Source organism: Oryza sativa, chromosome 2 (genome assembly GCF_034140825.1).
Source record: "Oryza sativa Japonica Group chromosome 2, ASM3414082v1".
Lineage (NCBI taxonomy): Eukaryota > Viridiplantae > Streptophyta > Magnoliopsida > Poales > Poaceae > Oryza > Oryza sativa.
Genome location: NC_089036.1, coordinates 19,439,961 through 19,554,434, shown reverse-complemented (window position 1 = coordinate 19,554,434; position 114,474 = coordinate 19,439,961). Strand labels below are relative to the sequence as shown.

At 41.6% G+C, this 114,474-nt stretch overlaps 11 protein-coding genes, 1 long non-coding RNA gene and 1 pseudogene across 20 annotated transcripts; 6 read left to right on the top strand and 7 right to left on the bottom strand.

Moving 5' to 3' along the window:
- Positions 1-3,841: 3,841 nt before the first annotated feature.
- LOC136355172 (uncharacterized) lies at positions 3,842-4,414 on the bottom strand. Its single transcript, XR_010739331.1, has 2 exons — positions 4,364-4,414; positions 3,842-4,258 (listed from the first exon to the last, which is right to left on the bottom strand). It is a non-coding gene; the product is annotated as an uncharacterized lncRNA (long non-coding RNA).
- A 62-nt stretch (positions 4,415-4,476) lies between these two features.
- Positions 4,477-9,489, bottom strand: LOC4329506 (uncharacterized). Of its 8 annotated transcripts, none has more exons than XM_066307442.1 (11): positions 9,191-9,489; positions 8,964-9,056; positions 7,336-7,425; positions 6,694-6,864; positions 6,492-6,611; positions 6,134-6,343; positions 5,964-6,029; positions 5,818-5,888; positions 5,662-5,720; positions 5,489-5,583; positions 4,477-5,094 (listed from the first exon to the last, which is right to left on the bottom strand). In XM_066307442.1, exons 1-6 carry the CDS (start codon positions 9,215-9,217, stop codon positions 6,317-6,319), a joined length of 528 nt encoding a protein of 175 aa, XP_066163539.1. In that variant the 5' UTR covers positions 9,218-9,489; the 3' UTR covers positions 4,477-5,094; positions 5,489-5,583; positions 5,662-5,720; positions 5,818-5,888; positions 5,964-6,029; positions 6,134-6,316. The 8 variants fall into 8 exon arrangements, with proteins under 8 accessions (XP_066163539.1, XP_066163540.1, XP_066163537.1 ...); XM_066307443.1 differs by having other exon boundaries at positions 5,976-6,029; XM_066307440.1 differs by having other exon boundaries at positions 5,964-6,343.
- A 4,333-nt stretch (positions 9,490-13,822) lies between these two features.
- On the bottom strand, positions 13,823-18,097 carry LOC4329505 (OVARIAN TUMOR DOMAIN-containing deubiquitinating enzyme 1). The gene is made up of 11 exons (XM_066307648.1): positions 17,869-18,097; positions 17,674-17,760; positions 16,485-16,556; positions 15,822-16,010; positions 15,630-15,749; positions 15,449-15,497; positions 15,106-15,167; positions 14,918-15,000; positions 14,772-14,830; positions 14,575-14,684; positions 13,823-14,470 (listed from the first exon to the last, which is right to left on the bottom strand). The coding sequence occupies exons 1-11, from the start codon at positions 18,079-18,081 to the stop codon at positions 14,141-14,143; spliced, it is 1,374 nt and encodes a 457-aa protein (XP_066163745.1). The 5' UTR covers positions 18,082-18,097; the 3' UTR covers positions 13,823-14,140.
- An 8,046-nt stretch (positions 18,098-26,143) lies between these two features.
- LOC4329504 (uncharacterized) lies at positions 26,144-32,013 on the top strand. The gene has a single exon (XM_066307438.1). The coding sequence runs from the start codon at positions 28,406-28,408 to the stop codon at positions 28,880-28,882; it is 477 nt and encodes a 158-aa protein (XP_066163535.1). The 5' UTR covers positions 26,144-28,405; the 3' UTR covers positions 28,883-32,013.
- Positions 32,014-34,940: 2,927 nt separating this feature from the next.
- LOC107280004 (uncharacterized) lies at positions 34,941-45,241 on the top strand (annotated as a pseudogene).
- LOC107280173 (uncharacterized) lies at positions 35,939-40,981 on the bottom strand. The gene has a single exon (XM_015771306.3). The coding sequence runs from the start codon at positions 40,786-40,788 to the stop codon at positions 37,519-37,521; it is 3,270 nt and encodes a 1,089-aa protein (XP_015626792.1). The 5' UTR covers positions 40,789-40,981; the 3' UTR covers positions 35,939-37,518.
- Positions 45,242-54,381: 9,140 nt separating the features above from the next.
- LOC4329500 (uncharacterized) lies at positions 54,382-55,304 on the bottom strand. Its single transcript, XM_015768344.3, has 2 exons — positions 55,014-55,304; positions 54,382-54,935 (listed from the first exon to the last, which is right to left on the bottom strand). Exons 1-2 carry the CDS (start codon positions 55,239-55,241, stop codon positions 54,615-54,617), a joined length of 549 nt encoding a protein of 182 aa, XP_015623830.1. The 5' UTR covers positions 55,242-55,304; the 3' UTR covers positions 54,382-54,614.
- Positions 55,305-64,354: 9,050 nt separating this feature from the next.
- LOC107276635 (uncharacterized) lies at positions 64,355-68,798 on the bottom strand. Its single transcript, XM_066307647.1, has 9 exons — positions 68,385-68,798; positions 68,070-68,261; positions 67,803-67,979; positions 66,492-66,572; positions 65,940-66,098; positions 65,340-65,861; positions 65,205-65,257; positions 65,027-65,130; positions 64,355-64,915 (listed from the first exon to the last, which is right to left on the bottom strand). The coding sequence occupies exons 1-6, from the start codon at positions 68,796-68,798 to the stop codon at positions 65,670-65,672; spliced, it is 1,215 nt and encodes a 404-aa protein (XP_066163744.1). The 3' UTR covers positions 64,355-64,915; positions 65,027-65,130; positions 65,205-65,257; positions 65,340-65,669.
- A 3,506-nt stretch (positions 68,799-72,304) lies between these two features.
- LOC107276870 (zinc finger BED domain-containing protein RICESLEEPER 2-like) lies at positions 72,305-74,940 on the bottom strand. The gene is made up of 4 exons (XM_026023066.2): positions 74,259-74,940; positions 72,867-74,161; positions 72,712-72,770; positions 72,305-72,631 (listed from the first exon to the last, which is right to left on the bottom strand). The coding sequence occupies exons 1-4, from the start codon at positions 74,630-74,632 to the stop codon at positions 72,605-72,607; spliced, it is 1,755 nt and encodes a 584-aa protein (XP_025878851.1). The 5' UTR covers positions 74,633-74,940; the 3' UTR covers positions 72,305-72,604.
- A 985-nt stretch (positions 74,941-75,925) lies between these two features.
- LOC4329499 (protein BONZAI 1) lies at positions 75,926-82,890 on the top strand. 2 transcript variants are annotated; one of them, XR_001543761.3, is made up of 17 exons: positions 75,926-76,286; positions 77,097-77,144; positions 78,216-78,364; positions 78,451-78,499; positions 78,932-78,988; positions 79,537-79,719; positions 79,875-80,009; positions 80,104-80,165; positions 80,486-80,591; positions 80,661-80,775; positions 80,869-80,945; positions 81,041-81,178; positions 81,424-81,588; positions 81,674-81,787; positions 82,032-82,128; positions 82,220-82,473; positions 82,577-82,890. XR_001543761.3 is itself a non-coding variant. In XM_015771299.3 (16 exons), exons 1-16 carry the CDS (start codon positions 76,122-76,124, stop codon positions 82,312-82,314), a joined length of 1,755 nt encoding a protein of 584 aa, XP_015626785.1. In that variant the 5' UTR covers positions 75,926-76,121; the 3' UTR covers positions 82,315-82,890. The 2 variants fall into 2 exon arrangements, 1 of the variants encoding a protein (XP_015626785.1); XM_015771299.3 differs by having other exon boundaries at positions 82,220-82,890.
- Positions 82,891-88,112: 5,222 nt separating this feature from the next.
- Positions 88,113-90,269, top strand: LOC107278754 (ethylene-responsive transcription factor ERF110). The gene is made up of 2 exons (XM_015768437.3): positions 88,113-88,682; positions 89,307-90,269. Exons 1-2 carry the CDS (start codon positions 88,448-88,450, stop codon positions 89,852-89,854), a joined length of 783 nt encoding a protein of 260 aa, XP_015623923.1. The 5' UTR covers positions 88,113-88,447; the 3' UTR covers positions 89,855-90,269.
- Positions 90,270-92,744: 2,475 nt separating this feature from the next.
- On the top strand, positions 92,745-96,101 carry LOC4329497 (cytochrome b-c1 complex subunit Rieske, mitochondrial). The gene is made up of 2 exons (XM_015771576.3): positions 92,745-93,025; positions 95,113-96,101. Exons 1-2 carry the CDS (start codon positions 92,851-92,853, stop codon positions 95,754-95,756), a joined length of 819 nt encoding a protein of 272 aa, XP_015627062.1. The 5' UTR covers positions 92,745-92,850; the 3' UTR covers positions 95,757-96,101.
- Positions 96,102-100,593: 4,492 nt separating this feature from the next.
- LOC9269523 (probable glucuronosyltransferase Os02g0520750) lies at positions 100,594-104,060 on the top strand. The gene is made up of 4 exons (NM_001424298.1): positions 100,594-100,900; positions 102,424-102,812; positions 102,987-103,228; positions 103,314-104,060. The coding sequence occupies exons 1-4, from the start codon at positions 100,744-100,746 to the stop codon at positions 103,828-103,830; spliced, it is 1,305 nt and encodes a 434-aa protein (NP_001411227.1). The 5' UTR covers positions 100,594-100,743; the 3' UTR covers positions 103,831-104,060.
- Positions 104,061-114,474: the final 10,414 nt, after the last annotated feature.

The following is a 114,474-nucleotide window of genomic DNA, read 5'->3' as shown; positions in this document are numbered from 1 at the left end:
AGCACATTGGTCATGCTATAGTTCATACCCCAACTCGTCCTTTACATCTTAATAATGTTCTTCATGTGCCACAGGCCGCTAAAAATCTTATATCAGCAACTAAACTTGCCTCTGATAACTCTGTTTTTGTGGAAATTCACTCTAAGTATTTTTTATTAAGGATCGAACCACAAGGAGCACGGTTCTTAAGGGGCCACGCCGCCATGGTCTCTATCCGCTTCCGTCCACATCATCCACCAAGCAGGCCTTTGCAGTTGCTCCATCGCTTGAGCGGTGGCACAGTCGGCTCGGGCATCCTTCCATTCCCATTGTTATGAAGGTCATTAGTTCAAATAAGTTACCGTGTCTTAGAGAATCTAATAAAGAGTCAGTGTGTGATGCTTGTCAAAAGGCCAAGAGCCATCAATTACCGTATTCCAATTCTTTGAGTGTGTCCAATAAACCTCTAGAACTTATTTATTCAGATGTATGGGGGACGGCCTCCACCTCTTTTGGAGGAAAAAAATTTTATTTTAGCTTCATTGATAGCTATAGCAAGTTTTCTTGGATATATCTCCTTAAGCATAAATCTGATGTCTTTGAAAAGTTTCATGACTTTCAGCAGCTTGTTGAGCGGCTTTTTGATCGCAAAATTATAGCTATGCAAACCGATTGGGGAGGAGAATATCAAAAATTAAACTCCTTTGAAAAAATCGGAATCTCTCATCATGTGTCATGTCCTCACACTCACCAACAAAATGGTTCAGCTGAAAGGAAGCATCGACACATAGTTGAAGTTGGTCTAGCTCTTCTTGCATATGCATCTATGCCACTTAAATATTGGGATGAAACCTTTCTTGCTGCCACTCATATTATTAATCGCATTCCCTCCAGAATTCTTCAATATGACACACCTCTAAAACGCCTATTTAACCATAAACCTAACTATTCTTCTTTCCGTATTTTTGGTTGTGCTTGTTGGCCAAATCTTCGCCCTTATAATGCTCATAAATTGCAATTCCGCTCCATGCAATGTGTTTTTCTTGGCCCAAGCCACACCCACAAAGGATATAAGTGCCTTGACATAGCCACGGGAAGAATCTATATTTCTAGAGATGTCGTCTTTGATGAAAATGTTTTTCCTTTCTCTAAACTTCACTCCAATGCGGGTTCAAGACTACGCAGTGAAATTGCCCTTCTACCATCACATGTTTTATCTCATACTTCTCATCAAGGGGGAGAACATAGCAACCATATGCTTGATTTTTATAATGTTTCATCTGATCAGACCGATGAGAATGCAGATATAGATGGAGGAAATACGACAGATACAGCTGATGATGATCTGGGCACGTCAGGGAATGTGGACGTAGCAGCAGACTTGGGTTCGGCTTCGGAAATTGGGCAGTAGACTGACCCAACAGACCAACCTGCGCATGACACGTCCGCCACCGGCGCCAGCACTCGCCGCTCATCATCGCCGCGCCAACCAGGAGGCGAAACGCGGCTACACAACAGTGGGTCTCCGGTGCATAGCACTAGTAGTCAATCCACACATGGAGACAGAGATCTGACATTGGCAGGTAATCAATTGCATGAATTGAGATCCTCTGTGATGCAGGACATGCACTTTGGAGGAGAAGCAGCCACTCATGCCACAAAAGATCAATCAATGGTCGCAGCAAAGCCCAGAACAAGGTTACAAAGTGGTATCCGCAAGGAAAAGGTATATACTGATGGAACAGTTAAATACTCATGTTTTACTTCATCTGGTGAACCACAAAACCTTCATGAGGCTTTAAATGATAAGAACTGGAAACATGCTATGGACTCTGAATACATAGCCTTAATGAAGAATAAAACTTGACACCTTGTTCCAGCAAAATCAGGTAGAAATGTTATAGATTGTAAATGGGTATACAAGATTAAAAGAAAAGCTGATGGAAGTCTAGACAGGTATAAAGCTAGACTAGTTGCTAAGGGCTTTAAACAAAGATATGGCATAGACTATGAAGATACATTCAGTCCTGTTGTTAAAGCTGCTACAATTAGAGTTATTCTGTCTATTGCTGTATCTAGAGGATGGAGCCTTCGTCAGCTTGATGTAAGCAATGCTTTTCTGCATGGCATCCTAGAGGAGGAGGTTTATATGAGACAACCTCCAGGATATGAGGTGTCTTCTCTTCCTAATCATGTTTGCAAATTAGATAAGGCTTTGTATGGTCTTGAACAAGCCCCTAGAGCATGGTACTCTAGGTTGAGCACAAAATTGCAAGAACTAGGATTTCAAGCATCCAAGGCTGATACATCTCTATTTTTCTATAATAAGGGTGCAGTGACTATGTTTGTCTTGGTTTATGTTGATGACATAATTGTTGCTAGTTCTATGCAAAGTGCTACTGCAGCTCTGTTACAATACCTGAACAAAGAGTTTGCTCTGAAGGATCTTGGAGACCTTCATTATTTCCTTGGAATAGAAGCCACCAAGGTATGTAATGGTTTAATACTGTCTCAAGAGAAGTATGTGACAGATTTACTGAAACGAGTTAATATGGATAAGTGTAAGCCTGTAAGCACACCTATGTCAGTATCAGAAAAATTATCCTTGCATCAAGGAGAAGTTCTTGCATCTGGAGATGCTACAAGGTACAGAAGTATAGTAGGAGCACTACAGTATCTGACATTAACCAGACCTGACATCTCATTCTTAGTAAATAAGGTGTGCCAGTATCTACATGCTCCTACCACAGTTCATTGGGCAGCTGTAAAGAGAATCCTGAGATATTTCCAGCAAACAACAAAGTTAGGTCTTAAGATTACTAAATCTCCTTCATTTCTTGTTAATGGTTTCACTGATGCAGATTGGGCAGGTTATCTAGATGACAGAAGATCCACTGGAGGGTTTGCTGTTTATCTTGGTTCTAACCTAGTTTCATGGAGTGCCCGTAAACAAGCAACAGTGTCAAGATCAAGTACAGAAGCAGAATATAAGGCCTTAGCTAATGTCATTGCCGAATTAATGTGGATTCAGACCTTGCTGCGAGAACTGAGAGTTCAAGCGCCTCAAGCTGCAAAGGTATGGTGTGATAATTTAGGAGCAAAATATCTTTCTGCTAATCCAGTGTTTCATGCCAGAACCAAACATATTGGGGTGGATTATCATTTTGTGCGTGAGTGGGTTTCAAGGAAACTCCTAGAAATTGAATTTATCTCTTCAGAAGATCAAGTTGCGGATGGATTTACAAAGTCCTTAACAGAGAGACAATTAAAGCTGTTTCGGCACAATCTCAACCTTAGAAGTTTAGATTGAGGGGGAGTGTTAAACAACATGCATGTATTAATGTATATCTTGCCTAACTGATCTAGCTGAGATTTAGATTGTTAGTTTAGATAAGATGTATATCCTTTAGATCAAATCTCGGCTAGATTAGAGGCTATATAATCCTATAATCTCAGCGCCGATTGGTGCGCCAATATAACACGCAGCCGTCGCACCGAAACAAAGGGCGACGTTCAACCCATCTCACTTTCGCTGTTTTACACGGCGGCGTGTCGACTGTCGCACATGGTGATGTCCATGAACTGCGCGATGAGGTCGTCCATGTCGATGTCGTCGCTTCCCACCATCAGTTGGTTGGCTTGGCGATTCACAGCTACCGCGCGCGAAAGACGAGAGACGAATCGTTGGGAGTGGCGCGCAGGTGGTGTAAGCCCATTTTATAACGAGCTAGGAATCTGATCCCGACTCGGATTCGAGCGCCACCGCCACGCTCTTCTCCCCGATTCTGAGTCGGATTCGAGCCGCCTCTCATGCTCATGCTCCAAATTGACAGACGAAATCACAACATGATCGAGATGGATATACAGATTTACGGAGTATATTATATTCCAACCAGCCAAACATGCTTGGGTCTTAATCCTATTATCTCGTTTTGGCTGCTTCAAGCCTGCAAATTTACAGACATTCCTATATAATCTCGTCTTGGAAAATATTTGTCAGATCGACTCCAGATCCAGCTGCCGGTACCTAATCTTGAAGAACACTATATACTTTGATGTTTGGAGGCTTAAAGTGCAACCCAACTCTTTGTCCTTTTGCAGCCCATCCAATATGTTGTTGAAATATGGTCAACAAGAGCTTCCCATTGTAAATTTGTTATCAGTGAGGACTGACTGCATTTGCTGTCTGAATCAGGTGACAACATGATACACTACAGTGAAGCAATGCTTTTAATAGGAACAAAAGCCCTGCAAGTTTCATCTCCTATTTAATACTAATCTGCAATGCGAAATTAAGTAAACAATTAAGCCAGCTGATGTCCAACTGACAACACAAACACTAATGGTAAGCAACGTTCTTATTACAAAAACAGTAAAAGCTTACCAGATAGTAGAGTGCAATTAAGTAAACAACTCACAAGGCACAATTAAGCCTGCAGGTGAATATCACACTTGATGAAGGAAAGGATGCACAGAAATCAACTCCACACATGGAAATCGACCAGAAACGAAAACCGCAATACCTTGGATTCATCTGATCACATTTATCTACATATCAAAATCCTGTGGGGGGCAACAAAGCCATGTCAAAGATCGATCGAGTTACTTAAGAGCACAAATTCAGGAATGATCAATGTTTACGTTCCTACTCCTCACAGGACAACAGATTATGATGGCCTGTATACATTCATCATCAACCCAGGTGCTAACTAGAGCTTCATCAGTTGAAGACTGCCCCTTGCCTTGAACTCTCGAAGAGTCAGTGCAGGATTTGCTTGGCCTGCTCTGTAGCTGGTGACCGGCTAGGCCGTGCTGCCTTGCAAGAGGCTCTCCTTGGGAACAACAAAGCAGCAATCGAACCACCAGAATCCCGGTCTCGCCACAGGATCAGGCCTTGGCTGATTTGGACGGCTAGTAGGAGTAGCAGCACTAGGAGGGAGTGCGTAGATGATGCCATATCTAGACTCTATGAGCAGCAAGCTCACTCGGGGTGTGCCACGGGCAACATTGTAGTGCGTATCTAGACTAGTTCCATCATTGTAGTGCTTCCGCTAAGGCTATTGGTATGATCCGGTCTTCCGGCGCATGGGGAGGAATAACCAGCATCGAGCACCACTGCATGCATCCAGAGCAACAGGTCAGTTAGGTGAAGAATGTCTCAAAGAATATATATATATATATATATATATATATATATATATATATATATATATATACTCCCTCCGTCCCCTAATATAAGGCCTTTTGATATTTTGCTTGCACTGTTTGACCATTCGTTTTATTCAAAAAAATTTTGGAATTATTATTTTTTTTAACTTACTTTATTATCCAAAGTACTTTAAGCATAACTTTTCGTTTTTTCTATTTGCACAAATTTTTTAAATAAGACAAGTGGTCAAACAATTCAAGTAAAATGTCAAAATCTCTTATATTGGGAGATGGAGGGAGTATATAGTTGCATTGCCAGTTCATAACGGGCCTCTCTATGGGAAGTGATGATGGTACTAACATCTTCCGGACTTTGACCTTCTCTTACATGCTGTCCATATCTCCCTTTGTGCGTGCAAATCCAGGTAGCTGCTACTAATCTGAGGAAAGCAAAAACTGATAAAGAAGAATGCATGTCAGAACCATGAATTAGGATGAGATTGAAGGAAACGAAGGCTCAAGGTGTTTTCTCACTGTCATTCGTTGAATCATAACTGCTGAAGAACTCGAGGAGAAATTCCACGCTGCTGTAGCTGAAAAAGGGTGCAGGTTCAGCTAGTGAGATAGGATGGGATGCATTTAGAACCTACACTTATGAAGGAATTGCATAAAACCAAACATTTCAGAAACCTGACTCTTGACGGTGGGTAATCCCGCATGCGCTTCCATCCCTTTATTTTCGCAATCAGCTTCACAAATACCTGCAAGAATCAATGATACAATAAATCATTGCATACAGCTGGCATCTATCAACCAAAGAGTTACCAGCATCTTACAATGGCGCTTACAGAATGCTGATCATCAATAATTGGATATGAACAAACATGACTAGCATAACTCGCCTGAGAAGCTTCCATAGTTAAAGTACAAGTATGAAGATAATCATTCGAAATAATATTTGATGAGATAGTAGTAAGAAGGAAGACTTAGGATCAGATGGCCACACCATGAAGGAGCATGTGTACAGCATTTCAGTCATCAACGTAAGACACATATAACTTTGTTTGTCTCCATTGTATTCTTTACTAGTACTGTGCAACTGCAAAATTTTTTTGCAAGGTTGAATATTTGTTCAATCAGGTAATTAACTACACAAATTTGTTAGAATTAACACTGCGATGTCATGCCACTATTGTGTAACAACGGTGTGCATCTCCTGCAAATGATAAAACAAAGGAAGTAAGATCATAGATACAATTTGGATTGTATACTACAAATTTACAAGAATCATCAAATACAAGCATGTTTACACCAGAAAAAACAAATATATGGAAAGAAAACAAAGAGGGAAGGCAAGAGATTACTTTGCGTCTCCGGGAAAATTCAGAGGCCCGCTGAAAACGTTCAGCTCGTCTATCCAATTCTCTAAGAGCAGCAAGAAGGCGGTCTTCCCAAAGTGTGTCTATCCTATCAACAACTTGCTCCTGTTATACATTGTCATAAACAAAGAGAATTATAGCACTAAACATACATCCTATGCTAGGGAACAGGGAGGTGGACATTTACCAGATAGGAAAATATGAAACTCCTATAGAAGCACTCCTCATCTGGAACAACCGGCCTAAATTCTGAATAATCATGATCAAGAAATATCAAACGTACACCAACTTGTGCTATCCGAAGAGCATCATAGATGTCCTTGAAATAATAATACACGGCGTCTCCCATAGGAAGTTTCTGCACCTCACCACACAATTACACATAAGGGAATTCAAATATCAATGATCTGAACCAGAAAACAGCATAACTAAACTAGAATGTAGTTATGTTTTATGCTCCAGTTTTCTGGTTTTTACATTCTCTGAAAAATGCTTGAAACAAATAATTAAAATTATCGTTTTATTTTTAGTGATTGTTTGTTCTTCAGTCGTAAAAGACAGAACAGATGCACAATATTTCCTAAATTCAGCAAGAATAGTAGGCCTATTCAAAAGACATCACAATCCACTCCTCCAATTGCTTGCAAAACAACACTTCAATCCAGATTTAACTTATGATTTAGTATTCATACGAAAAAGATATTGTGCTGAACAGCTAGTTCTTCATGAACTTGTGAATATACACAGTTCATGTGATCTATCATATCCTGACATTTGATAATTGATACACTTCCATTTTCAACATTATCTAGGTTAAAAAGAATCAAACCTTGTGAAACACCTGAGGAAAAGATTTTGACATGCTAGATCTGGAATTTTGACTGGGAGAGTTCGGTTGTTCTCCTTCTCTGTCTGAATGCTATTTACAAGAGGGCAACGCAGAGAATTAATATAAGGGCTAAAAATTTCAGACGAGGAAACAAGGTTGAATAGGGATACATGGTATTCTAAAAACAAGGTTAAATAACAGGCTAGCAGAACTGGTGCTTTGACAATTTGTCAACTCTTTACTAATTGAACTATGGGTCTTCTGATACAATTCTAGGCAGCAACCCAGCAGAAGCCTGAATATTTTAGACCGAACACTAGGGTGAGTTTGGAAGCCTATGATTTAGAGAAATCATGTCCAGTGATGCAAAATCCCAAATACACATACCGACAAAATTTTCCTTATAACACTGTCTGATAACACAGAAATCTCATACGTCTGGCTTTAGGATTTCTTACTATGATATCACATTAGTCATAATTTATATGCCCATTTTCAACATTATCAAAGGTTAAAAGGAGTCAAATCTGGTGATCCTCGTGAAGTGACAATTGTGAGTATATTCTTTTTGTGGAATTTCAATTGGATAGCGTGTCACCACGTCCACCTTCCTTTTTTATCCAAAGGCTATTCCACAACAATACAAGTTACAATCCGTACATATTACCAGACTTAAACCCAATTACAGGGAAGTAATATCAATATCAAACATTTCACAGTAGGAAACAAAGAAATAGGGGATGAATGAAGATTTTTAAGAACTGATTAGCAAAATCACAAAACTGGTGTCTGCAGTTTGTCTACTCTTGCCAATTATGCGTCGAGCTATCAAGCCAATTTTGGCTAGTAACCAACCAAATGTTGAATATTTTAGACCGAACAGTAGAGTGTGCCAAGTGATTTTCCAAGTAAGGGGTCAATAATTTAGAAAAACGATCCTAGTGATGCAATCCCAATTCCCAAATGCACATATGGATGAACCATTCAATGACAATGAAAGCTCATAAATTTGGCTTGAGGATTTCTTACCAAAATATCACGGCAGGCATGACATCACCTACTAACACCACATTGTTACACACACACACACACCCATTGTTACAGTGCGATAAAAATGCATCGCATTAAAAAGCAAATCCATTAACGCAAGCAGGAGCAACTAAGTCTCAACAATTTCGACAGGAAAGGAGGCCGTTCTTTTATCCAAGTGCCATAAGAAGATATCAAGAAAGAACCAGTTTACTCGCTATACATACAGAAAGCTGAATTGGCACCCTAACATGTGCCTAGTTTTTTTTTTTTTTATCTGTCATAAGGCCTAGTTGATTTCAACTCTGTTCTAGGATACCATAAAATTCCAACCAAGATTTCTTCGCTGAAGCACAGTAAAATCAACCATGGTTAAATAGAAATCAAGAATGCCAAGCTCCTAGCTCCACCATTCCAACATACAAACTGACACAAGAACCGTGCCTAAGCAACAAGATTGCGCCTATGCATCGATGCAAGATAATCCCAAGATTTCACACGAACTACAGGATCCAAGTCCAAAGATCCCAACACGGAAGATGGCACAAGAACGCTCAGCCCCAGGCCAGTCAAGAATGAAAAGTAAAACTTCTCCTTACCTCCTCCTTGGCGGGGCCTTGATACGAACGCATGCTACTCTCGAGCAACTTCTCTTTCGGGTAACCAGATTTCCTCTTCTCCTTCCTTCGCGCCTTCAGGGAAACCAAGAAACGCTCAAGAACAAGAGAAACCCCCCCCCCCCCCCCAAAAAAAAAAAAAACTCACAAGAAACGCTCGAGCGAACAAAATGCCATGACGGCGCAAGCGCAGAGGCAGAAACCATCACCTGTTTCCGATCATCAGACGCCGACATCGGCTTCTTTCCCTTCCGATCGGCCGCCGCAGCGGCGGAGCTCGATCCGTCGGTGCGGCCTCCGTCTCCGGGCTGCGGGGTGCGCCTATCGGCGGACGAGGGAGGCGGCGGGGGCGCAACGGCGCCGCCCTGGGCTGCGGCGGCGGCCGAAGAAGCATCGGTGGATGAGGCGGCGGCGCGGGAGCCCTGGTGCTCGCGTGGGCGTTGGCCATGGACTGCGTCTTTTGCCGAGAAATTGGAAATTCTGCTACTGCCGAGAGTGGGTTCGCCACAACGCCATTCCGCTAAATGGCATCCTTAAAATGCCATTTCCAACCGATACCAAACCGTTGCTTTGACATATTGGCCATTTCACAAGATTTTCACCATTTTTCCCACTTCAATGGACTAAAATAACCCCCTCTCTCATTCAATGGACTAAAACACCTCCTCCACCGTGCCGACTCCTCTCCCACCAGCTGTGCTGCCGCCTCTCCCTACCGACGCCTCCCCTTGGCCCCGCGACGCTGCCGTCACCTTGCCATCAGACATGGAAGCGGCGAAGGAAGCAGGACAAGAGGAGGCGTGGGTGAGTGGGGTGGCGGGGGAGATGGCCAGGAGGAGTAGGAAGGCCGCCTGGCCTGCGCGGTGGAGCGGAAGCAGAAGTGGCGCATGAAGCTCGTGCCACGGTGAGCTCCTCTTTCTCCTTGGCCTCCGCCACCATGAGCTCGGTCGCCATTGGTGGCAGACCGAAGGGCATTTTTGGTAGCCCGGGTAGGAAATCAGGTGGAAATGGAATGAAATGATCCAAATGGCAAAACAAATGTATGCCCAGTCTTGACAGTGGCATTTTAACGACGTCATTCCGCGGAATGGCATTGTGGCAAAATCTTAGCAGCGGTAGAATGTCCAATTTCTATTTTTTTCATGGCCCGCGCCCATGGTGGCTTTCAGGGAAGAGTGGCGGGGGCTATTCGTGAATTCCTCTGATGAGAGGGGGCTAAGGAGAAATGTACCAAGGGTGTGGTTGTTAATTCCAGAAAGGCAGGAGGGCTATTATAAAGATAGCAGGCTGTGGTATGCACGTAGGAGTACTTGCTAGTTTGGCCTTTTCTTTTTACAAGGAGTATATGTTTTCTGAAATGGATCCAACAATATGTTTTTGCAGAGATGGATCCAACAATTTTAGAGGAAAAACAAAGTATTTGGATTTCTAAAGATTAATTTATATGAGTTTCATTCGGTTTGTAGAAGTGTAAGTACAGAATAAGAAAATCAAAGTAATGTCACTTTCCTACAACTTGCAGAGAGACACATAGGAAATTTTCCATTCACTTAAACTTCTTGGAAAAAGTTATGGATCGGTGTGTTACATGCATTCCTATTCCTTAACTTTTCCTATTTCTACTAATTGAAATTCCTCCAAACCAACAAACCGAATAAGCTCTTACCATGTGAAATTAATTAACATTTCTTCATATTTTAATAAGATTATTTCAATAAATTATTATGGACTTACATATAAGGCTTACATGCTTTTATTGGCTGCGGCTATAGATTGTACTGCAGCAGCTAGCTCTTCCGAGCACTACCAATAAAACTATAAAAGCTTAGAGGGTTATATGTAAAAATAATAATTTATCTGCATGCACTAACCAGTTTAACCTAAAAGCTTAAAAATATTCCGATATTTTGGAAAACGTTTTATGTCTGTTAAACTTCCATTTCTATTGATGGAAGTGGCAGAGTGTGCCTCTCTTTCTCCGAAAGGAAAAAGAAAAAAAAAGAAAAATCAGTTTTGCTAAAAATATGACCATATTTTTACTTGATTCCCTATGTGTTTTTATCTCTCTTATATGTTTATATCTCTTCTTTCTCTTTTCCTAAATAGGCAATCAATTATTTTTTATTTATCTTAATTCTCTTGTATACTGTGTACTAAAAAAATAATTATAGCTTAAGTGTTAAAAGTTACGGTGTGTGTTATATATATATATATATATATATATATATATATATATATATATATATATATATATATATATATATATAGGACACTCATATGGGGCACCATGGTGCCCGGGCACCATGGTATCTAATGCACAAAATCACTCAAATTTTTCAAAATTTTCAAATTGTGAGTATATACCTAGTTATAATAATTCGATTCATACCTATACTTATCAACAAAACAACTCAAATTTAACTTTATTTCACAATCCATGATTACATATCTAACTAATTATATATATGGATGCTATATACCTATAATCAAAATCTAACAAAAACAAGTTCAAATTCAGTTCAAACTTGCTTTGAACTAGTTAGTAAAGTAGTTAATGTTAATACCTAAGTAATTGAAAAAGTTTCATACTCATTTGAATTGGGTATATACTCAATTTCAACAATGGTGCCCGGGCACCATGGAGCACCAAACAAATTTACTATATATATATATATATATATATATATATATATATATATATATATATATATATATATATATATATATATATATATATATATATATATATATATATATATATATATATATATATATATATATATATATATATATATATATATATATATATATATATATATATATATATATATATATATATATATATATATATATATATATATACCCCTCCCCTACTTCCTAGAATAACTATTCTACACCCCCCTCTCTCATGGGCGATATTGCTCTCTAAAGATTGGGATTTACTTTTTTTAAGTTCTCGTGTCGCTGGAACGGCGTAGTAACGCGACGATCAATGTGCAGTAACACCACTAATTTCCGCAGTAACAACGTTATAAAAGCATTTTTGTGTCGATCATCGTGTAGTAACTTTTAGAACCGTTCTCACAACGCTGTAAAACGACGTTACAACGAGACAATAAAACGGTTCTAAAAAATAATATGCGATGTGAAAGATATTATTGTTTAAATATTAGAATTCTAAAAGTTTACTTGTACTAAACTTGCTACTACGTATCTTTGTATGGACAAAGAAAAGTACTTTTAGCACTTGTGTTAACTTGTGACCATGCACATGAACTTTTTTAGCACTTGTATTTTGCACAAGATGGATATTTTAAATTTAGCTATGCACAAGCAGTGGTACTGCAGTAGTACCGTTACTACCATATGTTCTCTGTTACTATAATTTCGTCATGATGTTACTGCAATAAGTGCAGTAACGACCTATACATTGCGCAGTAACGGCCTATAAATTTCACAGTAACATATCGTGTTACTGCAGTTCTACGATAATGTTACTACCGAATCATAGTAACAAGATATGACTTCCTATAGTAACATGACGGGTTTGTGTTCTTAAAATTTGAACAGATATATACAGAAAGAAAACAATGATCTTAAATCAAAACGTGTCATAAGGTGGATTGGTTAGGGGAGTTTGTTATGAACCATGAGATCATGGGTTCTAGTTTGAATTCACCAATTTATTTTTAATTTTTCTAGAAAATAGAAATGAAAATGAGAGATTGGAGAGAAAAAAACAAAGAAAAGAGAAAAAACGAAGAAAAGAAAAAAAAGAAGGGGGAGAGAGAGAGATCGGGATGGGGAGGAGGAGGAGAAAAGGCGAAGGAAAAAAAGGAGAGAGAGAGATCGGGATGGAGAGGAAGGAAAAAAGGAGAGAGAGAGAGATCGGGATGGGGAGGAGGAGAAAGGAGAGAGATCACGCTGGGGAGGAGGTGCTGGGAGGAGGAGGGGGGGGCGGGCGCTGGGAAGGCGGGGCCGGCGCGGATCAGGAGGGAGGTGGAGCCGCGCGTGATCGGGGGAGGGAGGGATGTGCTTGGTAGTTGGGCTAATGGGGGAGGGGTGTAGAATAGTTATTGTATATAGAGTAGCTCTATTATTTTTTATTTATCTTAATTCTCTTGTATACTGTGTACTAAAAAAATAATTATAGCTTAAGTGTTAAAAGTTACGGGGTAAGTTTTATATATATATATATATATATATATATATATATATATATATATATATATATATATATATATATATATATATATATATATATATATTAAATACAGTGTAAATGCAAATAAAATTTATCGTGTGAAAAAACTGACGGATAATTTTTTTTTCTCTAAAAATGCATCCTAATGAAGAAAAAAAATCAATGGTCGAGCGAAAACATTGGGCGACAAGTTTAAGCAAGATTCTTAACAACACGCCAACACCGCCTCGTGCCTCGCTCCTCTCCGACTCCAGATCAAACGCCTCCTGATAAAAGCTTCATCTACAAATTTACAGGACGAATTCTAACACGACACGAGTATTCGAAGGCCAAGTTACAACATAAACTCCTCTACGGTTAAGCAAGATTCTTGATTAGAAAAAACAGCACCTATTTAATTCACAATGCAAGTTCACAACTCAGAATGCATGATTAAGCCAGATAGGCCAGCTGACAACACAAACACTGCGGATAAGTAAGATTCTTTAGTAGGAAAACAGTACGAGGTTATCTTTGCATTTGCAACGCTTCAAAACTCCCAGAAGGTACAATAACAAGCCCAGGAGGTAAAACTGGACAATTCATGAGGGATGGACAGAAAACAACTCCACACACATGTATAAGAATAGACAAGAAATGAGAACTGCAATAATGTGGATTCATTTGATCACAGCTACCAGCATATCAAAATCGCGAGCCAAAGCCATGTCAAAGATCGATTGAGTTGTTCTCCAGGAAGGATCAATAGAGCACAATTCAGGAAGGATCTTCCTCAAAAAATCAGGAAGGATCAATGTTAATGTTCCTTCTCCTCACAGGGAAACAGAAGATCTCCTATTCTTCATCGATCCTAGTTACTATGAGCTTCATCAGCTCAAGACTGTTTCTTCTTGGAACCACCTGAGCAGGAGTGGAACCAGCTCGCTCTCGCTGCCCCTTGACTAGATACACTATGCTACTGACCTCCTCCTCCTCGTTCTTCTTGTTGTTGCGACAGCCGTTGCAGATTTGAATCTCCACCTATGCAGCAGTAGAACCTGCTCGCTCCTCCACGCTTAGCCCTTTGGTGAATCAACTCAGGAGAGAGTGGGTAGACAATGTCATACTGAGAGTCCATGCGCAACAAGGTCACACGGGGTCTGTCACGGGCGATGTAGTAGCTATCTTGGCGACCTCCATATTCTGGCGCCTCCACTCGGATGAACACCTGAAGTGCAGCCGCCAAGGCTCTTACTGCAACCTCGTCTGCATACACACGGGGAGGAATAACCTGTGTCGAGCACCACTGCATGCAACCAGAGCAACAGGTCAGTCAGTGTCAAGAACAAATATAGTTGCATTGACAGTTCATGACGGGTTTCTCTATGGGAAGTGATGCTGGCAACTAACATCTTCCAGACTGCGACCTTCTCCAGGCCCAATCACACCCGGTGCATACATCGTTATGTGGTCGGGCGAGCACATCCAGATTGCTGCTGCTAATCTGAGGAAAGCAAAAACTGACAGGACAGAATGCAGAATGCATATGTCAGAACCATGAATTAGGATGACATTGAAACAACACGAGCTTAAGGTGTTTTTCTCACTATCATCCGTTGTATCATAACTGCTGAAGAACTCGAGGAGAAATTCACCCCTGTTGTAGCTGAAAAAAAAGGTGAAGCTTCAATCAGTGGGATGAGATGGGATATATTTAGAAACAACACTTATGCAGGAATTGAAGAAAACTAACCGTTTCAAAAACCTGACTCTTAATGTTGGGTACTGCAACATGCGCTTCCATCCCTTTATTTTCTCTATCAGCTTCTCAAATGCCTGCAAGAATCAATGATACGATAAGTCCCATTAGGCAATCATTACATATAGCTGGCATCTTGTACCCACTGAAGAGTTTAACTTGTATGTTACATAGACGCTTACAGAACGCTGACCATCAATAATCTGACATGAACAAGCATGACTAACATAACTTGTCTGAGAAGCTTCCATAATTGAACATCAAGTACTAAGATAATCAATAAAAAGAATATTTTATGAGAGAGTGGTAAGAAGGCGCGGCATTTGTGGTTTAGGATCAGCCGACCAGATGGATACACCATGAAGGACCATGTTCGCAGCACTTCAGACTTCAACGTAAGAGGACATGTTGTGATTTCACTTTATTATTAATACTGCCCAACTGCAAAATTTCTCGAAAGGTTGTACATTTGTTGTAATTAGGTCAAATTAACTTTACATATTTATAATTGGAATTAATGTCAACAGGGTGTAAGAGTGTGGTGTAATGCCAATATTGTGAAACACTGCATCTCCTGCAAATGATAAAACAAAGAAAGTAAGACAAAAGATCCAGCCTGCCTTGCAATACTACAAATTTTAAAGAACAGTCCATTACAAGCAAGTTTATACAAGAAAAACAAAATATAGGGAAGGCGAGAGATTACTTCGCGCCTCCGGGGAAATTCAGAGGCCCACTGAAAATGTTCAGCCCGTCTAGCCAATTCTCTAACAGCAGCAAGAAGGCGATCTTCCTCACCCATGTCTACTCTATCAACAATTTGCTCCTGTAAAAAAAGAGGGTTATGACACTAAACATACATTATCCTATGCTAGGGAACAGAGAGGTGGACACTTACCAGGTAGGAAAATATGAAGCTCCTGTAGAAACTCTCCCCATCTCTATACACTGGCCTCAATGCTGAATAATGACTATGAAGAGGCACCAAGCGCATAATGATAACTGACTCCCTTTCCCTTTTCGATAGCCTCAGAACATTATGGATGTCCCCAAAATAATGATACACAGCTTCTTCCATGGGAATTTTCTGCACCTCACAAACAAATAAGGGAATTTAAAAAATATCAATGATCTGAACCAGCGAGCAACATGACAAAAAAATGAAATGTAATTTATGTTCTAAGCACCAGTTTCTGGATTTTACATTCTCTGATAAATGTTTGAAAAAATTAATTAAAATAATCCCTTCATTTTTATTGTTTGACTGTTGTTCAGTCATAGAAGATGGGCTAGATACACAAGATTTCCTAAATTCAGCAACAGTAGTAGAACGTTCAAGTAGCCATCACAATCAAATCGGCAAATCCTTTCAATTACATGCAAAACATAACTGCAATCAAGAGTTAACTTATGATTTAGAGTGCATACAAGAAAATATACTCTGTCGAATGGCTATCTGTACAAGTGTGAATGTACACAGTATCATGTGATCTATCATCCTGACATTACATAATTCATACACTTGCGTTTCAGCATTATCAAATGTTGAAAGGAATCAAACCTTGTGATCCACATGAGGTGGCGAGTTTGACGTGCTTGCCTCATCCAGTTGCTTTCCTTGTCTATCTGAAAGCTATTTACAAGATAACAGGTTAAGATCATATGTTCTACCGGACATGGGCAGCATCTCAGAAAATTGATATCAAGATCAAACATTTCAGACTAGGTTGAATAGGGAATACATGTTATTCTGAAAAAAAATAGGAATATATGGAACTTTTAAACAACAGATGAACAACGATGCTACGACCTATGAGTCTTCTGGGACAATTCCAAGCAGCAACTGAGCCAAAGGCTGGATCTTTAGACCAAACACTAGAGTATGCTCAGTTAGTTTGCATATAAAAGGCTTCTATAATTTAGAGAAACCATGACCAGTGATCCAATTCTCAAATACACATCCAGACAAAACCTTCCTTACAACACTGTCCAATAAAACTGAAAGCTCATACTTCTGGTTTCACGATTTCTCACCAAAATATAACAGCAGTCATAACGTGCCTCAATATTTCATATTTTCACACTAAGGAACTTGTGAATAAACAAAATATCATGTGAACTAGGATTCTCATTATGACCTTTCATGATTTATACGGCATGTTCAACACTATCAAGGGTTAAATGGAGTCAAATCTTGGTGATCAGCAAGAAGTGATAATTGTGGGTACATTTGCTTTTCGGAATTTCATTTCAACAATGTATTCGCCTTCCTTTTATAATCCAAAAGCAATTCACAAGAAAACATGTTAAAGTTCATGCGTATTGTCAGATTTAGCACCAATTTCAGGTAAGTAATATCAGAATCGAACATTTCACACTAGGAAACCAGGGAACATGGGATGTAAGGAATATTTTAAACAACATAAAAGCATGATCACAAAACTAGTGTTCCGCAATTTGTTGCCAATTATCCTTAGAGCCTTCATAGCCAATTTCAGTTACCAAGCAGCCGAAGGATGAATAATTTAGACCAAACAGTAGAGAAACTTTCCCAAGAACCGTTCCACATCTCAACACACAAGCTGAGACAAGAACCGTATTCTAAGCAACAGGATTGCTCCTACGCAAGATGATCCCCAAGATTTCACAGGAACGACATGATCCAAATCCAACCTTCCCAACACAAAAGATGGCACAACTGCACAGGAATGCCCAGGCCAGCCAAGAATGACAAGCAAGCCTCTCCTCACCTTTTTCTTGAAGCCTTCAGAAACCGCAAGAAAGCTCCTCCTGATGAACTTCTTTAGCTGGGAATCGACCTTGTCCTTCTTGGCGGCCTAATCCAGCGAAACCAAGAAATGCTCAAGAACAAACCCCCACACCCCAAAAATACTCCCAAGAAACCAGGCACAAACGCCATCAAACGCAAGATAGGGAACCATCACCTCTTGCGAACCTTCGACGACCTTTCCCTTTCCCTTCTGGTCGCCCTCCGTGGCGGCGGAGCCCGATCCGCCGGTGCCGCGGCCTCCGCCTCCGCCTCCGCCCTGCTCCGGGCTGGCCTCGGCTGCGGCGGTGATCTCGTCGTCATCGGCGGAGCTGGAGGTGGACTCGTGGCGCTCGTCGTGGTGTCCTGGTGGGGCGGGCGAGGAGGCCATCGTGGCGTGGCTTTGCGGGGAAAAGCGGTGGTAGGGGGGCTGATTCGCTAATCTCGCAGAGGCGAGGGGGCGGAGGAGAAATGTGTGAAGGGTGTGGTTGTGAATTCCAGAAAAGTCAGGAGGCTATTTATAAAGGTGGCAGTAGTAGGTGATAATATAGCTGGCACTGAGAGGTGACGTGGCCTTTTTTTTCCCCCATTTTGCCTAAGATGAATATGAAAGTTACTACTTTTTTTAAAAAAAAATCGTTCACCTCTTTTCAAAGTATAATTTCTTTTGAATTAAATGAAAAAAAAATCAAATCTTCAAGATTGACTCAATAGCTTACATATGGCTCCACCAACAACCTTTAGTTTTGCACATCCCCTTTTCCCTAATCAAGAAATCCATCTAACATCCTGATCTTTAGAACCGAACTTCAAACCCCGAAACTTTGTAATAATGTTCAGATTACGTCCTACAAGGTTTGGGGTATTTGAAAGGTTTTGAATAACTGATATAGCATGTTAGCATATCGTCAATTATTGATAATCAATTATTCTATAGTGATGACAAACTAGTATTATATTAACATCCGTTTGTAAGTAAGAGAAAAACCAGGTGTCGAAACGAAAATCTTAGGTGAAGATTTTAACATATATGTCAAATTCATTTATCACGTGATCAAGCTCATCTAACATATATGTAAATCAAATAAAAATCACCTTAAGGTGTTATATAAACGATATTGTATAGTTTAGGCGGTTAAATATCCAGTTTCAAAGTTTAGGATGTTATAGACGCATTTTTGATAAAAAAGGAGAATATTTGTACCTTTTCATTTCTAGGTAAATGAATTTTCTTTTCATTTACAATGCAAGATACGGAGCTTAGGACATGTGTTAATAAACTTCTTCAGCTTATGGGGATCTTTCAATAGTATGATTCTTCGGAAATATTTATACTCGGTATTTCTTAGATGATTTTTTTCTAAGCTATTTTTAAGCACTATCTCTGTCCTAAAATATACCTACTTCATTCTAAAATATATAGCAATTTCTAACTATATATCATCCTTTCGACTTGCTGAGTTTTTTTAACAACTACAAAACCCCGTAAAGTTCGTTCATAGTGTCTCGGTACCAGACTTACCATCATTTTGTACCAATTTAATATGGTTTTACCCGCATAGTCAATATAGACATATGGTGGTAGTTGATAAGTTTCTCATCCACAAACACCTCCCATCGTACCATTCAGCTGTTTATAAACAGCTGCCAAACTTTATAAATTATTTTTAATTAGTCGTTCTATGACTGATAACAATGAAAAAAAATAAACAAAACCATCAAAAGTATTTTATGGTTAAAACTTATATATTTGTGTTCTTAATTATTTAAAAGTTAATTTTGGAAATAAAAGTTTGATGAAAAAACTTAAAATTATCAACTCCAAATCTAAGTTCTAAAATTTAAATTTCAGCTACAGCTAATAAGTCAATTAAAGCACGCACATTCTCCATTATGGCTGAGTATAACACTCCCCTCTTCTAACTTATACTCTCCATTTTTCGCGCAAACACTTCCAAATAGTTAAATAATGTATTTTTCAAAAACATAGGGAAAGTTTTTTTAAAAATCATATTAATATATTTTTATATTTTTAGCTAACATTTAATTAATATCGCGCTATTAAGCTATCTCATTTTCTGTAAGAAGGGAATAAGTTACAAACCTGTACTATCCAACTCGGCCTATATTGTGTTTGTTATGTGGGCCTAATCATTCGTTCTCTACTTCTTTCTCTCTAAGATTGTTTTGTCAAAGCTCAAAGGATTAGGTAGTGCATGGTAGTGGGTTAGTCTTAACCAGAGATCACTCCATCTCAATATAAATCACCTTAGTCTATGATGCATGTTTTTTTAACCTCTTTAATGACTTACATATTTTAAATCACAGATTACTTTTAAGATCTATTTGTATCATTGTACTCTACTCAAAATATATAAAAAAACGAGATCCATGCTGGATATATTCAAACATTTTATTAATTTAAAAGTAATTTATTTAAATTGTAGAAGTAACTTAGATATACAATAGAAGTAACTCTCTAAAACATTAGAGGTATTACTACTAAGTTGAAGAAAAAAAGTACTATGTGGAGTAAATTCATAAGCAAAGTATAGAGAATATTTTCAAGTAAATACATTAATGAAAGTAAATTCAATAAAGTTTGAAATTAGTTTACATAAATCATAAAAGTAACTTAGCACAAAATGAAAGTAAGTTGTTACAATATTAGGCGTAAATCTGTTGTAGGGATAAAAACATGAGTCTATCTAGAAATTCAATTTAACCAGCACAAATTATAAATTTAACTAAAAACAATAATTAAAAGTAGTTAACTCAGAGCATTATGAATGCATAAGGAGTAATTTAATCAAATCTAAAAGTAATTTATATATCTGATAAAAGTAACTTACATATATAATAAAAGTAATTTACAAACATAAATATTTGTTCACCATAATATAATCATGTAAGATCTTGTTATAAAGAATTAATTGCAATAAACATAATGGGGTAATCGTATTTTAGATTAGATAATTAATTTAAGATAAATTTTATTAGAAGGAAAAAATTATATGTATTACATAAAGTAAAAAATACATGCATGTTTTTACATTTCATGTATCAGTACTTCTGCGTCTCCCATTAAGTGTATGTGGAGAGGCCTCTTGATTTAAATTTTACCAAGCTCAAAGTTTGTAGGCAAAATACTAGCACGCCAATTAAATAAAAGAGTAAATTTCACAAAACTACAGATACTATAATCAAATTATCATAAAACTATAGATTTAACTCGGTGTATCATAAAACTATACATTTAACATAAAATTTATCACAAAACTACACATTTAAGATGTAGTGACACAAAATTACATGTTTAGTAACTAAATTATCACGAAAATGCATGTTTAGAACCAATTTAATCACAAAGTAATAATGTTTATAACTCCATCATAACAATGGTGCTAGGGATTTAAACTCCAAAAGTTGTAGTTTTGTGATAAGTTCAATATTAAATATGCATTTTTGTGATACTTAACCTAAAATCTGCAGTTTTGTGATAAATTTAGTGCTAAATATGTAGTTTTGTGATACAACTTCTTAAATCTGTAGTTTTGTGATAATTTGGTCAAAATACCTGTAGTTTTGTAAAATTTACTCTAAATAAAACTATATACATTGCTAAGACTGAAATTAAAGTGCTATGCAATGTGTAATTTTAATTCATTTTAGCTGCAATATTGTACATAATTTTAAAAATTTTATGACTTATAAGTTTATTTCATGTAATTTTTTTTAGAATTACACAGTACAACACAGACACTCAAAACGCACGCACACTCTTGTATGTCGGAATATTTTGGTAGTAAGCAATAGCAAAGTGAATGAGTGATATGACCATTGGATTAATATATTATCATCCAATGTATGGGAAATTTAAATATACTGCATTATATTTAAATGCAATATATGTAATTAATTTGTTTGGAAGAAAACAATACTGGTTGAACAGATATGAACAGTTAATAGAATAATCGACCGATTGTCTCATAGAAAAATGAATGGTACATGAGTTAAACCAAAGAATTCAGGCCTACAATGAATAAATTCGTCTAAGGAACCCTACGCTACATTAGATGAATTCATCTCAACAAACAGCTATGGTTGTCTACGTTAGAGCAAGGGCAGGGTCCTCTTCTTCCACTGGAAGAGTGTATTCATCCCTCGAGAAAATACCCTTGTTTCTTTTATGCCATCTAAATAGTTATTAAAAATTAAAAATTAACAAGATAGATTAATATAAAATATATCAATCCACAGACATGCAGATTTAAATTCAACTTCTACAAGTTATAAGAAATAATTATGAAATTTTAATTTGTTTTTTATAACTTGTAGAGGTTAAATTTGATCTTACATATTTGTAGCATGATATATCCCATACTCCCTCCGTTTCAAGTTTTAAGACTTTGACTAAACCGTTTCAAGTTTCACTAAATCTATAGACAAATATAGTTATAGCTATAATACTAAATTAGTTTCATCAAATCAATAATTGAATATATTTTCATAAAAAATTTGTCTTGGGTTAAAAATTTTACTACTTTTTTTCTACAAACTTGATCAAACATAAAGCAGCTTGATTTTGACCAAAGTCAAAACATCCTATAACCTGAAACGGAAGGAGTATTAATCTATCTCATCAATTTTTAATTTTTTATTACTATTCATATGACATGTAAGAAACGAAGGATGTCACCTAGACGAAGAAAATCCATCTCTGCTTCCACTGCCGCCCATCAACATCTGTGTGGCGAGCCGACACCGCCATGTCGCCATGATCCTCTGTGGCGAGCCGCGCGCATCGACGAGCGAGGCTATGGCGAGAAGACCACGTATACGATGCAGCGGTCGAGCCGCAGGTCCTGCAGCGACGCGTCTCCGCGCGGCGGGATCTCCTCCGACGCGCCGCCGGCGAGCCGCACCAGCCGGAACGGCCGCCCCGCCATGCCGCACGCGGCGACCGCCGCGCCGCAGTAGCGGAACAGCGCCGCCACGGGCCGCGCCGCGTCGAACACCCTGTCGAACACGCGCCCGTCCGGGAGGCGGACCCGCACGGCGCACGCCGCCTCGCCCCGCGCCGCCGGCCCGTCGTCGCACACGGTGACGTCGACGAGCCGGGCGACGAGCTCCTCCATATCGTCATCGGCGCCCCGCCCCGGCGCCGCCGCCATCTCCATGCCCGTCGCCAGCTGGTTGCTGCCGCGCACGGCGACGGCGTCGTTGAAGCGGGCTGTGAGCTGCTCCATCTCCATGCTCGCCGCCGCCGCCGCCGCCGCCGTCGATTGATCAGAAAGCTCGACCACCGGCGCCGCCGAGAATCGGCAATCTTGGACTCTGGTTGGCGGCATGCTCGATGATCGGATGAAGAAGGGTGGTTTGGCTTCGTGAATCGTGCGTGATGTCCGAGGAGACGACGTCTCGCTCGCTCGCTCGCCTGCTCCTTTTATGGCAAGCGCGCGCGCGTTCGTGCGTGCGTCGCTGTCTCCGCGTCGGTGTCAGTGTCACAGGGGCGGATCCGAGTCCAACTTGGGACAGTGGGGGGGGGGGGGGGGGGGGTTCAAACATTTGCGGGAACAAACGAAACTGTTACTACTACTTGTATTAAGGTTAGGGCCCGCTTCGAAGAGAAGGGGTTAACGAACGCAAAGCAAATTTCAGACCAAATTAAACTATTCCCGGTGGGAGTGAGAGATGAATCAGAAATATCCCATCCCCTGCTCTGCTCGCCAGATGGATATCGGCAGCCGCGACTCGTCTTGGCGCAAGGAGCGGACGAGACGACTGAGACGGGAGATTTCTCTTTCTTTTACGCAAGTGATAACATTACAAGACTGCTAAGGTTAAGCAATGTTCTTAGTAAAACCAGACGAATTCATCTCCCATCTGAGGTCAAATGTTCAACATTTTCCTGTGTGTGAGCAGTAACATTTTAATGTACTCCTCCGTCCCTAAATATAAGATTTTTATGGGAATAGCAAAATGCCCGTGCGTTGCACCGGGCAATGTTATGTTTGATAAAGTTTAACTGAACATTTTTTTAATCACAAAGGTTTTCTTTTTGTTTAGACAATTATTCCACGTGTATGTGTATGATATGAACTATGTTCCTAACGCGGTAGCGTAATGATTATATCATAAGAGGAACAAACGGTGAATGCCTTAGGTCACTTTCACGTAAGAGTACATAGACAAAAATTTGTGTGATTAAAAAACTTGTATTTAAAATAGGTAAGTTTATTATAAAACTAATAAAACCAGCTTTTACATACTTACTCATAGTCTCGTAGTGGTGACACATGGATGATATATAGCGCATAGAATTCAGTATGTTGTGTTTCGTGGAAATTTTTATCTCAAACAAATATTAGAGTAAAAGTTTCGATGATTATGATGTCAAAAATAAAAAAAATAACTAAAATAATATCACTCGTCTATTAAGTATGTACGTGTACCTTAACAATTATTTTTTAACGGAAATTAATTTGGTAGATTAGCAAACTATAGAAAATTGACCGCAATTAACAAGTATACTATAATTGTAGTTTTTTTTAAAAAAATATCGGTTGCCTGGTCAGATAGGCTTATCTCTCTCGCTATACATTACGATTGAAAAAGTTAATGAGAATTCTAATATTGGAATTGCTATACACTATAAATTAAAAGTTAATGAAAAAGTTTTCTTGGTTTTGGACTGAAAGCCCATTCCTTCCTTCTTATTTAGCTATAGGCTAGTCTGTTCTTTCTGTTTTCCCAATATCAGAGCGTAAAATTTAGGATTAAAAGACCAGAAAGATCACCGATCTGTCATCAACGGTGACGGGAGATTCAATCCGGCAAATTAAAGCTGAATTGAAAGGGAAAACTTGAGAAAATGATGAGGGAGGAGTGGAGAATCGATTTTTATAATCAATTGGAGGAGGAAACGCAAGATCGACATGGCGGCGGCGCTGTGCTAGGATTCGGCCCGGGCGGCGGCAGGAGTTCGGATTCGGGAAAAAAAAAGCGACAAAAGACCAGACGAAAACAAAAAAACAACGGACCAAAATATACCGGAAGCTTTGTGTTTTTGTTTTTTTATTAGATATAGATATAGATATATATTTTCTGAGTAATCGATCATAATTTTTCAACCATTTTAAATGGCTCAAAATAATGCCAAAGAAAATTATGTACATAACCAAATGAATTAAATCGGCGAAATTAAATAAAATCTTATTTTGGCCCATTACTTCCGTAACCGGCCCAAAAAATTGGCGTGGCCCGTTTAGCGCGTGCACACGAGATGATCGCGCGGCGAGCGGCCTATCTAACGGTGATGGCCCAACGCGGGGCGAACTGAGCATAGCCCAGTTGTCTTTTGTGGCCCAACAGTGGTGGCGGCCCGACCTAGGGCCGATCTGAGCCGTCCGATCTGATGGATGGTTTGGATCGGTCCCGTACCGATGAAATAACCGGCCGAAGGGGGCATACGAAAACCTTGATCTCTGACGAAATCGCCGGCTGATGAAATCCCCTTTCTCCCCTACTCTCTCCCCGATCCAATCTCCGGCGACGCAAGAGAGTGGACGGCGATGATCCAGTCTTTCTTCGTCTGTCTCCCTCCTCCACCCAAGTTGTCACCGACCAAATCGACCACCAGCTCTAAGTCGCCTTTGCTGCTTGCGTGGATCCTGTCGTCTCTCCGCCTCCCTCTCGCGTGGATGCGTCGTCGATGGCGATGGGAGGGGAGGATCTGGCGACCTCTCGGCAATGGCCCACCGGTAGCTACGATGGCCGAGACGCGCGGGCGGTGGATCTGGTGTTAGTGGAGGCTCGAGGGCAGTGGCGAGGCTAGCGGGCGACGGATCCACTGGCAGGGGAGGCTCGAGGACGCGGAGGCAGTTGAGTTCTGGTGGCCTCATCCTGAAGTTACTGCAGCCGCCTGCTTCCTCGACATCGCCACCCATGGGAGTCGCCGCCGTAGTGAATCGCCTCCCGGTTTCTTCATTGATGCTCCCTCAATACCTCAACACCCAAGAACCTTGCCGATAAGGGCCGCCGCCATGTTAGATCCGTGGAATCTTGTTGTAATTATGGGGTTGATTCCATCCCTTTTGTGTTGAACTTGTATCCCTCTTCCCTCGTTTTATTTGATTTTGTTTAAGTGGGGAAGGACGACGTACGGACTCTCGGACTTACGGCCGAAAATACGGAAAAAAAGAGAGGTGATGATCAGAAAGTTTTGAATTTTTTAAATAGTTAAGGTTAAGATTTTTTTTTTTGAAAAACCGACATCTGTTGTATATTTATAGGTCCCGTTTTTAATCTATACAAATCTTGTAGCGTATGTTCCTTAAAAAAAAACCGACTCCTATTAAAAAACCGGAGCCAACCTTATCCCCACATGCCATAGCTCACAGACGCCATCCATCCATCCTTATCCACAGACCACAGCCGCCACACTCCCACCCACCGTCAGCGCCACCGCACACCATCTCCTTGCCACCACCATCCCTACCTCTGTCGCATCCACCTACTGCCACTGGCCCCCGTCACGTGGCCACGCCTCCTCAGCCTCATCGCCGCCTTCCTCCTCCCTCTCCCTCTTGGTCCAGAGGCAGCAGCGGCGCAGGGGCGGGTTAGCGGCTCCCGGCCCAGCGGCTGCATTGCGGCTCCTCGACGCAGCGGCTGCCCAGCGGCGCGGCGGCTCAGGACCTCCACGACGGCGAGGAGCGGCAGCGGCCTCCCTCTCACCCCTCCCTCTCCCTCTTGGTCCAGAGGCAGCAGTGGCGCAGGGGCTGGTCAGCGTCTCCCGGCCCAGCGGCTGAGCTGCGGCTTCTCGACGCAGAGGCGCGGCACGGCTCAGGATCTCCATGGCGGCGAGGAGCGGCGGCGGCCTCCCTCTCACCCTTCTCTCTCCTCTCATATCCTATGTGATGTGATTTATTTTGTGATTTCCACCTCTTCTCTCATCTTATGTGTGATTTATTTTGTGATGTGATTATTGGATTGTCTCCTGTGCTTGATTTATTTTGGGATGATTTTGTAATGATTCCGATTGGATTGGGATTTAGTTTTTGGGTTAGATTTGTGATGATTTGGGATTGGTTGTGGGATGTTCAGAGCGGACGCTCGTTGACAGATGAAGCGGAAGAAGGTGCTTCTGCTTTAGTTTTTAGGGATTTGGGATTTGTTTGTGTATTTCTTTGTAGTGTCGATCTTGTAACAGCGAATGGGAAACTGATTTTCTGGGATTATCGGTCGGTTTTGATGTTGTGATTTGTCCTCCAATTATAATTTTGTATCCTCTCAGAATTTTTTTTCTTTGGCCGCTGTACACGATTGCGTTCACACGGAGAGAGAGGGCACCGCTCAGTCAGACATTTACGGATGAAAAATTTGTGACGAAAGGAAAAATACTAATCTTTTAGTTAGTTAAGATGTGACACATGCTATAGGCTATATTCGTTGAACTAGGATGTATCATATCTCACTAAAATCTCTTATATTTAGGGACGGAGGGAGTATAACTTGATGAAGGAATTATCAACATTATTGCTTTGAAACTGTTGAATACAAAATGAAATCCTAGAATTTGCGTATGTCTGATTAGAAAATGTGACAATGCCAATGTAGCAGGTAATTTCTTTTAGAAGGTAATTTCTTTTAGAGTAAATTTCACAAAACCACATCTCTACCCATACTAATACTACATTCAGTGGTTCAACAACAGTGGCCGCATTAAGGTAACACAATTGGTGAGATTAAATTTTGCAATTGGTTATTACTGTGATTTTGTTGATTGCGATGTCGTACCTATGCATGCTTGCTCCTTGCTCCTTGCTGTTGGGTAGACTTTCACAATATGATAAAAACACGTTGCATCATGGTAGAACAAAATCAATACTCCTTTGTGCATAATAGAAAAAAAATTGTGTTGCATCCTATGACTCTTGAAGCTGTTTTTGAGAATGATGTTGCTAGAGCTAAGAAAGAGAAAAATGTTGAGCATGCTAAAAGTGAAAATCAGATTGTAGCAAAAGAACTTGTACAACATAACAAGAAAGATTCTAAATCTGAACATGGTAAGGACAATGTGATTAAATCGAAAGGTCCTTGTTTGCTTGCCACTAAATCTGATATTGTCAATTTGGATACGAGTGACACTATTTGCTATGCTCTCATTTGTAAAGAGGCCTTGTTTCCTTTTGAGAATATGCCTATCTCTTTTCTTCTTGTGGTCACTAATTTTTTGCAGAAGTATTAGGATGTGTTTCCCAAGGACGTACCACCAGGGCTGCCACCGGTGCGTGAAATTGAGCATCAGATCAACTTGTTGGTAACAAAGATAGAAAGGAATTGAATTTTGAACCTGGAGATTTGGTTTGGTTGCGTTTGCGAAAAGAATGGTTTCCTAATTTGAGAAAATCTAAATGGATGCCTAGAGCTGATGGACCTTTTAAAGTATTAGCAAAGATTAATGAGAATGCATATAAGCTTGATTTGCCTGTAGATTTTGGGGTTAGTCCCACATTTCACATTGCAAATTTGAAACCGTATTTGGGAGAAGAAGATGAGCTTAAGTCGAGGACGACTCCAATGCAAGAAGGGGAGGATGATGAGGACATCAACACCATCGATACATCCACGTCCCCACAAGTACAACTTCATGATCCTATTACCCGCGCTCGTGCACGTCAACTCAACTATCAGGTGAGTTCATTCTTGAATTCATGTTCTTCTTGTTTATACCCCGGAGATGCGTGCACTCTTGTTTTACTCAGGAACGATGGGGAGGATCCAAACGGGGAGAGGATTCGCGCGGGGTGGATTCGGACTGCAGGATAGCGCCAACATCTGACGGCCGGCACGACTTCATGCGAACTCCGATTTGGGCGTGCAAGTACTTCATGGAAAGCTTATCAAGTCTACTTTCAAATGGATCCATTCCCATGTCCATATCTGATCTGGAGCAGCTGCAATCATCATTTTACTGTCGAGTACTTTTCTGTCCACGATGTTGCGTCACCTCATTTGGGCCCAATGTGCTGTATATCAAGTTGGGCCCATTAGGGGTGCGTCCTAGGGTTAGAGCACGACACCAACACCCCTGTGGTCGTTCTCCCCCTCTTCTTATACCTTTAGCCGCCGCCAAGAACACTTGGGCTTTGTTTAGATCAAAGTATAGCGTCGCTACTTGGCCGAGTTAATCCCATGACCAGTTAGATCCCCGGATTTCTTGTTGCTGAACTCCACTTGTGCTACTTCTGTTGATCTGATCCATCATCTTTGATTCGCAAATTGAGTTGCTTGTTCATCTTGTTCTTGCTAGTTCTCGATTGCTTGCAGGAACAATTACCCTTGTGGTTGGGCTGATCGTGCATTCCATAGAGATTTGGTGTAATGATTGCTAAGATGCAACATCCCTTGATAGATGTAGTCGGACCGCCAACGCCACTCCATCCTATCGACTTATCCTCTCATCGAAAGATCAGGCCAACAACAGCCTTGAGTGTCGAGTGAAACTCAAGGTTTATCATTTTGGGAAGGGACTCGTTGATTTCTGCTGCTATTTTCTAGTGCTTTTGTAGATCTTGTTGGCAAGAACTTCAGCGTTGGCTAGAAGGTCTCTTGCAAGAACAGTGCGATGGTAAGTATGACCAGTTTTCCGCATGCTTTTCAGTATCTAGAAAAAATCTTGTCTCGCTTGCTTCTATTGTTCATTTGATGGTCTGGAATAGTTTGAGTAGGACATGTTCTTGTCTTGCCTGATCGATTTGTTACTGTGGTGTGGTTTGAGTAGAATCTGGGTTTGGTTGTGCGTAGTGTAGGTTGGAGTTATCTCCGTGTGGCGAATTGGGGGCGGATTCAGGCCAGTGTGTTAGTAGAATTGATCTGTGGGTTTACTAAGTTTTGATTTGATTTGATTTTGCGTTGGGTTGGAGGCAGCGGAAGATGTTGCTGAGTGGAGAGTGCGTTTAACCTTGTTCAGTTTTCTAGCGTGTGTTGGATGGCGGTGAATCAGTGATCAAAGAGTATTTTGGGTATTTTTTTTGTTTCTATCCATGAGTGGAAATCTGTCAGGATTAGGATTGTGATCGAAGAGTCAATTAGGTTATCTGTTCCATCAATGGGTTGTATTTGTGTCGGTTTGTGTTTCTTGGCGTGGCAGAATTGTGCTGGTGTGTTTGTGGAATTGTTTTGCAGGTTTACTATTGTTTTGGTGGTTTGATTTCAGGTTGGATTGGAGAGCTGGAATAAGATTTACTCTTCCTCGAAGAGTTGGTGAATGGAGAGTGCATTTTATTTACCTTTTGTTTTTTTCATGCATGTGTTGGATGACGGGGAATTGCTGATGTAAGACCTGGTTGGGTTACTCTGTTCGATCAATCGGTGATCAATTTTTCAGGTTTCGGTTTGTGATCGAAGAGTCAATTGGGTTTTTTTTTGTTCGATCAATGGGTTGTCAATCTATTAGGTCTTGGTTTGTGATCGAAGGGCATTTTTTCTTTTGTTATGGGTGTTCAATCTGATAGTTTTCGGTTTGTGATTAGAAGTAGATTGGGTTTTTCTGCTTGCTCCATGGGTGGTCAATCTATGATGTTTCAATTGTTACAGACGATATTCTATTGTTAGTTTAGTGGTTGTTTTTTTTGTTAGAATGTACCAATTTCGTACTACGAGGTTCCTAGTGATAATTTTGTACGGTTTAATTTGGTCTGCAGTACTTGATCTTTCATCTTGTAGTTTCTATGTGTCAACTTGTGTGTGTTTTTTCTTTGTTTAATGGCTGTGAATTCCAGATTGTGTTGGTTGTTGTTTAGTAGGGTTCTAGTGATACGTGACAGATTAAAATGTATATCTACTATTCGATCACAGAACCGAGAATTGATAAGTCTGGGATGAGATCTGTGAAATTGATATTGGCAGGTTGGTTGAAGATGGGGATTAATCTGCAACCATTTGTGCACAAACTCATTTGGAATGTCTTAGTTTTTTGGTGTGTTTTTGCTTCAAAAATAGGATTATGTTGATGCTGGCTTGATCAAATTGAACTGGGTTGGTTGCAGGGTTGGGGTTAATATGCAACCACTTGTGCCTGTACTGATTTGGAATATCTTATATTTGTTCTATTTTTGCTTCAATAATAGTTTCAATAACCAGATTATTCTTGCTGTGTATTTCGCCATTTGTGACTCCATTCTGACTCATTACCATGAACTTGCATGGTTGGTGCGATCTAGTACAAGAACTTGTAAAGCACTTGTTTCTTGTAGAAATGTTTTTGTACAAGTGAATTTAGGCCATAAGGGCACACCATAGATATGTTTATTGAATTGACGCTGATTTTGAAACCACGTAGTCATGCACATCTGAGTTGAATAATGATTTACATTTACCTATGAAAAAATATAAGTGTACAAGTTGGCACTTAGACCTTTGATGTATCATGATATCGGGAGTATGATTTCTGTGAAAAATTTGAAGGCTATGTAGATGTGCCACACGTTTTCAAGTCACAAAATTAGAAATCATTAATATTCATTGTGTCTGGGTCTATTAGAAAGTCCGAAGCTTCATTTGCCTGTTTATTTTTGGTATGTTAAAATATGTGTTGCCTAGTGTCCCAATCGTCTAATCAACATCCAACATAGCAATGTTATATATTTGGTGTCATTTTAGCATCAGTTAACATGCGCTACACAGTTTGCAAGTGTATTGCACCTGCTTCACAATTATGAGTTATTGTAGTACCAGCATAATTTGTTCTCACTATAAGCGTATTTGTTCTGGCAAGGTGCCAATTGTACAATGAATACCACTTGCATAAATTGAATTTGTTCTCAATGTTGTACAACGAATGAATTCTATACTAATTGTATTGATTAATTGAGTTTTCATTAGACCCTCGTGATGAATATCAATGATTTCTATACACTGGTATTGACTTGTAGTATACAATGATTGAATCGTTCTCAACATTGTACAATTTTTTTAAAACAAATGCATTGTACAATTAATTCTATACTGAAATGACAGTGTCGACCTGCATTATTTTGACTAGTTTTAATCGATGTTCTTGTTATTCCTTTAGCTCTGTCTAACGGTCAAAATGTTCATTTTTCAGCTCTTCTTGTATGGGAGCTTTTTGACTGGAGATGAGACCGTTGATCTTAAGAATGGCCTCACATGTTGCATCTACAATGTGATTTCAATGCTCACCATGGAGATGGCCAGAGTCTCGGCCGTGAACACAAAGACAACAAGATATTTGTTGGTATTTCTTATGATCACAGATAAATCTGCAAGCGTACAGAATATACCGATGTAGCATTTCACCCGGGAGTATTCTCAGGTATCGATTTTCACAGGGAATGTGTGTGCTAACTCCGGTTTAGGTTCATCCAAGGGCACGAAGCTATGGATAAGGAAAGGATAGAGAGGTTTCACCGATAAGAAATAGTGTCTATAGAAATCTCAACTTTAATCCTAATGCGGTACTTCGAGCACTGGCCAGCTCGCTGCTCCCAGATATCATTTTACCACGCACCCGGACAGGGAGGATTTCACTCATATTGAGGGCTGTCACCACCTCTACACTCACCTCACACCTACCGTGGGATGCGGAGCAAACACCGAAAATCAACTACCTAGACACCGCGTCTAAGCAATTAATAGCTACTCTAGTGTTTGTAACTCACTAAAGCAATCACTATATTATAATGGACTATAGTGAACGATGATCCCACACGCTAATTAGGAACTAACCAAGAGATAATTCTCACCAAGCAAAACTAAATTACTTAAAAGATATTTCTATTATAATCAGAGTAATTAACAAAGCACAAAGAAATAGGAAGGGGATTACCGACAACTCCAGAACTCCTCCGACTTCTTCTCCTCTACTCTCTCCCTAATCTAGTATATAATAAAGTACAATAGAGCATCTTATAATTCAGCTCATGCTTCAAGTGTCTGTGAATGAGGGTGAGGAGAGGGGTATTTATAGTGTGGAGGTGACTTGAGAGAGTGGAGATGCTAAGGAATATTCTCCATAGAATCCAAATAGCATCTTCCTTCTCCCTTTGCCATGTGTCTTCCTGATGACGGTTTCCACTGGTATTAACGCTCATAACCGTCATAAGATGAGGAGTACAACCATCATGCCGAAGCTGGATTGGATTGGGCCAGTTGCTCGAACCCTGGCTAGCCCATCCAGCTAGCCCTTTCTCTGGTGTTCTGACATGTGGGTCCCACTATATGTTCCAATGAAAATTGGCCAAGATAAATGGGCTCAACACTCCATAGGCTTGGCTATGGAAGTTATATTCTCATCCTTCATGTATATTTCATCTCAACTTTGGTGGGTTGCATTCTGCATACAAATATACATCAGCACTCGTAGAAATGGTTAGAAATAAATCCTACCACTATGTTGGATGTTTTACTTTTATGGTTTTATATAGGTACTGACGGCGAGAATTTTGTACTTAACAGCCGTCAACAGTATTGCAGCGCCTCATGTCATGCCTGAGGTCTGCAGCTTTGAAGCTGCACAGGGAGGTCCTGCTGCTTGGACAACACCCAGTAAAGGAACCGGCCGATGTGTGGAAAGGCCTTCTGAGGGGCTAGGTCCTCGATCTTATTCTTACCTTTCGCTAGTCGTAAATTCTGCTGCTCCTTCTCCCGGCCCTGCTACTCATATGTGACGTATATTCTGCTACTACTCCTGGTACTATGGATGTCCTATGAGAGACACAGAGAGTGACCTTTAAAATCCCGATGTTTCACAGTTCTACAATAGCTACTTCATCCTACGGAAGAATCTAGTATGAGAAACACCTGTTAGTGTTGTATATTCTGCTGCTACTATAATCTTGGTAGAAAAGACCTGTTAGTTACTGTGCTGCTACTAAGTATATTATATACAGATAATCCAGATCAGTTGTCTATGGTGTGAGCGTGCCCAAATTTTTAGTGTGAATTATTATCCGTTCTTCTCAGCACTTAGTTTAGTATTCATGAGTTAACTGATTATTTTCGTATAATCATCCGTTTACAAATAACGACCTTTTGACGCAAGTCTTCTGGATTGTTCTACTTGTTTACAAACACTCTGCTATGACAAATTTATCTTTTAGCGTACAAACAATGCAAACTGACCGGCAGGGGCGGATTCAAAAATAAAAAATTGGGGGGCTCAATTACACAGTTTCTTCAACCTCCAGCCATATAGGGACCTTTAGTTTATCATTCATGGTGAGAAAATTGAAGGGGGTGCTCCGGGGGTATCCATGGGTTTTGTGGGTGTAGGGGGGACTCGAGTCCCCCCTGCACCCACGTTGGATCCGCCCCTGCTGACCAGTAAATGCTAAATGCATGTTGACTCTACATAGCGTAATTGAGGTGAAGAAGGCCTTTTTTTTTTACCAGGAAATTTCCTACCTTGTAATAAAGATCATAGCGTCAATTGAGCGTCCATCTTCTTGTGTCGGGTCACGTGACACATAGGTTCAGATAGCACTGTTTTTTACATCTAAAAAAACAGGAAACAAAGAAAAATATATATGAAGTGTATTTCAGTATTTGCAACAGTTCTCATATCTGTTCAATTCACAGATTTCGCCCTCTTTCACTTTTCACTATGCTAGTTTATGCTAAACATGACAGACCATCATATATATATATGAAATTGTTTAAGAAAAGCATACATAAAGAACTTTATGTAGGCATTATTCGGTGCATAAAAGAGTAAGATGGAAAATATTTGCATAGCTACAACCAATGCATAATATGGACAAGAAGATCCGCTGGACGCCTTCATGTAGCTATGTGAATATCATTGAATCAGTCATCTTGCAGATAGAAAATGGTAGGCACAAGCTATAGGTGCGGACTGCAGAAGGTTTGCAATATGAGCAGTGAACACAAAATAAGGCATCCCTGTAAAAGCACAAAATTAAGAACTGGACACCAGAGGAAGAGGAGATTGACACTCCGTGGTGCTAAGATAAGATTTACCAGTAGAAGTTGGCAATCACTATCGACTTGTTCATGTGTGGGTGAAAGAACAACATTACGATAAATAGGTCATGTTGCTACCGATGTGAAAGAAAATTCATTAGTTCACCACTTAATTGGAAGTGGTGGTTGTTAGATATGTGTATATCAATGTAGCCTTAGACTTATTTACTATTGGCTCATGAGGCCCATACACCGCTGTATATACTATTGCTATCCTGGAATACACCGTACTGATTCAGCACAAGTCACATGGTATCAGAGCAAGGTTGCTCTTGCGATTCCCATCGATGTCCGCCGCCAGCGAGCTCTTCATCGGCCTTGGTCTCCGGCGAGTGTCCTCCCTCCTCTCTTCTCCCAATGGAAGTTTTCTGCTGTGTGTTCTGTTTTTTCGTGGTCACTTGATTTTTGGGATTGATCCTCTCTTCTTCTGGCCGGAGCATCTTTTTCTCCTGCTGGATCTGCTTGACTGCCTTTTCTCCTGCTTGAGGTTTGCATTATCCAACTGCACTAGCTGCAGTGGTGTTGGCTAGTTGCAGCCTGCAGGACCCGCATCCTCCATCCTTTGCTACTGCACTTGCCACCAGGGCTCTTTCCAACAAATCTGCCATGTGCTGGATCTCCTGTTGCTGATTACAGTACCTAATTACAGCAGCAGCAGCTCGGTGCAGCAGTGCAGTAGAAGTGTTTCAAGTGCAGCAGCAGCTCAGTCTTTCAGATTGCAACCATGGCATCAGATCCACTTGGTAATGTCAGTCTTTTGCCGTTGGATATAAAACTCAATGGCCAAAATTACCGTGAGTGGACTTCCTCTGCTCGTATGCAACTCAGGTCGTATGGTGTGGCCTCTGACTTGAATGATGATCCACCTCATGACAAGGAAGATGAGAAGAAAATTGCAGCTTGGCGGCGTAATGATGAGTGTGTGATGGCCTTCTTGTGCATGAGCGCTGAAGTCCCCGTTAGAACGAATTTCATTGATCTTTCTTCTGCTAAGAAGATGTGGGAGTATCTTCAACAACGCTATCAATAGAGCAGTGCGGCTCTCCGCTTTTCTCTTCGCAAGAACTTGCAGAGCCTTGAGCTGGGTGGCATGTCCATTGAGGAGTTTCATAGTGCCTTCACCTCCTTGTCTAGACAATTGGATTCCATGGTTGTCACGAACTGAGATTTCTGTGGCGTCTCGCCAGGATTCGATCTAGAGTTTCGAGAAGAATTTGAGATCGAGAGATAGAACAAAGCTATTTGGGAAAGAAATTGATAGAGATTTTTCTTTTCTTTTTTCATATCTCTCTCAGACAAGAGAGTTCCTTTTTAAAGGTACAAGGCAACTCAATCAGCGACGCGTCCGCCGGCCCAGCACGGCACGTCGCAAAACACACACACACAACAGCTCAAGGCCCAAATACCCATCAAGCCTACACAAGCACATAACCCAGTAAAGCCTACACAGAGTAGTGACAAAACCTGATGGCTACAGTAAGCTAATTACATAACAATCCCCCCTACTTAAGAAACGGCTTGTCCCCAAGCCGGAGCTCCTGGAAAACGAAGCTGAAGTTGACGCAGATTCTCCCATGTAGCCAGCGATGCAGGTAAACCAGTCCAGCGAATTAACCCGTAAGGAACTGCAGAATTACCTCTCTTAATGAGTTGACGACTAAGTATTTCTTCTGGAACCACCTCAGCTTCTTCAGAAACACAGTTTTCAGGAAGATCCGCCTGGACTTGTATGCCAGAATGAATCACCTTCTTGAGCAAAAACACATGCACTAATGGATGAATTTGGCTACTCTGGAGAAGATCCAGCCGATAAGCTACTTCACCGATACGTTCCAGAATCTTGTAGGGGCCAAAGTACATGAAACACAGTTTTTGACAACTCCTTCGTGCTACTATCATTTGCACATATGGTTGAAGTTTCAAATAAACCATGTCACCAACTGCAAAAACCCTCTCAGAACGATGCTTGTCAGCCTGATGTTTCATCCTCTGTTGTGCTCTAGTCAGTTGTTGATGTAGAACCTCATTCATATGAGCTCTGTTTTGCAACCAAATTTGCACATCAGGGACTGTACTTTTTCCAACATCAATAAGACCAAAAGGAGTTGGCTTCCTTGCAAAGAGCACTTCATAGGGAGATTTCTTCAGAGCACTGTGAAAGGATGTATTATACCAGTGTTGGGCCTGGGATAACCATTTAGACCACTGCGCTTAGGACATGAATGGACATTACAACGGAGATAAGCTTCCAAACATTGATTCAGCCGTTCAGTTTGTCCATCAGTTTGAGGGTGGTAAGAAGAGCTCATGTTGAGTTTGACATCAGCTAGTTTGAACAATTCTTGCCACAAGGCACTTGTGAAAATTCTGTCCCGATCAGAGATTATCACCTGTGGCATCCCAAATGTATCATAAACATTCTTGATAAAAGCTGTGGCAACTTGTAGTGCTGTGAAAGGATGAGAGGTATAAACTTAGCAAATTTTGAGAACTTGTCAACCACTACAAGAATTGTATCAAAGCCTTCTGACTTGGGTAAACCTTCAATAAAATCCATGCTAATGGTTGACCAAGCTTGCTCTGGAATTGGTAAAGGCTGTAGTTTACCAGGACTCTTACAATGTTCAGGTTTGGCTTGCTGACAGATGTCACAGGATGACACATACTGGTAAACATCTTTTTTCATTCCCGGCCAATAGAATAGATTTTTAATTCTATTATAGGTGGCTGTTATTCTAGAATGTCCTCCTAGCCCACTGGCATGCATAGCAAGAAGTACTGCATGTTGTGCTTCAACAAACTTACCCAGCCAGATTTTTCCCTAGAACCTGATTACTCCATTAGTCAAGGTGAAATGTTCTACCCCTACTAGATTGATTATCAGTTGAGCCAGCAACTGTTTTGCCTCCTCATCTTGATCATACCAATCAACCACAGATTCCAACCATTTAGGTCTTCCAACAGAGATTGCCGACAACTCCTCATCTGCATCCCTCCTAGATAAGGCATCAGCCACCCTGTTTTCTGCCCCTTGTTTATATCTGATCTTATATTGCAAACCCATCAACTTGATGAATGCTTTGTGTTGCATGCTAGTAGTCAATTTCTGTTCCCCCAAATGTGTAAGACTCTTGTGGTTAGTCTGTATAACAAATTCATTGTTCTGTAAATAAGCTCTCCATTTGTTAACTGCCATCAATATTGCAAGACACTCTTTCTCATAAGTGAACAATGCTTGAGCTTTAACCCCTAAAGCTTTACTCAAATAAGCAATTGGGTGCCCATTCTGAAGTAGCACAGCCCCAATTCCTTTATCACAAGCATCAGTTTCCACAATAAATTCCTGGGAAAAATCTGGTAAAGCCAACACAGGTGCTTGAACCATAGCCCACTTAACTTGACTAAATGCCTGTTGTTGCAATTCAGCCCACTTGAAAGGCACCCCTTTCTTGAGCAATGCAGTTAAGGGTCTGGTCATAATTCCATAATTTTTTATGAACTTCCTGTAATAGCTTGTCAGTCCCAAAAAACCCCTTAGCTGTTTGAGATTCCTTGGAACTAGCCAATCTTGAACAGCATGTACCTCGGAAGGATCTGTGGCCACACCTTGAGCTCCAATTATGTGTCCCAAGTATTCCAACTGTTGTTTAGCAAATGAACATTTGCTTGCCTTGACAAACAATTTGTGTTGCTGCAGAACTGCAAAGACTTCCCTCAAATGTTGCACATGTTCCTCGAGAGTTTTACTGTAAACTAGTATGTCATCCACAAATACCAGCACATTCCTTCTGATCATTTTGTCAAAGATTGTGTTCATGAGTCCTTGGAAAGAAGCTGGTGCATTAGTCAATCCGAAAGGCATTACTCTGAATTCATACAATTCTTGATGAGTCTTAAAGGTGGTTTTATGTTCATCCTGCTGGACCAACCGAATTTGGTGGTAACCCGATCTGAGGTCTAACTTTGTGAACCATTGAGCCCCTGATAATTCATCAAGCAACTCATCTACCACTAGCATTGGATATTTATTCTTCACTGTAATATCGTTCAAACCTCTGTAATCCACACAAAATCTCCAAGTCCCATCCTTCTTTTTCACCAGCAACACAGGAGAAGCAAATGGGCTTGAGCTGGGTTTAATGATGCCCTGGAGCAACATTTCCTTAACCTGCCTCTCTATCTCATCCTTTTGCTTGGGAGCATATCTGTAGGGTTTAACATTGACTGGTTTAGATCCTGACAGTAAAGGTATGCTATGGTCAAAACTCCTGTGAGGTGGTAGTCCTGAAGGTGCCTTGAACTGTTCTTGAAATTCCTTCAAGACTGCACTAATAGTTGGGGGTAGTTCAGTCTCCAAACTTTCTTCAGCAATTGAGCATAACTGAACCACTTGGGAAACTGCTCCAGTCTTAAGCATTCCTTTCAACTGCTTGGAAGTGACAGATTTACAATCAGACAAATTTTCCTTCACCCCAACTAGATTAATTCTCTTTCCCTGGTATGTAAACCTAAGCTTTTTCCTCTGCCAATGTATCCACATTGGACTATGATGCTCCAACCAGTCCATTCCCAAAATGATATCATAACCACCCAGTTTCAGAACCTTAAGGTCATTTGTGAAACTGTGTCCTTGACACCACCACTCCACCCCTATAGCCAACTTATCACACTGCATAACCCCACCATCCGCAATTATCACCTGAGATAAAGGAATATCTGTAACAGCCAACCCCAACTTTTCCACCAACTGTTGAGAAATGAAACTGTTGGAGCTTCCTGAATCAATGAGAATCAGAACTTCATGATTCTGTATCAATCCTTGCAACCTGATGGTCTTCTTTCCCATAGTTCCAGACACAACACATTCTGAGACAACAAGTTCCTCTTCACTACTCTCAGCCTCTTCATTCTGACACACCTCGTCATCCTCACGAAGTTGAAACACTTCCAATAATTCCTCAAGGACATGAAGTTGGACATATTTTGGACATTTGTGACCTGGTCCCCATTTCTCACCACACTTAAAACATTCTCCCTTTGCTTTTCTGGCAGCCTTGAGAGACTCAAAGCAATCCTCCCACTTTGGCTTTTCTTCTGTCTTGGTGGTGTCATCAGGAGCTTGTCCCAGTATACCTTTGCCTTGGTAGTTTACCCTGAAAGCTGTTGATTTAAATCCTTCCTTATAAGTGGACTTCTGACCTCCTTTCTTTATCTCCAACGCCAAATCTTCCTGCGTTTTAGCAAGAGACAAAGCCGCATCAACAGTTCTAGGTTTATGCAGCTTGATTGCTGCTTTGATTTCAGTTTTAAGGCCACCCACAAATTTGGTAACAAAATATGTCTCATCAAAAGCCTGATTATACACTAAGACTCTGTGCATCAACTCCTCAAATTTGCTATAATATGCATCAACCCCACTGGTTTGCCTAAGACTCTCTAACTCCTCTAAGTGCTCCTGATATTTATCTTTCCCAAACTTATTATGCACTACTACACAAAGTTCAGGCCAAGTCTCAACACTATGCAAAGCCTCATAAGTTTGCAACCACAGTGCAGCATTACCCACAAAGTGCAGAGTAGCAAAATTTGCCCAACTATCATAGGGAACTTGGTACATATCAAAGTATTTTTCAGAGTTCTTCTTCCACAGTTTTGGGTTATCTCCATCAAACCTTGGGAAATTAGTTTTTGGCAATCTAGGGCTACTGGATCGACTGCTAAACTGACTCTGCACAGACGCTTCACCCAAATCGAAATTGACGGGGGAAATCGGCAACCGAGACTTACCCTTGACCAGGGTTCGCTCATGAGCCACAAGGGCTTTGGATGCGTTGCCCTGGTGATTCTCAACATTGTCGGGTCCTACGGGCGTTTGAGCCGCCGCGAACGTCGCCGTCGCTAGCATGCTCTCCAGCTTCGTCACCCTTGCTGAGATCTCCTCCACCACATTGTTCAAACCTTGAATTCCCACATCAACCGCCGGAATCCATGTCTCCAGCTTGGTGAGTGATCCCAGGATGTTGTTGAGGTTGCTTGTGAGATTCACCACCTTCTGACTCAGATCTCCCAACTCAGTTTCCGCCGCCGCCATCCTCTCCGTAAGATTTGGACCCTTCTTCCTCGCCAGCGAGATCGAGGCTCTAATACCAAAATGTCACGAACTGAGATTTCTGTGGCGTCTCGCCAGGATTCGATCTAGAGTTTCGAGAAGAATTTGAGATCGAGAGATAGAACAGAGCTATTTGGGAAAGAAGTTGATAGAGATTTCTCTTTTCTTTTTTCATATCTCTCTCAGACAAGAGAGTTCCCTTTTATAGGTACAAGGCAACTCAATCAGCGACGCGTCCACCGGCCCAGCACGGCACGTCGCAAAACACACACACAACAGCCCAAGGCCCAAATACCCATCAAGCCTACACAAGCACATAACCCAGTAAAGCCTACAGAGAGTAGTGACAAAACCTGATGGCTACAGTAAGCTAATTACATAACAATGGTGCCAAAGGCTGGAGGTGGGTGCAGACAGTGTATATGCAAGGAGAAATATGAGGATCAGAGCCTTATGTTTGATTTTGTGATGCGTCTTCGGTCAGACTTTGAAACTATTAGGGTGTAGCTTCTTGGTCGATCTACTCTTCCTACCATGGCTAAGGCTCTCGCAGACTTAATTGCCGAGGAAACTTGTCTACAGTCACTTCCCAACTCCACAACACCGCATCACACTGTCCTTAATTCTTCATTGATGGGAACCTTCTTGTCTGGTGATCGTGCTTTCTAGCATGGGCCTTAGCAACTTCTTCCACTCAGATTGCAAGAGGTCTGGTCACCGTGTTCAGAAATGCTTCAAGCTACATCCTGAACTGTTGGCTTAGTTTAGGGCCAAGCGTGGTGCATCTCGCCATGCCCCTAGTACTTCAGTTACACTTGCTGCTCCAACTGTGACTGCAGCTTCAATTAGTGCAACTTCAACCAGTCAGCCCTACATGAGTGCTTATCAACCTGGTGTGTCAGCTTCTTTGTCCCCTGCACCAGGTACTTCTCAGTCATGGGTGTTAGACTCAGGATCCTCTTTTATATGACATCAGATGTGTCTCAGCTTGCATCCTGTCAACCAGTTATCAATGGTACATGTGTTCAGATAGCTAATGGCGCATCCTGTTTGGCACTCTTTCCACTTCTCAACTCACTGTACCAAATGTTTCTCTTGTGCCACAACTTTCCATGAATCTCATTTCTGTTGGACTGGACAACTCACAGACATGAACTATTTTGTGGATTTTGATAATACCTCTTGCTTCGTGCAGGATCCTCAGACAAGAGCACTTGTTGGTACTGGCCATCGCCACAGCAGCTCTAATGGGAAGCTCTATGTTCTCGATCACTTGAGTCTTCCACCTTCATCTTTTGGCTCCTCCACCACTAGTTCTGCAGCCATGGGTTATGCATCTTCTGCAACTTTTCCACAATGGCATCATAGATTGGGGCATCTTTGTGGGTTCCGCCTTTCAACTTTAATTCATCAGGATGTTCTAGGTCATGTCTCTATTGATACTACTTTTGATTGTACGGGTTGTAAACTTGGAAAACAGATACAACTACCGTACCCTATTAGTAATTCTAGGACTAGTTGTCCGTTTGACCTTGTTCATTCTGATGTATGGGACCCTGCCCCATTTGCTTCTAAGGGTGGACACAAATACTATGTCATATTTATAGATGATTATTCGAGATACACTTGGATTTACTATGTCGTATTTTTCATTCTGATTCAGGAGGGGAGTACCTCTCAGCTGCTTTTCGACAACTTCTTTCTTCCGAGTGTACTCTTCCTCAGTTCTCTTGCCCTGGTGCCCATCCTCAAAATGGTGTTGCTGAGCGCAAGCACCGGCATATCATTGAGACTGCCCACACTCTATTGATTGCATCATTTGTACCTTCTCATTTTTGGGCTGAGGCTGTTCCCATTGCTGTTTATCTCATCAATATTCAGCCATCATCTCGCCTTCAAGGAAAGTGTCCAGGAGAGGTTCTATTTGGATCTTCCCCATGTTATGATCATCATCGTGTTTGTTGGTATTTCTTAACGACATTACTAGAAATATAATTTCCAGCAATGGCGCAGAAATACTTCTGGTATATTATGGTTTCAGAGTTCATCCACAAGCGCACAGATATACCATTGTAGCATTTCACCCGAGAGTATTCCAATGGTATCGTATTTGTTTAATCTCGTGGGAAGATTACAATAGAGAGAACCGTACTAATAATTTATATATTACTTGTAATAACCAAAGTCTATGCAGGGGTTAATATAATTCAAAGGGGTAGAGTGACATTAAGTAGAAGCATTTGTACTCTCATTCATAATTATCTAAGCTAAGTGGAAATAATATAGAAAGATTCTATTCCTATATTTCTAGTATACATACATCCTAGCTATATGATTACTTAGCTAATACCCTCTTTCCGATGCCCTCCTGGTGTTTCGAGAAGCCACCCCTGATTGTCGAGTTGCTTACGACAATTCGTCGTGACCATCCAACCGGGGCTAAATACGAAGGAGTACCCTCCCTAGGAAATTAACTTAGGACTATATAAACGCGCGGAGGAATACCCGTACTGAGCTGTCACCATCAGCGGCCCACCTTGCTTCCGCAACATATAACCTCAAATAATGATATCTAGTAATCTAAACACCACGCTTAAATTACCAAATACTACTCTAATATCATCGTCATGACATAGTCATCGTAAATACGATCATTATACCCACACCATTGCACCTCCCAGATAAGCTAGCATCATAATGAATATAACTTGGATATATAATAAAGTTGGTATTCATATACTTAGAAAGTAGTACAATACCAAAGTAGTATAAAGAAGAGTATTCTAAATAAAGTACAAGTCTTACAAAAGAAGGAAAAGGTACTAGAGTGCCATACCCGAATTCTTCCGAAGACTCCGAGGACTGAAGATTCTATTATATTTCTATTCCACTATACTCTAGAGACTATACTAAACTTGAGAGATGTATGAAGCTTCTTGCTTGAGGTGTGTGGAGAAAGTGAGAAGAGGAGCTTCTTAAATAGGCTGCCAATGACGGTTGTGGCAGTTGGAATGGTCGGAATTGCCCTCCAGCCGTCATTGGGGAGTGATCCACGCCATCCAGAAGAAACCCTGCATCCAACGTTACCAGGGAGGGTTCGGCCGAACCAGGGGCCGGCCCAATCCAGCCCATCTTCGGCTAGCGGCCTCCTCTCTTGATATTTTATAGACTTCTGAATTTTGGCCCAATTGGTCGTGTAATTTCTGAGTTCTTGGCCCATCTTTCCATAAGTCTGATCCTCGACATCGTCTGATTGATTGATTGCATGTTTTTTATGTCGATTCTCCTCCATTTTATGTTCATTCTCTGCAAGAGGTTAGTAATCCTAGTGCTAGTAGAATATTTATTAATTAAACACAAATATGCATTGCAAGCATGACTAGTTTTCTTTTATTTTGGTAGTATTGACAGGCGAAACTGATCGCTAACGACCGTCAACAGTGTTTTTGGTTGTACTTGCTATGCTCTTTTGGCACCTTGAGAGCACACCAAGTTGTCAGCTCAATCAGTTGAGTGTGTTTTTCTTGGCTATAGTATTGAACATAAAGAGTATCGTTGTTATGACCCCTCTTCTTGTCGTACTCGCATATCTCGAGATATCATTTTCATTGAGGATCGTCCATATTTCTACTCTAAAATATCTTCCTCCTCATCTCCTCAGGAGTCCATCTCTTTTCTCCATCTTCCACCTATTCCTTCTCAAGACCTAACCACCATCAGTGAGACACATTTTCCATCTTCCATTCCTTCTCCCTCTTTGGATATACCATCATCCACCCAAACACCAAGGTCAGAGATGTCACCTTTTACTTTGCACTATAGTCGTCGACCTCGAACTCCACATGAGTCTCAGCCTCCCACTTGTCTTCCTTCAGATGTTCCAACTAGTACCATTAATGTTTAATCTGATGATCGACCTGTTGCTCCGCTCATTGATTATCCACTTGTGTTATCACCACAGTCTGGTACACCACGATATGGTCTTCGAGATCGCAGCAAGATAATGCCTCATCCTCGCTATATGTGTGCAACAATTGATGGTGTTCAGGAGCCTAGTACATATCAAGAGGCTGCTGCCATTCCTAAGTGGCAATTGGCTATGACAGAGGAGCTTGCTGCCTTAAAGCGAACAAGAACCTGCGATATTGTTCCTCTTCCTTGTCATGCCATTCCAATTACTTGCAAGTGGGTGTTTAAGGTGAAGACTCGCTCCAATGGCTCTATTGAGCGCTACAAAGCTCGCTTAGTTGCTCGCGGTTTTTAGCAAGAACATGGTCGTGATTATGATGAAACTTCCGCTCTGGTTGCTCACATGGCCACTGTTCGTACTCTTGTAGCTGTGGCAGCTGCTCGTTCCTGGACCATATCTCAAATGGATGTAAAGAATGGTTTTCTTCATGGTGACCTAAAGGAGGAGGTTTACACCTGGTGTTGATGCCCCTGCCAATTATATTTTCCATCTCAATCGTGCTCTTTATGGTATAAAGCAAGCACCTCGTGCTTGATTTGAGTGTTTTAGCTCTGTTGTTTGTGCTGTTGGATTCTTTCCAAGTGATCATGATCCAGCTTTATTCATTCATGTTTACAATGGCAGCGTGTAGGGCAATCTTCCTTTATGAATAGTTTCGATGTAAATTTAGGGGTGTCTTATACTTATGTGTTAATTGGCATGTTCTGTATTGAAGGTGAGTGGTGGTTCAATCTTAATCTATCATATAAGACTGAATTTATCCTATATTGTATCACTCACTTGATGGATCACAGCATTGTAATTCAATAAGCACACAAACCTTGATATAAAAAAGACCAAAAGATCAAGGTGGACTAGGTGTCCATAACCTTGATATAAAAAATAGTTGCTTATTAAGCAAATGGCTTTTCCATTTATTTAATGGTGAAGGCCTATGGCAATACCTTTTGCGAAATAAATACTTAAAGGGTAAACCTCTTTCTGGTATGTCCAGCAAGATAGGTATTTCTCAGTTTTGGGCCGGTTTAATGAAAGTCAAAGACCAATTTCTTAGATTTGGTTCTTTTAGATGTGGCAATGGGACAACATAAGATTTTGGGAAGACACGTGGTTGGGATCGCGTGCTTTCAAAGATCAATACCCTACATTATATAATGTGGCTCGAAAGAAGCAGTCTACTGTGGCAGAGGTCATGAGCACAACGCCGCTAAATATCTCTTTTAGAAGAGCTATTGTTGGCCAAAAGCTAATCGAGTGGAACGATTTGATCCTCAGGCTAGCTAATATAACTCTGTCAAATGAAAAGGACTGCTTTGTATGGTCGCTCCATAAGAATGGTCAATTTTCCGTCAAATCTATGTATACCGCGATCATGAACTATAATGTTCGGATCAAAAAGAGAATTCTGTGGGACTTGAAAATTCCACTAAAGATCAAGGTCTTTATGTGGTTTCTTCACAAGAAAGTAATTCTAACGAAAGATAACCTGGCTAAAAGAAAATGGGGGGGGGAGACAAACATTGTTCTTTCTGCTATGCACAAGAGACAATCCAACATCTTTTCTTTGAGTGTCCTGTCGCTCAGTTTGTTTGGAGATGTGTGTTTTTTGCTTTTAATATCCCCCCACCCCGTAATGCCAAAAACATTTTTGGTAATTGGCTTAGAGGGGTATCTAGGTCCATCAAGAAGATGATTCAAATTGGAGCTAGTGCTGTATGTTGGTCAATTTGGCGTTGTCGCAATAATAAAGTTTTTAATGGTAAACAATTATCTAACCCTATGCAGGTTATCTTCATGTCTTCCTACTGGCTCCACTTTTAGTCTACAATGCTACCACAGGAGGAGAAGGATACTATGCGCAATGGAGCTACACTCTTGGAATCGGTAGCCAAGGGTCTCTTATTCCACTATGGGTGGCGTAGTTTTATAAGAATTGCTAGCTAAAAAATTTTATGTGGTTTAACGCTAGTCAATAATAAAGTGGAGTTGGGGATTTGTCCCATCACCTTATTTCTCATTTTGATTTATTTTTATCTTACCTTTTTATTACTATTAAACTTATGGTTGTGTGTCTTATGACAGAAACCGGAGATGTAATCCATTTCCATTATCTAAAAAAATAAGCACACAAACATATTATTAGCATCAAAAGTAATTTCAGACAAACTATGACCATGGAGCGGTACTATCCTCCACAGACCACAACCTCATGTTGTCATGCCCCCCCCCCCCCCCCTCATCCTCACCCTAAGGCAACTTATCCCAACAGCATCAGCCACCTCGGCTTGGTGATCGAGCACGATTGTCTCATCTTCACTGGCTAGTGTGAAATCTGTTCAGGATTGGGGCAAATGAAATGACTAAAGAAAAGTGAATTTGCAATTGAAATCTTTCAGAAGACCAGCACAATGCTTTGGAGATGTTTGTTTTAGCTAGTCTGTCTCCCCTATTTTCCAAGTGTAGTTCTAGGTCAGAACTGGTTTTTTTTTTTTGCATGTCTGTTGCATGCAGTGTAGGTGAAACCCCATGCTGAGGAAGTCTAGGATAATAACAATAAGTAGAAATAACGTGTAAGATATCTAGACGACATAAGTTTATGTGATTTACGATAATTTGAAAAGTATAAAGAATGATGGTTCAAATGTAAAAACAAGGTGATGTGGCTTTATGAGAGAAGAAAAGGAGGGAGATAATTTGAGCTATAGATTAATCATCTAAGGACTAGAAATAATTGAGGTGATTTGCTTTAATGAGAGAAGAAAAGGAGAGAGATAATTTGGAACATCAATTAATCATTTAAAGGCTAAAAATAACTGTTGTGATATGGCTTAATGAGAAAAGAGAGAAATAGTGTTAACTAAGTGATGATGGACTATATATGTATATAGGATATTATAAACAAAATGATAGGAAAGATATATTGAAATATTATGTGAATATTGCGGGATGATGATTTAATATGCTTGCATTTTAAAGCTCTAAAATTCAATAAATTATAAATAATATAACATGCTTGTATGATGTTTAAAATGTAATAATTGTTAGTGAATGATGATGTAGAATTTTTTAATGTTGAGCTTAGGACTTAGGCTCCGTTTGGTAGGGCTCCAAACTTCAACTCCCAACTCTAAACTCCAACTCCAGTGAGAGCTGGCTCCTATAGGAGCTGAGGTGGGTATAGAAAGTGTTTGGCTAGATTACTCAGCTTCACACCACCACATCCCTCATCGCCATTTCGTGGAACGCCTCGTAGGCGTCACCCTGCTATTGCTACCGCCGGTCAGCCCGCACATCGTGTCGTTGGGCAGCCCAGAGCCACCTCAGCCGGTCAGCCCGCGCACCGTGCTATCGGGCAGTCGCGAGCCACCCTAGCTGGTCAGCCCACGTGTCTCCGATGCACGCTGCCGCCAACACCGCCTACCGTCACTAACCCCACGTGCCGACGCCGCGTGTGCGCCGCCTACCGACACCTGCTGACCCCGCATGCCACCGCTGACGCCATCACTCTATTGCCCTCGCGATCGCATCTCACCCGCCGCCACCGCCGGCCACCATCGACACGCTGCTGCTTGCCACTGCCGATACAGACACTGCCGCCGCAGCTGGCTGTCGGGAGGAGGATGGGGAGGAAGATGGAGAGGAGAGAGAACGTGAGAAGAGGGGTAGGAAGGGGTAGTTCAGTGGCATTTTGTGTAAATACACTAAAAAATTAAAGTGCAGTGGGTCTTTTGAGGTGGAGTGGAGCAACAAAGCTCCACCCTCGTAGTACAAATTTGTGGAGCATCCCTGCTAAGTCCGCTCCAAAAAATAAAAAATCTGTACTGTTTGGCACAGCTCTAGCTTTAGGTAAGTTGAAGATGGGAACTAAAGCTACGCCAAACAGGACCTTAAAGATGTAATTTTATAGTAAGATAGGTTTCCTTTTAAAATTAGATGACACCAACGCGTTGTGATGGGATATCCATGATATAAAAAATGACGTGACTTCTTGTGGTGGTCTTTTATAACATGGTCAATATAAATGTTATGTTACCTAATAATTAATGAAGAATAATATATGCCGATATTTAATATTGGGTGAATAACTAATTTAGTCCCTCAAGTTTCACCAAAAGCTCAATTTGGTTCTTCATGTTTCATTTTGTCTACATATATAGGTCATCTAAGTATTTGTTTTGGTTTAAAATCATCCTTTGGCCCACTTAATATGCCATATGACTATTTCTAGTCAACAATTCTGTTAGAAAATGTACCTTTTGCCCTTAATTTATATACAATTACACATTAGAAAAGAGAAAACAAGATGAATAAATAACATTAGATATGTACTTCCCATATTTCAACATGTGCACATAAAACTTGAGCCTAATAGCTACTGTATACACTTGCAAGTACATATTTTATTTTCGTTTTACATAAATTACTATGTATTACCTAAAAAAACAATTCATTGGAAGCAATTTTTTCTCTTATATATGTGAATGAGGGGCTATAAGTGTCATTTATCAAGAGAGTTGCTGGTTATATTTAGCCATGCGAAACATTAAGGATAAGTTTGAATTAAAATAAAAACTTGAAGGACTAATATGTACAGAATGAAACATTAAGGACTAAACTGAGCCTTGATGAAACTTGGAGGACCACTTTAGCTATTCACCCTTTAATATTTATTGGATGATTGATTTATTGTTGATGAAATACGGGAATTATCCTTACGTAATGCATGTTTAGTTTTTGTTTCCAAGGATATGTAGGTTTATTTAAGGGTAAAGAGTGAATCGTACCGTTGCACGTTGTTGCAGGATTCCTTGCCTAAGTTTGGCAATGGAGCAGGTTTCAGCAAACAATTTCGCTTTGGGCTAGATGAGTCATTGCTACCTTTCTTTTTTCTTTCAATCCTGATGTTCAAGACTAGTACAAGTATAATACGCTAGATAAATGCCTCGATTGCTGAAGCAGTTACAATTAAATTAGATTAAGATGCGTTGTTCGGTTGTTATTCCTCTCTTTATCGATCGTCGGCTCGCTACTCGTTCCAACACATCCCAAACATCACTATCATGGCGAGTTCGCCAGACAAAGAGAAAGAGGGGCGGCCGTAGCTGAACCGTTGTCATACTCGCAAGCCGCCCCCACCCAAAGGTAAGGAGAATAGGGATGGCAACGGGGCGGGGCAGGGCCGGGTTGGGCTGGAACGCTCCCAACCCCAATCCCCGACTTCACCCCCCGCCCTCGGCGCCGACCATGGATGAGCGGGGCCCCGCATTGGATTCTGCTACTATGTGCTATGTACTACTAAATCTACCAAATATACACAAAAATATCATGGGCACAGTTTCATTCACAAAATCACAAGGCACAATTGGAGTCTTGGAGATGGAGCAATACCTCTCACTCTCTGTGAATCTCCGCCTGTGCGTAGGTGAAGCTCGCCGTGAATCGCCGGCCGCCGCCGTGCCTGTCCCCTCGCCGCGACCGCGCATGTGCGCTGCAACCTCGCCGGCCACACCTGTCCCCTCGCCGTGCCCTTGCCTGTCTCGCCGGCCGCCACAACCTCGCCGTCCGCGCCTGTCCCATCGTCGCGCCCTTGCCTGTCTCGCCTCCCCGCCGCCGCCGCCCCTTGCTGACTCCGGAGGGTGAGCTGGAGTCGTGGAGGGGACATGATTCGTGAGGCTGGACGCCGGACGGGAGACTGGAGAGGAGGGGAGGGGAGATGGTGGCCGGCGACGGCGAGATCCAGTGCGCCCTGCTGCGCCGCCGCCTGTGTGTCTCACGGGAGGGGAGAGGATATGGGGAGAGACTGAGAAAGAGATAAGGCAGAGGCTAGGGTTTAGTAGCTTTTTTTGGTGGGTTGGGCTTTTTTGGCCTTCTATGGACTATATTTGCAGGGTTTATATATGGGGGCTACTAGCACGCGCGTGCGCGCCAGGAGAGGAGCTAGCACGCGCGCTAGTTGCTGGCATCCCTACGTTTCAATCTCCTATTTTTACGTCAGTTTCCTTTTCTTTCTGTTTTTTCGAATATTTTTTTGGATTTGCTTCTTTTTTTTTCTCCACACACGCGCATGAGTTTTTTGCGATATTTTATAAATTCAATCTTTCACCTTCAATATCAATTGAGAGTTTTGAATTTGAGTTGAAAGTTTCTTAAATTTAAGTTGAATGTTTTGAATTTTAAGATGGAAGTTTTCAAATCTAAGTCGAATATTTTGAATTTTGAGGTGAAAGTTTTCAAATTTGAGTTAAAAGAAGTTTTTAAATTTGAATTAAAAGTTTTCAAACCTGAGTTAAGTTTTTAAATATTGACATGAATTTTTTAAAAAAATTTGAATTGAAAGTTTCAAATCTTCGTTTGAAAGTTTTTGAATCCGAGTTGAAAGTTTTCATGTCTGAATTGGAAGTTTTCAAATCCAAGTTGAAAGTTTTCAAATCCGAGCTGAACGTTTTCAAGTTTGAATTGAAAGTTTTCAAATCCGAGTTGAAAGTTTTTAAATCCAAGTTGAAAGTTTTCAAGTTTGAATTGAAAGCTTTCAAATCCGAGTTGAAAGTTTTTAAATCTTGACTTGAAAGTTTTCAAATCTAAGTTGAAAATTTCAAATCTCAACTCCTACTCCTACACGAGTGCGGTAGTAAACTGCGAAAAGAAAAAAAAAGGAAAAAAGGAAATGACGGCAGCTGCGCCAAAAGAAAAAGAAAAAAAAGCGAAAAAAAAAGAGAAACGCGCGGGGGCGTACGAGGGCCCGCCACGTGGCACGCACGCTACTTACAGAAGTCGCGCGTACGCGCTATAGCAAAACCGTTTATATACACCCCCGGGACCCCACGGGTGAAATGTCTCCCTCGTCCCCTCCCCGCCCAAATGCGGGGCCCCATCCCCGACACCCCCACGGGTCAAAAATCACACCCGCCCCCGCCCCCGCCCTCGTAGGGCTGGATCCCCCCACTGGGGAAATTGCCATCCCTAAAGGAGAACAAGAAGTAGGCGGTAACCATTTGCCCATATTTCTTAATAAATCAAACGGCTTATTAGGAAATAAAAAAATAATTTATAAGTAAAAGTTTTATATATGTGTTCGTAACAACTTAAAACCTAGTAATACTTGAAAAGAAACTATGTTAAAAATATCTTAAAATTAATATCAAAATAAAGTTTGAAAATTTAAATTTTAGCTTTGACTTCAATTTATTAGGGTTATTAATGGGACTCGAAGAGGACGTTGACAACGAGGATGTTGAGCCGTTCCTGTCGTTTCAAGGTGGAGTAGCCGGAGGAAAAGCCCCAATGCGATCCCTTGCAGTCCGAGTAGATGGACGAGATTGACGCGGGGTCGCCGTGATAGCTGTAAAATTAGGCACGTTGGCGGTAGGCCGGAGCAGCCAAATCGCTCTGATGCCAATGCTGGTTTTTGCAATACAACTGCTAGTTTTGTTTCATGTGTTTCTTTCTCCTTTTTTCTTTCGATTTTCTCCTATTTTCGCGCACCCTCTCCTCGTCACGTTTTAACTTTTTTACTTGTTCTTTCCATTTGTTTTCAATCCGCAACATACATGCTTTCAAATTTTTTTAGTTGAAAGTTTTCAAATCTTGACTTGAAAGTTTTCCAATCCAAATTGAAAATTTTCAAATTTGAGTTGAAAGTTTTTAAATTTAAATTGAAAGTTTTCAAATATTAACTTGAAAGTTTTCCAAGTTAAATTGAAAGTTTTCAAATTTTGAGTTGAAAGTTTTAAAATCTTGACTTGAAAGTTTTCCAATTTAAATTGAAAGTTTTTCAAATTTTGAGTTGAAAGTTTCAAATTACAAGTTGTAATTTGGGATAATAGCCTATTTGGCCCTTCAACTTTCGCTCTGAGGTCAATATGGTCCTTGATATTTTAATTGGTTCAAATTGGTCCTCAAAGTCTATTTTTCAGTATACTATGGTCCTTGGACCCAAAAACACCACATAGGCATGCCATCTCATCATCTTATACAAATCTGTCATGAAATGCCTAATATACCCTTACATACAACATAAGAGTGAAAAAAGAAAAAGAAAAAATGTCATACACACTTGCATTCGCAAATAATCAAATATATCGATTCGTATATAGATGTAACATAATCCATTTTGTGTTTATATCAATTCCTGGGATTAGATTAAATTAACTAATCATATAAGATTAATTAGTTCTAGTATTTTGTATCACATGCAAATAGACAAATTAGATATTTCACTATCCATTTTTAATAAGATGATGACATGGCATGTCTACATGGTGTTTCTGGTGGGCCTAAAATTCATATTGGACCATATGATAAAGTTTAAGCATCTGATTGGACAAAATAAAATATTAAGTACCATATTGACCTTAAGACGAAACTTTAGGGACCAAATAGGCTATTCTCCCTTGTAATTTTTTAAATTTTGTGTTTAGAGTTTCAAATTTTAAGTTGAATTTTTAAAACTTTAGGTATGTTTTTAATTTTTTAATAGAAAGTTTTCAATTTTATTTGAAAGTTTTTTTCATGGGTAGATTTCTTTCAATCTGTTAATAAAAACACTTAAAAAGAGAGAAAAAAAACTTACCTTAATTACGTATCTCTTAATTACGTATCTAAAACTAAACAGAGTTATTACGGTAGATGCGCGCGTCTCCCAAAAATAGAAAAAAATCAAATCAGCATTCACGATTAAAGATCAGTCAGATCAGCGTTCATCACCGCGTGATCTCCCGTACACGCATGGGCCGCTTCTCGGACTGGGCTGAAATATGAACCTGGTGGGCCAAACGCGCGCTACTTCGTTAGCTAGCGCGTGCACGCCAATTAGCAATCCCGCCCTCTTTCCACGCACTCACAAAACGACGACGACAACAACAACAGACAAATCAATGGCCAGGTGGCAAAATTAAACGATGGTTAAGTGTAAGCAAGATTTTTAGAGTCCCATTGGTTGCTCTAGTAAGCTAAAGACAGCCAAAAATCGAATTTTCAAACTTAATTTTGAATAAGATTTTAAGATATTTTCAATGTGGTTTATTTTTCAACATTGGCTTTTAAATTGCATATAACGCATATATAAAAGTTTTACCTATAAATTAATTGCAACGCACAACCATGCCTAATGGACTACAAGTTCAACATTCTCCTATGAGGAGCAGTAAGTAGTGCTAAATCAGACATTCCTTTAAGGTAGAATTTCCAGGATTCATCAACACTCCTTACATCCTACCAAATGTGAATGTCAAAATGAAAAACTACACCAATTAGATGACACCATGAAACCATCCAACTCTCAATTCATGATAGCACATTGGAGGAATCATCCTTTATCTCCTAACAAATAGCAGTTTTTTCGCTAACACACCTAGCAAACAGAATTCGACCTCACGAAATTCGCGTGGGAATTGAGCTTAGTGTTGAACTGCGCAACATGCTCATACTCATACTCCCTTTCTACCAAACTACCAGTTAACGCTTTCAACAGCATTTCGAGCTGCAATCCATAAATCTCAAAGACAAAAATAGTTACAATTCTTTTCATTTATTTTTCATATACTCTATCAACTGCTCTGAAACTAATGAACATAAAATGAATGAACGCCCAAACTTGGCGACCCAGATAATGAAAGTTGACAATGTTATTAACACTGTACTGGGGCAGGTAATTCGATAACTGAATTTACAGCTAGTAAAGCAAAAAAGAAAAATGGTATAATCAGGTTCAGGTGTGTCGTATGCTCAATCAGATACTGAAGACATTTGTGATCAAAATCAAAACCTCCTTATTACGCTACTTAGAAGGGCCATAATACTCACACTTTAATTAACCATGGCAGCAGGGTGGAATCCATGGTCACAGCTTGCTGGTGGCGGTGGCGGTGGAGGTGGAGACGACCTTCATCCTGCCGAAGAGGGAGTGCCTGCCCTCGGCGACGACCTCGCCGGTGGCGGCGTTGGAGATGAGGACGTGGGTGGCGGAGTACGCCCCCTTGTGGCCGAGCGCCCTGGCCGTGATCCGCAGGCGGTCGCCGGGGCGGGCCTGCGCGAGGGAGACGAAGGAGACGGACATGTCGGTGGAGACCTTGACGGGGCGCCCGTCGGCGATGGAGGCCGCCGACCCCACCTCGTCCACCAGCGACACCACCGCGCCCGCGGCCAGGCACCCGCTCCGATCCTGCGCCCAAATTCGGATTTGACTGATCTCGAATCCAAAATCGGTAGATCAGGGGAGAATAGGGCGGCGGCGACTCACGGTGAGCCTGGAGGGGACGGTGAAGGAGCAGTCGACGAGGCCCGGGCGGACGCTGTCCACGCGGATCCCGCCCAGCACGAAGCCCTCGAAGAAGCCCGCCGCGTGCCCCTCCCCGTCGTCCGCGGTCGGCGGCGTGGCCGCGGAGGAGACCGCGTCCACCAGCGAGCACTCGTGGGCGCTCACCGCCAGGGCTTGCCTCGCCTTGGAGTAGTCATCCCCCATGGCCATGTGTGCTCGCCTCGCCTTCAGCAGCACTGGATACAGTAGAGGAGGTAGAAGAAGGGAGCAGTCAAAGAAAGAAGATAATGTTCCTCTCAAACTAAATAAATGTTTAGTGACATTTGCATCATTTTATTAAGAATACTACTCCCTCTGTATTTTAATTTTAATGTTTTAATAATTTTTTAATAAACATTTGACCTTTTATTTTATTCAAAAAATTTATGTAATTATAATTTATTTTATTGTGACTTGATTTATCATCAAATGTTCTTTAAGCATGACATAAGTATTTTTATATTTGCATAAGAATTTTAAATAAGACGAGTGGTCAAACGTCAGTTAAAAAATCAACGGCGTCATACATTAAAATACGGAGGGAGTACTTGGTTAATACTTCCCTCATTTCACAATGTAAGTCATTCTAGTATTTTACATATTCATATTGATGTCTAAGATTCATTAACATTAATATGAATGTGGGAAATGCTAGAATGATTTATATTGTGTAATGGAGGGAGTAATGTATATGTAATAGTTTGCACAAGATTTTACCAATTAAATGACCACGCGTCCACAAGGTCTTGCTTTCAAATGAGGATTGTTTACAAATTTAATTTTAATCCATAGATTTTTTTTTTCCTTTTACACTCACTCTGTTCTTTTATACATGATGCCGACTATTGATCATCATCCTATTCAAAAAAATTGCATATATTATTTATTTTGTTGTGATATATTGTACAATCAAAGAAATTTTAAATATGACTTACATTCTAGCATATTTATATTAATTTTTAAAAATAAGACGAATTATAGAACATTACCAAAAAGTTAACAATGTTATTTATTAAAAGAGGTATTTACTTAGGACTGGTACATTGTAAACACGAGTCAGGCGTATGCATACACCACCTATATATAGATTTACTTCTATCAAAGGACAATTTGTTGTACCATCCTATATCATCCCATACAACTAATGCAATTAGACCATTTTTTTTGTTTGTTTTATAACTGCAACCAAGCAGTCAATGATTAGCATTCCATCCTAAACCATTTCACCCACCTTGTACCACACCATCTCATTCATCCTCATTCTCCCCACCAAACTAGTCCAGGGAAACCATCAGTTCCAGAAAGCTTGTCCAGGCAAATATTCAATATATGGACAACAAGGGTGTGCATAAGTTGGTCAGCACAACCAAACCAATCAGGATTCCAATATAATTTTCTTTTATCTACATGAAAAAATATTCTGCTGCAAAGACACTTAAGAGAACTTAATCACAGTTAAGTTGCAAAAGAATCAAGATCATCACATTTCTCTTCTCCTTGTCACCAAAAAGTCAAAATTTGTCTGCCACCTATTTCGGCAATGTTCATACTCATCTGCAGCAATCAAACTCAGCTCTCTCCCTACCAGAAGGGACGAAAGCAACCAGCCCGTTGTGTCGAGCTCTTACTCCCACTCCCACCAGAAGGATGGCGTGGGTAAAGGATATCATAGTGGACGCCTGTGTACAGCAAGGTGACGCGAGGAATGTTAACGCCATCGGCAGTGTAGATATCTTGAGCTGGTCCATTATGCAGGTTCTCCACTCGGAGAGGCACCCCAAGCGCGGCTGCCACGGCCGTCATCTGAATATGGTCAGTTTGCTCACGAGGCTGAAGAAGATAGATTTCGCACCACTGCTTGCAAGCAAACAGGTACAGTGAAATGAGTATCAAGTGTTAAGGAATTGTTGCAAGTTCAGAAACGAGCAAGGGAAGTGATATTGGCACTAACAGCTTCCAGGGTGTAGCCACCTCCAAGCCCAGCTATGTTCGGTTCATACTCCTCTCTGTGCGAGCATATCCAGTTAGCTGCTGCATATTTGAGGAAAGCCAAAACTGACAAAAAAGAAGTTTCAGAACCAAGAATTAGGATGAATCAAAGGAACGTAGACTCAAGGATGTTGTTCTTACTGCCATCCGACTTGCTGTAACTGCTGAAGAACTCGAGAAGTTTCTGCCTACGGCTGAAAAAAGCGCCCATATGTGGTCAGTGGGATGGGATGCATTTACAAACAACACTCTGTTGGAACTGTAGGAACCAAGCATATAAACACCTGTCAGCTGATGCTACACCCTTCTGTCTCCTCTTCCATCTCATCACGTTCTGTATCAGCTTCTCAAATACCTGAGAGTCAGTAATGCAATAACCGTGCATGTTAAACCTTACAAACAGCTGGCATTTTTCGCACACAGACTGGAGATTAACAGGTTACAATGAGGCTTGCAAAATGCTTATCATCGATATTTAGAAAAGAATGAAGATAGTAGGATAACTTGTCTGAGAAGCTGTGATAGTTAAACATTAAGTAAAGGGCCTAACTAAAAGAAAAAACGTTACAAGCATTCGCGGAGAGAGTCGTCTCTGAAACGCATTTTTCAATCAGAATGAACAAAAAAACAATACAGAGAAGGCGAGTGATTACTTTGTGGCTCTGAGAAAATCCAGAGGCCCATTGACGATGATCAATTGCTCCAACAGCAGCAAGGAGGCGATTTTCCTCATCTGTGCCCACCATGTCAAGAACTTGCTCCTGCCAAATAAAGGAATAAATCACCAAACATGAAGCATACGATGCTATGCTAAGGAACAGGGAGGAGGATAACTGGTCCGCTACCAGATAGGAAAATATGAAACTCCTGTAGAAACATTCCCCATCTCCATGCACCGGCCTAAAATCTGAATACTCGTTGAGAAGTATCAGCAAATTCGCAGACATAATTCGCCGCAAACCTGATCGCAGCCCATAATGTTCAGGGGCAGAAGCCAGGGGAATTTTCTGCACAACAGACACAAATGAGGGGATTCAACTTATGGACATTTGATCATGTAGAACTAAAATGCAATGTAATCTTGCATTCCAGTTTTCTGGTTTCTGCACTATCTGACAAATGCTTGAAATCACTCACGAATATAGTTGACACAGAACGGTCATTGGTTAGTACAATAAATCATGTCCCTCACAAAATTAAAGAGCACTAGGCCAATTTAATGTCCCACGGCAATCCAGTGCAATCAATTGCATGTGAAACACAACTAGTATGATAGTATCTAGACAAGAAAAGGTAGCCTGATCAAACAGTTAGTGGCAAACAAAAATTCGTGAGTATCCACAATATCATGTTTAAGGGTTCTAATCCTGACATTTATAATTTATACACATCCACTTTCAACATTATCAAAGGATAATTTCAACATTATCAAAGGATAAAAAGAGTCAAACCTGATGTTGCACAAGAGGTTGCTGCTTGTATTTTAGATTGGAGAACCCAGCTGGACTTCCTTTTCTACGTAAAAACTAACCCACAAGAAAAAAAAAGGGTCAAAATTATATAGAATGGCAGAATTAGCACTGACTACAAAGAATTTACATCAAAGATAAAACATTTTGTGCATGGAACTTGTAAAAAACTATATAGCAAGAGAGCAAAACTGATATTTCTAGAATTGGTCTGCGCTTGCCATTTATGTCCTAAGTTTTCCCACCAATTTCAAGTAGCAACCAATCAGAGGTTGAATCTATTCAACTGAACACTAAAGTATGATCGCTGGTTTTACATACAGGCGATCAATAATATAGAATTTGCGTTCAGTAATGCAATCCCAAATATACATCTAGATTGACTTCCTACAACACAATTCAATAACAGTGAACATGCCATGATATCGCAGTAATAATGACATGATACAGTAGTTTCCTACATTGCTCGTTTTTTACAGTGAAATGAAAAGTACGTCACATTAACAGCAAGCCGAACCAATGCAAGCAAGAAGATCACTGCCTGTATTTCCCAAGCAGGTCATTGCCTGTATTTCAACAGAAAGCCAAATTTTCCCTGAAATCACTAATGATCTCTACCCAAATTTAGAGTGCATCATAATTTCAGCTAAGACATCTTCGCTCAATTGCACTAAATCATCCAAGATTTCACACGAATAAACAGAAACACGAGGGCCAAGATCCCAGTTCAACATTTCCAACAAGCAAATTGGCACCTAAGCAAGGATGCAAGATTTTCCATGGTTCCTCACAAGAACGGCAGGAACCAATCCCACAAACAGGGCACAAAATTTTGGCGCAAGAATGCTCAGCCCAGCCAAGAACAGAAACAGAAACTTCTCCTTACCTTGTTGCTGATATAGACAAGGATGCTAATCCCGAGTGACTTCTTTACCGTGGAAACGGGCGTCACATGCGGTTTCCAAACTCTGGGATCATCCCAAGGTAGCTTCCCGGGCCTCCTGGCCTACACCATAGAAACCAAGAAACGCTCAAGAACAAAAGCCCCCCAAAACTCCAAGATGCCAAAATACGCAGCATCATTACCAGGTTGACATCATCAGATGGTTTCTTGGCGTCGCCTTGATACGCAGCAAGATTTAATCTCCTCCTCCTCCTCCTCCCGGCTAGCTTCTTCTTCTGGGAATCAGATTTCCTCTCCTCCTCATCCCCTTCCGCCTTCAGGGCAAAACCAAGAAATGCTCAAGAACAAAAAAAAGAAAAAACCCCACCAAAACCCCAAGATGCCAGGCACAAACGCAATGACAGCAAGAACGCAAAAGATTTAGGAATCCTCACCTGCTCCCGATCATCCGAGGCCGATATCTTCTTCTTCCCCTTCTGCTCGACCGCCGCCGCGGCGGAGGTGCTCGACGCGGCGTCGGCCCCGCGGCCTCCGCCTCCGGGCTGCTTGGTGCGGCCCTCGACGGACGAGGGAGGCGGCGGCGGCGGAGACGACGACGACGACGGAGGCGGAGGGACATCGGCGGCGGCGGCGGCGGCGGAGGTCGGCGCGGGGATCGAAGCATCGGTGGAGGAGCTCGAGGCGTGGGGCTCGCGCTGCCCATGGAGCTCTACTTCTGCTGGGTCGGACGCGGACGCCATCGTGGCGGGCGGGGGGAAAAACTTAGGCGGGATGAGTGGCAGGGGCTGAATTGCTAATTCCGCTGACGCGAGGGGGCGGAGGAGAAATATTTCAAGGGTGTGGTTGTCAATTCTGGAAAGGCAGGAGGGTATTTATAAATGTAGCATTCGTAGGCAGTTGCTACCTATGGAGTCCAGCAGACGGGGTTTTTATTTTTCTTTCTTTCTTTTCAGTTTAGTTTTTCCTCATTTCTTCAATAAAAGTAATTTAAATCCGATGTGGCAAAATCCTAGTTGATTTAGCATTTATATTACTATATCAGCCTAATCTTTTCAAATGAAACCCTCCTTTATGAAAACATTCTCTTTTCACTTGCATGGAATAACATTCTTTCATGTTATTTAACCATACTTATTAAGTGTAAAAGAAAATCAATTATTCGAGAGAAATTCATTCATATTGTGACTTGTATTGATGTAATATTTGTGTTGGCCCTAAACCTCTTGAATTTTCCTTTTAGTAAAATACATGGAGAGCCATTCAACTTGTTTGGATGTGTCATATATATTGCTCTACTTTTAAAATGTACATCTTAATCACTAACATGAGTTAAGTGTGTCATTTAATCATCTAACTATCCATATGAGCACACCTGGTACGCATAGCATGCCACCTTGAATTGTAAAAATTTGCACCTGGACATCTTTAGTCGGTGCCTCCTAAGATTTTGTTTCCATCGCTGTTTATATTCAGCCTATCGGCCGCTACCGTTGGCGGGATTGATGGTAAGTGAGAGAGAGGACTAAGAACTAAGAGAACTCATTAAAACATGCCCAAGTGATATGATTTAGTTCTTCTAATTTTGTATATTGCCAAGTCCAAAAGCATTTTTCCAATCATAGATGACATATGAATAGTTAGCTTAACTTAAAATAGTGATCTAAATGTGTATTCTAAAAGTAGAATGACCTGCATGATAAATCTAAACAAGTTAAATGGTCATTCATGCATTTTACTCTTTCTTTTTTAAGGCATTATGCATGGCCATAGCATTTTATTGCTCATACTTGTGTTCTTATCCCTTTACTTTAGTCGGTCCAAAATGAATTATCTTCTCTCAAACAGCTATCTAATAGTATTATTTTTATAACCAGCCTAAGTAGCAAACACGAAGGGTACCCATAGCATATGAGTCAATCATAAATTCTCTTTCATTGGAACCTTTCTTTCAGATAATTTATAACCATGGGTCATGCCCGAGACATCTTTGGTATCGTATACTATAGTATTGTGCCGCCTACCCATAAAGTAACTTACATGGACTAGGGCTATCAGAAAAGCTAGAGACTCACAGGCTGCTTGAGCTCGATTCGTCCTAGGCTAGTTTCAACCTCGACTGGAGTTCCAGACGAGTCGAGCCCGAGCGTATACCAAAGCTTGCGAGCTTTGTCCAGTCAAGCTCGAGCTCCTAACAAACATAACAATATATGATTTTTATTTTTTTAATAAACCAGTATAGATAAATATGCCATTTGTATATATTCACATAATAAAATATAGCTTATGTTGCAATCATATATTTATCTTATTCTTTTTCTTCTCTTCTTTAATGTGGTTAACTAGAATTTTTTTCAAGAGATTATTCTTGAAATATACATTGTACTAATAAATCAAGCTCGGTAGTTAAGCTCAAAGGTTACACAGGCTTGGCTCGAGCTCGGTTTGAGCTTGTATCAAGCTCGAGCCTAGGTAAGTAAGCTCAGCTCATTGACAAACCTAACATAGGCATAGCAATATTGTTTTTCGTGGACAACCCAACAGCTCGGATAGAGAAATATGGTGTTTTTCATACCAAATTCTATAAAATTTGAAGTATTTTTATTTTAAAATGAGTAATCTTTAGAAAATACCATGTGTTAGTTATATGTGTAACAATGGTGTTTTTCATACCAAAATCTATAAAAATCTGAAGTATTTTTTATTTTAAAATTAGTAAGCTTTAGAAAATACCATGTGTTAGTTATATGTGTAACAGTCGTCCCTCTAGAACTGCGCAGCCCAGCCTAACCGACAAACGGGCCCACTTACATATACCACTTCACTTATACTTACATCATCGCTTCATGTAAAAGGGTTAACCCGAGAGTGATACCGTTGGAGGCAAGAGGCCTTATAAGCTGGTTCCACCCTTGCTAAACTAGTAAGGTGGTACTAAGCATGCACAAACAACTCTCGTGGATTACACATGTCTCATTTTAATTGGGCCAGGATATCATAGTGCGCTAGGTCAAGAAGGATTGCTTAATATGAAGTTTGTTTTCAATACAAAATTAATTTAATCGATTGATCTTTTTATAGTATTGAGTAGGACTGATAAAAATTAATGGACCAGACATATGTCTCACCTTTTTTACGATCTAATTCATGAACGCACTATTTCTCGTACCCAGGGGTGAAAACGGATCGGATAATATCCGATCCGATCCGCTCCAAATCCATCCGAAACGAGGATATGGTATAGGCTTTTAGAAATCCGGCGGATATGGATGCGGATGCGGATATGGTATCTCTGAAAGCATGCGGATGCGGATTATCTGATAGACCGTTAGCTAGATAATCCAAAATTATCAACACATGTAACCACTGTATCTATTACATATAACATAAGTTGGTTCATCCAACGGTCTAATTCATCAATTAACCTAAATTTCTTAGTCTGAGATTTTCACCGTCTCATGTTATACTTGCGTAGCTGTATTTTTATATTATGGACATCATGTATTTATGTTGTTTAGTACTTAAGCATATAATTATTACGATGGGTCATTTATTGGTTATTGTATTATTGTCCATTGCATTGCTAACTCGATGTTGTATTGATTGCATATACACGTAACATTCGATAAATTTAATCCGTGTCCGAACCGATTCTGCACCATTTCCGACATCCGAAAACAATCCGCTCCACATCCACACACTATCCGCAACTGCTCCGAATCCGATTAAAAAAATATGGTTTAGGATATGGTATAACTACTATCCATCCAAATCCGCTCCGTTTTCACCTCTACTCGTACCATCCCATATCATCCCCGGCGGTGTCGGAGTGGATCTGGCACCCCCATCGGCAAACAAACCAAATCCCCCTACCCGCAATGTCGTCAGGAAATTAGTTTGCTAACTGAGTTATTAGCTAACTTGGATATCCATATATATATTTTAGAGATGGGTATTTTTTACCCATATATTGAATGACTCAGTTTTAAATTCGTGCTATTTATTCACCCATTTTCCAAATCGTGCCTTTTATATTACATTAGTGTACATACAAACGTATATAAACAATAGATTACTCTAAAATACTTCAAAATCGTATTAAAATCAAATTTATATACATTAATGTGAATGGCGAATTATTATACAATTTTGATAAATAATACGATGGGCAACTAGACGAGACCGAGGCTAGTTGTGATCTACGAGTTCCAGTTCTTTGCTCTTTGCAGCCGATTTTTGTGACAAAACATCATCCACGTCATCATTCACTGGTGTGTTCGCTAATGGGGGTTAGGAACCCATCTCCTCCGCACGGAAAACGAAGCAGTCCATTAACACGTGATTAATTAAGTTTTAGCTAATTTTTTCTTAAAATAGATTAATTTGATTTTTTAAAGCAACTTTCGTCTAGAAACTTTTTTTAAAAAACCACACCGTTTAGCGCGGAAAACGAGAGAGAGGGGGGTTGGGAACCCAGGGCAAAGAACATAGCCAATGCGATCATATATGACTTAATCATATACGATCTATACAATCATTGCAACTTTTTTAAAAATGGGATGTTTTATAAATGCAATCAAACAGTGAATGATAATTATTCTATCCTATCCTCTCCCAACCAGACAAGTCCAGGTAAATATTCAATATATGGACAAGAATGATGTGGATAAGTTTATTAGAACAACGAAACTAATCAGGATTCCAATATAGTGTTCTTTATCTACAAGGGAAAAAAATTTCTGCAGCAAAGGCTCTTAAGAGAACTTAATCACAAGTTTCAGAAGAATAATTCATGATCATATGATCACAGGACACATCACGGACTCAAACGCCGGTACAACACATGTTTCTCTTCTCCTTGTCACAGTTTCAGAAAACTGCACAACTATTACAATTGATCCACCCATGGGCACAAACACAAGAAAGAAAGAATGTACAGCATATGTATGATGCAAAAGAATCACAAGTTGCTGCAAAAGAATCAAGGCCATCACATTACACCAATGGTCCCAGATGACATTACAGCACAGGTTTTTCTATCCTAGTCACAATTTTCAGAACAGTGAGCGGCAACTATGATATATTGATCAGCCTAATGGGGTGGGCATGCACCACCGCACCAGTAGAAGAAAGAAGGCCTACTTTCATCTAGAAGTCAAAATTTTTCTACCACCTAGCTCGGCAATGCTCATACTCATCTGCAGCAATCCAACTCAGCTCTCTCCCTACCAGAAGCGACAAAGCCAACCTGCAGCCCGTCGTCTCGATCTCTCACCAGGAGGGCGTGGGTAAAGGATATCATAGTGGGCACCTGTGTACAGCAAGGTGACACGAGGAACGTCGACGCCATCCGCGGTGTAGATATCTTGAGCTGGTCCATTATGCAGATTTTCCACTTGGAGGGGCACCCTAAACGCGGCTGCCAAGGCCCTCATTGGAACATGGTCTGTGTACAGACGAGGTGGAAGGAGATTGGTAGCACACCACTGCTTGCAGAGAAAACAGGTAAGGTGAAATGAGTGCCAAAAGAATTCAAGAATCGTTGCACTGTCAGTTCAGAAACGAGTTGATGTAAGGGAAATGATGTTGGCACTAACAAATTCCAGGGGGTAATCATCTCCAAGATCATCTACATACTGTTCATACTCGTCCTTGTGCGAGCAAATCCAGGTAGCTGCTAATGATCTGAGGAAAACAAAAACTGACGAAACAGAATTTCAGAAACAAGAATTAGGATGAATAGAAGGAAGATAAACTGAAGGATGTTGTTCTTACTGCCATTCGACATCCTTTTACTGCTGAAGAACCCCAGAAGTTCCTGCTTACGGCTGAAAAAAAGCGCCCATATGTGGTCAGTGGGATGGATAAACAACAATTTGTTGAAACTATAGGAACCAAACATATAAATACCTGTATGTTGATGCTGGATTCTTCCATCCAATTATGTTCTCTATCAGCTTCTTAAATACCTGAGAATCGATGATGCAGTAAATCACGCATGGTATACCTTACAAACGGATGGCATTTTGCACTCTAAGAGGAATTCAAGAGTTTAGCAGGTATATTACAATGAAGCTTGCAAAATGCATATCGTTGATATTAAGACATGAATAAATATAATAGGATAACTCATATGAGAATCTCTGATAGGTAAACATTAGATATAACAAAAACCTTAGGAAGCAAATAATTGATAAGAGAGTAGTAAGAAGGAAGGCATTTATTGTAGAGAATCATCTCTTACAAGCTTGTTTCTATAAGAAAGATAAACAAATAAATACATAGAAGGTGACTGATTACTTCGTGGCCCCAGGAAAATGCAGTTGCCCATTCAGGATAATCAATTTGCATAGCCATTGGTTTAACTTCAATTTCAAGGGCAGCAAGGAGGCGTTGTTCCTCATCTGTGTCCTCCCTGTCAAGGACTTGCTCCTGCCAAACAAAGCGGAATAAATCACCAAGCATACATTCTATGCTTAGAAACAGGGAGGAGGCCAACATGTCAGCTACCAGATAGGAAATTATGAAGCTCCTGTAGAAACATTCCCCATCTCCATGCACTGCCCTAAATTCTGAATACTTGCTAACAAGGATCAGAAAATTTGAAGAAATAATTCCCCGCAAACCCGGTAGACAATAATGGTCAGGAGCAAATTCCATGGAAAATTTCTGCACCACAGACACAGATAAGGGAATTCAGCTCATGGCCATCTGATGTAGGAAATAGTACAACTAGAAAGAAATATAACTTCGTTTTGCATGGCAATTTTCTAGTTTCTGCAATATCCGACAGGTTCTTAAAATCAGTATCCAGTATAATTGACATAGATCAGTTGTTGTTTAGTAAAAAGATGCTATCCTGTCAAAAAATTGAACAGCACTAGGCTGATTCAGGTTCTGCCACAATCCAGTAATGTCAATTGCATGTGAAACACTAGTATGATAGTATATAGAGAAGAAAAGATAGCTCGATAGAACAGTATGATATTTAAGGGCTTTGATCACATTTATAATTCATATACATTCATTTTCAACATTATCAAAGATTAAAAGGAGTCAAACCTGGTGATTCACAAGAGTTGGCAGGTCTGTTCTGTTATTCACATCGGAGAAACACGTTAGACTTCCTTTTCTACATAAAAGCTATCCCACAAGGGAAAAAAAGGGGTCAAAATTCATATAGAATGCCAGACGCAGCACAAATTAGGGGATTACAGAGTATTTATATCAAGAACAATCATTTTAGGCTAAGTACCAAGGAAACAGGGAATGCGTGGAACTTGTAAACACCAATATAGCAGGGGAACAGAACTGGTATTTCCAGAATTGCTCTACGCTTGCCATTCATGTCCTAACAGCAAATGCTAACAATATGCTAACAGTGAACAAAACTGGTATAAAACAATTCACTAACAGTGAATGCTCACGTCACGTGAATTTAGGATTTCTTACCAAGATATTGCAGTAATAATGACACGATACAATATTTTCCTACAATGTTAGTTGTTTACAGTGATATGAAAAGTAGATCACATTAAACAGAAAGTGGGTCCAATGCAAAACTGGTATAACACAATTCACTAACAGTGAATTCTCAAGCCATGTGAATTTAGGATTTCTCACCAAAGATATCGCAGTAATAATGACATGATACAATATTTTCCGACATTGTTAGTTGTTTATAGTGAGATGAAAAGCAGATCACAGTAAACAGCAAGCAAAACTAATGCAAGCAAGAGTGCCTTTCTTCAACAATTTCGACAAAGCATAAGAAGGTTGCTGCATGTATTTCCAAAGAAGGTCGCAGGACAACCTACGGATAATACGGAAGTCAAATTTTTCCTAACACGCCTAATGATTTGGACTCCTGTTCTAGAATGCAACTTCTTTTTTGAGAAACACAGGACCTGCCTCCCCCATTTCTACACCAGAAATTAATAGTCTACATTAAGAGTAGCACAACCAAAAAACCTCTTAATACCATTCAGCTTAATGCTGTCAATTTAGATGCAGCGATCCCACTATTGGTTGGCAACATATCAATTCGGCTCTAGAATGCAACATATGCATTTCAACCAAGATTTATTCATTCACCAAATCATCCAAGACTTTAGATGAATAGACAGAAACCACGTAGGCTAAGATCCTCCAAGTTCACCATTTTCAACATGAAAAATTGGGCACAAGACGATTTCAAAAAAAAATTGGGCACAAGAACCACATGCAAACAACAGAATACTAGCACCTAAGCATGGATGTAAGATTCACCATGGTTTCACAAGAATGGTAGGAAGCAATCCCACATCCTGAACACAAAAATTTGGCACAAGAATGTCCAGCCCAGACAAGAAAGTAAAATAAACTTCCCCTTACCATGCTGATGTAGCCATCAATTCTACTCCGGAGTGGGTTCTTTCTCCTGGAAACGTGCGACAGCAGCTCCCCCTCCTCATCGTCGTCATCATCCTCCTCCTCCTCCTTCTCCTTCTCTTTCTCCTTCTCTTCCTCCTCCTTCTGAACAGTGGTATCAACAACAGGTAGCTGCCTGGCCTACTCCAGAGAAACCAACCAAGAAATGCTCAAGAACAATTAGAACAACAAAGCTCCCAAGATGCCCAGAATAATCGATGGCATACGCACCATCGCCAGGTCGATATCGTTCAAGGCATCATCTGCCTCACGGTCGGAGAGCCCCAGACGGCCGGTGTTGCGGGCGGGGGGTGTTGCTGCCGGCGGCGCGCCGGATGGTTTCTCGGCGGCGGGGGGCCCTTGATACGCACGAATGCTGCTCTGGAGTAACTTCCCTTCAAGGGGACCAGACTTCCTTAGCGCCTTCAAGGGAAAACCAAACCAAGAAACGCTCAAGAACAGGATCGAAATCCACCCCCAAAACGCGATGATGGCACAGGAATGCGAGGTGGTAGGAGCCATTCACCTGTTCCGGATCCCGATCACCTTCGTCGACCTTCTTCTTCCCCTTCCGGTCGACCGCTGCAGCGGCGGAGCTCGATCCGGTGCCGGTGGCGCCCCGGCCGTCGCCGCGGCCTCCTCCCTCTCCGGGCTCTCGAAGAGGCGGCAGGGGCGGGCGCGGTGGCCGCGGCGGCAGAGGCGGGCGCGGCGGTCGCGGCGGGCGAGAGGCAGCGGAGCCGCCGCCCTGGGCTGCAGCGGCGGTCGAAGCACCACCGGGTGCCGCGGCGGTGGCGGCGCTGGAGCTGGAGCCCCATGGCCAACGCGGCGGACGCCATAATGGCGGGCGGGTGGTGCCGGGCCGGGGCTGAGGCGGGCGCGGCGGCTGCGAGGCGACGGCGCCGCCCTCGGCTGCAGCGGTGGAGGTGGAGGTGGACTCGCGACGTTGGGTGGCGCGGCCATGGACCGGCTGGTCTTTTGCTGTGCCTGACGTGGAAGCCATCGTGGCGGCGTCAAAAGCTTAGGCGGGAAGAGAGGCGGGGGCTGATTTGCTATTCCTGATGATGCGAGGGGGTGAAGGAAAAATGTGCCAAGGGCGTGGTTGTTAATTCCAGGAAGGCAGGAGGCTATTTATAAAGGTAACATGTGCATATGCTTAGCCTCCTTTTTCTGTTTAGCCTTTCTTTTCTTCAACAAAATTAATTCAAATTTGATGTAGCAAATCGTAAATTTAGCATCTACGTCGGTCTAATATCTGCTTGAATTAAAGATTGGTCATTTTCATTCCCCAAAATTATTTCATTGCATTACTTAACCCCTTAAATCATTTTTAGCTTATTTTACACCAGACCATTAAAAATGCTTAACCCCTTAAACCATTTTTGGCTTATTTTACCCTCAACTATTGAAAATGGTCCACTCGACTTCCTAATAATATTTATCTTTCTTTTTCTCTCCTCATATAAGATAGTATACTTTAAGTTGTAACATTTTACAACTATAGATGTCACATTTATCTAAGTTTGAAAACATTTTTTATTTTTTTATGATTGTTTGCTTAAATACTAGACTTAGTTACGCCCAACCTAGGTAAATAGTGATAAAGAAGTTCTTTTTAAAGAAGTGAAAAGAACCATTTTTAATTGTTTGTAGTGTAAAATTATGAGCCAAAGGAATAGTTTAGGGTAGATAAGTTATCCAGTGAAATAGTTTAAAGCGAGTAAAATGGACTTTTTTTTTTCAAAAATCGAAGCGAATTAAGACGATACTCCCAAGGTTTATTTTCACCTGAATGTGTAAAATTGTTTTTATTTTTGCTCAACCATCCTTGTTAAACATGAAAAGAGAATACTTATAGTTCAAAGATAAATTCATCCACGCCTTGATGTGGCAAATCCAATTGATCTAGTATCCATCTCGTCCTAAATCTTTTCAGATTGAAACCTTCCTTGTAGGGTGGGGTAAAAGCAACCATTGAAATTCCTGAACAACCGGTGTTCATTTTCGTTTTTTTGCCGAGCAATTAAAAATGGTTATAAATGAAAACAAATATGGAGGCAGAGATAAAAAAACAATTTTATTGTACATCCACCATTTTTTATTCTTAACTGTATTCTTACGGAAATTACCTTTTTATATTTGTAGTATTACCGTATTTCTAAATACACCAGTATTATGATCCATTTCTTTATTTGATCAATAATTTACAGGACATTAACTCATCAATCAAATTCCTGACTTGAGTACAAGGTTAAAGAGGAGATAATTTGTAAAGTATGACCTTGAATTTATTTCATAGTATTATATAGTTGTGTAAAGTTAAAGAGTAAATTCCTTGTATACCCTTGAAAACTCACTCAATCTCATTCATACCCCTAAAATTTACCCGATCCCTTCTATACCTCTGAAATTTCAACTTGATCCCTTCCATGTCCCTGCCGTTATATTTTTTGTCATTTCACTCTTAAGTTTGGTTCAAATGTCTTTTATTATGCTCTTGATGATTTAGGTTTGAAAACGATTGAAAATTTTGTTTGAGTGCACAATATGTGCATTTTATGAAACTAATGAGACCAAATATTTAGGGCGAAAAATTTTGACATAAATTTTGAAAATAAAACAAACGTAATAAATTAAAATTCTTATTTGAGATTTTAATAGGACGATGGTTTTTTAGTAGCATTCATAAAAAATATCATGGGTATTGGTAGTCCTATCTTTTATGAATGCTCATCATTTTTATGACATTTTAAAAAATAAAATAAATACATATTTTTTATTTCATTATCTAAAAATAAATTTTACCATAAATAATGTATCTCACGGCAAATTCATAAATAGAATAGTCTCATGTGACTAACTTATACATTTTCAGTTTATAAATTATATGTTCATCCAAAGGGTAAAAAAAAATGATCATTTTTATTGGAATTAGATGGTTAAGTGACGGGAGGGGCATTTAAAGGATCAAAATCAAATTTTGGGGTATATAAGGAAATAAGCAAAAATCAGGGGCATATAAGGGATTAGCTAAAATTTCAGGCATATACGAGGGGTTTTCTCAAAGTTAAATGTGTGATTCTATTGTTCAATATTTTCCAACAGTTACTCCCTTCGTCCCAATATGTAGCAATCTAGTATGGAATTAGATTCGTAGTACTAGGATGGGTCTAATCCAAATTCGTAGTCTAAGGATGGATCTAATCTTATCCTATATTGCTACATATTGGGACGGAAGGAGTATTACCCTTTTCTTCAAACATGATATTTCAATATTTTTATACCCTTTTTGTGTTCGATTTTTTTTCCAGAGAATCTACTTCACAGTTTCCCGTGGAGACGGGATACTTAACCCTAATCCCCACTCCCACCTCATTCCCTTCTGTTTCCTTTTTTTTCTCCTCCACACAATCGGTGATGCAGACGCATCAACGGCGGAAGCCACCGCCTGCCGCGGTGCAGGTCGCCTCCAAGCAGGCTGCCCCACGGAGGACGCTTGGCCCGCTCTCCTTCACCAGTGCCTTGCTCTCCCTCCTCCGCCAGCACCGGGGAAGGCAACACCACGCGGAGCTGCTCCCGCTGGCTTAGGAATGCGTGTGCATGTGGCGGCGAAGCGGCGTGCGAGCTCTCGTGCTGCCACCCCCGTCGACGAGGAGCACGAGCTCCTCCGTCCTTCCGCCCCTACGCCGCAGTGTTACCCCTCGCATTCCATTCCACTCCGGCTGATTCCTCCACCTCCCACGCCAGCAGCGCTTCACCGCCGCTTGCATCCCTTCGTCATGTGTGTTTTTCTCTTTTTTTTTGCTTGATGATTTCCTTTCTGATTTTTTTCTCCGGCTTATATGGATAGTGTCGATTTCCCTGTCCCATCCTCTTGAATCCCCCAATTCCACATGTACCAGCTATCAGGTACCATACACCATGTAGCTTGTACCATACTAGTACCAGGTATCAGCATGTGTTGTGTTGTGTTGCTCCGGCTGCAAAGGAGCGACACCGGCGACGAGATATCGTGCGTACGATGCCGAGGAGGAATTGAATAGGTATCACGCGCTATGGTATGTGGTCTCAGGTATCAGACTATCAGGAGGGAGCACACGTGAAATCTCACGAGGAAAGGAAGGAGTCACTATCCCGTAACAACTGGTTGTGTAACTGCGTTTTTTTTTCTTTTTACCGTTTTCAGCCGTAAAAGGGCAGGCATTGCCACTAGGGATGGCAACGGGGCGGGGCGAGGCCGGGTTGGGCTGGAACGCCCCCGACCCCGACCCCCGACTTCACCCCCCGCCCCCGGCCCCGACCAGTGATGCGGGTTGAAAACATCCCCCGCCCCCGACCCCTGCGGGGCCCCGCAACCCGACCGGGGCCCCGCATTGGGTAGCATCTCCATCCAATCAGCTCAAAAAATACAACACAATCATCATTTCATCAAAAAGAAATATTGTACATAATTAACACACCATCAAAAATAGCATGAATACTTCAATTTCATCATAAAAATTCAGCAAGAACACATTGATGATATCCATCATTTCACACAGTTACACACTAACACACATGAGTTCAACTGTTCAAGCGAATCAAGCCTTCAAAGTTCAACAGTTGAATTGTTCAACACATCACACACAGCAACTCAGCAAGCAAATTCAGTCTCACAGAAATATAGAAGTCTTAATATACTATTACATTGCCAACATAATAAAATATATAGGTAGATAGTTTGCAATTGCAGGCTTTCTAGCCCATCCTTCACTTATGAAATCTCCACCTCAAGCTTCAGTGACAGTAGATGCTTCCTGAAATCAAAATTAGAGGAAGCAACTAAGCATTGTATGTTATAGTAATAAAAACAATAAAGTGGGAGTGTAGGACATACCGATTCTGATTCATCGTCAAGTACCGTGTTCAATGCATTGGTCTTGTTAGCAATTTCAGCTATCAACATATAATGTGATTTGCAATTAGATGAAATGGAAGAAACATGAAAGGACAAATTAAACTTGAACGATACAAAAGCAAAAATGAAATTACCTAACATATCAGCACGACCCCATGCTTGCACACACATAAGTGCCTCCACAAGATCAGGTTTAAGCTGATTACGATTTGGAGTTATCACCCTCCCACCAGTACTAAATGCTGATTCAGATGCTACTGTTGTAATAGGGATTGCCAAAATGTCCCGGGCAATCTGTCTCAAAGTTGGGTACCTAATGCCCCCAAACTTCCACCAATTGATAATATCAAAATCTTGTGTCCTAGGCAACGGTTTCTCTTCCAAATACAAATCTAACTCAGTGCGAATCTGTGAGGAAGAGGCAACAGTTTGTCCAGACATATACTGATCAAATATATCATCCACCAAATCAAATCCCCCTGGAGGGGCAACACTTGAAGAAGCATTAACTCCATCTGAAGTTCCAACACCCTCCTCAACATGATTTTGGTATTGTAGCACTAACTTATACAAGTCTTCTTTCACAGCATTAACTTTTCTTAGTGCCACCTCTTCTCCATAGATTTGTATAAACATAGCATTCAACATATGAAGTTTATATCTAGGATCCAAAACACTAGCAATAGCCAAAATACCATGCACATCCTTCCAATACTTCTCATATTTGGCTGACATCAATTTAGTCATTGTTATAATGTTTGGATCAGCACTAGTTGACCATTTTCTCATAGCCAAATAAATACCACAAGCCTTAGGAAAGAAAAGATTTGCAGTACAATACTTACTACCAGAAAAAGCCTCTGTTGCATCATAAAAAATCTTCAATCTATCACAAAGCTCCCTAGCAAACTTCCAATCATCATTTGATGGACAATAAGGAGTATACATTTTTTCACGAGTTCCAAGTTTTGTAAAGACATCTTGATACAAAACTGCAGTGCTAAGCATGAGATAAGTAGAATTCCATCTAGTTTTGCAATCAAGGGCAATTACTTTCTCATACTTAACATTTATTTGTTGGGCCTGTTTTTCAAATTTCTCATGTCTCTTTGGTGTTGCTGTCCAAAATGAAACACTCTCACGAACCTTCTCAATGATTTTATCTAGGATAGTCATTCCATCTTTCACAATCAAATTCAAAATATGTGCACAACAACGCATATGCAGCAATGAACCATTTAACATAAGAGTATCAGCAGGCAACTTATCTAGCATTGTCCCCAATAGGTTCTCCATTAACTTGTCATTGGTGCTGCAGTTGTCAAGTGTGATAGTAGACAGCCTACTCTCCAAGTTCCAATCAGCAAGAACCTCATAAATAATTTCACTTATAAGATCAGCGGTATGAGGTGCTGGTACATAAATAAACCTACAAAACATAAAACACCACAAGAGAACATTAGTATAGAGTTAAACAAATGTAAGAAGCATGATATAGCATAATGTGCAGCACATATTCAATATACCTCAAAAGAAAACTCTTCAATTTCCATTCATCATCGATGAAGTGAGCGGTGATTGCCATGTATCCTTTCTTTTGATGAGTTGCTGTCCATAAATCAGTAGTAATGGCCACACGGCTCTGAAGCTTGTGAAAATAATTACTGATAGAAATCTTGTTAACCCCAAACAAGTCAATAATATCCTTCCTAATTGTGTTTCTGGTCATAACCTTGAACAAAGGTTGCAATGCACCACAAAACCTACGAAAACCAACATGGTCTACAATAGAAAGTGGGTACTCATGGAGGCATATCATCAGTGCAAGTTCTTTCCTAGCAACCTCTTGATCAAAGACATATTTCCCTACGGTAACCCTCCCTTCTGCATCTATTCCCATCTTCAAATTGGATTGTGTTAGACCTTTTCTAGCATGCCTAGACTTGCAAGTTTTAATATGGTCTAACAAATGTTTAGTCCCATTTCTACTTTCAGCTCCAAGCTTGTTGTGACACCATTTGCATTCAGCTTTCCACGCACCATTTATTTTCTTCTTAACAAAATCTTGCCATGCTGCAGATTTCAGTCTCTTATTATCATGTTCTACTTCTGTACCTTGTGAATCATTTATTTCGACGCTTGGAGCATTGGTTGGAGTGGGAGTGGAAGTGGAAGATGGTGTCAATGCAACTTGTGACTCAACGGTGGCAGCAGGGTTCGACATTCTGTCCACAAATAACATAATTCAATAATAGATCACAATCTGCTGCTATGTGCTATGTACTACCAAATCTACCAAATATACACTGAAATATACACTGAAATAGATCACAATCTTCTGTTTCATAATTTCATTCACAAATCACAAGGCACATTTGGAGTATTGGAGATGGAGCAATACCTCTCACTCTTTGTGATGTGCTGCAACCTCGCCGCCAGCCGCGCCCTGTGCGCCGCCGGCCGCGCCCTTGCTGCCGGTGTCGCTTCCCCGCCGCGCCTGTGCGCCGCCGCCGGCCCGCCGCGGCGCCGCCCTGTGTGCCGCCGCCGCTGACTCCGGAGGGAGAGGACGAGCTCGAGCCGCCGGACGCCGGATGGGAGACTGGAGAGGAGGGGAGAGGAGATGGTGGCCTGGCGGCTGGCAGGCGCCGGCGACGCCGAGAGGGCGAGATCCAGAGGCGACGCCACAGCCGCACCGCACGGGATGAGTGGATGACGGGAGGGGAGGGGAATGGATGTGGGGAGGAGAGAGACTGAGGGATGTGCTGCACTGCTGCTGTGCTGCAGTGCTGCTAGGGTTAAGGATTTTTTTAGTGGGCTGGGCTTTTTGGGCTTTCTTTGATCTATATTTTGAGATTTATATGTACTCCCCGGGGGCCCGCGGGTGAAATCAGTCCCCCGTCCCCTCCCCGCCCAAATGCGGGGCCCCGTCCCCGACGCACCCGCGGGTCGAAAATTGGCCCCGCCCCCGCCCCCGTAGGGGTGGGTCCCCGCAGGGGACCCGGCCCCGCGGGGGAAATTGCCATCCCTAATTGCCACGAGGAACCAGTCCTCCCAAGTCCGAAGTCCCAACTCCCCGGGCCAGTCAAAACCAAAGTCAAACTTCTCTCCTTGAACGTGGACGCCGGGCCCCACTCCCCCCCCGGCGGAACAGGGACAAAGCCGTAAATTCCGCCCCGTTTCGCTGTGCCGTGCCGTCCCTTCCCCTCCCGTGCGTCTCGGCCTCGCCTAGTGTTTGAGGGGTCCAAAGTCTCCGTGTCGTCTCCACGACTCCACTTGCTCTCCTCTCGCTCTCGCTCTCCCTCTTCCTCCCACCTCCAGATCGATGCGTCGGCGGTAGATCTCGCTCGCCTCCTCCCCCTCCTGCTCGACGGCGAGGAGAGCCACTAGCCATGGGGAACTGCTGCTCCGACGAGATGGGCGGCGGCGGCGGCCACGCGGGCCGCCACTCCGTCGGCCCCGCGGCGGCCGCGGCTGCGGCGGCGGCGGAGGCCGCGTCCGCCGCGGCCGACCGCTTCCTCCGCTCCCGCGGCGCCGGCGCGTCCACGCAGGTCGAGGTGCGGAAAACCCACACACAACGCACACACCGCCTCACGCCCCATCCATGCGGTTTAATTCTGCTTCACACCATAGCAGTAGTAGTAGTAGTAGCGCGCCGCCAGGTGCTCGCGAGCGAGCGCGCGTGGGTGGCCGTGCCATTGCGCCGGGTGCGCTTCGGTTGCGTGCGTCGCTGGCGGTTCTCCAGTTTCGCGCCGTTCTGCGTGAGTCTCGTGGTTTGCGCCTTGCAGCGACGGGACTAGCGGATGCGTGTGGTCTGTGCCTCAGCTAATTTACTCCGCTACCTGTTCTCAGCCTTGCAAACAAACAAACAAAAAAAAAGGAGAAAAAACCCGAGGGATTTCGTGTTGATCGGGATAAAAAACCATTACACGACGATGATTGGGAGCGGGCGTGAAATCTGAGCATGCCGTGTGCTCTTGGTTTGACACGGCACTGAACATTCTGATGTTCTGACGGCTGCAGCAGTTGGCTGCTGATGTTCTTCTAATTGATAACGTTGCGTAAAAGATGATTTACTGTATTTGTGGTTTATTAGTAAGATTTTGTGCCTGAACGCTTGGGAGTCTGCAAGTTGTGTGGCTAAGTATTTCTGTCATTTCATACTACCTGACCTGGTAGTTAATCCAAAAACTTCAAATATTTAATACTGTGATGTTGCTTCATGTGATGACTATTATGATGCATGTGCATTGTATAAATTTATGTCTTGTTTGGATTTACTGATAGAAATGCAATTACCGAACTGATGAGGGTGTGTTTAATTGTGTTTTATTTTGACAAGAACTCTGTATAACCTGTTGAAACAGTTATCTCTCTCTGCATCAAATTTGGGCGACCAAGAATTCTTTACCAAGGTATGCTCCAGGTTTTCACTTGTTGCATTTTGTTAGTTTTGCTATTTTCTTATTTCAGTTTATAACTGATCGGTATTCTGGTCTGTTAGGTATCTACGATGAGCATTACTATTGCATGACATCTCTGTTTTTGATTAGTTAAGAATCATTAGATTTTTAGAGAAATTATTGTGAATAGATTTTGCAAACCCATAACTTTATTTTCACTTCTATCAAGGAACCACAAACTCAAATTCGAATTCCAAATAGCTGAGAGCTACCATGTTAAAGAGCAATACTTGTAAAAAAAAACTGCAATTCTGTCAGAAAGCCACATCAGTTGTCAACATGCTACCATGTCTGTCCATACTGGACTACTCACTTCTCATCCCATTTTCCACCTTCATTGGTGTGTTGACAACTTGACATATTTTTATAGGCATGCTATCCCTGAATACCTTACCCCTTAGCTTTCCATGGTGCTGGGGAGATGAGGGTGTCACCCTTGTCCTCCTTTGAACCTGCTACTCCACTACTGCCTCCGTTCAGTTCCTGTCTCCCAAACACACAAACCTGTGGCAATTGACATTGTCATACCATGGTGGTATTTTGGCAAACTAAGACTTACCCAGTGAATTGTTGGCAATGATCATACTTGAGCTTGAACAGTTGCATATACTAGTTTGTTGGCTGCCTGAGCTGCCTTCTAAGTTACCTGTTATAAGTTTCATGCTGGTGGCTCCTACCGTCCGGAGACTATTTTGTAAAACCTACAGATGAATATTTTGGAAGTCCATGCTACGTGCCTATATCCAATCATAATTCACACCCAACCAAATTTAACGTGAATACGTGATATCAGTAAATATCCATCCATATCCAAAAGACATAGTCCATATAACTGCAAATTACAAATTGATCTGTTTACAAACCAGAGCGCCCATGCCATTATCATGGAAGCCTCGGTGAATATTTGTGCAGAAATAGTTGCAGTCACCTTTCTTTTGACATGCATGCCATCCTGAATATTTAATGAATTCTGCTTGTGCTATCTAGTTATACTTCCCTTAATATTTTATCATCTTTTCTCAGAGCAATCCCATGGTCATTGTATATTCTAAAAGCAAAGAAGGAGCACTTGAAGAACTTGGGCGTACTGAAGTAATATTGAATTCTTTGAACCCATCTTGGAATGCAAGAATCAACGTGCACTACCAGTTTGAGGTTCTTCAACCAATTGTGTAAGCGTCTGTTACAATTTACTGTAAAATTGTCACATGGTACCCATTAATTATGCTATTCTTTTAACAGCTAACTTTCTTTACAGGTTTCAGGTATATGACATTGATCCACAGTTTCATGATGTCAATGAAAAGGTAATTTGGTTAGTTGTTTTCGTTCTTGCTTTCAAATATCTTTTTGTCCATTCAGCCAGTTATAAAGTCCAAAGATGACAAGATCTGGCATGTTAGAGGGACCCTTTGGTCAGCAGGGATAAATGTAGCGTAAATTCAGTTATTTGTGAGTTAGGTTGAATGAAGTCTTAATTTTATGCCTAACATAAAATAAACTCCATACTAAGAATTAACGCTTGTGCTTATGATAACTATAGATTTGAATTACCTTAGTTTGCTCTTTCTAGTCCCTAGCATTTCCTTGTGCTGATGTTATTAAGCTACATTTAAATGCAGAAGTTTGATTCTTCTAGGATGTTAGAGCATCTGATGTATGGACTATTGAGCACATTCTTCTTTCGTTCTTCTTTCAGTTACTTTACAATACTTACTCTAATATGATATTCAACACAGATGCTTAAACTGGAAGAGCAACAATTTCTTGGGGAGGCTGTCTGTCTTTTGTCTGAGGTATGCCTGACTTTGGCTAAAAAAATTTTGTGGTCATTTATTCCTCTCGGTTATTTAATATACATAATACCTTATGTTGACACATGATTTCTTATTGTGTACTGTTTGTCATGGAATGGAGAACTTTAAAACTCATTGAAAAGGCCTTAAACGTAAGGTGGATTCCATGTATTCTTCCTACTCTTCAATTTGTCATATATGAAATTTATACACTATTGGAGTTGTTTTGATAATTTAAAGGTAAAAGGAAACTTAACCTGTGAAGGAAAACTTAACTGTTCTGTACTGTTTCTGTTATAGACCAGGTTCATCCTGTCACATGCATGTATATATAGCTTCTGCCATTTTGGTGCCCTACAAAACAACACCCATAAATTCCTGTAGTTTTACTATGAGCACATCTCTTTTCATGATTGCAAAGTTACACTTGTATCAGATTAAGAGTAACGCCAATTCAAAAGCCTGTATTATTAGTCTGTTTGAAGATTACTCCTTATGTTAGATGCTTGGCGTTTTTAATTTTTTACAAGATCATGATGTTTTTGCAGGTTATCACTAAACAAAACAGACTGTTGACTCTAAAGCTTGGCGTTTCCGAACATAACCTACCAAATCCTAGTAAATTTGGTGAACTAAATGTTCAGGCAGAAGAAAGTGCTGGTTCAAAAGCAATAATGGAGATGGTATTCCGCTGTTCAGATCTTGAAATCAAGGACCTTCTCTCAAAAAGTGTAAGCTTATGTTTCTATTACCTTGTTCATTTTTATTTTGTATGTATTTACCATTGTTGTACCTGCAGTTCGTCCATGCCTCTCTGTACCTAAACACGACTTGTTTATTCTGTGTATTGTAAGTGTTTTTACCATTCTAAGTTTGCTTGTTACAGGATCCCTTTTTACTAATATCTAGAATATCAGAGAGTGGAGTGCCTGTTCCAATTTGTAAGACGGAAGTAAGGAAGAACGACCTCAATCCCAAGTGGAAGCCAGTGATCTTGAATCTCCAACAGATTGGAAGTAAGGCATGAGAACTTTCTTCATCCTTTTGCATTTTCTATTTATGTTGGCCAATGACCAATGATTTGTATGAAACTAACCAGGTATATTCTGTTGCAGGAGAACCCTTTAATCATAGAGTGCTTCAACTTCAGTAGCAACGGCAAACATGACCTAATAGGGTAATTATTCTCTTTTTGTATGGTTTTTGCACACTATAAATGCATGTCCTTTTATTTTTTGCTGTTACTTTAATCCCTTTACTAGTATGTTCTATGGTACCTTAGATCCCAGGCTATTAATTGTTGAATTCCAATTTGTTTTCTGATTAATCGTATCTCACCATGCTTTTTGCTCTGATTGTAAATGCATGTCCCTTTATTAATTTTGTTTTTGCTGTTTATTCTGTTTACTAGTATGTTCTATGGTACCTTAGATCCTGGGCCATTAATTGTTGAATTCCAATTTCTTTTCTGATTAGATACCCTTTGTAATTCGACAGCAAGATAGTAAAATCGGTCGCAGAATTGGAAAAGATGTATCATAGTCAGGATGGTGAAAATTTCTTTGTTCCTGCCAGCACTGCTCATGATAGTCACAGTAAGGAGGTAATATTTGTTACTGTAGAACTCTGCGGTTGCTATATTGTAGTAACTGAGTGTTACTATTGCATGTAGGTACTAAAGAGTCAAGTGTATGTGGAGAAATATCTTGAGAACAACAGACAGACTTTTCTAGATTATATTTCTGCTGGGTGCCAATTGAATTTTATGGTAGCCGTAGACTTCACAGGTGTGCTAGTTCTTGCTGATCTTACCCTATTTCAGCTCTCTAGTTCATAAACTCATACTTAATTCGTTGCCCTCGATGTTTTGTGCTCTGTAGCTTCAAATGGAAATCCACGGCTTCCAGATTCCTTGCATTATATTGATCCCACTGGTCGGCCAAATGCATATCAGAGAGTAAGCAATTGATTCATTATCTCTTAGTTCTTGTGTTCCGATGGCCCTCTGAGAACATTGATTTAAGTACTTCCACTGTTTTTTATTGGTGGCAGGCAATACTGGAAGTAGGAGATGTACTACAGTACTATGACCCAGCTAAGCGGTTTCCCTCATGGGGCTTTGGTGCTAGACCTATTGATGGTCCTGTTTCCCACTGTTTCAACCTGAATGGTAGCACCTATCAACCTGAGGTATTCTACTTTTTGCTACCTTAATTACTACCGACTTCTGCAGAAGAATTACCAAGTGCCACATCTGGGAAACAAACATGGAAATCTTCCTTTTCTTGCCCATCTTATTTTAGTTTACAACACATTTCTTTCTCTTTTGTAAGAAATTTTGTACTTGGTGTTTTATGGTTTTGAGATGTTTCTTGAAGTTATCTGTTAGCTGTTTGCCTATTGCCTGAGTGCCTGACTATATCAAACTTCCTTAGGTTGAGGGAATACAAGGGATTATGTCAGCTTATATCAGTGCGCTTCGTAATGTCTCATTGGCTGGGCCCACCCTATTTGGTCCAGTAGTTAGCACTGCTACGGCAATAGCAAACCAATCACTTGCCAACAACCAGCAGAAATACTTTGTTCTGTTAATAGTCACGGTATGCATAAAGAGGAATCCATGTTTTCCTAAAATAATATTTTTTTTTCTTCTGTGCTGTCAATGTTATTCTTTTTGTTGTCCAGGATGGTGTGGTGACTGATTTCCAAGAGACTATCGATGCAATCATAAAGGCATCTGATTTTCCTTTGTCCATTCTTGTTGTTGGAGTTGGTGGAGCGGACTTCAAGGAAATGGAGGTAATGGGACTGGAAAATTTCTTGCACTTTTATGATTCGTCTGCATATTTCTTATCAGAGCAAAAATTCAAGCGTTAACCATATCATCTGTCAGTTCTATTTTTTCTGAAGTTTTTTGTTTACATAAGTATGACAGATTGTACCGTAATGCCATGATGTGATTGGCTGATTGCTAATGCTTTAGCGTCATACAAAAAATGTGGAACCTCAAGTTGATGTTAAAATTTCACCTTGCACCTTGCAGTTTCTAGATCCAAATAAAGGAGAGAGACTAGAAAGCTCAACAGGAAGAGTGGCATCAAGGGATATGATACAGTTCGCCCCAATGAAGGATGCCCATGGTATGCATTTCCTTCTGCATGTGATGATTCTTGGTATCTTGCGTTACATGGAAAACTAAGCAAATGTGATAATTCAATTCTGTGCTTGCAGGCAGTGGGATTTCGACAGTTCAGTCACTTCTTGCTGAAATACCAGGGCAGTTCATGACCTACATGAGAACAAGAGAAATTCAAGCAATCAGTTAATATATGGTGCCGTCTATTTGTGATTCTTAGTTGATAGAAGATGCACATTCTAATGGTCTTGTTGGTATGGTTTTGGCTGTTGGGCCACATCATCATGCAAATTTTAAAGCCATTGATGTGTGAAAAGGTGGAAAGATGGATAGTCTGGACATGTTACAAGTAAGAAATATGGATCTGCTGGAAATTTGTAGCCAAGGTCTAATATCAGTGGCGCATTGTCCGTACTTGTCTTGTTGCTACTCATGTTGACAATGTGGTGCAGGGCAATTGAATTGAGGCATGAATTGCTTGGCACTGCAGATTGGAAACTGTTGTCTCTGAAGAAACATTTGAATTGTGTATGATTCGTGTAAAGGTCAAAGGTTCGTAGTTTCGAACTTGCTGCTCAAATCAAGCGAGTGGTAGTTTTTTTTTCTTCTATATTCTGGTTATGGTGCTGAGTTTCCTCAGATTAGCGGTTTCTATCTGGGATTCGTCTTCTTCATACCTGCGTGTAAGATCATGTCTTGAAATTAAGGGTTTGAACCCCATGTTGACTCTTTGTGCGTACCTGGTAAAAAACATTTTTGTCAGTAACTCTACCATGTTCTGGTGTTATATTGATGTTACATATAGTTCTGTTAGAAGTTAATTATGCTTATTGAGGGTTGTACCAATTGCGTTGTCGTGATATTTATTGTTGTTATACCTGCATTGTCGTTACAACTATCATTATCTTGTCTCAGGGTACCTGCACTGACGCTTTGATGTGTTTAAATATTTGTTAGTATTAGTACAATCTCAGAAACTTGTACCAAGAATACTCCACTTAGGGCTGTGCGTCAGTGCAGTGCAGTTCTCAATCTTCACATAATTCTGAAGCCAGAGTAGCTTGCAATACTTCCCCTGCTATTGCGATGTCAATGCCACCGCATGATGCATCGGAAAGCTCTTCTATATGGAATTCTGGATGATTAAGGGGGTGTTTGGGAGAGAGAATAAACTTTAGTCCCTCTCTCTAGGGATTTATTTTTTTGGAGAGAGGGACTAAAGTCTCTCCCAAACACCCCCTAATTCCGTCAGCTGCTGCGCGTTGCATCTACCTGATTGTTGAATTCATTTACCAACTTTGTCGTGTTCTTGAGCTATCGTCTATGTCCAGAACTCCGCCGGTGCACGACATGACGAGGATAATATAATATAAACAACGTGATACTTAGGTTCTGTTTGGATACCCCGACTAAATTTTAGGTCCTGTTTGGATACCCCGACTAAATTTTAGTCCATGTTTTGGGTTCTTATATTTTGATTATTCATAAATTTTTCTCCAATCACTCTTCATTTAAACCCCCAAATCTTATTTCTAGTCCTATTTCTAACATATTAGTCATCAGTCTACTATTGAATAATCAGATAAATCAAGTATTTTAAGTAGGAACAAAAATATTTATAAAAATTCATGTATAAGTATTACCATTTTGACCGTTCCTGATTTTGGCCATACATAAAATTCGATTTTCTTTCTATTTCTTTAGCGCATCATACAGTCTATTGGTAAATAGTTAAATTGGTAAATATATAAAAAGATCATTTTACTCACTTGAACTATTTTGGCGAAGCAGCTTAAACCCCTAAATAATTTTTCGTTTTATACCCCCGAACTATTAAAAGTGGTTCCCCTTATTGTGTAATAATATTTCTTATTTTTTTTATCTCTCTACATATAAGTCATACGTTTGTTCGACTACTAATATTCGTTGTTAACTTTCTCGATGTTCGTGTCGTGCGCTGAAGAGCCAATGCCATGAAGCAGCAACTAGCGTTTGTGTGTGTTGTGTCATCACCTGATTAGAGCTAGCTCTACCGCCCTATTTATATTTTAAACCTGCGTTCGCCACTGTCAGAAGTTATGCCAGCTAAAACTAGAATACAGTCCGTAAGCGGGTACAAATTGCAGTTCTACAGGATTCAGGTTCTAGAATCGCAATATAATAATATCACAAGGAGAGGAGATGTCTAAAAAGAGGACAAATCTCATTCAGTGGAGATCTCGTCGGAACAGGAGCTACGCATTTTCTGCACGCGGTGGACACTAGTTGTGGACATGTGGTCCCATTATAATTAAGAATTCCTAGACAGGTCTTAAGATGTTGCGTGATGGTAAAATCATGGGTAAATACTTAAATCCTAATCCTGATGCAAATGAATACTTACGTACGTGCATTCAATTATGCTTTTAATTAATATAGGACTTTTGTATCTTGAAGGGTGTGTTCGGGGCACACTTGTTGTGTCTTGTGTAATAAAAGAACTATGAGATGAAGGGATTAATGAGCATAGAATTATGCTAGATTAAAGATTGCCAAAACACAAAAAATAGGGGGAAAATGTAATTATCGATTCAATGACAGAGGAGAAACGCATAGCTCAAGATACAAGAAGAAAACATTAGTTGAGATCTTATGCTTATTTTACTCTAAAATTACTTTAGAATAGCCCATTCCATAGTAACTTCAAAGGAATTTGTAGTACTTTGTTCTAAAAAACTATAAAGATTTTTTTCCCAGAATACAAATCTATAATTTTGATATTTTTACTTTGTTCCGAAAGGAGCTGAAAGGCTTATTCAAATAAAGAGTTGTTTTTGGAGTTCCAAAGGACACTTTATTCCTGATTTTTCCTATTCCCATGCTTTCAAAACCGTGAGCTTCAAAGGAGCCTTAGGTTGTTTTCTTCCCCTTTTTTCCCAACTGACCTCCCTTGTTTTCCCTGCACACACTTTTCTAACTACTAAATGATGTTTTTTTTTCAGTTTTCTATAGGAAAGCTGCCTTAAAAAATTATATTAATCAAATTTTCAAGGTTTTTTAGACGAATACTTAGTTAATCACATGTTGATGGGGAACACCATTTTTCGTGCGGGGAGGTGGAGTTACCTGAACTCAGCCTTAGGGTTTATTTAGAACACACGAATTTACAAGGCTCCATATAAACTAGTTTAATTCTTGTAATTTTTTCTCTGAAAATCTTCCATTTCAAGAGACCATATATCTTCTGATATAATTATTTATCAATAACATTATAAATTCCCTATGTCTGAAAATATAAGATGAAAAAAATAATATTTATATCATTTAACTAATTAATAATGCATATGTTAAGCATACCACATGTGGTATCTTATATCAGATTTGCATCTAAAAGTATTTTTTTATAGCTATTGATAAATTGACGGTCAAAGTATAATAGTAGTAATACATAGTCGTAAAAACAAATTAATATGTAGTATTATATAATTGTGAGCTAGCTAAATTAACCGTGTGTTGCTCGCATTCCTCTCTGTGACAATTAATCTGCATGGAAACGTGCGACGCGTGCAAAAGCTAGCTCCCCTCGCACCGTATGGCATCGATCGAGCCGTCACGTCCGTCGTCCGGCCCATCTCTAGACAGCCATAGCCAGTATGACCCGTTTGGTACACTGCACGTAAGTGCATGATCATGGAGATGGACGACCAATTGTACTCCTTACTGCGTATCTTTGACTAGTGGCCCGGCCGCTGCATAGATCGATCGTATGTAATCGTGTGGACCACACGATATCTCTTGCGTGGTGCTGAGCGTGATGGATCATCGGCTTCCGGTTGGCCGGCGCCGGCCATTCTTTCAGTGAACGCAACCCCCTCAGTATCTGTCTAGGCACCATCCTGTCGGGCAACTTGTTTTTTTGCAAATTAAGTTGCAATTGACTCTAAACGATTATATACACTATCATACACCACTTAGAAATTAAAGTTGCTGGACTCTTAACCCCTAGTTCCCAATTTATCTTCATCGTTTTCCGCGAACACGCTTTTCAAACTACTAAACGGTGTGTGCTTTGTAAAAAGTTTCTATACGAAAGTTGCTTTAAAAAATCATATTAATCCATTTTTCAAGTTTTTCTGCTAACACTTAATTAATCATGCTTTAATTTATCGCTCCGTTTTACGTGCGGAGGGGAGAGATTCCCAACCCCTCCAAAAGAACACACCCAAGCTATGATTTAGGGTCGCCGCAGATACATGCTTTCATGATTTCATCTACTTGGTCCCATGATGAGATGTTGTCCGTCCTCACCGTGTCATAGGCATAGCAATCTATGGAAATTGATGCATATGACCCAACCATCCGTTTTATATCCGACTAAATATACTTGTATATTATTGGCAGACTACACTTATATAAATAGTTGTAAATTTGTGTATTATTGACTGCTCCGTATATAAATGTAGCCTGTCAATAATACACAAGTGTACGACTATTCATTGATAATACCTTCTACTGGTTTTCCTCTCTCCTAATTCAGAACTTCCACCCTTGCTTGAGTAAATGGTGTATAGAGTAGAATGAATTTTATTTTATATCTACTTTAATCATCATCTGTTTTTAAGCTTGCCCGGCCTATAAAAAATATATATCTAGATCACCTTACAAGATCAAGTTGATGTTATGAAATATCAAACTTACGGCGAAAAGCCTTAATTTAAACCTCTAAATCGGAAGATGAATTCTAATCACTTGGGTGGAGATCCACCTGTTTATTGCATGTCAACTAAATGGTTATGATTTTTTTTAAAAAAATTTTGACAAGATAGATCAATATGTAATATTCACTCTGTAAACATGCAAGTTCAGATTCAACATTTACAGGTTGTAACAAAAATAAAAAATATAATTGCAAATATACCTTACTAATTTGAGTTTTATTTTTTATTTTTGTTACAATTTGTAGAAGTTGAATTTTAATGTTTGTGGAGTGATATATTACATATTGATTTATATTGTCAATTTTTTTTATAATTGTTTAGATGGCATGCAATAAACGGGTGAACATCCACCAGGTAATTAAAAGAGTTTCCCCTCTCAATCGTGACAGGCCGTCTTGCGTGAAAAGAAAATCACACGGAGTCCTCCAAATGGCCCAGAGCTACTTTCATATTCCAAATTAAAGGGTATCAATGAAGTACCTACCTGAGTTCGCCTTGATCTAGCTTGGGTTTAGAATTTGGTGCATGGTTCCCTTATTGTGTTTATTTATTTGTAAATAGAAATTTAATCTAAATTGAATGTCACAAGCTTTGGATTCCTATAGGGTTTTAGAACACATAAATTTTGGGTTTGTGCACTGGAAGAAGGACATAAAACATTTATAGAAATTTTGAAGGAAGTTATTTAATTTCATGCAAGAGAGATGCTCGAGAGGGAAATCAAGAGAGCGCACGAGCTGACGAGCTAGGAGAAATGAAGAAAAAATTTCTAATGATCAAAATCCTCCAAATTTCATTTGAATATTCTTCAATTATATCCTAATTAATAATAGATATGTATTATACCGTTCCACTATATAGCAGCGCATGTTATCTCAGAGCAACTCTGAACAGCTAAATCCATGAGGAATTAATAACATGAAAAAACATTCATACCCTTGTTTTTTTTTAAATGATCCTATACCTTGCAAGTCGTACATATAATAGCTCACAAATCACAATCTAATCATGTAGGTGGGATCTAGGATGTGCCGCTGGTTCTCGTCTTTTAGAGTTTTAGAGTTTGTGTTAAGTATTCACGGGGGTGAGAGTGTGGTGTTGTGTGTGTAGCGGTGCGTGCGTCTGTGGTGTAAAAAGAAGAGTGTGTGTGCGCGCGCCGGAAGGCATGTGCACGTAGGGAAATTAACAACCACGTTTGAGGTATACACGTAAGAGGGATGCCAAGGCAAACTCAAAGACTTTCTCCGCTTCAGTTTGCTTCTTTTCTTCCTCCATATCAAAGCAAAAAGATAGTATTCTCCCGACGAGACCCATATCGATCATATCCATTCCCAGTATCCAACTTCGAATTAATCTCGAGCGATTATATTTCTCCTGTGGCTCCACTAATTATCTAGTACTACGTATTTTTTAGCTTGATAATTAGCTCAATCAATCAAGAAAGCGATCGATTCAGAGAGCTAGCGCGAAGCTGACCAAGATCTCCAAAGCAGCAAACTAATTAAGGTGGAGCATCGGAGGCATGGGAAGCGGCCTCTACCTGACGACCATCCGCAGCCTCGTCGGCCTCGGCCGGACCAATCGCCGCCGCCGCCGCAAGCTTGGGCCGGCAGCGGCAGCTCAGCCATGTCGTCGCGGCAGCCGATAGGATCCGGAGGCGGCGGCGCGCCCCCGGATTGGCACGACGTCGAGCCGCAGTGGCAGCCGGTGGACGACGTGGTCACCGTGGCCGCCGCCGCAGCCTACCTCGCCGCGCCGGCCGGGGCGACGCTGTCGTCGGAATCAGCTGACCGGCGGTGGCGGCCGGTGGGGCCTTCAGCCGCCGCCGCCGCCGCTGCCCTGCAGGCCGTGGAGGCGCAAGGTACGTACGTGTTACAGTTGCACACACGTAATCCAACTATCCAAGTACGTAATTAAGCTGCCATGATCGCTATGATTAACCGTAAGCTATCTACAAGAGTATAGATCCATCGGTTTATCTATTTATTAGAAACTTCGGGCAATCAAATTTACCTATTTCGTGTAGATTAAGATGGTTAAATTAGTGTTCCAGACCTCCAATACGTCGTATGATTTTTTTCTTAATCAAACTACTAAAAAATTTAATTAAGTTTGTAGTAAAATAATGTAACATTTTTAATACAAAATAAACATTATATCAAAATATATTTAATGTTAAATTTAATGAAGCTAGTTTGGTGTTATAGATGTTAATATTTTTTTCTATAAACTTATTAAATCTAAAAGTATAGAAAAAAATTAAACGACTTATAATATAAAACGGATAGAGCAACTATAATCACGTATCGGCTGTTTAATAATCCCACATAATTTGATAATAACTTAGAGTGATTAACTTGCTGTATGATTCTTGAAAAATAGAGTAGCTTGCGAGTGATTTCTACTCGTGTTAAAGCAAATTTTCTTCTTGAAAGCAAAAGGGGGAAGAACGCAATTCTGAACGTGCGCGTGTGCCTGACTGCAGGTGCGGCGGCGGCGGAGCGGCACTACCGTGGCGTGCGGCGGCGGCCGTGGGGCAAGTGGGCGGCGGAGATCCGGGACCCCAACAAGGCGGCGCGCGTCTGGCTGGGCACCTTCGACACCGCCGAGGCCGCCGCCGCCGCCTACGACGACGCCGCGCTCCGCTTCAAGGGCGCCAAGGCCAAGCTCAACTTCCCCGAGCGCGTCCGCGGCCGCACCGGCCAGGGCGGCTTCCTCGTCTCCCCCGCTGTGCCCCGCCCGCCGCCGCATGGTGTTCCCGCTCCCGCGCCCGCCGTGGCGCCGGCGCCGTTCCCCGACCTGATCCAGTACGCGCGGCTGCTGCGGAGCGGGGAGGACGCCGCCGCCGCCGCCGCCGTGGCCGGCATTGCGGCCACCGCGGCGCCGGCGGCGCAGATCCTGGACTTCGCGGCGCAGCGGCTCGTCGGGGTCTCTCCGGCGATGGCGCCGCGCCCGCCGTCGACGCTGCCGACGACGACGACCGCGGCGTCGTCGCCGAGCGCGTGGCCTCACGGCGGCGGCCACGGGAGCTAGCGCGCGCGAGAGAGATCGAATACGCTCGTGTCATCGTGGGCATGCATGGGTGGCGGCCATATTTTTTGTTTTTTTCAGCATCTGTGCTGTGTGCGTGTGCATGTCCTTGCAACGGGGTAGTTTAATTTGGTTTGTGCCTTTGTCTTTCAGAAGGTATTTGCTCGATTTTACGCTTAAAACTTTTGATTTCTTGTCACCTAAGGTAACACACTACTAATTCTAAAAATTGTAGTCCTAGGTAAGATATAACTTTTGTGCATTTTTTACAGTATTTACTATTTTTTTTTGTTGATGTGTATGGTTTTGCTTTATTTTTTATCACTTATGAATATTTTCATATCAAAATTTTTGTAAATATTTTATGTCTATGTGAAAATGTTTAACATGTTAACTAAGGAGGAAAGGGACTGTTGAGAAAAGGTATTACCAGTGAGATCAATTAGATTTGTATTCAAGGAATGAGAATAGTTGTTTAAATGATTTAGGGATTTTCAAGGTTGTGGAGATTTCTAGTTGACCAAAATAAAAATCAACTTCAGAGATGAATTTGGACATATATATTTTTCTTATGTTGGAGAGACTAGCTTACAGGTGATTGAAATCTTTGCATATTGTCATGGGTTTCTTTTTTCATTAGTCTGAAATTGTAGCCACTGGATCTTATCATCAACCTCACCCCATATTAAAACAAAACCCTTTATTTCAGAGATAAATAGTTGTTCAATGAATATTTTCTAACTTTACGTATCACTAAAAATTGTAGACTTATTCATACGTAGTAATGTATTTTTTATACTTAACACGTAATAATTTTGGTTATAGGATATAATTGATTTTTTTTTGCTATTAATAGTCAAAGTTAAAAATGTTTGACTTTACATTATGCTAAAAATGTTTATATTTTGGGACGGAGGGAATCTAATTCTCTCTGCTTTGACCTTCAATATTATGATCATATAGTCGTGGTGCGTAGTGTAAGAGATGGGCATAGATCAGCCCACAAAATTAGTAAAATTAGTTCACTTGATTAAATTGACAACCATTATACATGGACTACTCTTCATCAATTGATCTTCATCGATTGATTTGTAGCCCCTCTTCTTACCAATGAAAACATATTCACTTCTATGAATAGAGGAGAGAAAAGGGATCAATTGATCATCCAATGTTATGTTCACCAGTGAAATTAAGTATCTTCTCCTTCCCAAGCCTTTGTGCTACCAAGACTACCAAAGATAACATTTGTGCTACCGGATATTTCCACTACATGGTTTTCCTTATCCTGCATGATTCATCATGAGGGCATTGGAAATAGGCCAAGGATAACAATGTGTGTCAAAAGCGGAAGTGGATCCTCTGACTTATATGTGAGATGTATATATCAGTGGCACATCTACAAACTGCATAAAGTCATGGAAGCCTCATCCCGTCGAGAGCACACAACCCATTGTTGTTTGGATGAAAAATGCCTATCAAACATGTAGGGTTATCGCGTGTTATATATGTGTGAGCGCATATGAGTCCAAACTTATTGTCAGGTTGGTTATATAGTGGTTCTATTGAGCCAAAACCTTATACACTACTTAAAAACCTTAATAGGTGATGGCTCATATGTGTCGGTTCATTTAAAACTGACACCTATTAACCGTTTCCCACCTTCACGAGATAAAAAATACCGACACCTCCAAAAACTTATAGGTGTCGACTCTAAATAAAACTCGGTACCTATAAGTACTTGTGTTTTCAAAAAACAAAACTGACACCTATACTAATTTTATATGTATCGATTCTTTAAAAAACCGACACCTATAATTAATTTTTTTAAAAAAATCTGCCCATTGAGCCGGCTTATGTTATCTACTCGTGAAACCCCATCGGAACCGTATCCGCCCTTTCTTGCTCCTTCTTATCCATTGCTGCCACTCCTACTTCCTCCTCCTAAGCACCCGCCACTGCCCCTCCTTCTTCCTCCCTTCTCCTCTTTCTGGATCTGCCGCCCCTCCTCCTTCTTAGCCGCCGCCGCTACCCCTCCTTCCTCCTCTTCTCCAACCGGCCGACATTGCTGCGACCACGGGGCCAGATCCGCTGCCGTGACGGTGGCGTTCTCCATGTGTTGTGTTTGCGATTTTGTTGATTTTGTGATTGTGTTTGGTTATGGGATGATAATGATCTCAATGATGATTTTGATTGTGTTTGGTAGATGGGGATGATATTGATCTCAGTGATGATGGAGAGTTTCTCGAATCGAGCCGATGCATTGAGTTAGCTTTTTTTTTTCTTTTTTCCATTACTAGAACCTTAAAAGTATTGGTTCCTAAACTAGCACCTTTGGTCCTTAAAGGTGTCACTTGTTGGGTGTTGGTTTGGAAACCCGGTACCTGTGATCAATTTTTAATCGGTACCAATCTCTTTTATGTAGTAGTGATAATGAATGCATGTATTTAATGGAAGAAAAGATCCATTATAAAAATAATATTGTGTGATCACCTACAGACTTTTCATGTAGATTGTGCTCAGTCAACTTTACTTTTGCACGTTATATATGCCCATTTTTCAACCATAAGAAAAAGATGCTTCGTTTGACAGAAAAACAGCACCGTATGCACGTGGCCAAGTCGTGTGCTGCAACAGACACACGTGGCACGTTCCTTACCACGCCAACGCAAACCGATCACTTGAGCCATTCCGATCTGAACCCATTAAATTCCAAGGAAACAAGTCAACAACTAGTTAGATAGAACCAGTAAAAAAAGAAAAAAAAAAGAAAAATCACGAGGGTTAATCAGGCCGACGTAAGCAAGTAGCCCAAGGCCCAGCGAGTACTGGGCCTGGGCCAGCATCCTTCCGTGCTCCCCTTCCCTTCTTGTTTTTTTTTTCTCTCTCTCCTCCTGCAATTCTCGTCCACTCCGTGACGCCACCACGCCGCCTCGCCTCGACCCGATCTCCTCTCCACCCACCCGATCCACCCGCCGGAGAGGAAGGCCGCCGCCGCCGCCATGCTCAGGGTCGCCGGGAGGCGCCTCACCACCGCCCTCGCCTGGCGCCCCGCCGCGGCGGCCGGCGCCAGGGGCCCGCTCGCCGGGGGCTCCCTCCCCGGCGACGACGAATTCTCGCGTGAGCCCCAGAGGCCGCGCTTCGCCGTGGATTCCCCGTTCTTCGCCGCTTCGAGGGGTATGTACGCGGCCCGCATGCCTCCCGCCCTCTGATCTGCGTGGGTTCGGGGTGGGGGGGGGGGATCCAGCTTTTCTTCCTGCTCTCCCAGGGTTTCGGAGGGGGATCCCGGTAGTCGCGGTTGTTTGGTTCCTGATCGGTGATTTGATATTAGTTTTTTTTGGATGCTTTCCTGCTTCCGGAGCTCGTTGATCTCTATGTAATCCATGCATGCTTGATGCGTTCTCTGTTCATACCTTGTTTGTTCCTAGCCTGCGAGCGCATGATTGGATTTGTATTTTAGTTTAGCGGCTAGAGGGATGATTGGATATTAGAAGTTTTCCACGATTGATGTTATGCTTATGCTTTGGTGTGTTTCCGTTTATTCAACTGAGTCGAATTCGTTGTGAACGCTCTTTTGATTGATTTGTGCTCACTCCAGATACGTAAATAGTCATGCGTAATGTCTATGTGGCATATGAGATGCTTCATCTGAACACGTGTGGGCTTGGTTAGTGGATAGCTGGATCATATAATTATGTGCAATTTTTCTTCACGCGCAAACTTTCCTGATGACCCACACTCAGATAGAGCAACTTTTAGGTAAGTCCTTGTGAATGCTATCTTAGAATTGTTATGTATACTCATGTGTGAGATCTCCTTGTTCATACCACAGCACAGAAATATTAGATGATTCTCTACATGATCACTGTTCTGAGCAAAGATAAGCTTGGTATGATAATATTGAAAATGCAAGTTTGAAAGCTTGCTATAGTGTTCAGTATTATGGTTTTTATTAGTAATTAATCTAGCCAGGCATTAGGTAGTTGTTGAAATCCATAGTTAGATTTGTGCCTCTTTTTGATACTTCAGTAAAATTTCTTTCTGGTTTAATTACCACATTTGTGGAGTTGCGGACTGCTAATGCTCCTGTTCTTTTGTGCTTTGGGAAAGATGTGCCAGAATTGAGTTTCTTCATTTAACATGATTAATGCTAATATCATTTTGGTTTGTGCTGTCCAGTCTGTTTTATTTTCATTAACACAGTCCCAAGAAAGCACATTCCACATGGTTCATTTAGTTTATGCAAACCACTTTTGATCACTCCTCTTTGCTCATTGATAATCTATGTTCCTAATGCTGTCAGCATGGATTTGCTGTTACCCTAAAATGCGCATAAATCTTGTCTCACATTGTTCTGGCATTTTCCTTGGCCAACATTATGTGAACTATAAGTTTGTTATGCTTCCATTTCCAATTCCGTACAACCTATGAAGATCAGCGCTCTTGATTGTTTAGATGTTGATGCTATTTTCCTATATGGTTAGTATGCATTTCTAACTATCGCAAACATGTTTGCTTAGAATCTGTTAAAAATATGAATCCTGTCTTCAGATACCTTGTTTTACGCAGTGGAACTTATATTTCCCCCATGAATTTATTTTGTTTGGATTTTATATCCTTTGATCTGCTTTCTTTATTAGTTTTGACTGGTAAAGATTACGCATGCTTTAGTTTTTTACTTACTTTGAAAGGAACCTCATAATTCTTATCGCATTAGTATGCTGCATTATATATTTAGATGTGACCATTTCTAGAATGCTTTACAAATATCCAGTATTGTAGTTTGGTTGTTCAGCAGTCAGCACTTCCATTTTTACCTTTTGCTTGTGCGCTCATCAAACATTTTGCAATTAGATGTTTTACAGATCACAATGTGCACCGTCTTATGTTACTGTTGAAGTCTGACTTCTGGTTGGATGTACTAACATTTGATAATAGAAACCTGGGTAGAAAACATTGAATGTTCTTCCTTGTTTGGAACAACTCAGATTGATCAGAACATAAGCTATCATGAGTTCGTAACCATACATTAATCAAGCATGCAATTCTGAGATCAGGGAGTTTGAACACTTACCACTAAAATAAATTTGATTTTTTATCACAATGGCAGTCTCTATGCATAGTAATATATAGAGATGATTTTCAAGTGTGAAATTTATTGGTGATACCGTGTTAAGATAAAATAATGCTCTGTTATCTTCATATCACCTTTTGTGTTACGTTGATATTTGATGATGTCATGTAACAGTAGTTCCCTTTTGCAGGCTTTTCCTCAGAAACTCTTGTTCCAAGGAACCAGGATGTAAGCTTGACTGAGCTTCCAGCAACAGTGTCAGCTGTGAAGAATCCCAGTGCAAAGATTGTATATGATGAATATAACCATGAAAGATACCAGCCAGGTGACCCAAGTAAAAGAGCGTTTGCATACTTTGTGTTGAGTGGTGGAAGGTTTATTTATGCTTCGCTTCTGCGCTTGCTCGTTTTGAAGTTTGTTCTAAGCATGTCTGCTAGCAAGGATGTTCTTGCTCTTGCTTCCCTTGAGGTGGATCTCTCTAGTATTGAGCCTGGCACCACTGTGACCGTGAAGTGGCGGGGCAAGCCAGTTTTTATCAGGCGCAGGACAGAGGAAGACATCAACTTGGCGAACAGCGTTGACATTGGATCTCTTCGTGACCCACAGCAGGATGCGGAACGAGTCAAGAACCCTGAGTGGCTGGTTGTGATTGGGGTGTGTACTCATCTGGGCTGCATTCCACTTCCCAACGCTGGTGACTTTGGTGGCTGGTTCTGTCCATGCCATGGATCACATTATGATATATCAGGTAGAATCCGTAAGGGCCCTGCACCATACAACCTCGAAGTCCCGACCTACTCATTTCTGGAAGAGAACAAATTGCTCATCGGCTGAGATTACATTGACCACAGGGTTTAAAATCTTATGGCACTTCTATTCTCTGTTGGTTTGACGTTTCACCTTTTTGTTGCTCTACTTTGTTGGACACCTTCTAGTAAAGAATAATGAGCTGCTACTTGGCTACTGTTAATTAATTTCCAAGTTTGGTTCTGTTACCTGAAATCAATAGGAGTTATCTTGTAATTGTCTTACAAGCTGGCACAGTGAAGCTTATATGTTGTCAACTGACATCCCTTCTCTTCAATCTTCGTGTATGTGATTGAATGTAGTTGATTTGTTTGTTATGAGAAACTTTTTGCCAATACTATTTGTGACATCATGATGATAGAATTGCCCTCAGCTGTTCAATTCTTCATAGGCTGTTGTAGGCTTGGCACTATTTTAATTTTATCTGTGTCCTTATATATGTTGTGATGACACGTATCGATGTGAAGCCGTAAAGTGGCTCTTCATGAACGCTTCATTTGCATGCAATGGCTGTAGAATGAGTTCCAATTTAGCGTTCTGGTGTGAAGACTCATTTTATGGAATTCTGAAGACATCTGGGACAGTTTTTGAACTGAAGACTTCTGGTGAGGTACTACTCTGTCCTAAAAAAATCAAACTCTAGCTACAAATCTGGACATACTCTGTCCCAAAAAAATCAAATTGTAGCTACAAATCTGGACATACATGTGTTCAGATTCATGGCTAGGAATGGATTTTTTTTTTTTTTTGGTACGGAGGGGTATGTTCCAAGCAAGTGTGGCATCTGATTGTGAGCACGCAGGCGATGAATGCGTACCAATGTTCCATGGATACTCTTTACAATCTCACCTACTACTGCCAGGCTTAGTCAATGGATCTTCTAAATATTTAAGATGCTGTACAAAATTCGAGTCGAATTCATGTATGCCAATCGAATGGCCCTGGTCCTTCATTATGTTTAGGAAAATGGTTCTTTGGACGTGCACAGCACAAGGACAGCGTGGTGCCCGTAGTCGCACACGACTCCCCCATATAATACTGGCAGTTTCTCTGCCAAGGAAACAAGGTGACTCTAGATATTCTCTCGCTATCGAAATAAAGAATAGAAAAGAAAGAAAACTACGTAACTGATCGTGTAAAAATGGTATTACGTAATGTATTTATGTTAGACTTTAGTTGTTTAAGCTTTGATCACTAAAACCTCTCAAATGAGACTACGGTGAATCTTTTTTTTTTGACGTAACGCACTTCCATAATATGATAGAGAAAATAAGATCTTTGTTACTTCGCACACTTCGATAATATGGTGTTTTTTTCTTAGTATCCATGTAGGCTTTTCAAGAAAAAAGACTAATGGTCAATTGTATTAATTATTTAGATTTTAGAAACGATGAAGTGAGTCTAACTTAACTGGTTAGGTATTTTTATGGTGGAACCAATCTACCCGTGTTCAAATATTAGAGTTGATACAGTTTCTTGCGTTTACGGCTATTTATTCTTCAGTGGTGGGCGACGTACCGTCGACAGAGAGACGCTTATGGTGGCTTTGTCAATCTCATAAGGATGAATTTGTGTGTATTGTAAGCGTCTGCATTTATAATATATTTTTAAAAAATATTTAGAAACGGAATAAATACTTGCTTCCACTTACACGTGTTACCCTAGCATATGTGGCAGTATAGCACATACCTTGGATCAATCCGTCCAGTTCTACAACTACCTATATCGTAAAATAAATTTTTGAGTGAAGTGCACCGGCGGTCCTCAAATTTATCGAGGTGTGTCATCTAGGTCTCTGTACTCTCAAATTACACTTTAACCTCCCTAAACTCGATTATGCACCCATTAGTGGTCCAAACCAGCCTTGGGATGATATTTTAGCCGACGTGGCATCGTGACGTGGAGGGTGCTAGACAACTGCGAGGGTAATATTGCAAATGGGCCCTTTATTTTGTCCAATCGTCACACTCATCTCCCCAGAGTCCCCTTGAGTTCTTCACGTCAGAGATGAAGTGCGGCAAGGTAGGTGACGCAAGGCGGTGATCGCCGGCGATTGGTGGCGATTCATTCAGATGAAGGGTAGAGAGGGTGGGGGAGGTTCTCAATTTGGACCAGACGACGACACTGTGGAGTGACGATGGTGGCAAGATGAAGCTGCGCCTGTTTATGGTGAGTCCATCGATCCTCAATCTGTGTTTGTTTGTACCTTTAGAGCAATCTGTGTTTGTTTATACCTTTAGAGCAACGGTATACAGTCACGTACGTGTGTTCTGGTAGAAATTCCAGGATTTGGCTGCTAGGTAGATGCATTTGTCTATTTCTGTGTAAAGTTAGGTTTTTTTCTTGCACGGGTAATCCTGTTTGTAGATGGTAGATAATTGATGGGGTGGTGCATTGTTGGACTGTACGTATGGATTCGGATGAGTTTTCAGTCAAGGTTCACCATGGGGTTTTTTCGTTGGTCATGGTAATTTGCGGTCTTACGTGGATGGCAAAGTCAGTTGGTTTGATCATATTAAGATAGACACTTGGTCTCCACTGTGGTTGGATCAATTAGTTGAGGATTTAGGGTACCTAAGGACTCCCAGCTTGAAGTATTACTGGTTATTATCAAGCAAGGGTATTTCTGATGGTCTCAGAGTGATTACATGTAACACTGATACAAATGTGATGGCCTCAGTGGTTGAAAAGTGCATGAATTTGGTTGTCTATTTCAATCATGAGGGAAAAGTTGGAGGTATTAACTGGGATGATATTATGAACAATCTAGTCCGGCGATCACCGTCTTGTGTAGCCTGCCTCGCCGCCCCTCCTCTCTGACGCGAAGAACTCGAGGGGACTCTAGGGAGATGTGTGTGACGATTGGATTAAATGAAGGGCCCCTTTGCAACATTACCCCATAGTTGTCTAGCACCCTTCACATCACGATGGCACGTCGGCTAAAAAGTCATCCCGAGGCTGGTTTAGACCACTAATGGACGCATAATCAAGTTTAGAGAGGTTAAAGTGTAATTTGAGAGTACATGGATCTAGATGACACACCGCGGCAAGTTTGAGAACCGCCGTTGCAGTTCACTCTAAATTTGTTTATCCATCTCACACATATTAATATAAACAAAAAAAAACTACAATAACCCTTACGTTATTAAATCCCAATACAATTATTTTTTACTTTCTCTATTCCCAATATAATTATATCTTATTTTTATAATTTCGTTATAGTAATTACTTCAAAAATTTTCTCTATTCCCAATATAATTATATCTTATTTTTATAATTTCGTTATAGTAATTACTTCAAAAATTAACTTATTTCGAGACAAATTAAAAGAGATGAAAAATTAAACTTATTATGAGACCTCTCTTCCGTTTCCGTCGGTGTCAACGTGGAGTATACTTGAAAGCGGACACACGTTGGAATCAGATGGCCCTGTCGTAGTGTCGTGCGATCCACGCCGACAAGGACCCTCAACCACACTTGCATCCGATGGCAGTTTGGTCATTGCACTTTGGCGATCTATAGCTTTCTGGCACAACAGTGTACAAGGTAGTAGTATTCCTTCCATCACAAACTATAAGCAATTTTGAAGGGATATGTTCTCTGTCCAGATTTATACTCACTACTTTTTAAATTGATCATCATATAAATTTATGCACCAAGACTAAGAATAATTTAAATCATATTAATCAAGACACCATGCACACATTCTCCCATAATACATGCATCGATTAAAACACCGTGCCAATTATATCTTAGCATGCACACATTCTCTCATGCTGTATTAATTGTATTATGATGAAATTCGTGTCCATGCGGTTATATGATGACTAATTTGAGAAATTTTAAATTCTATTATACGATGATCAATTTGGGAAGGAGTGAATAGTATGGTCTCGTTCGTTTCCTCTGTAACAGGTGGATGAAAATTTAAATACTCGTGGCACGCTTTTTAAACTGCTAAACTATGTGTTTCGTGCGAAAACTTTTTATATAAAGGTTATTCTAAAATATCATATTAATCCATTTTTTTAAGTTTGTAGTAATTAAAATCCAATTAGTCACATGTTATTACCTCGTTTTACGTGAAACATTTAATTTTTATCTTTATCTTTAGAAGATTCAAACACCACCTACGTATCATATCCCTCCAAAATAATTTATATTTAGACGGGAGAGTATTAGTTTCTGAACCCTCGCCGTCGGAGAAACTGTAGTAGCTGTACTTAAACAAGAACCTGAAATGACGGAAAACATAATAATATTCCCTTGTGCCGGAACAACGATCTGTTTTTGGGTATGGTAATTAATGCCCAAACATGCAATAAATCAGTTTAATTAAGACGAAATTGTCCTCTACACGAGTACATACATGTTCATCCCTGAATTTTGTACTCGGATAGTACAAGCAAAACCTTACTTCCCGGCTAATATGAAAAAACGCAACAGTAACACCGTAAATGGATCTGATTTGCTAGATCCTAATGCCGTCGTACTAGCAGAGATTTCAGTTCTACCTACCTAAGGTACCTAACAGACTGAAGTGGTCAGATCTAATCTAGTAATCCCCTTCCAACTCAACAAGCAGTTAGTGGTTGCTCCCACCTAGTTTTGAGGCTTCTTAAATAGGAGTAGTATCTTCTAACCCTAAATTCCTAATAATGTAGTAATTAAGTAAATGCTAATGACGAATTAGCAACATCATAAATCTTGATTAGTGCCTCCTGATGTCCTGATGCAGCTGGTCATTTGGTCAATGGAGGCGCTGCTCTCACCTACGCTTGCCACCTTGACTTGACAATTTCTTTTCCCCCTCTCTCTCTCTCTCTTTTTTGTTGCATTCACAAGCAACAAAATCCCCCCCACCACTTTGCCATTTTCCCTTCTCTCTTCCCCCTTTTTTTGCTGCCTCCCTTTGCTTCCTCCTCCAGCGATCAAGCTCTCGCGACTTCTAGAAGCTTCCACGGCGTCTCCCCCCCGAGGCATTTCTGGTGGGTGGAGCGGGGGGGCGGCGCTCATGGTGGGCGCAAGGGCTGGGCGGGTCCCAGCGGCGGCGGCGGCGGCGGCTGCGGTGCTCATCGTCGCTGCGTGCGTCTTCTCGTCGCTGGCGGGGGCCGCCGCCGCCGCCGAGGTGGTCGGGGGAGCGGCTCAGGGGAACACCGAGCGCATCTCAGGTGAGCGAGCTGTACTTCTGCACCCGATTCGTTCGACTTGCTGGGTTGTTAGAATGTTAGCTTGTGGATTGTGAATTTGTGATGCGAGTGATTCAGTTGTAGCCTCTTGTGTTGGATTTGTTCACGAACTTGGCTAGGGGAATCGCTCAACTGGCTCAGCTTGTTTGTAAATATTTTTCCCTTTACCTGATTCAAAGTTGGGATGCTGTTGCTAGGCGAGGACGTGTCAGCCTAACACCACTCAGTTCTTAGGCCGAAATTCTCCTCTAATCTAGTAGTAGTACTTCAACCATGGATATTCATATGCAATTGCAAGTTCGACCTGATAATGTGCATTGTACAACAACACCCGTGCTCTTAGAATCGCACATTCGCACTGATATGCTTTTTTCCCCCTATAAAAAAGGAAATCCGGATGTCCAATACTAGTTTGATGTAAATTCAGTACTGACTGCAATGGATCGCTGATTCTCGTGCTTATCGAAGGAATGTAATCTCTCCGCGCCAGCAAAGGGTTGTGTGAACATATAGAAATGTTGAATTACCATTTAGCACCTATTTCTCCTCCTCTTCCGTTTCTTTTACTTGTTACATAGTTAACATTTGATAGTTTTAAGACAATCATATATGCTTGTGCTACCTGCAGACCTACACTTGTTATGTCATTGTCTCATTGACAAAGTCCTATCCAACTAACGTTAGTTATTGTCAAGATACTGTGATCTGCTTGGAGCCAATCCAATTGTGCATATAACTTTTCCGATAATGGAATTGGATCCAATTATTGTTTCTATTTAATACAATAATTCCAGGATAAACAGTTACCCCATAAATGCAATTGTGCCAAATAAAAGAGAGGAGAATCTACCTGAGTTTTTTAGGAGAGTGGTGCATTCTGAGTTTATGTTTCAGAGAACAACAGAATTTTCGTTCAATTATTCATGATTTATTGAAAATGAATTCCCCTAAGCTTGTATTGAGTTTTACATTCTTTCTTCTTGTTAACATTTATTTCCACCTTAAATATTACTTATTAATTATATGGGGAATATCCAATGAAAACCATCAAATAAGCGGAAACCCGTGAAAACCATACCTAAAACTTTTCTAAATTCATGAAAAAAATACTAGATATAGCTATAGACATGAAATACATTCATACCAAATCTCAAGTCCAAACTTAGCTTCATTTGAGAGAAACAAAAAAGAGAAATTCTAGGTGAATAGTGTCATGTTACCATTCACCCAAAATGTCTTTTCTGTTACTCCTAAATAAAGTTGAGTTTGAACTTGATATTTGGTGGGAATGTATTTCATGCCTACATCCATCTCAAGTATTTTTTTTCATGAATTTATGAAACTTTTAGGTTAGGTTTCATGGGTTTTCACTTATTTGATGGTTTTCGCTGGATATGTCCCCTTATTATATTATAACTTCATGACTGGTTTTCTTGGAATCTGCTTATCAGTTTTATGAAGATAGTACTATGTGCTTCTACTCAACCAAGATCATTGACCTGCAGGAAGTGCTGGTGATGTGCTAGAAGACAATCCAGTTGGGCGGTTGAAGGTTTTTGTTTATGACTTGCCAAGCAAGTATAACAAGAGGATAGTCGCCAAGGATCCCCGATGCCTCAACCACATGTTTGCTGCTGAGATATTTATGCATCGTTTCTTGCTCTCTAGTGCTGTTCGAACGCTCAACCCTGAACAGGCTGATTGGTTCTATGCCCCTGTTTACACTACTTGTGATTTGACTCATGCTGGACTTCCATTGCCATTCAAGTCTCCTAGGATGATGCGGAGCGCAATCCAGTTTCTTTCAAGAAAATGGCCATTCTGGAATAGAACTGATGGAGCAGATCATTTCTTTGTTGTTCCACATGATTTTGGGGCATGCTTTCACTATCAGGTAATGATATATTGGTTTATTTGTCTTCTTACCTGCCAAGTCCTTGTCACTGTTGTAGCTAGTCATGATTTTAGTTCCACAATAGTTTTAAGAAATAGGTAGCTCAGGATAGATCCTACCTTTAGTCCCTATCTATTCTGAAACTGCATATGCAATGGTTATATGTCTTTACAGGAAGAGAAAGCTATTGAGCGTGGGATACTTCCATTGCTCCGCCGTGCCACATTGGTTCAAACTTTTGGACAGAAGAACCATGTGTGCTTGAAGGAGGGTTCTATCACTATACCACCATATGCGCCTCCTCAGAAAATGCAAGCTCACTTGATTCCTCCTGATACTCCCCGTTCAATCTTTGTTTACTTCAGAGGCCTGTTCTATGACAATGGGAATGACCCTGAGGGTGGGTATTATGCAAGGTAAGAATGTTTGCAGAACCTTGAAAGATACATCTCCTGTGGTACTTGGTCCTGCTTTATTGACTCTGTTGAACTTGTTATACAGAGGTGCCCGAGCTTCACTGTGGGAGAATTTCAAGAACAATCCCCTCTTCGACATTTCTACGGAACACCCAGCTACTTACTATGAAGATATGCAGCGCTCAGTCTTCTGCTTGTGCCCCTTGGGATGGGCACCATGGAGCCCTAGATTGGTGGAGGCTGTAGTTTTCGGTTGCATTCCAGTCATCATAGCTGATGATATTGTGCTTCCGTTTGCTGACGCAATCCCATGGGACGAAATCGGTGTTTTTGTTGACGAGGAGGATGTTCCAAGGCTAGACTCAATCCTCACATCCATCCCAATTGATGATATCCTAAGGAAGCAAAGATTACTCGCCAATCCATCAATGAAACAGGCCATGTTGTTTCCGCAGCCAGCACAACCTAGAGATGCATTCCATCAGATCCTCAACGGCCTTGCTCGGAAGCTCCCACACCCAGACAGTGTATACTTAAAGCCAGGCGAGAAGCATCTCAACTGGACTGCGGGGCCTGTAGCAGATCTGAAACCTTGGAAATAGAAAAGCTCACATGAAAAACTCGGCTTTGATGTTATTGTGAAGTTTTAAGTTATGTCCTTTTCCACTGAGGAGTTTCTAGTTTCACATAGCTAGATGATATTTATCAAAGTTGTATATCTCCAATGTCGCTGAGCTAAATGCCTACTCTGTGGAAGTGAGTGGAACAGTTTGTAGCTTTGTAATTGTATAAAAAAAATTAAAGCAATGAATGTCAGAATTTGTTCTTGTGTTCACTAAACTAGCTGGGTGACCCGCGCAATTGCGCGGCTAGCACCCATAGAAAGTTATATATATTTTAATATGATTTTACTTAAAGTTTATTAAATAGTTATCTCGTTGTTTTAAGACTTTGAAATACCAAACCTTATAATCCTTGTGTTTCTAATTTTATAGTTTTTAAAAGTCACACCGTACCCCTTACTTCTGTCATATCTTTCTTTATTTGCTTGTTCGACCTAGCACTATTTCTATTCATTCTTCTTGGGACTTTTAAAAATTGGATCTTATAGATTTTATAGTTTAATGTCCCATTGGGTTTCGTTTTTATAATTTCTAGAAGTTCTGTCAAACGTTGCCATTATATTCCTTTACGGCCGTCCACTGCCTCTCCTATTGATTGTCATTGGCATTATAAAAATTGAATATAATTATCATTTAGGTTCATTTTTTAACTTTCTAGAAGTTCCGTCAAAACGTCAGCGACTTTGTCACTGTACTTCTCTACGACTCGCTTGATGCCTCCCTTCTTTATTATCATTGAGATTTTAAAATCAAACATGAGTATTATTGGTTTTTTTTACTTTTACCTCTAAAAATTGGACCTATAGTTTTTAGAGTTTATTGTCTCGTTGGATTTCATTTTTTATAACTTTTACAAATCCTGTCAAACGCTGCACTATACTCCTCTACGACCCGTCCGCCGCTTACTCTTTATTGCCATTAAGATTGTAAAAATCGAATATAACTATTGTTTGAATTTATTTTTTTACTTTCTAAAAGTCCCACCAACCATCGGCGGCTCTGCCATTGTACTCATGTATGACTCGCCCATTGCCTCTCATTTTTATTGTCATTGAGATTTTAAAAATCAAATATGATTATCATTGGATTTTTTTTTTTGCTTTCTAGAAGTCCCGCCGACCGCCATAACCGATTGCTTGACTATCTGCCCGTCGTCATTCCTTTTAATTGTCATTATTATTCTATTTTGTGTTTTATTAATAGTATTTAGATGTCCCATCAACCACCACCATTCTACTCCATTATAGCCCTGTTACTTAATTAATTTCGTCATGTGTTTTAAATGGCCTTTTCTTTCAGTAGTATTTATTTTTTTATTACCAAATTTAGTTATTTATAAATTGTGTTCCTACTTGAAATCTTATTTTTCTTTTTCTAATTTCAGAATTTATTATATTTTTTGTTTTGAATTTTAACTAATATTGCATTGTGTTATTTTTTATTTTCAATGTCAGTTGTTTCAAAATTGTATTCCTACTTGAACTCTCTTTTTAATTTGTCTAATTTTGGATTTTATTTTATTTTTTATTCCAAATTTTAATTAATTTTATATTGGGTTCTTATATGTACTCTTATTTCAATATTGCTTAATTTTAATTCCGCATTTTAGTTATTTTTAAATTGTATTTGTCGACGGGTGATACCCGTAGACCGGATATAGAGGGTATTGGGGTACGTTGGTACAAGGATCTACGTAGTACAACATCAAGCAAACAGAAGACAAAGATTGTACTGGTTCAGACCCCTTGATAGGTAATAGCCCTAATCCAGTTGATGTGGGATTATATGATGGAAAAACACAGATTACAAAGGGAACGGTGGAACTCAAGGGATCCGGCGAGATCGTAGTCGAGTTGGTTCGACTAGATCCCTGGCGGTTTGGCTCCTGCAGGCTCTGGCTTCGTAGGCTGTGGGGGTTGTGTTGGCTCTGAGATTCGATGCCTTAGGTCCTCCCCAGGGGTCCCTTTTATATCACAGGTCAGGCGGTTTCCAAGTCGAACTTGGAGACATCAGACCCTACACGATACATTGACGACCTAGTCTTGTTCGAGTAGGACTCTTTTCGTCCGTAAACTCCGTGAAGGATTTCCTTAATATATGCAGAGGGTATCCGTATGCGCGTGGGTATGCCATACCGATATGCGACGTATATCGAAGGGTAAAGGGTATACCTAACCCGTAACCCTGACAGTAGCCCCCGACTTCTGCTTAAATGAACTCGTGTAACCATTCGCGACTTCTTGTGTCGAGACTGTTGTCGTTCCCAGTGTGAGGACCGTAGAGACATGACGTAGTCGAGAACACCATGTGAAGCCCAATGGTCACGATTGAATTTAAACTGAAGTCTAAAAAACTGCCGCGCGTAACAGACCCAGAAATTTCCGGCGGGCATCTCTCTCCTTTCCTTGGAATTCACACCGTCGGTAGTGTGTCTATTTAAAGGAATTTTGGGGATCCATTTTGAAGTCCGCCTATTGTGAAGAAAACATCCCGCCTGCAAGCGTTCTTCGTCTTCTCCGCTCCCACAAGAAACCCTAGCTCGTCTTAGGTCGCATGGTTACGATCGAGGACTACATTCTCTGCGGTTTTCTCCCTACACCTTCCGAATTTCTTCTCTTGGTATTGAACTTCTATGGTCTTTCTCCGGCGATCTCCGATCGGTGATGGATCTTGGCAAATCATCCTCCACCAGCGCGTCGCTGAAGAAGCTTCAGGAAGACGGCGCCCTTCCCGGTCGTGGAACCATGGAGAGGGAAGTAGGAGGTACTGAACCGCAATTCTATCGCCTTTCTTAGCATCTTTTCTCATCTTTGTGAGGCCTATATTGGGGTAGAGCCCTTTCTCGATCTCTTTCGCTTCTACTACGAGCTGTGTTGGATGGAGTCCAACAGGGTGTCTGGATGCGTCGGGTTCCGACTTCGGGATTGCCTGAAGTCGCGTTATATCCCCTTCCAGTGCCCTTCCTCTCACAGCAAATGGCGAACGAGGTGGTTCTACCTTCAGATCGAAGATTCGGACCCTGTCTTCGTTGTTCCAGAGGAACAACCGGATAAGATTTCGTCTTGGACCGCAAAGCCCCCCTTGACCCCTTCTCTCCAGTCGTTCATCGATATTGTCGACGATCTCCGAGTACGAGGTTGTTCTGGGTATGAAGTCGCTGCCGACTTCGTTGGTAGACGGATCCAGCCGCTCCAGGCTCGAGTCCATCCAGCTTTTGACTATTCTGGACCGGAGGACGCGACCCGGGTTTCTCCTCGGGGTATCTTTCTTGTATTTATCCTGACATGATCGTGTTCACGTTCCTCCTGATTTATCAAAATTTGGTTCTCGATTCACAGGTCTGAACAGCGAAACCGTGGGACGTCGTGTCGGCCAGGTGATGATCAGTGGCCCGACAACGGCGAGTAACATCCATGTTCCCCTTTGTGAGAAGGAGGCAGCCGAACGTGACACTGCCATCAATGTAAGTGTACTCAATAGGCATTCTGCGTTTTTCTTCCGAGATCGCTTTGTGACTTGATTAAGCGTAGGCTCTTCCTCTGACTGACATCATCGGGCCGCTCGCTGACCATCAGGTGGTGGCGTCACTGAAGGAGAAGGTCGCCAAGGAGGCGTCCGATGCTGCTGCTGCTGCTGCTACCACAAGTGGTGGCAATGTTCCGACAAAGGGGAGGAAGTTCTCCTCTGTAAGCGGACATCGTCGCAAGGCATCTACCCCCTCGGTAAGCTATCCTGTTGTCTGATCATACAGCCAGAAGAATTTCGCCTTACTTCGCATCAACCGTTTTCCAGGCCTCGGACGCGTCTCCCCCGCCTCCACGACGACAACGACTTGTGACACTTGGCGAGAAGTAAGTGGATGAACTTAAGTTTCCGTGATCTTGTTCGAGCGTTGTCTGAACCATGGCTGTCTCATAGGGCGGCGTGGGTGAAGGCGGCGCAAGATGAGTCCGGAGGGACTTCCGGCGCGTCTCCCGCTGTGGCCTCGACGGATGTCGTGCTTGCGCCCGGGAGCCGCGAGGCAACACCAAGCGGCCCAGCCAGCGATCCCGCGGCTGGTCGTGGTCCACCGGCTGCCGTCCTCACCTGGGAGGAGCTCCAGGTCGAAATGGGGCGCCTCCTCGAGGCTGGTGCTCGTGGCATTGGTCGCGAGATTGCGGAGGCGAGGTCGGCGGCGGCGTCGGCGAACGAGCGCGCCAACTGGCTGGTACACGAGTTGGCGGAGGCTCGTGAAGACCTCAAGAAGATGAGGGAGTTGGTGGCTGGCAACGAGCGACAACGGCAGGGGCTCGAGCACCGCATGTCGGAGCTCGGGAACAATCTGTCGAAAATCCGTGGCTCGTTGCGGGTCACCTATACTGGTATGCACCAGCTCGCCGGGGAGTGCGGCATCAAGTCTACCATCCCGGCGAATCCCGATGAGTTTTCACTGACATCTTCTCTTGCGAAGCTGGCGGCGGCGATGGAGGAGATCCCCTCCAAGCATGCGGCCAGGATCGGGGAGGAGACGTCCAACGGAATCTATACCGGGACATGCCACGTCCTTGCGTGTGTGAAGCTGGCGCATCCTGAACTCGATCTCCGCGAGATCTTGGATCAGGGGGCGGCTAGCGATGCGCGTAAGGAGGTGATGGAAGAAGTCGGCGATCTGGGGGAATCTGTTCTCCCTCTTTTTGAAGAGTAGGATCTCTTGTACTCCTCAGACATGCTGTGTAAAACTTTGATGGACCTCAACCGCCTTTGTGCGTGCAGCTATTATCCTAGCTTACTCTTGCATGTTGATCTTGAGTACTTTTTGTCCCTTGTAGAGATGTTGATGATGAGGATGTCCAGCAGCGCGGGCAGCCTGAGTCACCGGCGATCATTTCGGCTCTCGCGTTTGAACCACATGCGTCGCCAGACAATGTAGACCAGATCCTAGCTACGGGGACGGGGATGGCGACGACTTCCTTAGGTTAGTGGTCCATTCATCCCTTATTGCTCCTCCGACTAGATCAGCTATGTTCTCGAAAGAGGCGTGCAGCTTGACTTAGTTGTTCCCACATTGGGCAGATCTCGAGAGTGCTCTTGCTGGCCAAGATCGTCGTATCCAATATTGGAAGACAAAATTTGAAGTAGCGGGAACTCGAGAGAACCATGCTTGCAGTGAAGAAAAAGAAGGCTGTGGAAACGCTCCGAGGTCGTGAGGTGTGGTTCAACTCGTACTTGAAGAGTTGCTGCACATCCATGGCCAAGGTTTGTAGAGAGCTCCGAGTACCCCGTGGGGATCCCAAGGAGTCGGCAGCCGGATACATCTCGTGGCTGAACGGGGCCTGTGCTCAGCTCGATGGCGTCGGCAAACGCATCGACGAGGCCTTGAAGCAGGAGTGTCGTCGATCGAGCCGATATGCCGGAGGGCACGTGTTGGCTTGCCTACGAGATCATCGCCCGCGCCTGGACCTCGATTTTCTCCGTGAAGGTTTTGCTCGTTCCCGGAGGACTCCGACGGAGATAGACCAACTGGCGAAGTCGATGGCGCCATTGGCGGAGAAGGTCTTCCAATCTATGGACTGGCGTTGGCCTTCTTGGTAGTCTTTGTACCCTGTGATAGACATCTTAGGGAAAAGTGTAATATAGCCTTAGACTTGTAAAAATTATAAGGAGTATTTTGTGAAATGGAAAAGAAATCTATCTTAACAGATCTTTCTTACTCCGGATATCGTGTGTCAGAGTGTGTTCTCAGTTCACGACTTTAGTCGGTCGTTTGAGTCGTACATTCTCCCTAGCCCCTAGCCTTGTCGTCAGAGAAATTTTCTCGGAGGATAAGGATCTTGGACCTTTGACCTGCCTTGGTTGAATAAGTTAATTTCCGATTACACGGCTTGGTTAATACGCACGGCGAGAACTCTTACACGACCAGGTCTTACATGGTCTTTCGTCTCTACAGGATCTGACAAGTCCTTATCGACTCTGGGTGTCCCCAGCCGAATATCCCTTAGGTTCCTCGGAGGTCTTGTCGAGACGACATAAAGGGACATAAGGATTGGTTTCAACGCTAGGTGTCATCTGGGTAAGGGATCATCGGGCAGGAACACTTTGATTGTAATATGCGCCTAAGAATAGGCTTTATTGATGCTGTAAGGTGTCTTACAGATATGGATGATATTGACTCATACATAGAATTTATGTAATTGGTCAATGTTCCAAGAATTTGCCAACTCGCGACCATCACCGTCTGCAATTTTGAATGCGCCTAGCCGTAAGACTTGTGTGATCGTGTAAGGTCCTTCCCATTTGGGTGAGAGCTTGTTTCGCCCTGCTTGGCTTTGAACCCATCGGAGGACGTAGTTGCCGTTCGAAAGTATGCGTGCTCGGATGCGCTTCTCGTGGTAACGACGGAGGGCCTGTTGGTAATTGGCTGCTCGGACGGCAACTCGTTCGCGATGTTCGTCGAGTAGTTTCACATCGACGTTTCGCTGCTTCTCCTGATCCTCGTCGGAATACTTCTATACTCGTGTACTCTGATGTCGTAGCTCGCTGGGGAGCATGGCCTCGGAGCCGTACACGAGGAAGAAGGGTGTTTCCTTGTTAGACATTGTCGGTGTGGTGCGTACAGCCCATAGTACTGATGAGAGTTCTTCGACCCATTTTTTGTCGTGTGACATGAGCCTGTCGTAGACTCGGGTTTTGATCCCTTGTAGTACTATGCCGTTTGCCCTCTCGACTTGTCCGTTGCTTTGAGGATGAGAGACCGAGGCGAAGCATATCTTGACTCCAAGCCCGATGCAGTAATCCTGGAAATCGGTGCTGATGAACTGGGAGCCGTTGTCGGTTATGATGCGGTGCGGAAGTCCGTATCTGCAAAATATCCCCTTGATGAATTTGATGGCGTTGTCGGCCTTGATTTCCCCCGTGGGTACTGCTTCGATCCACTTAGTGAATTTGTCGATCGCCACGAATAGGAACCTGTAGCCGCCCTGTCCACGTGGGAATGGCCCAAGTATATCTAGCCCCCAGCACGAGAATGGCCAAGTAAGAGGGATAGTCTGGAGCGCTTGCTCGGGTAGCTTTGTGTGTTTACTGTGCAATTGACAGGCTTCACATTGTTGGACCATGTCGCATGCATCTTTAAGGGCGGTTGGCCAGAAAAACCATTGTCGAAAAGCTTTCCCGACCAATGTCCGACCGGCGGCGTGTGACCCACAGATGCCTTCATGTATATCAAGGAGGAGGTGTCTGCCGTCGTCAGATGAGACGCATTTGAGAAGTACCCCGTTTGGCGCTTTCTTGTATAGATCGTTGCCGACCATACAGTAGATTTTTGCTTTAAGGGTTATTTTCTCGGCTTCGGTATCGTCCTCGGGCAACTCCTCGCTGTCGATGAATTTGATTAGTGGGATGCGCCAGTCATCTGTGGTCTCGATATCGGCAACGGCACGTTCTGCCTTTGTGGCCTCCGAGCTAATGTCGGGGGCGGCCGGGCTAACTTCGCCGCTAACCACTTTTACTGATGGCTTTGTCAGGATGTCCAGAAAAATTCCGGGCTCGAGCGGTTCTCGTCTGGACGCACGTCGTGCTAGGTCATCTGGCTCGATGTTGTCCTTGCGGTAGACGTGTTGGACCTCGATCCCATCGAACCTTTTCTCTAGCTTCCTGACTTCTGCGAGATACTTGGATAACTCGGGGTTAGAGCATTTATAATCTTTGTGCACCTGGTTCGCGACTAGCTCGGAGTCCCCTTTCACGATTAGTCGCTTTACCCCAAGGGCGGCTGCAGCTCTTATCCCGGCAAGTAGTCCCTCGTATTCGGCTGTGTTATTGGTCACCCTGAAGTTGAGGTGGATTGCGTGCTTGAATTGATCTCCGAAAGGAGACGTTAAGATAAATCCTGCCCCTGCTCCTTGGCTGTTGAGTGCACCATCGAACGCCATTGTCCACGTTTCGGTGTCGACTTGGTTGTCTGATTTGTTATCAGGCATAGTCCAATCGGCTACGAAGTCGGCGAGTACCTGGGACTTGATGGCTGTTCATGGCACAAAGTGGACATCAAATTGGCTCAGCTCGACTACCCATTTCGCAATACGGCCAACAACGTCTTTATTTCTCACAACTTCACCGAGCGGGAAGGAGGAGACAACTGTGACTCTATGGGCTTGAAAGTAGTGGCGTAGCTTCCTTGATGTCATGATGACCGCGTAAAGCAGCTTTTGGATATGTGGATATCTTGTCTTTGCGTCGTGGAGAGCTTCGCTGACGTAATAGACTGGTCGTTGTACTTTCTCTCTCTCGACAACAATGACAGTGCTCACGGAATATGGCATGGCGGCAATATAGAGGAATAATTCTTCATTAGGTTGGGGAGTAACAAGTACAGGGGGGTTTGATAGGTAGCGCTTGAGTACAACGAATGCCTCTTCGGCTTCCTGTGTCCATACAAATTTGTCTTGTTTCTTTAGTAGAGCGAAGAAAGGTTGCCCTCGTTTTCCCATCCTAGCGACGAACCTGCTCAGTGCTGCCATGTATCCGGTTAGCTTTTGTACTTCCTTGAGTCTTGTGGGCGACTTCATGTTCTCGATTGCCTTGATCTTCTCGGGATTTGCTTCTATTCCTCTGCCGGAGACAAGGAATCCGAGCAGCTTGCCCGACGGTACTCCGAACGTGCACTTCTCTGGATTGAGCATGAGGCGATATCGTCGGAGGTTGTCGAACGTTTCCCGCAGATCGTCAATCAATGAGTCGCTTGTCTTGGTCTTGACAACGATGTCGTCGACGTATGCCTCGACATTGTTGCCGAGCTGGTCGCTAAGTGCGCCCTGGACCGTGCCCTGGAAAGTATTCCCTACGGTTATGAGTCCGAACGGCATCTTAACATAGCAAAATACCCCGAATGGCGTGATGAATGCTGTCTTCTCTTTGTTCTCTTTTGCCATGTTGATTTGGTGGTAGCCAGAGTAAGCGTCGAGAAAGCTCAACAGCTCACAGCCGGCTGTTGAGTCCAGCAGTTGATCTATTCGAGGAAGAGAGAAGTGATCCTTGGGACACGCCTTGTTGAGGTCAGTGAAGTCGACGCACATTCTCCATTTCCCGTTGGCCTTCCGCACCATGACTGGATTGGCTAGCCACTCTGGATGAAGTACTTCTCTGATGAAGCCAGCTTTGAGAAGTTTGTCGAGCTCTTCTCGTATGGCTTGTTTTCGGTCTGATGCAAATCTCCGCAGTCTTTGCTTTACTGGCTTGGCATCGGGTCTCACCATGAGTTTGTGCTCAATCACCTCCCTGGGGACCCCCGGCATGTCGGACGGCTGCCAAGCGAACACGTCAGCATTGTCGCGGAGGAAGGTGACGAGCGCGAGTTCCTATTTCTCGCTTAGTGTCGCCCCGATCTTGACGGTCTTGTCGGGGTTGGCACTGGAGAGTGGAACGATCTTGATTGTGTCGTCCGATTTCAGCGTCTTGTTTGTCTTGCTCACTTTCTTGGGTGGCTCAGTCGTGGCGGGTGGGCTGGGGGTTTGCTCGACCATGTCGAGGCTCCGTTTGTCGCATTGCACCGCCAGCTTTGCGTTCCCTTGAATAGTGATTGTTCCCTTCGGTCCCGGCATCTTGAGCACTTGATATGCGTAGTGAGATGCAGCCATAAACTTCGCAAGTGCAGTTCTCCCGATGATGGCATTATAAGCTGTATCGAATTTAGCGACATCAAAGGTGATCTGCTCCGTTCCGAATAGTGGGTTCGACCACGATCGGATATCGTCCTGGGATGACGGCAGTCTTGGGGTGGTCTTCTTCCGAGAATTCTATCTTCTGTTCAGACCACTTCATCTTCGGTGCAGCCCCCTGCCATGTCGAATAGACTTCGCGTTCCACTTTCTTGTATTCTCGCTTTGAGGAGTACGTTGTGTAACCTCCGAAGATGTGTGAAACGTGGAGGTCAGAGTCTGGATATGCTGAGTCCGATTCCTGGGGAGCCACTTCCGCATCCTTTTCGACCACGCGTACTCACTTGCCTTTTTCAAATGCAATGTGCTTCTCGAGCGACTTTTTGAAAGAAAGGCAATCTTCCAAAGAATGTTTGTCCGTCTTGTGTATGGGGCACCATGTTTTCTTTGCGTCGCTACTTTGTGGGTCTGGGCGCTTGGGAGGGTTCGTGTATTCTGCTGCGAGGACTTCCGCTTGAGCTTTCCTTTTCCCATTCTTGCGATTTTTCTTCTTGCTTGACTCAGGTGTGTCCGTGGCTGGTTTCTTCTCTCCCCCGGTCTTCGGCTTATCGTTCTTGCGTCTTAGCGCATCATCTGCGTGGGCGCATCGCTCAACAATCTTGAACAATCTCTGAGTAGTTGTGATGCGTCTTGTTGCCAACTCCTGGGTAGTATAGCAATCTCTGACACCGGACTTGAAGGCGTGAATTACAGAAGCGTCGGTGATTTCGGAGATTGTATTTCTGCACTCGTTGAAGCGCCAAACATATTCCCTCAAGGATTCACCCGAGTTCTGTGTCAACGCGTGTAGGTCGTCTTCGATCGCGTGGCGCTTGTAGGTTCCTTGGAAGTTGGCGACGAACTGTTGCCGCAGGTCTGCCCACGAAGAGATTGAGTAGGGCGGGAGATGCATCAGCCATGAACGTGCAGAGCCTTTTAACGCAGTTGG

Excerpts from the sequence above, each read along its gene's own strand:
- LOC4329506 (XM_015767301.3), bottom strand. The coding sequence starts at position 9,217 with ATGTCGGCGTCTGATGATCGGAAACAG. Across the intron at positions 6,865-7,335 it reads TTCCTCAGGTGTTTCACAAG|AAACTTCCTATGGGAGACGC; the intron begins GTTTGATTCTTT and ends GGTGAGGTGCAG. Across the intron at positions 6,344-6,491 it reads AATTTTCCCGGAGACGCAAA|GAGATGCACACCGTTGTTAC; the intron begins GTAATCTCTTGC and ends TATCATTTGCAG.
- LOC4329505 (XM_066307648.1), bottom strand. The coding sequence starts at position 18,081 with ATGGCCTCCTCGCCCGCCCCACCAGGACACCACGACGAGCGCCACGAG. Across the intron at positions 17,761-17,868 it reads TCGTCGAAGGTTCGCAAGAG|GCCGCCAAGAAGGACAAGGT; the intron begins GTGATGGTTCCC and ends TCGCTGGATTAG. Across the intron at positions 15,001-15,105 it reads TTATTGATGGTCAGCGTTCT|GCATTTGAGAAGCTGATAGA; the intron begins GTAAGCGTCTAT and ends TGATTCTTGCAG.
- LOC4329504 (XM_066307438.1), top strand. The coding sequence starts at position 28,406 with ATGTTCTTCTTGTTTATACCCCGGAGATGCGTGCACTCTTGTTTTACT.
- LOC107280173 (XM_015771306.3), bottom strand. The coding sequence starts at position 40,788 with ATGGCGGCGGCGGAAACTGAGTTGGGAGATCTGAGTCAGAAGGTGGTG.
- LOC4329500 (XM_015768344.3), bottom strand. The coding sequence starts at position 55,241 with ATGGCCATGGGGGATGACTACTCCAAGGCGAGGCAAGCCCTGGCGGTG. Across the intron at positions 54,936-55,013 it reads CCGTCCCCTCCAGGCTCACC|GATCGGAGCGGGTGCCTGGC; the intron begins GTGAGTCGCCGC and ends ATTTGGGCGCAG.
- LOC107276635 (XM_066307647.1), bottom strand. The coding sequence starts at position 68,798 with ATGGCCGCGCCACCCAACGTCGCGAGTCCACCTCCACCTCCACCGCTG. Across the intron at positions 68,262-68,384 it reads GAAGAAGAAGGTCGACGAAG|GCGCTAAGGAAGTCTGGTCC; the intron begins GTGATCGGGATC and ends TTTCCCTTGAAG. Across the intron at positions 66,573-67,802 it reads TTGATGGCTACATCAGCATG|CTTTTATGTAGAAAAGGAAG; the intron begins GTAAGGGGAAGT and ends CTTGTGGGATAG.
- LOC107276870 (XM_026023066.2), bottom strand. The coding sequence starts at position 74,632 with ATGGGAATAGATGCAGAAGGGAGGGTTACCGTAGGGAAATATGTCTTT. Across the intron at positions 74,162-74,258 it reads TTGAAGAGTTTTCTTTTGAG|GTTTATTTATGTACCAGCAC; the intron begins GTATATTGAATA and ends TATGTTTTGTAG. Across the intron at positions 72,771-72,866 it reads GGGTCGTGCTGATATGTTAG|CTGAAATTGCTAACAAGACC; the intron begins GTAATTTCATTT and ends ATATGTTGATAG.
- LOC4329499 (XM_015771299.3), top strand. The coding sequence starts at position 76,122 with ATGGGGAACTGCTGCTCCGACGAGATGGGCGGCGGCGGCGGCCACGCG. Across the intron at positions 80,166-80,485 it reads GGCAAACATGACCTAATAGG|CAAGATAGTAAAATCGGTCG; the intron begins GTAATTATTCTC and ends GTAATTCGACAG. Across the intron at positions 81,179-81,423 it reads GTAGCACCTATCAACCTGAG|GTTGAGGGAATACAAGGGAT; the intron begins GTATTCTACTTT and ends AAACTTCCTTAG.
- LOC107278754 (XM_015768437.3), top strand. The coding sequence starts at position 88,448 with ATGTCGTCGCGGCAGCCGATAGGATCCGGAGGCGGCGGCGCGCCCCCG. Across the intron at positions 88,683-89,306 it reads GCAGGCCGTGGAGGCGCAAG|GTGCGGCGGCGGCGGAGCGG; the intron begins GTACGTACGTGT and ends GCCTGACTGCAG.
- LOC4329497 (XM_015771576.3), top strand. The coding sequence starts at position 92,851 with ATGCTCAGGGTCGCCGGGAGGCGCCTCACCACCGCCCTCGCCTGGCGC. Across the intron at positions 93,026-95,112 it reads GTTCTTCGCCGCTTCGAGGG|GCTTTTCCTCAGAAACTCTT; the intron begins GTATGTACGCGG and ends TCCCTTTTGCAG.
- LOC9269523 (NM_001424298.1), top strand. The coding sequence starts at position 100,744 with ATGGTGGGCGCAAGGGCTGGGCGGGTCCCAGCGGCGGCGGCGGCGGCG. Across the intron at positions 102,813-102,986 it reads GGGCATGCTTTCACTATCAG|GAAGAGAAAGCTATTGAGCG; the intron begins GTAATGATATAT and ends ATGTCTTTACAG. Across the intron at positions 103,229-103,313 it reads GAGGGTGGGTATTATGCAAG|AGGTGCCCGAGCTTCACTGT; the intron begins GTAAGAATGTTT and ends CTTGTTATACAG.